This window comes from Hippoglossus hippoglossus, chromosome 6 (genome assembly GCF_009819705.1).
Source record: "Hippoglossus hippoglossus isolate fHipHip1 chromosome 6, fHipHip1.pri, whole genome shotgun sequence".
Lineage (NCBI taxonomy): Eukaryota > Metazoa > Chordata > Actinopteri > Pleuronectiformes > Pleuronectidae > Hippoglossus > Hippoglossus hippoglossus.
This window is the reverse complement of record NC_047156.1, coordinates 23761677-23887809: the sequence shown is the minus strand read 5'-3', so window position 1 is coordinate 23887809 and position 126133 is coordinate 23761677. Positions and strand designations below refer to the sequence as shown.

The 126133-nt window shown below is 40.7% G+C and overlaps 2 protein-coding genes and 1 long non-coding RNA gene across 5 annotated transcripts; 2 read left to right on the top strand and 1 right to left on the bottom strand.

Moving 5' to 3' along the window:
* The first annotated feature begins 33784 nt into the window (after positions 1-33784).
* Positions 33785-116433, top strand: pot1 (protection of telomeres 1 homolog). 2 transcript variants are annotated; one of them, XM_034588798.1, is made up of 20 exons: positions 33785-33903; positions 52496-52629; positions 54117-54189; positions 56617-56717; positions 61596-61703; positions 63386-63460; positions 66638-66764; positions 70012-70142; positions 70254-70547; positions 74607-74762; positions 106075-106259; positions 106675-106787; positions 108361-108387; positions 110381-110537; positions 110878-111086; positions 111281-111416; positions 113181-113263; positions 113916-114010; positions 115513-115618; positions 116234-116433. In XM_034588798.1, the coding sequence occupies exons 2-20, from the start codon at positions 52510-52512 to the stop codon at positions 116374-116376; spliced, it is 2439 nt and encodes an 812-aa protein (XP_034444689.1). In that variant the 5' UTR covers positions 33785-33903; positions 52496-52509; the 3' UTR covers positions 116377-116433. The 2 variants fall into 2 exon arrangements, with proteins under 2 accessions (XP_034444689.1, XP_034444688.1); XM_034588797.1 differs by having other exon boundaries at positions 110369-110537.
* On the bottom strand, positions 45177-67434 carry LOC117763576. Of its 2 annotated transcripts, none has more exons than XR_004614186.1 (3): positions 67424-67434; positions 55762-55767; positions 45177-45285 (listed from the first exon to the last, which is right to left on the bottom strand). It is a non-coding gene; the product is annotated as an uncharacterized LOC117763576 (long non-coding RNA). The 2 variants fall into 2 exon arrangements; XR_004614187.1 differs by lacking the exons at positions 55762-55767; positions 67424-67434 and adding exons at positions 47434-47438; positions 59424-59433.
* Positions 116434-118871: 2438 nt separating the features above from the next.
* On the top strand, positions 118872-125594 carry gpr37a (G protein-coupled receptor 37a). The gene is made up of 2 exons (XM_034588836.1): positions 118872-120282; positions 124146-125594. Exons 1-2 carry the CDS (start codon positions 119329-119331, stop codon positions 124971-124973), a joined length of 1782 nt encoding a protein of 593 aa, XP_034444727.1. The 5' UTR covers positions 118872-119328; the 3' UTR covers positions 124974-125594.
* Positions 125595-126133: the final 539 nt, after the last annotated feature.

Genomic DNA, 126133 nt, shown 5'->3' with positions numbered 1-126133 from the left:
CTGAGGTTTCCCCTTGTTTTAGTTTTTTTTTATCATTTGTGATTGGTTGAGTTGAAACATGAAACACAAGCATTACCTCTTCTTCATTGAAGCACAATGAATCCTGGGATATGTTGAGCCAGGGAGGATCCACTTGTTGGAGTCGTCCTTTGCCTGGGACATAAGGACACATTTGTCAGCTGCATTTGATGGAGCATTCGAAATGGGACAGTCTAGTTGCACCACTGTAACGTATTCAGTCTTTATCAACAGGTGCCACACACATGCAGCTCACGTGGCATGCGAGCCTCACACAGGCCTGCAACAGGTTTATTGCCCACTTTTGTTTTTATTTCTGTTTATCCTAGGTATTGTGAATTTTTGATGCAGTTAAATAAACAATTGTAATGAAGACATTTCCTTTACCTCTTTGTCATATTTGGAACTACAACTGTTTAGAGGTAGAGAGATTGTGATCTATAAAATCAAAGGGTTACCTTTAAAATAAATAAAACTTTAAGGGTAACACAAGGGAAGGTGTAAACCTGGGGCGCTGTATCTAACGCGAGGTTATGCATATAAAGCGCTGCAAATTGCGACAGCGCTTCACGTTCAGGGTGCAAGGAATCGGCTGTTTCTGTGCAGTTGAACGATGCAGTCATAGTTCCAGTCATGAAGTGGATAGACATTGTTTTCTGCGAGTAGGAAATACTTTAGCGGTCAGACCTGAAGCTCAACAGAATTATTCATCATGTGTGGAGGAGGATGAAATATGCTGAGGACCACATGAAGTCTACACTACACTGCTCAAAATTCTGTCTTTGAACGATTTCACAGATGGGCATTTTCATATTTCATGTTTGAACTATTTGCAAACTCTAGAGCTTTTTGTGTTTGGAATATTCGGACTGAACTTCATGGAGTACCAGGGGGTGATCAAAGCCAGCCAGAATATGATTAACATCCTATGGTCAATGTGTCACAAAGTCCTAAATCCTTCCAGTAAGAATAATCAGCAGTAACGCTGTGTACTGTGAGTGTTGGGCTCTGACTGACGGAGAAGTATTTGGAACAGAAACGTGACAGACCACTCTGAATCTGTTCCCACAGAGGGAAAATCATCCGAGCGGCTTTGGCAAAGCACGCTGGTTTGAATTTGTGAAGCCATTGCCAGGAAGTAATCAGCTCCAGAATGGACACTGCCAAAATAATCAACAAAGGAAAATTTAATTTAGCCCACTGAGGCGTCCACTTTAAGAATTTACATTACAGTTCTGAACAGGAGAAAACAAGGCAGACTGCAGTTGTAATTAATTCAGACAACTCACGATTGAATTGTTTATCACAGCAGAAAAACATACTTAGAGTTTGGCATCAAGGCTCCGACCTCATCACTCAGAACAGATTTGATTACATACAGATTATGGGGAGTGATGAACAAATATCTTAACCCCCCCCCCCCGAGGAGCCTGCATGTGAATGCTGGGGTGGGGACGCTGAAACAAAAAAAAAGGCAATAGCAGTGACGCAGAGAAAACGTGGTATTGACAGGCAAAAGGAGATATGGGAAATATTTTCCCTTTAAATAGATCGGCAGATTCAGAATCAGAATCAGAATTCTTTTTATTGCCAAGTATATTTACACATACAGGAAATTGCCTTGGTGTGGTTGGTGCCTTTGGACATAACAACAAATCGGACATAAAACAACAATATATACAGAAAAAACAATAGGCACGTGCGGTGCTAAGGTGCAGTGATTGGTTCCGGATAGTGCCAACAATATATAAGTTATAAGTTATGTGCGGGGGGCAGAGTCAGTGTGATGCAGGGGGCTTGTTTGTGAGCCCCACTGCCATGGGGAAAAAACTGTTCAGGTGGCGCAAGGTTTTGGTCTTGATGGCCCGGAACCTTTTTCCAGATGGGAGTCTCTGGAATAGGTGGTGGCCGGGATGGGAAGGATCAGCAATGATCTTGCCTGCTCTCTTCCTGGTCCTGGAGTGGAACAGGTGTAGGAGAGCCGGCAGGTCACAGCCGATGACCTTCTCAGCTGACCGAATGATCCGCTGCAGTCTGCCCTTGTCCTTGGCAGTGGAGGCAGTGAACCAGACGGTGATTGATGCAGTGAGGATGGACTCAATGATGGCCATGTAGAACTCGACCATCACTTTCTGCGGCATGTTGAATTTCTTCAGTTGCCGCAGGAAGAACATCCTCTGCTGGGCCTTCTTGGTGATGGTGGTGATGTTCTCAGCCCACCTCAGGTCCTGTGCAATTATAGTCCCCAGGAATCTGAAAGACTCCACTGTTTTAACTGGGGAGTCGCACATGGTGAGGGGGGCGGTTTGGGCTGGGCTCCTCCTGAAGTCTGCTATCATCTCTGCAGTTTTCGAAGCGTTCAGCTCCAGGAAGTTCTGGCTGCACCAGGAAGCCAGGCTGTCAACTTCCTCTCTGTAGGCGGCCTCGTCCCCATTGGAGATTAATCCAATTAGGGTTGTGTCGTCTGCAAACTTCAGGAGTTTGACAGAGGGGTGGCTGGAGATGCAGTTGTTGGTGTAGAGGGAGAAGAGTAGAGGGGAGAGCACACAACCTTGTGGGGGGTGGGTGTGTAGGGGGGTGGGTGTGTGTGTATACATTGTTGAGAGTGCGATTTACAGCAAAAACAAGCTCGCTCCATTTCACTCGGCCAACTCATGTTTGAAATGTTTATCAAGTGAGCAGAACATTTTGGTGATGAGGCTCCGACCCAATCCCTCCCCTCAGATATAATTACATAGACATAATGGGGATTGGTGAGCAAATATCTTAAACCCTCTGTAAACTCCTCAATGTTTGAGTGTGCATACCTCCGCCAAGGTTGATTGGCCACTACATCACCATATTGCATATTGAGATCAGCTACACACAGAAATATTCTGTCAAATGTTTAAACTGAGGCAACTAATCCATTTTCTGATGCAGTTAAAGGGAATATGTGTTGATGGACAGTAATGGAATAAAGATCAACCTTTCAGAATTCAAATTTTGATTCCAAAAATCCCGATCATTATCTGGATCCACACCAAATTCCACCTTTCATAGATATTAAAAATGTGTATGCCTGATTTTTCTCACACAGATCTTCGCATTATTTCTTGAAAAATTCACCAAAAAAAGAAATATATATATATAATGGGTCCTTGTCTGACCCACACCGCATCCTTTCACAAAGGTTTGTGGTAATCCCGCCTCTCTGGTTTTTGCATAATCCTGCAAACTAACAGACACACAGACAAACACAGAAGAAAACATAAACTCCATTACGATAAAAATACTCAGAGACAATCACTACAATGAGAAAATAATACAAGGAAAAGATGGTGAAAGAAAATATTCAGTATTCAAAGTGCTTGGTGTGGCTTTGTGTATGTATGTACATTAAAGCCCATTCAAATTATAAGTCAAGAAAAACACACACACACACACACACACACACACACACACACACACACACACACACCTAACAGAGGAGTGTGACAGAGAGAGCTGTGTGCAGTACACTGAGTATCTCCTCTGACTGATAACAATGACTCCAGCAGGTTCAGCTTCTGCCGCTCTGCATCTTATCTCCACTACGCCAGTCACCGGCAGGAAATCCTGCACCATCAGCTTAATTGGCTCTTTGACAGACACACTGTAGGTTTTCCTTATTACCAAGCACTTTCATGCAGCGGCTGTATGTGGCCCCGGGGCCAATTACGCTCTTAGAGTTTACATTGTTTAATGGAATCTACATGTCATACCAGCGACGAGGAGGATACGAGGGACAGCAGATGAATTCAATTAGGCTTCAGTTGTGCTAAAACACCAGCTTATCAGTTGTATACCAAAGAACAGAAAAATGTTAAACAGTACATGTAATGTAGGTGACACTGCCTGGAAGCTGAGGCGTCAGTCACTGTGTGACAACAGAGAGAAACTCTAACACTGTTTCCACATGAATCTGCCCCTCAGTCAACTTCACATTCACTTGAAATACAATCTGTTAGCAGACGTACACTCAGTCTGTGTCCAGCTTCTCTCAAGAGCACTTCACTGCTCTTATTGTTTTTAATTTGCTGAATCAAAGCATCTATAGTTTCAGGGAATTTTATTCAACACACTGCATAGGGTTGGTAATCCCGTAAAAGATAGCAGGAGCAGGCAACACCTTGAAAATACACAACCGCTACATCCCACCCCCTCCCATCAGGCCCCTACTCAAAGCTACGCCCCCCCAAAACACATGAACGTGCACTGACTGACAACTGTTAGATGCTGACTTTCCCATGACTCGCTTGCTAAATTCTGACTATCGTCTCAGCTTCAGTGATCTTTGTCTCTCTGGCTGGAGTCTCCGGTCATTTGCAGTGAGACCACAGGCAGAATGGAGCAGACAGGATGGTCAATGAAAGACAGGTACACCAGCCAATCATTTCATTTGTGTTTATTACAGTCCTGCAATAGGGCCACAGACACTGGCTTTTCTTTATTTAATGATGGTTAATGGGATGTGAAGAGGATTTCAACAAATAAGACAGAAAGTGTTTCAGAAACAACTTAACTACCTTTCATAAAACATGCAGATAGACAACACAAATTAAGAAAACGTCTTCAATTGGACATCACACGCACAGCAAAAAGAAAACCCATTGCAAATACCCAGAAAAAGTATCAAGTGTGGGGTCAATTGAGCCACAATTTATTTCACTGGGCAGATGTAGATTGTTTCAGGCAGGCTACTGTAACTATGTCTGTGTGAAGTAATACCTGTGCTCCTTTCTCTGAAGGTTTAATAACAGTTACTTCTGTTATTAGTGGAGGTCAAAGCTCTGTGGGAAACCCTGATGAGAATATGGAAACACATCATTTGAGAAAAAACAAAGACATTGTAATATCCTTATAAATTCGCCTCACACTGGGTCCACAGCAGTGAAGCAGCAACTGAAAACACAGATCCTCTGTGAAGACATCCAGAATGCTGATAAGAGCAGGAATCATCAGAGAATCAAATCTGCTGCTCAGAATCCATCATCTTCAATGATCAATGTTCATTGTAACAGAAGTGCGACTGCTGCAAGCTTCAGCAGCTTTTGTTTTTCATTTCGCAACATTCCCGTCGCGTCGTCAGCTGATTTCACAACTCGTCTGCTCTGATGGATTCTGACGCATGAAGAAGTTTATTTTTACCCTGTGAGGCATCAATTCACAGCGTGTGTGTGTGTGTTTGTGCATGCATGTGTGTGGGGTGGGGGGTGTTTACAGCACCTCTCTCACTCTGTTAGGTTTTAATTGGCTGCAGTTCAGTCCCAGGTGGTCTCCGCGCTGCACTGACACATTCAGTGGTCCTGGTTCAGAGGTCGGTTGACTCACAGTTCACCGCTCACCCTGAAACCCCCACTCTGACGCCACATGTTTTCACTGTGCTTTGGGTGTAGCATATGCCCTATGCACACTGTTTAGACAGTATTGTGTGTCATGTCGAAGTAAGGGCTGTCTGAGGCACACCTGCTGGACAGGTCAGTCAATCAATCAATCAAATTTTATTTGTATAGCCCATATTCACAAATCACAATTTGTCTCATAGGGCTTTAACAGGGTGTGACATCCTCTGCCCTTAACCCTCAACAAGAGTAAGGAAAAACTACTAAAAAACCCTTTAACAGGGTAAAAAGAACGTAGAAACCTCAGAGAGAGCCACGTGTGAGGGATCCCTCTCCCAGGACGGACAGAAGTGCAATAGATGTCAAGTGTAAAGGAGAACATCATCAAGATAAATAAACATTTTGAAGCATAACTGAAGGTCAATGAATTGATGGATTATTGTCAGTACCAATCAATCAATCAATCAATCAATCAATCAATCAATCAATCAATCAATCAATCAATCAATCAATCAATCAATCAGTCAATCAATCAATCAATCAGGTGTGTTGGGGTTATTAGACTTTCCTGTGATTTTGACCACCTTCAAATCCTAGTTAAAAACTAGGCATCACTAGGCAACCAGCATCACCTTGCCTCACAGCCCATCCAGTTTTCACCATATTTTTTTTACATATTGTAACGACAGCCTAATACAGTGATTCCACTGGAGTTAGAGAAACCAGTTGTTTTCTGTGGCACTGACTAATCAGATTGAACTAATAATAACAATAATAATAATTCAAATAGGGGGCAGCCTACTCAGCTCCCACCCTCTGACCTGCTGCAGTTTCAAAATAAATCCATAATATTTTTTACTCTTCTCAGTGTCCACACGTTGATTCGTGGACATCCCCCAAATATCACTACTGACCACCACATGATGATTTATATTTATTTCAAATGGATACAATCTTATTCCATAGTAGAGATGTGTGCAGCGCATTGATTCACTCAGCCCCTCCTGACTGCGCTATATCTCTCGCTTGCACCAACACACACACACACACACACCTTGACAACAAACACATCTGTTTAGTCAGACCGTCAGAAATGCTGGACATAAATGTGTTTTTTCATACAGAGCAGAAAAATTAGGACACTTGTGAACACACTGACTTAGAGCTGTCCATCGGATGTATTTAGTTATTGCTGTTCCTCTGTGAATAGTAGGCATTTATTGATTTCTTATTAGAGTATACAGGCTATTGCTTCAATTTGGCTTGAAGCCATTAAAATAACCCATAACAAACAACTGTTGAGTGGAAATCCAGGCTTTAACTGGTGCCAGTGCAGAAGCTCTTTGAATAATGCAGCTACCACAGAGCTCATTTTCTACAAGGCTGTTTTTGTAATGTGAGGAGGAACGTTCCCAAAAAGTGTCTAAGCTCCTTTAAAAAACAAACAAACCAAACGTTTTTCTCCCCTCAGAACACTCGCTAACATCATAGGAGTTTAACAACTGCTCTCATTTTCAACCATCATGCTCAAAAGACTCCTATTGTTGTCTTGAGCTAAGAGCAATGTAAAATGTGTTGGATTCTATATTACATATTAAATATTACTTAATGTAGTGGAATTATTTAAAAAGGCATGAAAGTCTAACTACACAGACTAATTCACTGAGGTTAACAGTAGATTGGATCATCATTGTCCATCAGAATCAACATTAGCAGCAAATAATTCAAATTGTTGTTATCAGTCAGTGTGTCTAAGTATCCAGTGATTTTTAAAATAGACCTGAGCTGAGAACATTTCAGATATGGAGCTGGAGAAGTGAATTAAAGTGCTGAGCTTTGCATTTCATACTCTTGATTCATGACCTAAGCCGACTGTGGGGGAAAAAACTGAACTTTTTGCTGAACCCAAAATGCCATCTGTGATGAAAGTGCAGGAGAATGTACAGCAGAGAGAGACTCGCAGCTCTGCTCTTTAAACTGCCCGGAAACTACCAGTCATCTTCAAGTTATAAAAATAAAACTGCACTCGTGCATGAAATCACAGCTTGTCTCTTAATGCCTCACCATCGTCACTCCAAACTAAACTGTTATCACACTCCACGTTTTATTTTATTTTTTAAAAACACATTGACATTTTCTCAGCATAATGCCTCCGCACATGTCCACTCCGCTCACTGCTTTCTGGCTGTTTCATTCTTGCAGATTGAACATATTCATATTCAGATAAGGCTGGTCACAGATCAGTCGCTGTAATTCTTCTGCGTTATTAACATGTAAATCAGGTGGATGATTAGCATGTGAAATCTGCTGTTTGCATCTCACTGCGTTGACTATTTATAAACTGCACAATGAAAAAAACTATTTTGACAAATTGACTTTTGCTAAAAAGCCAACTCATACATAAACATTAGGCTGAAGACAGTGGGGAAGTGCAGCAGCTGATTTCTCTATTGTTCGACAACAGAAACACATCAGACTGTTCCATGAAGTGTCTCCTGGATTTATGGACTGGCTTTTAGTCAAATGTTTCTGTAAACCATGGCTCTTTATAGCTGTAATATTTGAGATATAAAAAAAACCTTGCAAAAAGACCTTTTACTGTCATTTAAAACTGAAGTAACAGTTTTTAGTCACTAGGGGCCCGCGGAACAAGCTGAATACACAACCTTGACATATTATCCGTTTATAAAGTAGTTGTGACAATCTTATATTACCTGCAGTCCTATCACATTTGTAATTTAATATATGAATATAATCTAATGACTGAGGTCATAATGAGGAACACTACTCCAACTGTGATCAAGTGTTAACATGTGACATTAACCTGGTTTATATCCACATATTCAGGTTTCTCATTGTGGCTGATGCATTCCTCATCCCCTGTACATCGTCTTAGCTGTGTTAGTGGTACAGTTTTATACAATGTCAGTCAGCTGCTCCACTGTTTCACATCAGACTGAATTATCTCAGCAACTCTTGGATGAATTGACGTGAAATTCCCGACTGGAGAGTTTGATCCTCTGATTTTTTTGTTGCAACCATAAAACTCACCTTTACATGTTCCCCTCAGGATGAGCTGTAATCGCTTTGGTTATCCCCTCACATCTACTGCCATTAGCAAGTCAAACATTAAATGTGGTTATTGCTTCATCAAGTAGCCTACCTGCTGCAGTCATGACATTTCTATCAGCCCCTGCTCTACTTTGTTTTCGGTGCTAATTATCAAATATTAATTTGAACATACCTGCTACAAATGAGCTTATTAGCATTTTCATTGTAAATGTGTTACAAGCAATGAACTCCACCTCACAGAGTCTGTCTACAGACCTAAAGTCTACAGAGCTGTAGTCTTCAAAGTAGCTATTTTCATGCACTGTGATGTAATGATACTGTTTATGGTGCGATGCAGGTGATTCGCAGTACAACTAGCACTTCAGTAGTGGGTAACTAAAAATATACACAGGTGCTGAGTACACATGACACACACAAACACAAGCTTGTTCATACACACGTGCCCATAGAGACACAATCAGCCAAGCAAATATGAATACCGACACACGCGTACACTCTTTCTCTCCAGCAGCCTCCTCTTCATCATCTCCCTCCTGGGCAGAGGCTATAATTAGCGGTGGCCCCCTGGGGCCCCTGCAGGCGCAGATGACCCATCTTCAACACTTTGAAATTAATGATCCACATACTTTCCTGTTACACACACACACCACAGTATATACTGTTAGCTTTGGCTGTGAAGGGGAATGCTTGATTTTTCTTCATTACAGCGTCACTCTGAGGCAGCGCGTTTATTTACAAATACACTACGAGGATTGTGGGGGGATAGAAACCAGCTTAAGAACCAAGGACAGTGTCATTGCTAATAGCTGTGGGTTTAGTTTTGTTTGCTGCCTTGCCATCCTGCCATCTGTCTGCATATGTCAGTATCAGGAGCCTCCTCCTGAAAATGCTGCACAGTCTGAGCTAAGAGGATGAAGTGCACAGTGGGTTTCAGTAGACGAGGTTCAACTCACGAACCAGGAAAATAAAAAATATATAAAAACAACCTCACAACCTCACCTCACCTTCACTAAACAGACCTTTAACACAGGGAATCAAATCTTAAATGTGTAAATGTTGACTCCTGTCATTATGTTGATGTTGAAGAGGTTGATGCTGGATAGAAATCCACATTTTTAATCTAGGGCTACTTAAATACTTGGATGTTTTGGTGTTAACCCTTGTGTTGTTCCTGGGTCGGATTGACCCAGAGTGTGTGTGTGTCTGTGTGTGTGTGTGTCTGTGTGTGTGTGTGTGCGTGAGTGCGTGCGTGTGATCATAAGCAAGCCCTGGCCGGTCAGGGTTAGGGTTAGGGTGACCCAAGGATTGTCATTATCCAATTCTCCTGGGGTAATTGAGACCAATGGTTTGTCATTCTCGATTCTCCTGGGGGGTCATTTAGACCCCCAGAGAGGGTGCTGTGGTGCTCTGTGGGGTCATTTAGACCCACACCTGATTCCAATTACAATCTAGGGGGGTATATTAGACCCACATAGAATTCTCCGTGTGCCACTCTCCCGGACCATGGCACAATGTCGCGTCAGGAGCGTTTCACCAGAGAACAGGTTCTCCAACAGCTATTCTCCCAGCAACCATCCTCTGAACCCGAAGAGGACGCGAAAGAGCAAGACCGAGAAGCGGACGGACAAGGAGATGGAGAAGCAGACCGAGAAGCAGACAGAAAAGCAAACCGAGAAGAAGACAGAGAGGACAGCGACGGCGACGAAAACGACGACGGTGATTACGAAGACGACGACGGCGATGAAGACTACGACCCAGTGGGTGATGCTTCTGCAGATTCGTCATCCTTGGAAGAAGAAGAAGAAGGAGGACAAGACCATGGCGACACCACCACCACCGGACTCGTGGAAAGAGAGACCTTCCCGTCAAGAAACGGGGAAACATGGTCCTCGAGGGCGTACGGCTGAGAGGAGGGCCACTGCTCCTCCTCCTCCTCCTCCTCCTCCTCCTCCTCCTCCTCCTCTGCTGCAGCTCAAAGCGGGGTCCCCCAGGGCCCCACGATCCACGCGACGTCCCGCACCGGTGACCTAGCCTCGACGTCCCGCCTGTTCATCACGCCGACGGTAGAGAACATCATCCTGGAGATGATGAATCGGGAGGGTCGTCGAAAATACGGCGACGAATGGAAAGGGATGGACGAGACCGACCTGCGCGCCTACGTAGGGCTGCTGATCTTAGCGGGCGTGTACAGGTCCCGGGGCGAGGCCGCCGGCAGCCTGTGGGACGCCGAGAGCGGCCGGGCGATATTTCGTGCCACGATGCCCCTAAAACTCTTCCACACGTACTCCAGACTGCTGCGCTTCGACGACCGCGAGACGAGACGCACGAGATGAGCCACGGACAAATTGGCGGCCGTGCGAGAGGTCTGGGATGCGTGGGTGTCGCGGCTACCACACCTCTACAACCCGGGGCCCGAAGTGACCGTGGACGAGCAACTGGTTCCGTTCAGAGGTTAGTCTTTTTTTTTGTTTTTTTTAAAAATATTATTATGTTATGTTATGTTATGTTATGTTATGTTATGTAGATAGCGGCTGCTAGTTCTCGTCCTCATCTCATCTCCTCTCATCTCTTCTCCTCTCAGTTTTTCTCCCTAGGCCGGTGTCCGTTCCGTCAGTACATGCCCAGCAAGCCGGCGAAATACGGGATCAAGTCGTAGGTGGCCTGCAATGCGAAATCAAGCTACGCTTGGAAGATGCAAGTGTACACCGGAAAGCCGAGCGTTACGTGCGACAATTACTTCACCTCCTACGAACTCGCGCGGCAGCTCCTGGAGAGGAAGCTCACCGTGGTCGGCACGGTTCGGAAGAACAAGCCCGAGCTCCCGACCGGGCTGCTCGCGGTCAAGGGAAGAGAGGTGTTCTCATCCAAGTTCGCATTCACGCCCTCTGCCACTCTGGTGTCCTACATCCCAAAGAAAAACAGGAATGTGGTGCTCCTGAGCACACGGCACCCCGAGGCCGACATCAGCGACCGCGAGGACGGGAAACCGGTCATCGTCCTGGACTACAACCGCAACAAAGGTGGCGTGGACAACCTAGACAAGGTGATCGGAACGTACAGCTGCAGGAGGATGACCGTGCGCTGGCCCCTGGTCGTCTTTCACAACATTCTCGACGTCTCTTCCTACAACGCCTTCGTGATATGGAGAGAGATCAACCCAGACTGGATGCCGGGCAAGCGGAACAAGCGGAGGGTGTTCCTAGAGCAGCTGGGAAAGGCTCTCGTGACTCCGTTCATCGCACGAAGGGAGCACATCCATTGTGATGGCACATCCATTGTGAAGGCTGTAAAAGCCGCCGCCGCCGCACAGAGAGCTCTTGACTACGAAGCTCGACCCGAGTGTCCGGCCTCCTCCATAGCCCTAGCAGCAGCTACTCGGGGCGAGTAAGAGGTGTCAGATATGCCCCAGGAAAAAGGACTGTAAAACTCACACCGTGTGCCGCGGGTGTAACAAATACATCTGCAAGGGCTGCTCACTTGTCTATTGCCCTACGTGTGCGTCCTAATATGGGGTGGGCTATGTGAGGGGGCCAACAGCCGGGGGAACCAGGGACAACACAAGGGTTATAACCACTCACTCAATCACTCAAAATCACTTTGGCTACATTCACAGTAAACATTTTATTTAGACTTTTAGGGGCTTTTCAGATAGAAAGTGATTTGCACTTTGTGGCCACTGGGTTCAGAATAAAAATAAGTGGAGTTTTCTTTTTAATTTGTTTACACATGTCCCCCATTCCGACAACATGCTTCTTGATTTTTAAAACACACTTGCCTATTTGACTCAAAATGTTTCCATGTTACAGCTTTCCTCCCAAGGTCTTGAAAAACACGTAAATTTGTGTCAAATAATTCAGGGAACTCAGATGCATACATTATACATACATACAACATGCTTTTTCTCCATTGTGCATTCCATGCCTCGCAGACTTGTGTTCATCACAGCTTGGGCTGTACTCAAAAAACCATCCTTGCACAGTGCATGAATGGATTTCTGAGCTCAACGGTGTTGTTTTTGTGTTCTATCTGAAAGAGTGTTTATCATGGCATCTACATCGGTTCAGATGTCTTCAGTCCATCTGATTAGCAGAATGCATTAGTGGATAGTTATTGCTGGTTTGTACTAAGATGATGATTTTGTGTTTGGTAGCATTCTAAGATGGAGAGCATTTGCTTGTAGCATTTATGTCAAAGCACTACTCTCCTTAAGTACATGTTAATACACATTTTCTTGATCTTAATGAACCAACGTCTAATGTCTTCATAACAGTGAAAGGTGCACTTTAAATATGTTAGAGCCGGCAAACGTTATGCCCTTTTTCCATCTGTGCTCTGGTATTTTCTCCTTCCTTCTCTATCCTGTAATCCCCCACTTTGTAACAGCACAGCCTCACTTGAGGATATTTGACAGAAGGTATGTTGTCATCTACCTGTTTCTACTCCATTTTCAATATTTGCATAATGGAGTGGAAATTCTGTAAGTTAGAAATTAAAACACCAAGTCACCGAAGCATCGACTGAGGAAGCTCCCAGCAGATTGTCCTACGCACTTGTTCCGCATCATCCAAACAACCACTCACCTGTTGGCAGCTCTTCCAGGCAGATCCTCGCCAGAGCTTTCAGTCACATGATATGGTAATGCTACGGCCAAACTGAAATCATTGTCATTGGTTGGTTTGTCTCATATGTCACTTCTCCTGTGCTACAGCACCTACTTGCCCTGTATAGTACACAGCCATGTCTGCATTACGTGACAATGGCAGGGTACTCTCATTCAGAAGGCCAGGGTTTAAGACAAAAGGTGTTATTCACAGTCCAAATGATCAGACACAAGACGTCAGTCCACAAACACGCTATAGACAGGCAAAAGGTCCCAAAACAAATGCAAAGTTCAAACACATGGAAGCTACACAAGGAAAATGCTGGGATAGATGAACACAAGGTTAATACAACTATCTTTAGGGAATAAGGAAGGGTGGACTATTTCAAGGGGTTTCTGAACAGAAAAGTACAGGGACAGCAAACTAAACAAGTGAAAGGTGTGTAATGGTTAAAATGACTGGGAGCCAACAAAAAAGTGTAAAAACAAAACAGGAACAGGATGCTACACAATGTGATTCCAGCTAAGATGTTAAGAGAAATCTTAAAAGTAACAAAAATAAATAAAACATGTTGAAGCAAAAACAGGCTGTTAAGTCTTTCTATTGTCATACCAACTTTTGTATGTGTGTATTTGTGATTCAGTGAAAGAAAATGACTTTACAAACTCTCCACCCGGGGGGAAACAGTCTTCAGGCTCAGGGATGGCTCGACCTGACTTCGTGACAGCCATGATGAGGAAGTTGATGTGTGCCACTTGTTTTAGCGCTCTGCAGTGATCTAGTGAGTTTTGATTGTTTCAACAGAAACACACAAAAAGATTCTGTTCTGCCGTCTTTCCAGCCTGTTTTCTGTCCTCAGGAGACTGGCAATGGAGGGAACACAAATAAGACAGAAGTGATAGAAAAGAATCAGTGAAGTGCATCTTGGTTTACAGGTGAACTGTCGAACAGGGGATCTGTGTTCTTGGTGTAATGCATTCAGAATGAGGCAGAAGCTGAGAAAAACACATGATGTGGATAGACAACCCAAAATGATGAAATCTATTGTTATATCAGGAAATATGGCCTTTGTGGCTGTGAAATCTGTTTTTTCTGTAAAGCAAATTAGAGTTAAAGCATGTCCACTGTACAAACTGTGGATACAAAAGTCAAAAGTGTATTTGTTTGGCTATATTGAAAGTCTGAGAGTATAAAATCAGCAGCCGCAGCTCAGGACCATTAAAGACAAATTTGCATGTCTATAATGTTTGAGTGTGGTAATGGGGGTGTTTTTGGTCATTTCAAACCTTTTGTTGCACAAAGAAAAATTGGCACTGATTGATCCTGAGCGGTTGTCAGACATGAATTTAGGACAATGTCTGCACAATTGGGTCCAGACTTTCTCCAGAGCTTTACATATGAACAACGCAGCAGGAGATTCTGATGTCAGATGTGTTCACAACAACCAGGAAATCTCTTGAGCGTTCAGTTAGTGGGTGGTGCAGCAGGCAGCATGTAATGTTTGAATTGTACTTCAGAAATCAAGTATTTGTTTATGGCGCATCGACAACGGCGTCTGCCGTCATCTTCTAAAGCTTCCTTGACATCGTCTGTTTTTTCTACGTGTATAGCATCCTGAGCTATTTGTTTTCTTTTTGTTTTTTTCAGTTTTGCGTCCTTTGTGTGTTAGAAATGTCATCAACACATCCACTTTCTCAAAGAGAATCCTAAGGAGAACCTCCTGCTGCTCCAGAGAATCTCCTCTTGCTAAGTGTTACATTTAAAACAAACAACAACAACAACAACAAATAAAACAGATTTCACATTTTTTGTTTTTATTTCTAGTTTCCAGAAAACCATTGTTCATGTTTTGTATCCGTTTTATATCGGCCCTGAAGAATGGCCTCTGAGGGGGTCAGTTCACAGTGTAACAAAGCATGTGCTTGCAATGCACTTCCCCTTGTGTTTTTATCCTCCTTAACATGTGAATCTGTAATTTTATCTGTAAATTTAGAAATCAAATTTGCAATGGAACTAAACAGACCCAAGAAAGACACATGTTTGTCTAGAAATCCAGCGGAGGATCTGAGTAGTCCCAGGGAGACGACACTGACTCATTGCTGTTATGTTACCCCACAGAAAATCCAGCCATTCAGTGGATTGTTTTGTACATGGGCCTACCAGGATTTGAGTTTCTAAATATACTCTGTCTCATGGCCTTTTTCTAAAAAGTAAGGAGACAAATTGGCTTAATATGCAAATGCAGAGCTGCTAGCAAGAGGAGGACAGATGTGTTTTAGCAAGGAAACGTTTGGAGGATGACACACAACCAGAAACAGGCAAACATTTACAGATTGCTCTGGAAGAACTTACGATAAGTAAATGTGCAATGTGAAGGCTACGTGCAGTTAAAGAAGCATGTCAGTGTTACCAGGTGTTAAAAAGAGCAACAATACAAAATGATTGAGCAGAGAATGAAGTCACACTGCTAATCAAAACGTCTCTGTTTGCATGTGCCTGTGAGTTGCTCTCTGTGAAACAATTCTCACATTTATAAAGCAAGATACCGCCAACACACATAACGGCGCTGGCTTCTCCGGCCTTTCCATAACAGTTATAATTCAGCAAATGTCGTTACTTCAGCTAGTTGTCCTCCTTTCCTCTTTTCCATAGAAAGGTCGGGGGAAATACATGAATCTGTTGTCTAGTTTTTGTGCTTATGAACCCAACCACTTTAGAATTAACAGGTCACCAGGACGCATTTATGTACATTTACTATATCAGCAAAATTCAGATCATGAAAAAATGCTCATTCAGAAACTGAACTTTTCAATCTCACAATAACACATACAGTTGTGGTTTTGTCCTGTCTCTTGCTGATGCAGATTGCGCTGCGCTGCAATGTTGCCGTCCTGAATCTGTCAGCGCAGATGAGTCGTGGAGACGCGCGGGAGCCTTTAGCTCAGCTGTTACTCACCAGTTGTCTCCCACTGTCATCCGACATGTTGTTTTCAAACGTCACTTCACGCTGAGATGGAGCGGCTGAACCCCATCATCTTGTCTGGGTACATAAAAATCACACGCACCTCTTTGTAAATACAATTGTGTCACATGCAGCAAGAAGTCGGAAGAAATCCTCCTCTTCAAGCTCTCATCCCTCATCTAATCTACTTTATTAGCCCTGACAACCATCACAGGCTGTAACAGAACCAGATATCACAACACTACACTTTCACTGGAGGGAGCTACACATCACACAATTGATGATGTACGCTTTGAAATGTTCAGGTTTACAGCTGGAATTTTTCCGGCTGCCATCAGGCATAAAGCTCATCCAGCTGCACACTCAGAAAGAAATGCATGTCTGTATGTAAGCTCACGCTGATATTGTCATGACGACAAGATCATCCTGTCAGATGCCATGCATGCCAGATGGTAAACTTTTCATTTCAATACTGTTTTATATTTATTGCCCCATATCAGAATATACATGGACTTGAGACCACTTAATATACCTGTTTAAATATATCAGTTTACACACACATACTCTGAATAATCAATCATTGCAGCCATGAACAGTGCAGGATTCCACTCAATTTGGGCTTTTTTTTGACCAGTCAGTCAGCAAAGTGTCATACTCAGTGATTCAATTACCACATCGTTCAGATCGTCATACCACAACATGAGGCCTACAGCATGATGCAGTATGTTGCCACCTGGTAACCAACTACAAAATCTAAGGCAACCAACAGGTAATACAAACCACTGACCAGCCTAACCAGCCAATCAAGACACCAATAAACCAAACATCAAACTAATCAGCTAATCATCCATCAATAAACCAAACATCAAGCCTTACAACTTATCATCCAACTAACCAATAAACCACACAACCAACCTAATAACCCATCCTACCACTTAACCAATAACTTAAACATCCAACCAACCAGGTAATTATCCAACCATCCAGCCACGCAGGTGATCATCATCCAACTAACCGATAAACCAGACATCCAATCATCAAACTAACCAATAAATCAGACATCCAGCTAACTAGGTAATCATCCATCCAGCTACCTAACCAATAAATTAAACATTCAACATGCACCCAACTAAGCAATAAACCAGGCATCCAATCAACCAGCTAAGTATCCAACCATCCAACTAACCAATCCATCCAACCAACCAGGTAATCATCCAATAATCAATAAACCAGATACCCAATCAACCAGCCAGCAAGCAAATCGACCAGCCAATTAAATGAGGCCTTTGGTTCAGAGACCTCTTTGTAGAGTTGCCACCGACATGTGATTGGCTGAGACATGTCCAGAAACACGTGTTTAAGCCTTAATAGCAGCATAATGACATATTTATTTTAAACCCTCTTCACTAATACTAACAGTAAAAGAGGGGAAATCATCTTCTGCCTGCTGAACATTGTTCATTTGTCATAAGAAGATGGTGCTTTCTCTTTATGTCTATATGGTAGAGATTGAACAGCAGCTTCCTTGTACCTTGATGAAAAAGAAGTACGTATCTCATTCGACAAAATGATAACATCGTGTGCTGTTAGTAATGAGACCAGATGTCAACAGTGCAACACTTGTGCCAAAATGAGTCTAATTTGAGTCTGATTTGAAGTGTGGCTGAAAAACAGTGCATGGCAGAGCGTTTCCTCTCTTTCTGTGACTTTCAAGAGACACTTGCATGCCGCCACAACAAAACAGGGACATCAAAATATTTATCAGCTGGAATAATAGGAAAATAAATGTGCAGTGGCGCCACTCAGAGTGACACTTCAATAAGTCTTCTGACGAAAAAAAACCCAGAGCCAGGCAAAAGTAGGAAATTCAATTTGGAGTGTGAAAATAATTATGACCATCATGACACAACGGAAATTGGTCTGTTTTCAGAGAGAAAGGAGAGGACAGGGAAAGTCCTGTAACTCCTCAAGGACACTGGACCTCTGATAGGGTGAACACATGAATCACTTTGGATGGATTTTCAGTAAGTTTATTTCTCCTGGAGAATCTGGACTCTTCTACATCCTTTTAACGGATCATACAATTTTAGACATGTTTTATTTTAGGTGCTAAATATTGAAGATGCAGGCACATTTTTTAACTAGAATTTAAAAAGAAAATGGTGCCAGTAATTTAAATAGCAAATGTAGCACTTGCACAAATATTAATTAATGTGCACAGATGACAGGTACAGCTAATTTATGAAAAGAATCTTAAATGTGCCCTGGTGAGTTTTGAAACAATTACATTTTCCATACAAATAAAAGGGGGACCTGCTCATAAACCACTGCTCCAGAATACCCATAGAGGTCAAGTCTACAGTGTACCTATACACCTGACCTAAAAAAAAAGATTAATTAACCATTTTTTCTCATGTGGCTCAGTTGTGTTCCATGCAGGTGTGAGCTCTGACCTTCCATCTCCTGAATCTGACTTGGTTCTGCTGTTGATTGTGTACTTGTGACACACTGGGGTGCAGAGCAACAGTCTGCAGGGTTTTCTCTCTCGTATTCAAGCTGCAGATTAAAAAATGTTTCCTTTAAAGACAGACCACCTGAACCTCCTGCAGAGAGCGATTACGACCTCTGTAATTACAGTGTAATTGTCTGTGGGTGGCTCAGATTGTGAGCGCTTATTTATGCAGTGCATGAGTTTGTATGTGTTTTCTCTCTGTGTCTGGGGATCTCTTGAAAGGTGGCTCTTCAATCGTGTCCTTTGGTCAATTTCCGAAGAAACTCAGTGCATTGTGACTATACAGTCAGTGTCCAGACATAAATAGACAGCAGGACCGCTTTCAAAGGCTTCATGCAGGCAGATGAAGGAAAGGCTAAAGGGTTAGGATAACATTTAAAAAACACAATAAAATGTAGATTCACCGTAGATTCGCATACATTCTCAAAAATGGACAATATAATGGCTACCCCAAAGTGAAGCCAAGTGATGCAGTATAGCTCATAAATCCCAGGTCCTCCATGTTAGTGGATGGGACATGGACTAAAAAGTCACAGTACACATCATATACAGTTTTTCACACTGATGTATCTTAAAGTTTTGTTTTAATTAGTTATCGGACTATATTAAAATTATTGCTACTCCACTCTGGCAAGAATGGGCAAGATGGCAGTGTTTGTATCTGGAATATTTTGCCTTCATTCATTAAGTGGAGCCAAATTGTCAATCTTTATATCCAGTCTTTGGCATGCAAGGGTAGGTTGAGGTGAGGGGTATTCATGTGGTGGCAATCTGCAACACCACCACTAGATGCCACTAAACACTGTGAACCTTTAATCGAGCAATTCCACATGAAAACATGAAACTCAGGGCCCATTTCAGATCATCTGGATCCGTGTAGCATCATAGCAAATTTACCTTTAGATTTGTTTTGGTACAGTTGCATGGCTACATCTTGACAGTAGCACTCAGCAATGAAAGACACAACACATAGAAACAGGGTTCTGTGTAAAGGGTTGATAATGGATATAAAGGATTTTTTTTTAAACATATAAAAGACATTAATAGTTCATAATGGAGTAGTTAATTACTTAAATAATAAGCTAAATGTTTTACAAGTAGAAATCCTATGTCATTTGTCCTAAGAGCGAAAGCAAATTTCCTTGTACTGTAAATGTTAAAACTCTGAAGAGACAGGCACTGCAGAATAAATCCTGCAGTCGGGCTGAGCTCAACTTCTCGACCTCATTGTTTCTACGTTAAGCTATTCCAGGCTGTACAGCAGGTTTGTCACTTGTTTGTAGAAAGCCAGCATTATATCCATTTTTTTATTTATGGCCAGTGTTTCCGTCTGTGTGTGTTAGCCACAATGCAGCTGAAACTATGAGGTCTGACTGTCAGTGTGGACGGTAGAAACATTATATACCATAGTTGAAGTTAGAGATCTCATATGTCATTATGAGAAGTGGTATAAATGCTTTGGTTCATTTTGAGCTGTGGAAGGATAAATTTGACTTTGGCAGGCCACCACTGTCTATATAATTAATGGGTAACACTGCTGGTGGTGCAGTGGTTTAAATCAGTTGCCTCACAGTAAGAAGATTCTGGGTTTGAAACCTACTTTGGGGTTTTCTTTTGGTTTCCTTGCCCCCATGTCTCTGTGGATCTGCTGTGGCTTCCTCCCACTGCCCAAACATGACTCTGAATTTGCTGTAGGTGTGAACATGAGCATGAGTTTTTGTTGTTATGTCAGCCTTGTGACTGGCAGATGACCTCCCCACCACACAACCCTTAAAAGTGGAGCGAGAGAGAGAATAAAACTCACAGTGGTTGTTGTTACATTCAACTCCAAAACATCACATCTATGTTATAACCACTCTTGCTTTTGTGATTTTCCATTGACCAAGTCAGTGTTGACTAGTATGCCATAACTCAAACAGATATTAGATTCACGTCATTATGTTGAATTTATTGCATTGTCCAAAAGAGACAAAGTTGAACTGAATATCAACAGACAGCATTTTTTGATGATATGTGTTGTTGCAAAGAAGTTAAAAGTTTGGTATGTACTTTGGAATGTTTGACAAATGCATTAGCCCATCGTAGTCTGAATACCCAGAGTCTGTTTTTTAGGACAGGTTTTTTTAAATCAGCTACTGTTACAGGTATTTCACAGCAGAAAGACATTTTCAGTCCCAGGCGGCAGGATTCGCTGCAGAAAGCTGTGAAATCCTGTTTGTCCCTGGAGTGATGAAAGCACTTTAGGAGTTTGTGTCTCAGTTCAGAGCCCGTTGAAACCCCCTGAAGCGTTGCACATTTTCTGCACCTCTGGGGGAAAAACTGCAGTTTTCCATCAATACGTTAAATCTAGGGCTGGAAGAGCACTAGGACATTTTGTTAAAAGTAAAAAGTACCGTTACTCAAAAAAAACAATCTACTCAAGTGTAAGGAAAGATACTGGTGTAAATATGTAGTCAGATAAAAGTACAAAGTAAGTGAGTAAAAAGGTACTCGGACTAAACGTTTCTCTGTTACGTTTTCAAAAGGTGGGGGGGTAAAAATGTGTTATATACTGAAAACCATTGAATTAAACATCTTTGGACGGCCTGGTATACTTTATTTGTTGGTGTCTCAATGCATATACTCCTTTACCAGGTGAGAGCTGCTGCAAAAGCAACCACTAAAAGATAAACTCTTATAGTATACAACAAAAAATTACAAATATGAGGTTGTCAATTTATTAGGTACAGCTAAGCAGTCTAATGCAACAGCGCTGCAACAAATGCTCCTTCATGATGAAAGTTGATGACTAACTGATCATTTTGGAGTTTGCAGAATGTGGTGCAAAATAATAGAAACACCCAAACACATCAGCAGGTGTCCATAAACTTTATGTAGCAATATTACGGATACAGTAAACCAAATAGCCTGCCCCTTCTTAATGAATTAACAGCAGAAAATGCAGACATGTCATAAATAATTTAACTCCACAGCGGCTGCAAACACAGACATAACACTTTGTTGCTAGGTAACAGACGTTGTTGATGCTCGCCGCAGTACAGTGACAGTTTAAAACACTTTGGGTCAACCCCTGTTTTTAAATGTGCTGTATAAATGGCATTGAGTTGACTTGACTTACACAAGTATGTCGGAACACCACTCTGTGAGTCTTTCAGCACAGGGTTTCACTGTAAAATATAACCAGCACTCATTGTGTCTGGTTTCACTCCACTAGTGCTGCTAAATTAGCTAAAGGGATGGAAAACAGCATACAGTTGGTGCACACCTCATTGACAGTAGAGATGAATTTAGTATCCCAGCATTAAGCACCAGCATGCCCCACTATGGAGGGTGTGTTTGATTTAGGACACTAACACGTTCTTCTGCAGCAGCTGATTTGGCTCTATTCCTTTGATGAGTCAGGGTTCGTCATAATAGAATAGAATAGAACAGAATAGAATGGAATATATCTTTATTGTACACCGAGGTGGAGATTTGAAAAACAACAAAAAAACACCAAGCAATAAGTAATTAGCAATTAGTGCCTTTGTTTTCATTCTAACAATTGTGTGCGTACGCGAAGTGTACAGTTTGAGACTTATTTTACTAAATCCCTTTCTGTTTTAATACAAAGCAGCTTTCTGACCCTGTGTATTTTAAAACATATGAACCTGTGGCTGAGGAGGTGCAACATTAGTCCACTCACTTAATACTTTGTGATCTTATTGCCCTGTCACTGGCACTTTGCAATAAGCCCATTGTTTTCTGCTGAAGACAAATGTAAAAAAAAAAAAAAACAGCAAAAAAATGTATGGTTTCATTTTATAAAGGCCGAGTAGTTTGTGTTCACAGCTGGACAGTAGTTGTGGGGAATATTTTCAGCAGTGGATTAATCTACATTTGGAGCAGGAGGGTGTGTGTTAATGGTGATAAAGGAACATGTCAGTGTTGCTCACTGATGGCTCAGAGGAATTAGATATATCAGGCTTTAGATGTACAAACAATACTTTTAAGACCAATTCCTTGTTGGTTTGGTCTGCACGAGATTTGTTGAAAAACAGAACATGCTGTTCGGTGATGTTTTGTAGTTACTGTGCAGGCTACTGAAATCTGTCTTCTTTATCAACAGTCAGACACATTACACTGGAACAAAGAATTAGCATGATACTATTCATGTATCTCTCTCTCTCTGTTTGTCTGTGCTCTTGAGGCCTGATGGGAAATGTAGATCAGTAGCTGAGCGGATGTAAATTTCCTCCAGAGGAGCAGCCGCTGCGGCTCTGCAGTGCATCAGGTTCCAGCAGCATCAATTATTCAGCGTGTTGGAATTACAGATTGGCACGCCACTCGCCCATTTAAAGTTTTTAGGCAACGTGAAATATTAATGCAGACGAGACTGGGTCACTGCGGAGGCAGAGACTACGAGTTTACAACACAGTGCAGAGAGGCAAATGCAGTTGAGCACGTTGAAGGAATCAAATCAAACATGAACATCTATGCAGCTGAAATGTTTCCTGGGGGTTACCTGCAGGTTATAGAGGAGCTTTCTCTGCAGTACAGTGGAGTTCTTTCATATCTCTCTACAGGCGCAGGAAAATGTCTTCCCTCGTTTTTACAACAGCTCATATAAAACTGTGATTTAATGCTGCGAGGAGGTAAAAGAAGCAACAGGCTGCATAAGTGATGATCTCATTCAGTTTTCTTTACAGTGAGCATACCACTACTGCTCCCCGGGTTCCTGTTTCACAAGTTTTTTTCAGTTATGGACAGAATATTTAGGCTTCATAAAGATTAATGTACCCACTGAGGAATCTGGAAACCCTGAGGTGAAAACATGAAAAGAAGTAACGTTTGAAGTCTTGCAGATTTTGGAAGCTTAATCATTTTTAGATATTAAATTCTAGACATGAAAAGAGCTGACATGCTTCCACTCAGGTTCTTCTTCTGTTTGTACACACAACTGTGAGGTGTGAGGAGATGTGTGTCTTGGACATCCTGGAGTACAGAATGGCACAGCCGTCAGGGGCAATTTGGGGTTAAGCATCTTGCCCAAGGACACTTCCGCATGCAAAATGGGGAAGACTGGGATCAAGCCGCTGACCATCTGTTTAGAGGACGACCCGCTCTACCCGCTGAGCCACAGCCGCCTCATAGGCGTCAATAAACCTCTCCACTATTTCTGCTTTAAATTCTGAATCTGAGATCCAAAGGGCCGAGGAGAGTAGGATTCAGCACATTCAGTCATTACGCAAAATGCCAAACTGATTTGCTTTGTGTGCAGCAGCTCTGATGTAATTGCAAAATATTTCATGATGAATAATTGTTAAATTCCAGACACCTCTCCTGGAGTTTTCTTAGTTATTTAAATGTTTTGACTGAAGAACAAGCTCCTGGATCATTCAAATCTAGTTGGTGTGAAACCTCTTCCAGGATTCATTAAGTTAAAGTACTTCATAAATTTAACTTATCGGGCTGCAGAGGAGAATGCAAAGAGTCTTTAATCAAATGTTTACACCAGAACAATTCCATTAATGAACCATTTTTCTCTTGCAGTGCAGCTCCACTGTTGAAGTATGATAATTGAGATCCTGTTTGAGCTGAGCGGTTTTCATCTTTTACGTGAAACCCAATAAGTGTGTTTGGGCAAACAACGTATCTCCTCAAGTCTTATCAGCCGTGGAGGAGCGTCGCTGTTGCACACAACTTTAATTAAACAACTAAACAAACACTGCAGCTTCTGTAATGGTGCTGATGATGGAGCTGCCCAAACAAACTCATCTGTTTCCACAGTGTGGTGAGCACACAGTCCATATTCCTGCATCCCACCCAGAGATACGGTGGGTGAATATGTTTTGCAGACTGTCTGGACCCATCAAATGGCCCTCCCAGGTTATGTACACACTGATGGTTCCACAATCAAAAACCCACAATTGTTGTTTGTCCGTCTTTCGGGATTACACAAAAACTATAGAATCAATTGTATTAAAAGTTAGGGTATGGGGGGTTAGGGAAGTACTCATGAACCTTTGGAAAGGTGGCTCCAGGAATCCTTTTCCCTTTCTTTAATATTTTAAGGTAGGGCATTCTTTGACATTTTGGAGATATTCTCAACAAATAACTCAGAGATCTGATTAGGTAACATTTGGTTCGGAACCAGATAATGATGTGGCGTTTGTGATTTAAAAAGCGATTTCTTTTTTTTTGGGGGGGGGGGGGGTCTTTATTTAGTTTCTGTACAATTACAAATAGAGCTGGGAATCTACACTACGAAGTAGAAAGTGGCTGACTTGACGTAAGTGTTTTTTTACTCCCCCACTGCAGCCACCGACAGTCCAAGTCCATCGTGAACGCAACTATTGGCTGTGATTTGGGTGATGTTTGAAGGCAGCTGTATCCGCCTCCACTCCGGAGTTTATTTAATCCATCTGCAACAACTATGTGCTCTCTCATTTCCTTGTGTTCCTCTGTGTGCAGGTATGTTATGCAGGTCAGACTTAAGTAAATATATGAATATTGAAAGAGCTGTCACCTAATCCATGCTGCGTGCCTGTAAGATTCCAGTGATTGGTTGGATCATTTCCTCATGTGTTCCTCTGTGAGCGGGCCAGGGACCACAGCCTCTCTAGACAGAGTTGGCTGCTACAAAGGCAGGAGGAGTTGCCAGCCATGTCCTCAGAGATGGTTTAGTAGAGACTATAATCAAGTGATGTTGAATATTTAATCTAAGAACTGTGAGGAAGAAACCAAGCTGTGGTTCAGCTGCCTTTGGCCTCCTCCACTGCGATTAGGACAGCGACTGTTTCCTACCACCATTGGAATATTGCCACAAGCACATAGATACTTCCCCTTCATTTTAGTATGCTCCTCCGTAGTTTTAGTATTTGTATAAAATAAACTGAGCTTTTAAACTTATCTCACTTTCATCTCACCCACTGTCAATCACTAATGGGTGCATTATACCCCAACATCAACCGCAACCCAAGTAAGCAGGGGCCTGTACTATGAAGCGAGGATACTGGCTTATCAAGGGTAACTTTGTGAAGTCTGGAGTAACTATGTGGTTGACCGGTGCAAAGGAAGGAGGTTGGGTTTAACCCGAGGTCTGCTGCCATGACAACTTACACTGCAGCTGAACCCTGCTCCAAGCAGTTTTTGTTTGTGGTAACTTGGTGTTGTCCTGCACAAGCAACACCCCACTCACACAATCCAGTTGAAGACAATGCTGCACATTCGGAGCGCCAATCGACATCTGAGTGAGGATTGTGAGAAGCTGGATCCATAGACGGAGTTTAAAGATTATCAGAATCTGTGGATCTCCCTCGATCATGTTCTCTATGACACATATAGATTCACATCTGAGTGAATTCATTTTATTTGACAACTTCTTGGACCAGACATTTTCTCACCGCACACTGTATGTGTTTATCGGTGATGCTAAACATGTGATCAATATCAGATCAATAATACTGCTGTGCAGTTCACAGGTCGTACTTACTTTCTCTAAACTGCTGAATGCATGTGTTGTGTATTAACTGTTTTTATGTGATGGCAGCTCATCTGGAACATAAAAATACTTGATCGATATTTTAATATGTGTAGTGGCAGGTCTGCATACAGAAAATACAAAAAATGTATTGATGCTTTTTAAGCCTCATGAGAACATGGGGGAGATTATCTATCATCATCATCTTCATCATCATCATCAATCATTTCAAAGCAATGCTGTTTTTTACAGTAATTAAGACATTAGAGATGTTTAATTTTGTTAAAAACTGAGTAGTTTCCCCCTGAACTGTACAACAGACATGTGAACTGTACATAAGACAGACATGTGAAACAAAAAATTACAGCTATGAGTCAGACTCATTTGTTCCTGTAGCATTTTATACATCATTATAGTTTGAACTGTATTTTTTCTTCAGGGATAATTTTATACGAGATGTAACCCTGCTGCTTCTACACCTACACCCTTAAACACAATTACAAAGTTAAAATAAAGTTGCATTTATTAGATTATTGTGTGGAGGTGTTTATGTTCATGAACTGTGACATGTGAGACCTGAAGTCTGAACGTATGTGGACAGTGAATAAGGTTCAGTTTATGCATTAGTGAATTTTGTATTTTTTGTTCTATTTATATGACCTTAGACCTCTTAAGTCCATGTTCGGATCGATTAATACAGAGGCAACACTTTTTATGGGCGGAGCAAGTCTGATTACTGAAGAAGGAGCTTCTTTTCCTTTTGTTTAGCACAGTTAAATCAATAGAGTGTGGGTCTTTGTATGAGATCTGTGGTCAAATGTGTGAACCCAATGAAAAAGTGTGAACACATTGATAAGAGAAAACCTTTGCTCTGATGTTGATGAAGATCAAGTGGATTCAGTTTCAGTTTAGCAATTTAGAAAAACTGTGTGAAAAAATTGAAGTAAATACTTACACAACAGCATCATACACAGTCAATCTTATTGCCTCAGTGCTTCAGAAAGACTGTCTAAATTCATTCTAAATAGTGCATGTGTAGAATATAATACAAGTATCCTCACTGTTTTCATATATTAACGTGCACTTACATGTCAATCATACGATATTGAGATTCTACAGTACATATAAAAAGAATTGCGTCTCTTATGAATGTATATTCAATAATTGAATCTGCTGACATCATTCGCTGTTTCACTGTTTTATTTGATATCTTAGTATCAGAATGAATGTGCACTCTTCCTCTGGGAAATACGGTGCACGGGTTTGCGCTGCTGAACACGCCCCCTTTATGTATGCGGACATGAATGCTCACACAAGTCAATTAACACGGACTCAACAGATCTACATCTTAATCAGCTTTGTGGTACAGGCTCCAGGTCACCAAACCAGCCACTGGTCAGAGTCAGAGAGAGATTTTATCTGGCCAGTGTTACTGGTCGGCTTACTGTATAAATGAAGGTTAGGCAATTGATTGAACATTCAGCAACATGAAACCTGTACAACAGACTCAACCTGGTGAGGTTATCAGTGGCTGTTCAGCTCTCCACCGTCTGACTGGCCAACACTCTGGAGACTTGAAAGACATTTAACTAACCATCCCTGTCTACCCAGAAGCCTCTACACAACACTCTGCTGTCGAACACGCTGTCACTGACCCACTCACACTTCACTCTCTCGTGCACCTTAATGATCCGTCTCCTCTGTGTAGCTGCACCTCTGGTCCTGGTCAGAATAATGATTCTCTGAGGACAGTGTGTTGACAGAGCAGAAGCCATGGGAGACGGGCTGAGAGTGGTAATGGTCACCACTTTACCATGAAGTTCATAGCTATAGGTCTGCTGAGCTCAAGGTCTGTCTTTAAACAGCCACTGGTTGTATTGTTAGCTCTGTCACAGTTGCTAGAAGGAAGCCTGACCATGAAGTGGAATTCGATTGAAATTAACAGCTCTCTGTACAGAAAGAGAAAGAAATATAATTTCTTCTTCTCCTCCTCCAACTCCAGTATATCTGTCTATATTGTATTTGGGTCAGTGCAGCAGCAGTCGAAGTACTGTACTTTTTGTTCTGCTTAAAATGCTTTAGTTCCTGTTTGCAGTGGAAACTCCTGGAGCTTGTTAATCATCACTGTGTTCACTCTGAGACCTTCACAAAGTAAGCCTCTGTTTGGACGAACTGCAGCAGCAACAGTATAATCAACCAATCCAATTTTATTTGTAAAGCCCATATTCACAAACCACAACTTGCCAAATGACTTAACCAGGTGCAACATCCTCTGCCCTCGACAAAACATAACAGAAGCAGCTCATCTGCAGTTTATGACAGACAGGAAGACAATGAGACTGAGGTTTGCATGACAACTTCAGAGTATCATGTTGAACCATCAATGATGATAGTGTGGAGGATCACTGCAGAGTCATCACACAGCTTTATCATAATATGCTCCATCCATTAAAGTCATCAAGATAATCGAAGCTGCTTTTAGACATGCACTGAACTCCAGATAATCTCTTGACATTCTCCGGAGGGGCTGTATGTGAGAACACAGATGTCTGGGTTAAAAGTTTCGCCTGCCAGCCCCTTGCTAAAACTCTAATGTCTGAGTTAACTCCTATGAGAAAACTGCAGGAGATTCTCCAGAGGATTCATCGTGAACGAGAGCGCACGTTGATGACAGGCGAGGGATGCAAAACTAAAAAAAAGAAAAGAATGCAAATCTCAGGGGGAAAAAGAGGTGTCGCAGACATAGAGGACACCAACAAAGATGTCAAATTAGAAAGCAAATGAGATTCCAGAGTTTTTATCATCACTAATGACTAAACAGGGCCGAATAGTGAGATTTGCATAGTGTTGGTTTTAACGCTGTTGTCACATCTAAGCCACTCCTATGGCTGCCATAGTTCCTCCCACTTAGGATTCTGCTTGCTTGTGGTTTGGCCAAAACCAAAAAAGCTCAGAGTGTGGCAAGATGGTTTCTCACTCCAGAAATCCAGACGGTTAAATTGGCTGTTATGACAGTGAGGAGCTGCACAGTGCTTCACTATGTTCCTCTCACCACATTCACCAAAACTGAGTGAATTAGGTTTGTGTCATGTTGAATCTCTTTCCGACTTATTGGGCAATAAACAGCTCTGATTTTCTGTGTTAGTTGTCTCAATGAATATATATGTCACACTGGGATTTAGTGCATGTATTTTAAACTTCATCTGTTGCACATGACATGAATAATGTGGGCAGGTTAGCAGTGGTTGTGGTTTCACTTGCTCTCCAGTGAATGTATCACACTCCTCAGATTGGCTGTCCCTGAGCTGGAGTTTCTCTCTGCTTGATTAGATTTGAGATCTTGTCTGACTCTTTGCGTCTGTAATTATCCAGACCTTCATCTGTCAACGTTGTGCTGTTCTCAGGCTCCAAACGTGCTTATTCACATTATCGTTGATCAAGGAAATGATCCACTGCTGAAGTCTCTCTCTCTCACACTCTGAGCCCACAGCAATTAACTCCATAAAAATTGTATTTGCAATTTCACTGTTAGCTCATGTAATCATTCTGCGATCAATTACCTCCACCTCAGCTTTTCAAATCTCATTTCACTGATGGATGTCAGTCGCGTCTGAGAACAAAACTTTTCAACCAGAGTTTTTGAACAAGGCTTTTAAAAGATCCCTTCCTGTTGTTCTTCCAGTGCATGTGGTGGATAACGAAAAGCGGCAGATATGACCACACACATTGTATCTCTAGGTAATCTCATGTTATTCACACTGCAAGGAAATAATTTTTTGCTAAATTGCTCTGATCTTTAGGAAGGACTTTAATTTACAATTGGCCAGATCAGATGTGTGGGTTCAGACACTGCTTTTCAATATTTGCATGGGCTGCTACAATAACCATGTAGAGGTCAGTCACTAGAAGAGCAGAATCTGAATCAGCTTCATTTGCCATGTATGTGTACACATACAAGAATTGCGCTCAGTGTAATTACACAAACAGACATACAGTAAAAACAGACAACAATCTGAGCAATGGAGGATATAAACATTTTACTACTAGCTGCTGCTGTCTCTCTGGATTTGACATAAAGCAGCTGTAGCCCAAAACATCTAGCATCCATACATCAGAATATTATCTGTGGCACATGGTATTCTAATAAAGTAATACAGTGCAAAATAGAGTTTTTTGTACACAGGGTTAGTTTAAAGCTCTGTCTTTTTGGTGAATATCGTTCCACTGCAACTTAAAAAGACAGAAATCTTTATTAAACATCTTCATTATCATCTTCATTATTTATCATGGAACACAAAAATGTGGATTCTATCTTTCAGTAGCACATATTAAAATCAATTCAATGATCTCCCAATAGCCAGTATGAGCAGTAGAAATGATCACGACAACAGAAACAACTGATTTTGTACTTTGAGACACCAAACTGGTTGCATATAAAGATATTTAGTTACAGGCTATATGTTGCTGATACAACACAAAACCAATATTTTTATATGGAGTACAGGACTTATAGCACTGACTGTCACCTCATGTCAGTCAGTGCAACATATCATAAGACTAAATCATATCATATCTGGACCATGTCCACTTTAACATCTTGATCTCACATGCTAAATTATATATTTTGATTGGACTATATGAAGCCTGGAACCAAAGAGAAATGGTTGAATTCAATTTCTAGGTAGAAACATGTTGACATGAACCTGTAGTACTTTGCTTGTTTTACACTGGGCTGCTGTCAGTTTAATGAACAGCTGTGACCACCGCACAGGGCTCAGGTTATGTTTCCTTCTCGATGATGGGTTGACATGTCCACTGATCGCTGTCTGTACCAACACCATATAACATCATGCTCCTCAGGGCCTCGCCCCAAACCCACCGATGTGGTGGAAGCTCATCTGTGGGGTGGACAGGACGAGTAATTCACCTGCTCCTTGTCATTCCTCTCTTCCTCCTTCTCCCCCTCTTCCTTTGCCCCGGAGGATGCTGGATGTCTGATGTTGATGCTTGGATAACCCGCCTCTGACCTCCATGTTATTTTCACTGGATTACTTGAGTGTTGGCCATAGAGCCTTTGTCTGCTGTATTGTTGTTGTTGTTGTTGTTTGTTTATTTGTTCAGTTTTATTAGGTTGCATTAGATGAAGGAAAAGATAGATCAGATATGATTGGATTGGACAAGACTAGATTTAAATTAGACCTGAGCAGAGGTTTCCAAATAGGGGGAGACAGGCCCAAGGAGATACACTGGTTTTGGGGGGAATTTTTTTCCACTTTCCCTGAGTGAGAATCTAATGAAGCCTGTGGACGAAGTGTTTTGATTTATTTGATGTCACCTGAGGTTATATCAAAGAGCAATATTAGACTAACTCCTTTTTTGAGAGCTTATGGGATCAATAACATAATAATGTAAGATACTAAATTTAGGCGGGTGAGTGGGGAGGCCCACAGTCTCTAATAAAATAAATTCTACAGCTTTACCAGAACCAAGCTGAGTTCCCAAGCTGAGTATATAGACAGGGGGGCTTTACCCAAAGTTTTAGCACAAACCTAGCCCTGGAGAAATGATACAGTTTCTGCAGTGCCGAATAATCCTGAGATCACTGTGATCAGAATCCATCAGGGGGAGCTAACACCACCCCTCCTAGGCAGCAACAGGCTACATAGAGCAATATGGAAGTTGTTGTTTTCCATCTGGAGGACAGCTTCATGTATGTAGTTTATTGTTTATTTCTCTTCACAGCAGAGTACGCTTGATTAAAAACATAAAGCAGGAGCAGAAGCTTAGGCCTGCTGCTGTGCGGTGTCTCTGCAGGAGAAACCCATTAGTGCTGAGTAATGAGCCTCCTGCTAATACAGCTGCGGAATTATACTCTCTATCACAGGCTCAGTGAGCGTCTGGCATTTTTCAGTTTAATTAAATAGTCTCTAATCTGGTTGTAAGAGTACCTGAGGTTTCCATCGATAATGTCGCATGGATATGAAACCGGCGCTGGTTCGGAGCGGAGCTACTGTTTGATGAGAGGAAAGTTGTGGTTTCTGCCCCAAGAATAAATGATGCTGATTGATCCAGATTGATCTGCAGAAAGATATCGCGATAATAACTTAACATATTGACACAAAATGATTGCTAATCATTGTACAGTTTAATCAATAATGATGGACAAGTTTATCATGTGTTTCATACAGAAAGATATTCTGTCAGAAATGATGTCATGTAGTGGGGTGAAAACATTTCCCTTGAAATTGTTGTGAAGTAGAAGTACAAAGTAGTTTGAATGTAAAGTATGAGTACTTCAAACTTGTACATAAGTAGAATATTCTTGTTTCTCTACCACTGGAATATGTGGTTTCAATTGTGACCGTGCTTTGGCCATGACTGATTTGACATTAACAGATGAGACTGCACTATAAGATGAAGCATTGAAGGAAATTTAAGTCGGATACTGAATTTCCTGAACTGAAAGGAGTTTGAATATTATAGTCGTAGTGTGAGAGACAAATTTAATTGAAAGAGATGTCAGCATTTGTCGGCTTCAGTGCCAGCTTTCATATATATACGTTTGTTATTAGATATAACTTGAAAGCAGCTGAAATAAACAGTGTATAGTGGAAACCACACAGTTCTTATGAAGTTCAAGGTACAAGACCTGGGACCTAAAAGCGTGAAGTCCTTTTCAGACAGTAACTCAGACTTTCTACAGAGTGAAAAACGCAGCAGGGAGGGTTGGCACAGCATGCAGGAGGCAGGATGTCATGTATTCATTCTGCTGCTTAGATCATGTGTTTTAGTTTACAGCAAATCAACACCGGTGTCAGCTTGTATCACCAAAAGCTCTCTTGACATCTTTGTCTGCCCCTTCTTTGTGTATGACTCCGCTTTTTCGTTCAGATATTTGTAAACTTTTTGTATTACTTTTGCTTGTTAGAAACATCATCATTCTTATATGAGCTCATTCTGACATTATCCAGAGGGGACTGGGTGGTTTTCCGGTGTGTCCGTGGGTATGTGAATGCATCCCCGAGGAGGATATCAGAGGACATTTAGGCTGAAAACACGGTGTCAATGACGCCGTTTCGAGTCGAATATGAATGTCGGAAATCAAACACCCCTCTATCGGCATTGATGTGAGGAGATAATGAGTGAATCTACATTTTTGGGTGAACTATCCCTTTAAAAGTGTCATTGACTAGAATAGAATAGAATCATTGTCATTGCACAGTGTACAACAGAATTTAGCAGCAATCCTTAAGGTACATAGTATAAATAGAAAAAATAAGAAAAAACAACAATAAGAGGAAACAGCATAAACAGGTAAAAAAGGTGAAATAAAAAAATAGTGGTGTGAGGTAGAATTTAAATATGAAAAACAGTCCGGTAAATCTGTATTTGTACATGTAGTGAAATATACTCCATGTAAAAGAAATATTAAACAAAGTTCCGTTCTCTTATGGCTGTGGGGTAAAATCAGTTTTTCAGTCTGTTTGTCAGGTCTGCCAGAGGGCAGCAGGTCAAACAGATGATGTATATTAAAATGCAATCACTGAAAGAATCATCTCAACCAAAGGTTTAGAAAACAAATCAACGTTTCTTTTTTACTAATTAGCTCAAACAAGATTGTTTTATTTATTTTGGGGATTCACTGTTACCTTAAATTACTATATAAACCATTAAATTATTAATTTATCATGTGTTCCCATACAGTCCACGTCTTTTCCCCATAAATGGCGGTGTTTTGCGAATACAGAAGAAGAAGAAAAAGAAGAAGAAAAAGAAGAAGAAGAAGACGAAGAAGAAGAAGAAGACGAAGACGAAGAAGAAGAAGAAGAAGAAGAAGAAGAAGAAACCTCGCGCATGCGCAGTGCAGCAACAGTCAATTCGAAACCAAGCGGGGGAAACCACTTCGTGCAGCTGTAAGTTTCTCACTTTTATTGACTGCATTGTTTACCTCGACACAATGACACATCCCATGGTTCGTGTTTTGGCTCGCGCAGGCTTCCTTGTCCCCCCATAACCATGCTCTCTTCCTCCACTGGCGACCCTGGGAGAAAGTTTAAATATTAGTTTGAAAGGGTTTGGAAGCGGAGTTTGGTTGAACAGCCTGTTATACAGCAACACAGAACATCGTCTGCTCGCTGTGCATCGTTCTCTTGATTCAGTCGCTCACTCCACCCTCGTGTTTGGTCGGTTTAACGTGTTCACCTGTCGTCGGTGTTACTGCGGGACACAGTGGATGAACCGGAGAATAGCTAAGCCCCTCTCCCTGGTACCTCAGTGTTTGCTAAAGTTGGCTAGCAGGCTAACAAGCTAACAGGGAAGCTGCTGCAGACAACTGAAGTAAAGTAAAACGAAGTTATCAGTACATGTACAGAAGGAAATGAAGACCTACAGGTTGCTGTTGTCGCTGCTCATTGATATTTACTGCAGGAGCTGATGCATGTTTTCGAAATCAAGCTGCACAGTGTCAGAGATTCAGTGTTCTATGCCAATTCTGCACTGGCTTGCAACACTTGTATTGGCTATAGTATGTTGCTGCCAGATCCTACTCGCCACCAGCCCTTTTAGTGTAAAATGTACTTTAAATATACCCTGTCTGGTGCTTTGTTGCTGAGATCACGTAAACAGACTGATGACACTGACATAGTTATCCACAGGGGAACTGTGGCTAGTTCTCCACGAGCCTTGGAACAGTGTACCCTTCAGAGACCTTAAAAACTGTGCAGGTGCACTGAGGAGAACTGAGGCTCTTTTTATTTAGATACAGCACTTTGATGAAATATAATGATAAATAAAGACAGTGCATTATTTGATTGCTATATAATATCTCTTCTCCCAGGAAGTCCTAGTCAAGATGAGAAGCAATGAAGGAAAACAATACTTTCAAATACAATTAAATAATCTCTCTCTTACACACACACATTGACAGTAGATACTTCTATAGAGTCTGACATGCTAAAAAACCCTTCAAACACTTTTTGAGAAAGTCCGGACCTGGAGGTCATGTCTGAAAACAGCAATATAGAGCGTGGAAGTGAGCTCTGATCACAAGGCAGGAGACACATGTTAGGTGTGAACAGACAAACTGACATCTGTTCACTTGTGAGCAGATTTTACACACACACGCACACACACACACACACACACACGGCCATAAGAATATATAATTAATGTCACAAATTTATGATAGGAAATATACAGTGCATGTTAAAAGCCATGACATTGTTCTATAAAACCAGATTTATTTATTTTTTAAATGCCAAGAGAGGATAATGACTGATTTCAAGTGAAGCATGTCAAGTATTTGTTTTGAAAGCATCCTTACTTAAATTGTATCACATAGGAGTGTGAGCTGCCTACATTGACTGGTTCCTCATTGTAATGTGAGGGTATAATCTTCCCGTGATATCCTGTCAGTGAAAAGTGGCATGTGTCAGAGCACAAGTGACATGTGTTACCCAGCTGTACCAACAGAGAGCAGTGGCCTGAATGATACTGACACACTCTGATGATGACATTTTATTATGCCAAATGACAGTGGAACAGCAGAGACATACCTCCAGTTAAAGTGACATATGATATGCCATCATCAGCTTTTAAGATTATGCCATCACTTGCCCAGAATTTGCAATACCGCTGGCTGTCAGCCCGGATGGCAGGACATTAAAACTTTGCCAGCTGGTCTGGTCATTCTCCTCTGACCTGTCTCATCAACCACACCTTTCTGTCCACATAACGGCTGCTCTGATGGTATTTTTGTTTCTGGCATCATTTCTGAGTAAACTCTAGAGACTGGTTTGACTGAAAATCCCTGGAGATGAGCAGTTTTAGAAATACTCGTTAAACGCAAATGTCTTTACCCTGCTAATAATGTTCTAATATTGTACTGGCATCACCGATTCTGTCTCGTTCACTGAGTCACTCAGGTCACATTTTTCCTGATTCGGCATTGCCTGGAGCTCCTGAGCTGTATCTGTCTGATGTTATGCTTTGCACTGCTGTCACATGATTGCCTGATTGGATTTATTCCACTTCCTTTATTGTGATTGTTTTAGAAAAAACAGAAACAGAAGCCTGTGTTACAAACTGGAATTGTGCAGTTTTAAATGTTACCCTAATAGCCCTTGATGAAGTTTACCAAGGTGTTCATATCGTTTCCCCCTAGGGTTAGGCTAATGACTTTAATATGCCATAATGTAGTGTAGAACAGCTCGTTGTAGCTTTCGGTTGCTGTATAATTTGCTTACTCTGCAATCTCAAAGCCAATCGACTATCGTCAGACGATGAATAAGCCTCTGGGGGCAACGGCCAATATATTGAGGCTTTCGGTGGAGATGGCAGATATCTGGGCCAAGACACCATCTTCTGTTCATTGCACACTGTTTACAGTCCTACTAGTTTATTTTATCACATATTTCGAATGGTTCTCCACACAAAACACAAACAGTGATACTTTTTGTAGATGTTTTATGTTCACACAACATTTTGTCTAATCTCTTCTAACAGTTATCTACATATGAGATGCAGAAAAATTCAAAAGCTGATATCTGATGCATTTCGGTCAATTTGTTCTGCCTCTTTTGCTCTCCAGATGGACTGTTAACCTGCGGGCAACAAGAGCCTGCTCTAATGTGATTGGTTAAACTAACGAAACAAACCTAAACGATTGTCCCTCGAAAATGCAATGTTTCACATATTGACATATCCAATTCAGCACACATCGCTCAACTCTACTTTCTCCTGCCATTCATTGCAGATTAGGAGAAAGTAGATTGGTTTATTTGTAATCTAGATAGTTGTACACTGATGTCAGGATCTGTCTGATTCAGCTCAGCAGTCTATTAATCAATCACTGACTTTGTACAATGTCTTTAGGAGACCGGGTGCATCAGGGCAGTGAGACAGAGAGAGTTACATTATGTTAAGAATTAGTCTTAGGCCCTGTTCAGACCTGGCATCAATATTCAATCGCAGACACATTGAGGACACATTTATAGTTGCAGTCTGTAGAATTTAGTGACAGAAAGTGGTGAAGTTGCATGTTGCAGCTGAATACCCCTCGACTCATCCTCCCCTTCCAAACATGAAAGAGAACCTTTGGTAACCTTCAGTATTCATAAAAACTCAAAGGGTGTTTAGTTTGTTCAGTCTGGGCTACTACAAGAAACATGGTGGCCTTCATAGAGAGGACCCCCCATGATGTAAATATAAAGTATTTCAATATAAAGGGCCCATTCTAGGGTAAATAAAAAAACTAGTTGTGTAATTTAGATGAAACACACTCGTGAAAACAATCAGAAGGGCTGCTTACATAACAGACATCCTCTGGCCCATTCAAGTTTCATAATTGAAAATGTTTTTACACTAGTTTTACACAGTCTTAATTGCTCACACTCTCAAACACATTGTCAGTGGACAGTCATTGTCAGGGAATGTGTCACAATACTACTACTATTTTTAATCCCTTTAATATTGTCAGTGACCCTAGTTATGCTTCACAGATGGTTGGCCTGAGGGGTCTGAAGTTTTCTGCAGAACTGCTCTAAAGACTAGATGTTTAATGTTTTGTGTTAGTTGTCATCCTGTCTGCATTCGGAGGATAATGGGCTTCTTGATGTGACCTAGACTGCTCTCTGTTCCCTCCCATTTAAAGTTTCAGTGTGTAGAATTTAGTGACACCTAGTGGTGAAGTTGCATGTCTTGGCTGAATATTCACTCTAAAAGTGTAACATTTTGTTTGGAGCAAATTACGTCTTTCATTCTATGGTGCTGTAAAACGCGAGCGTCATTCAGTTCCGTGAGAGTGAACAACCACAAGCAGTCACTCGGAATACATTTTAGTACCAGATTTAAACAGACTTATGTTGTGCAATAGTAGGTAGACTGGATGTTGGCTAATTTTCAATAATCATAAAATATGATTATTAAAATAAATAAAATTATTTAATTAAAATAATAAAATAATTAATTAAAGATGATAGAGTTATCAATTAAGAATAATGAAATAATTAATGAAAAACAATAAAATTATCAATTAAGAATAATAAAAGTTATAATTATAATTCATCAAAGACGGGGCACCACCCTATTATCAGGGACCAACAATCAGTCAATAAAGATCAGTCTCATAATCTGAAAAGTTCAATTAGAAATCTCAATATTTCCTATTAATGATTATATAATGAACAGTGAAGGTTTTAAGTTCGAGCACAGGCAGTCATAATCCAGCTGTATTCACATATATATATATGCACAAAGAATCACAAAAATACCGGTACTTTAAATATAAAAGGGGATTTATTTAAGATAATGACATCACTGTAACTCAATGACTATTATCACAGCAAACCCACTATATCAAAGATAAAACACCACAAGCATCTATTACAATCGTAACACATATGTAATGCCTCCAATGTGTCTACCCGGAGGCGAGTATGTGTGTGTGCGTGTGTGTCTGTGTGTGTGTGGGTGGGTGTGTGTGTGTATATGTACGGGGAAGATGGAGACAAGATGGCGTCTAAAGCCGTGGTGTCGGGTTACGAAATCAAAAATGGCGTACAAGTTACACGTGGTGTCGGGTTACGAAATCCAAAATGGCGTACAAATTACACGTGGTGTCGGGTTACAAAATGGCGGTGCACCATGTGGTTTGACCACAAGGGAATGGTGGACAAAGGTTACTTGATCTATCTCGTGGTTCAAAGCGCCGAATGGCGTCGAGATGCGATCGCACTATCTAGATTCTAGAATGTATATAAGACGTGAAGTGCGGGGATGCAGTTCGGACGTGCGTGCAGGCGGATTTAGGAGAGAAGAGAGAGAGGAAGGAAAAGTTATACACTAATTTATCAGAGGAGATCTCAAACACCGCCAGAGACAGCTTTGCGGGGACTCTACCACTCGGTACCCAAGCGAACGAACTAAGATCCGTTCCGCTGTGTACCGATCTTTTAATAGGTTAGAATCTCCGTAAAGTCGGTCTGACGGTAACACAACGCGGTGACGTAGCCGGAAATGCCGAATACGTCACGACGCGCGGGCACAGTGTGGATAAAAGTAGACACAGCGGTCTCACACAAATGTACGCTCAAATAGTAACACACTAATAATTAAACTAGTCTCTGCCCAGACATAAGCCTCTTACTTGTCGATGTTCCGCGGTTGGTTCGTGCGCGAGCGGCGCGTTCCGGGAAGACGAGTGGATTTGGTTCGTGGCCGTCGGAAACAGTGATCAGCTGCTTCGTGTGATGGCAGCGGGGCAAAGCTGCGGCCGGAAAGTGGAGAGAAATCGGTCTCGTTCTCCGTGGCGAAAAGTCTCAATGCCTTGGCGAATATAAACTTGCTCTTCTGCAGGGATGAATAGCGGCGGAGCAGCTATGATTTGTGGGAGCGGAGGAAAAGTCTGTGGATAACTCGGCCGGCGAGTATTCGACTTTTGCTGCGGTCCTTTCAGAGTAAAGTTCAAGTGAAAAATTAAAAGAGGTTGACTGAACTTAAAGGAGAAAAAAAATATAAAAACTACAAACGTTTGTGGTTGCTCCCTTAAGTGTCTGGATCATCTGGAGGGAACCTGGAGAGGTTCTGGTCCTATCTTCAGTGCACGGGGAATGAGCACTGATTTGGGGGAGCTCTCTGTATTTATTACCTGCGAAGTGTCCGGCCTCCCTCCTGGAGAGGGCCGGGGGTCTTGTTGGCTCTCGGCCAATAGAAGGCCCAAGTTGACCTCAGGCCCCGGTCAAGACAACATGGCTGCTCTGTCAAAACCCTGGAGGTTTGTCTCCTGGCAGAGAGCAAAACTCTAGACAGGCTTTGAAAAGCACACGCGGGCCTCGTTTACGATCCTTTGTCTAAGCTCGATCCCCAACACTTACTTAACACTGTCCATTTGTGATTGGATCTCTTTGGACATGTATTAATACCAGGTCTGAACAGGGCCATTGAGACACATTCTAATACTAGGTGCAAACTATCTGATCTGTCGAGATAGACGTTAATGGTATGAACAGGGCCTTTGTCTTGGTTGGCCGACTGGTCAGCTCCTGGATTCCCCTCTCATGCTCATTCTGTGTTGACCTGTGGACGAATATTCATGAACTCTAAGAAGTTTACTCATCCTGTCTCCACTCGCATGTGAGAGTTAAAAGTCGAGTGCGCCCTCCTGCCTTTGAAGTGGTGGCAGCTGACTGTGGGATGGATTACACAATGCACGACCCAGGCGACCTCCTGCTGAACATCTGTATGAGGGAGTGAGCACACTGGACTTTCATCTGGCTGTGGCATAGTGATATTTCTCAGCTTTGACCCTGCTGCATAACAGATTGCCTGCCCCTTTTTCATCTTGTGTATTTGAACTTTTTTTTTTGCTTGGAGTGGTAAAAGAGAATTTAGTCTGAAAGCAAATTGACACTGTTCATACTGACTTTAAGTATTAGTCAGTTAAACTTAATATTATTTGTTATGTATGCCAGATTTGTTTAGTCTTGAGATGTGATGAAGCTGTGGCTGCTTCCTCAGCAGGTAGCAACCCCCCACCATGAGCTAATGCCTGGATGTTGTAAACCAGTAAGTAAGAAAGTATAGGAAAGATTACATCTCGTAAAGCAGCATGGTTTGCAGGTATTGTGATTTAGAAAATGAGAACGAGGTATATTACCACTTTACTGAAGCATTAAATAATGGATAGATTTATTAAGAAAGTTTTCATTTAGATATTTTACACAGTAGTTTTATGCCTCCGTGCAAGTGAAAGCCAGTGGCCGGAGGCATGTCTACAATTCAATTCACTTTTATTTGTATAGCGCCAAATTATTATATATATTATATCGAGGCACTTTACATAGAAGGTCAAGACCTTTTTAAAAATTAAAAAAAAAAATTTAATAAACTGTTCTCACAAAGAGCAGCACCTTGGCGAGGAAAAAAACTCCCTCTTTGACTGGAAGAAACCTCGAGCAGAGTCAATGTGGGCGGTTTACAGCACCCTGACACCGTCATCAGCTCTTATCCCACGAACTCTCGTGCATGGCACCCCTTTTTCACCGGGAGATATTTGTACCCTAACCCTCTTTTTGTCTTTTTTCATTTTTGCGTCTGTCATGTGTTAGAAGTGTCATCAACCCTCTGTCTCCAGATCTATCTTTTTTGGTTTTTCTTTTGGTTCTGCTTCTGTTGAGCTGCTCCCTTAATAGAGACAAAGATAATGCCAATGTGGAGCTCGGGTGTCGGCTGAACAAGCAGAGTGGAAATTGGTGATTTTGACACAGTCTCAGTTTGTCAGAGAAGAAAAACAAAAACGGACAAAAAAAAGCCCATGTGCCAGCAACTTCACTTGGCCATCACTCTGTTTGACATGTTCGTTTCTCCATCCGCCTTGCTCCATCCTGATTGGCTGAGGTTTGGCAGCATGGATTAATTCATGTCTTGCATACAAAGAATACCTGTAAAAAACGTTTAATGTATAGATTCAAAAGTCTTTATTGTAATTCCTCTGCTGCATACAACATCACAACAGTGATGGCATTCCCTGGGAGTTAGAGAATGTTATACAAATATTAGGAAACTAAAGTGAAATCATAAAGTAAAGTATATTTGAGTGATTGCATGATGTGGGTGTCAACTGGACATTGGCATGCCATAAATAGTTATGTTTGAACCTTGGTCCAGTGTGTGAAAACTCCCTGAGTGTAGCTAAATCATCAGTGTGCTGTCCATCGTGTTGTTGTGATAAACAGCTGACTGTTGTGCTGTTCCTCTATATACAGCTGTGATATTTGTATTAATTGAACTTGTGTCAGCTTCTTCTTATCAGTTGCTGCGGGTGAAATAAGGTTCATGTTTCTCATCCCTCTGGGAGGATTTGTCTGATTCCCGCTGCCGAGGAAACTCCTGCAGTCTGCATGAAAATAAAAACCTTTCAGATCTTTGTTTTCAAGCCGCGGGTCAGGAGATAAGACGCGGATAAAAACATATCTCTCCAGCACAGACAGTGCTTATTATTGTACGTCCTCCAGTACTTCTGAAATGCAGAATATTTAAAGTCCCTTCCGATGATGAATCAGATGAAACAACGTGGAAATCAGTATCATGTGTTCATTCTGGTTCACAATTAATGGAGCTGCAACAAGACACCATCACAGTTAGAAATTGAATTTGCTGTCACCACTTCAGCAATACGATAAAACAGGATCAGCTAAAAAATGCGTATGTGAGTTAGATTTTTGTTTTCAGAAGAGAAACTCAAAAACAATTTAGATTTTTTCATGAAACTTCCCAATTATGTTAATCAGGTAGTGGACTGGAGCCTTTGTTATTTTGGGTTTGCAGGGGGAATATGTCATCTCCACGTGATTTTTTTTTTTTTTCAACTTAAAGGCAGCACAACAAATTCTTAGCATGTTTACAACTTTACCGAAAAACGTTTTAGCTGCTTGATGTTTCACTTTCTTCGCCAGCTGGTCTCTCACTGTGTCTGTGGACAGTTTGTGTATCAGAGCTTATTTTGTTAGAAAAAGCCTTCTGCTGCTGGAAACATTAAGGGATCTATTTTAACGATCTGAGCTCATGGTCTAAAGCACATGGAGCAAGTGTTTTCAGGACATGACCAAATCCACTTTTATTAGTTTAACGGTGGGGGAAAAAGGTTGTTGCACCAAGTCAGTGGATCAGAGGGGTTGTACTTCATCTCTGAATTAGTCTTTTGTGTTTCGGGGTGCAACATGCAGTAAATCAATCTCAGTGCTTTAGAGGTGGGCGTGGATCGGGCATTTAGCTGTAGGAGAGAGGTTTGCAGAGCTGGCTCAGCAGGCGCAGTGCCTGGTGAGTTGATTGGCACAGCTATATGGGGTTGGCTAATCTCACTCTCCATTTAAAAGCAGTTGTGGCTGGACTGAAGGGGAGAGATGCTGCACACAGGAAAAAGGTTGGCGGTCCACGGAGATCCTGCTGCGATGGTTTTAGCAGAGCCGTGCGTAAAGGCAGCCGGGCTGCAGAGATCACAGGAGTACGACTGTATGTGGGTACTGTGTGCAGAAATTAAAAAACTAAAACTGAATCCTCTGTCACATGATTAGTGCCGGGGGAACCCACATGAGTAACCCTCTGTTACAAGTGCAATCTCCCATTCCCTTTTAAAGGCCAGCAGAACTCGCACCTGAGTGGATTGTTATTGTAATGGCAGATTTGTCAGGGGAGAAGGAATATATGTGTTTTGCAACCACCAATGTACTGTAATGGCAATTTGCATAATTGAGCCATCGACTTCAGACAAGGTTTTTGTTGGTCCATCACTTTTAACTGCAAGATATTCATTTTTAAATCAACACACCCATGCGTGATCAGATGGGAGCAGGTGCATTTGCTATTTAAATGCTTTTTTCCAGGCTTTTTTGCCCTGAGACTGAACCATTCAGTAAATGTGCCTTCAAGCAAAGACCATGAGCTGAAAGATAGGCTGCATAGAGCTTAGACCAGCTGCAAAGTTGGTCACATTTCTCTGGGCTTATCATTACAAGCAGCATCTTTCACATTGTGTGTAGCAGTTCCATCTAGATCAGGAGTCTCCAACCTTTCTTCATCTCTGAGCTACTTTGAAAAAATTAAAGGGGCCGAGAGCTACTTGCATCACATCACTTACATTTATTCACAAAGCGCTCTTCAGCTGAATTAAGCCACTTCTTTGTACATGTGTGGAATTGCAATACCGAAAGCATTACATTTATTAAATATCACAAAGCTTATAAAAATGTTTAACTTCACATCAAGGTCCAAGAACTGAGACTATTTTTCACTAATTATGGAAAACGTAGTAAGTTACTTTATTATTTTCTTTAACTTTTCTGTATCCTCATACCAATGAAAAAACTGAATTCTACAGTTTCTGTGTCCTCATACTTCTGTCATATTATCACCAACTTCATCACCACCTTAAAAGCATCTTATGGTACACATGTAAAATAAGTACATTCACTCTTTTTTACAGTTAGTGAGATGACTGGCACTGAATGGACACCACCATAGAGTTTTATGCTGGAGTATACCCACTTAGGTTCACTCTAATAGAGTCGTTTAAATGTTCATTTGTCAGTCTTGTTCGGGAATTTAGATTTCAAGACATTCATGTCAGAAAAAGCTGATTCACAAAGGTATGTAGAGCCAAATAAAGCAGCAATTTTCAGTGCTGCTTGGTAGGGCTGAATGATTTGGGAAAATAATCTAATTGCGATTTTTTTCCCCCCAATATTGCGATTGCGATTTAATATGCGATTTTTTTAATTTATCCTCTTTTTTCCCCCCAACAAAACGTAATGAATGATTTAAATATGACCAACACATCGTCCATTCATTAAGCCGTGCAGCCAGCACCATATTTGACGCGTTGTCCGTCGTGATGCAGACGTGTTTCTCCTCGTGGAGATCCCAGCTGGCAAGCCCCTCTCTCAGGCCGGCTGCAATATTTTCCCGTGTGGTCGTCTGGGAAGTACGCAGCTTGTAGGCAGCAAGCTTTGAGGTTGAAATCTTCATCAATAAAATGGACTGTAAGACTCTGGTAAGGCTCAGATGTGCGGCTTGACCACATATCAGTAGTAGTAGCAAAAAACTCCACCGTTTTAAGCTCCGCGGCGACTTTCTCTTTGCACTTTTTGTACAGCTCCGGTATGGCAGTCTGACTGAAGTATGTACGGGAGGGTATACTGTACCGTTTATCAAGCGTATTTATCAATGCCGTGAACCCAGGCTTGGTCACCGTGCTGAGAGGCACCATATCTTTAGCTATGAACTCGGTTATCGCCCGAGTGATTTCCCCGTGCCGTTTTGAATTGCGGTCATATGGACTGACACTATCAAACATTTCGGTCAGTGATCCCTGTCTTGAGGTATTTGGCTTGTCTGGCGCACTGGTGCTCGGCATTTTGGCCATACAACTGTCGTACATGGTTTTATGGTATTTTTTTAAGTGCTGGAACAAGTTTGTAGTGTTACCCCGTGAAGTAGCAACGGTAGCACGGCATGCTCTGCACAACACCTGACACTGCGCAGCATCATCTTTTTTTAAGCCAAAATAATTCCACACCACCGACGTGCTGTTCCTCTTCGTGACTAAAGTCTCAGTTGTGTCAGTTTCTGACTGTTCCGTTGAGCCAGAGGCCATTGTAACAGGTTAAAGAGCAGCATGAAATGTTGATGCAGCCCAGTGCCCTACTCTCTTTTGCACATTGTAATCGCGCACTTTGCGGTTAGAAAATCGCGTTTTATCATATCGCGATTTTATCGCAAATGCAATTAATCGTTCAGCCCTACTGCTTGGTGAATATTCTTATAGTTTTCTGGGTCTACAAGGCTCCAGAAATGTTGTGAGTGTTGCTGAGACTTAAGCTGAACATGATTTTGGAGATTTATAACCTCCATTTCCATCTCCTCAGGCTTGACACTGAACAGTTCAGTCATCTTCTCTGAAAGCTCTGTGAGGTCTACCTCCATGAAGGGGTTTGCAATGAATACCACACAGGGTTCCAGCTGATCTAAATCATTGAACCTATCCTCAAACTCCTGCCCTAGCCTGGCCAAGAGGTCACAATACTTATGTACATCCAACACATGATCTGCCCCTGCATGGCTTTTCAAAATGTTTACCACTGATGGGAAGTGTTGCAGTCTTTTATTTTTCAGTTGCTGGAGGCAAAATTACAGTTTTGCTTTAAAAGCCTTCACAACCCTGATCATGTCAGAGTTGGTTTTGTCTTTGCCTTGTAACTGTGAGTTCAGGTGATTATGTTTCTCTGTCATATATGTCAGGAAAGCAAGATCAAGCAGCCACTTAGCATCAGACAAGAGGGCAGTGTCCTCCTCTCTTGATCCATGAAAGCCTTGATTTCTTTCAGCAAGGATACAAAAGCGTTGCAGTATCTTACCTCTGCTCAGCCACCTGATCTGTGTGGAGGAGGACATCACAATACTTTAGCTCAGATGGCGTGCAACGTAACAGGTTTGCTGCTTCGCTGCTGTGATTGGTTGGGTTCAGACGTTGACAGGACTATCACCTTTTTATTGACAGCTGATAAGCCTATCTTATTATTTTGTATTGGAGGGGGTGGGACATCTATGTGTTTGATTGAATTGAAGTGGGAAGAGGTGCATTTATTGTCGTCGGGTTTTTTAACACAGTCTGTGAACCTATTGGTGAGCTACCGGTAGCTTGCGGATCGGAGCGACGTGTTGAAGACCCCTGATCTAGATATTAACTAGATCAGGTTTAAACTGCAGACAGTGATTCAGAGGTGTGGAACCAGGCTACATGCTTGAATAGTGCAAGGAGCCGGAAGTAACGGCAACAAGTGGCTTTAAAACCAAATTCACCGTTTACTTTTTGAAGTGTAGTGGTAGATATGAGACAAATTAAACACGAGGGTCCATCTTTCTGTCTTTCTGTTCAGTGTGTTTGTCTGCTCTAGTCCACAGAGAGTCTGTGACTCAGTGTTGAAGTGTACTTTTAAATGGCTTTTAATAAATGGCTTTCTATGAGCGCTGCAGAGCTGCTCTCCCCTGACACACTCCCTCCGCTCGACTCTCGCAAGCTGCTCCTGACCTGATAAAAACCCCCGGAAATCACCTGCTGAGCTGTGTGTGTTTTTTTTATTTTTCTCTGAAAAGTTGAAACTGCTGGAGCGTACATCTGTGGCAGCTGAAGGTTTTATGTTGTAGAAATGAACCTTCAGGTTTTGGCCAACACTGGGCTGCGTGCTGTTCACCTCTGTCCATAATTAATGAGTATACTTTGGAAAATTGGAGACTATAAAACAAAAGTTAAACATGCAAGTATAAAATTTTGATTTTTGTCTCAGAGGACAGATACAGGGAGTTAGAGAGAGCTCATGTGCAGTGACCTGGAGTGTTGTACTTTAGTTTTAATTAGTCTATTGACTTTTTTTTACCTGTGAATTTGCAGACCCATGACACTTATCTGAATGATACATGAAACAAACATAAATGCAATAATTCCATCATCTTAAAATTATGCAATTTTTTTATTTTCAGCATCTGACAGGATCTTTTTATCTTGATCCTAAATCATCAGTGTGTTATCCTAATTAGGATAACACACTGTTTCACTGCATACATCGTCATATGCAATGTATAATTGTAGCACATGCAAACAAATTATTTTGTCAATTATATCGAATTTTCTTTAAAGTTTTACAACATTTGGATGGAAACTTAGTAGTTTCTCGATTTTAAAAATAAATAAATTAAGGACCGGTGGAACTCATCAAAATACCCAGGTACATACAGCGCAAAATCACAAGCCTCTCAGAAATGCAAAAGTAGTGTTTCACTCATTGAAAAGAATTACTGAACATCTTTAAATATTGAAGAAAAAAAAGACGTGTACCTTATGGCATTTGCGAAAATAGCACATCATGAGCAGTGAGCATGATTCATCGCTACACTTTATCTTCTTTTACCATGACAATTAGTGGGATTCATAAGCGCCCACGCTTTAAATAAAGGACTCGCATTGTGGCAAAAGTCACTCGGGGCGAAGACACAGAGGTTCACTGTCATTTTGGAACTGCCCCACACAGCAGTGCACAGATGCTCAAATTATAGTTTATTTCCAAATGAATGGATGTTTTTATGTAATTATTTTAGGTTCTCATTGGCTGGACTGCTAGCCCTGTACTATTATAAGGAAAACCCTGTAGTGACACAGCAGCTACCTGACCGCCAACAAGTTTAATGACAAGAAGAAACAAAGAAGCAAGTTGAAGAAACCAAAACATGTCCAATGTTCAAACCTTTTCTGTCTTTGTTGATTTAGTCATTTGTCCATAGACTGGAAAATGATTGCAGCTTCTAAAAGGAATGAGAGTCCATACACATGATTATTGTCGGGAGGAACCAAAGCTAAAAAAGAAGAGGTGTGCAATTTGTCATAGGCACCCTGCTAAGAGCTTAGTTGTCAACGCTTTTGTAGAATTAACATTGTTCTCCTGATTTATGGTACCAGATCTAGTCTGCAAATCAATTTCACGTGCATCCTGCACGTTTAGAATTAATAAATTAATTGCTAAATAGTTTTTTTTTCCCATTTGGATTTTTCCCAGTCTTGATCACTGGATTTTCAATGTTAGGCTGCTAAACATAAGGCACACAGCCTTGAAGAAAACATTTATTTTGTTTGACATTTTCTCATGTCTTCATGCTTTACTGTGATTTTAAAAAAAAACATATTTATAGCAACTCCTCACTGGAGAAGCAGAGACTTATATTTTTGCTTAATATATGAATAAAAACAATCCAATACCAGAAGTTTTTTTGATTTGATGGTCACTTAATTGAGTAATACTTATCAGCCTTATTTTGTAGCATTTTAAGACACATTTATGAATGATCGTGAAGCCACAACCAGAAGTGACTCACTGTATTGTGCTGGCAGAGATGCTGTGTTTGGCTCAGTCATCCCTCAGGAGGTCACACTGTCTTCTGGGGGGACGAGGGATCGTTAATATTTCTGTCTGTGAGACCACTGAGTGTCGTCCCATCCCAGCAGCCATGTTTGTCTGCAGTCCTAACTGCTGCACTGTGCCCATGCTGCAGCAGCGAGCTGCTGTTTGGAGATCTATCCTCTGTTCCTCTCAGCCTCTCTGTTCCTCATGACTAATGTTGGGATGAACTTGAGTTGCCTTCTGAGTTAATGAGCGTCCCGCAGCAGCAGAGCGATGGGTTTCGGTGACGCTCAGAGGAACAGGGAGGCCTCCAACTTCACGAGGTGTGAGTCGGCAAACATTTGGCAGGGATCAGCCGCTTTCCCACCACTGGGATAGGCGGACAGTTTACGGCCGTCTGGTGGTTTCTGATAAAGTTGCTGCTCTGTGGGGGTTTGGTGGTGGTTTTGTTGTCGTGAGTGTGTTTGTAGGGTTTGTTGGCTTCATTTACTGAAGCTAACAACAAAGCAGTTGCAGCAGGCTACAGGTAAGCTTGCTGCATGTATGGACAAAGTTCTGTCAGGATTTTTTACACAGGTGGGCCGCTGTCATGGCATCATCAAGATGTTGCATGGCAGGAAAGTTTTTATTGGCAAAGTTGGATAAAACTGTAAATCTGCCTTTAGGGAGTCTCATGGAGGATTTAACAGTACTACATGTGATTGTGACAGTATGACAGTGAGAGCCCTAATGCGAATGGCAGTGGCTAATGGAAGTTTACTAATGGTGCATCTTTACCTACCCTGTTTGGTCCGGACCCTCTGACTTTTCTGTTTAGTCTGGACCAAAATAACAGGTGTGTGAATGGTGCCTCTGCAGGGTCTGGACCAATGACAACAATTTAGTCTGACCAAAAGAGGTGGTTTTGGTCAAATGGGGCCATGGTTTTATTTGATTTCAGTGTGAAATTTTGGGGGGGGATAGTTTGGACTGCTTGTACTCTTCATCCTGACAATATAATGTTTGAACGATGAGGGCATTCATTTTGCTGGTAGTAATAACGTAATGATATTACAGTGGCAGCACAATTATCAAAATGAATCTGTTCATTGATTTTCTCCCGTTAAAGCGGAGATCTAAGATTAGAGAGACGATATACAGCTTATTTAGATAAACCAATCATTTGTCATCACATGGTGTCAGGACATGGCATGATTACGGTATCAAAAAGGTTAGCACTGCATGATTGGTGTAAATATAATACATGTAGGATATGCATTGCCCCTCTGATGCTTTTAGATTTATCTGATTCTATCCATGTAAAAATAGGGCTGGGTGATTAAAAAAAAACGATAAAGATAGTTATTGCGATATAACTTTTCCTCTATAGAAATATAAGACATGGTCGATATAACTTTGACAGAACTCATTCCATCCATGTTTTGACAGACAACACGAACAGTCAATAATAATGAGTATAGTGCAGCGCGAACCAATCACGTGGCTGGAATAGAGTTACAGCCACATCAAGTTGGTTGACGCACACACAGCACAGAGTGTAGGAGCAGCAGCACACATGTTAATGTTTGGGCTCCTGCAGAGAGGTGGACGACTCTGCATCGATGCAGTGACAGAACATAATCGATTCTTGTTTTCCACTACGTTCATTGTTTTAGTGGTTTTCCACCGCTGAATAATTATAACCACAGCTGCTTCTGGACAGACGCTCATTAAAGGTCCGCTCGTCCTGTTTCAGAGTCTCTGTCGGAGTCTGTTTCCTCCTCACTCCCCCTCTGACGTGCGCTCACTTTACACTGTTACACTAAACACCATCACGGATCACAAGTTATTAGGACACAGACAGGACTGGCATTTACTTTGAGTTTGTTTGATTCACTCTAGAGTTTGAGACACACGTTTAAAACTACTACACAACCCGAGACGTAACATGAAGCGCACAGTCAGGACATCCAGGTTCAAGTGACCAGAACTATTCAGAGTCATGATCCGACATCATCGATTAATAACTAAATACATGTGATTATCAGTTCGTGTGTGAGGAGAGACAGAGACGAGCAGACACACACTCACACTGACACACAAACTCCTGCAGACAGAAGTTTTTCCCGCAGATTATGACTCAAAGCTGTGTTTTAACTTCATTGTTTCCAGAAGAAGCGACGCCCCGTTTATCCAGGAACATAAATATGAATTCAGCAGGTTTATATATAGATCAGTTCTACGTGTGAGTGATTAGAAAACATCAGAGGAGCAGAGTCACTTGTTCATGCGCCTCAGTGCAGTGGCGCTCATTTGATTTATATCGCGATATATATATCGATATCGCCTGATGTGAAAAAAAGTATCGTGATAAGATTTTTTTCCATATCGCCCAGCCCTTTGTAGAAATGTGTGGCTCTGCTTAGTATAACCTATTCATGATTGATATTAAGTATAACATTTAGAGAAAGAAAGAGATCAGATCAGAAATTAAAGAGAATATTAATCTTGATTGTTGTCAGATTTATCGCAATTTTCCGTCTACATTGATAGGTTACAGAGAACACACTTTAGGATGTTCTCATCAGTTTAACTTAACCCTATTGACCCTAATGATATACTATATATTTTGTGTTGTAACTCTTTTCCTTTTTTATTTTTTGTGACTTTCAGTATTTATTATAATGCATCTATGAATTTCTTCAGGTTGAAATTCCTAAATGTGACAAATTGTGAAAAAGATGAACATCAAGAGTTTTTGCTTGCATTTTGTCGGTTTTGTCTGCTTTTCTTAAGTTGTGATGCGTTTAACTCTTTACTGTAACATGCAGTCGAGAATGGACAAAATTAGATTTGACTAACTGAACAAACACAAACACATTATGAATCTGATATGTCATGATTAATATCACATGTTGATCCTCAGCAGTTTTTGTAGAACATTTGTGTGCAGATGCTAAAAGGAATGTGCTGTTTTTGTCTGTTTTTATTTGTGTGCAACATGAATCAGTTTGACCAGAAAAGACATATTTTGATGTTTAGAGTGTTGAAATCCATCTGGGCTGCAGCTCTATTGTCTGGGGCGATGGCCTGCAGGTTGTAGGTGCAGACCTGTGAGGTTTGTGAAGTTTTCAGCCACAGTGAGTTGACGATGTGACTTGTAGGTCAGACCCAGAAATTATATGGTACCTTCACACAGGCCAGCTCTGAACTCATGAATGAATCACTCAACCTGCTGTAATTCAGGCCTCTGGTTGCTCCCCTTTGGTCTAAATCAGAGAGGTTTGTTTGATTCTTTTTTTTTCTTTTTTTTCTGGCTGGGTTTTCTGCCTGACTGAGCGGCTGACTGTACGGTAGAGTGAACAGCTCGTCTGCCTCGCAGGCTGTTCCTGCTCTGCCGTCCTCGGTCAAAGAGGTACCACAGAGGGACTCGGGCAGTCAAATCTGCCCGAAATCAAACTAACGAGCTCTGACAGGAAGCAACTTTCTACCTGCTGGGAACATGGCCAACGCTTTCCTACGTTTCTCTCTGAAACGCCTCAAAGACTTTAACCCTCCTGCTATGCTCCTACTGAGTACACTGTCTAGTCAGTCCACGAATGAGGTGTTCTTCATGAGCCACGTGGACTGGAAAGGCCAAACCCAAATGAGACCGTCTGGTCTACAACGGCAGTGATCAGCATCACCAGGTTGTCCCGCCCTTTTTGCTGTTGCCTCGCAATAGAGCTGTTTAACACGACAAGAAAGTTTTAATCCATGTATAATGGTAGGTGTTTGGTTGAGTTGAAGGGTAATACTCAAGCATTTAAAGTCTCAATTACCAGCGCCATTTCCTCTACGGTTTGTCAGCAAAGTGCAATAAATCCTGGGATAGGTCGGGCTGGGAAGGATCCATCCGTTGGAGCTTTCAGTTATCGGGGAAGGAAGGTAGCATTTGTCAGCTTTATTTGAAGCACCCTTCGAAATGGGACAGTCTAGTTGGACCGCTGTGACTTAATCAGTGTTCGGATGTGGACTCTGAAGGATGCAGCCTCTGAACTGAGATACAGCTTATGTGTCTGCATTTTTTGATTCACTTCTCCAGGTCACCTTGACGTCATGCCTGTCTATGTGCTGTCGGAGAGGGCGGGGCCCCACGCTCAGGTACCAACAGACCAAACCAGGATTCCCATCCCGCTCATCACCACCAAGACGGACTACTCAAACAAATCAGTCAAGGTTTGTTCACAGCAGTACTATGATCGGAGACTTTTCATTATTAGGGCTCTGCAACAGGGATAGTAGCTTGAGTTTTCATGTTTTTGGGTTGTCTGTTCATCCGATTAAACAGAGGTAGGAAGTAAAAGAAGAATAAATACTTTGTTTCAGTACTTAATTAGATATTTCAGGTGCATGTACTGTATTTTTCTGACAATACCTTTACTGTCTACATTTTAACACAAATATCTGTACTTTCTACTCCCTCCCAACATCAAGATAGATTTAAACCTAAATGGACAATAACACAGAAAAGATAATTCCTTGTTTTATATCTATCAGTGCATATAACACAAAACATATGTAACACAACGGAAAAGACAAATTAAGACAAAACAGACAAGAGAGTGAGACTCAACTGTGGAGAAGAGGCACATCTGCTAATAACAAGGGGAAACAACATGGAGGAAAGTGAACAATCAGACATCGCTGATAGCATTGTAGAGATGAAACTGAGTCGAGAGCTTGGGCAGTTTGAGCGTGAACGTCAAAGCAGCTTCGGGCTGAGGATAACAGAGGACATTTAGGCCAAAAACAAATTTGAATGTTGGGACTTCCGGAGACCACAGAAGCAGTATGGAGGCATTTTCTGTATTTTTTTCTGTAGTTTTTTCTGTTTTAAAGAAGTGGTCACCATTTATTTCAATGGTATTTGGCTGCAAAACTGTTTACCCCTGAAACTCAAAGTGTTTTATGGACTCAACCACTTCACTCACCCCTCCATCGGCATAGTAGTGAGTAGATGATGAGGGAATCTTTTGATCTTTTTGGGTGAACTATCCCTTTCAGGACAATAAAACATTTTCAGCATTACGCCTTTGTCAGATGTTAAAACACTTAATTGCAATATTGAATTAATTAGTAACCTGAGTTTCATGTTGCAAATATTTTAAATAGTTTGAATTTGATCATCTAATATTGAGCAATAGCCGAGTGTGTTTTATTATACCATTAAGTTAATTTGCAATAAATTGTCTTTTTGGATTACTGGTTCAGCTGGCAGGTATCTTTCTCTTTATTGGTTTTGGCTTTTTGCCTAAATACTCATTGTGCATAGAATTTATAAAGACTTATGACTTACATCTTCATTCACAATTTTTTGTGTAGCTCACCATGTAGAGCTCATGAGTTATTCCCTTTTTATTCATCTCTCACCTGCCACCATCTGTTTACATCCAACTAATTCATTTTTTCCATTAAGTAAGGCTGTTTTGTTGTTCTTGATTAGTTTTCTGCCAGTATATATTTATGAAAACTAAAGCAGCAGAATAATCCACCGTCTGTCTTGCAGCTCATTTCCCTGAGGCACTCATCAGCACGACACAATTTTCTGACGTGGCTTTGATCCGGTGACAGGCTCACAGTCAAACCGCGCAGAGCTTCAGTCAGAACTAAATGCTCCTCAGTTTGTCTCTGAGTTTATTGGTTTTGGTTTTGTTTTTCTCCAGGGGAAAGTGATTTGTAAAGGCCAGCTGATGTCGTTAGCAGCTGACGACTTCATCTTGAAAATGATCATCAAAGGTAAAACATTTGGAAACATTTCCACAACAGAACGTCTTGAAGCATGAACAAATTCACTGGATAGCTATTCTGAGATATACATATGGAAATATTTTTCAATATTAATGTGTATTGAGGGAGCAAACATTAAGCGTAAGAGTTAACATTGAAGTTATCCACTTACATGAGTAGTCCATATTGACTGCCAGCAATCTTCTTTCTCCTCTCTCCTCTCTGTATTTGTAATATTGACTTTAACACACAAATGAAGCAATCATAGCCGTGTGTGTCCATGTGTGTGCAGCAGTTGCATGTGTTGTATTTAGGATGTAGACAAAAAACTATAGCGGGCCAAATTAATTTGAATATCAATTTAACACTGCTATTACAAATAATTTGATAAATGAATGTAAAATTTGGTCTATGATCGCTCTGATCATCAATGGCATCATCATGTACACTCATAACCCTAGTAGGTATTAGTATTTACTAGCCTTTTGTTGCATTTTCAGCCTAATTCATCTGCCACAAAAGATAAAACGTATAATAAACAATTTTAAGATGAAGCTGCCTTATTATTATCATTATTATTATCGTTATTTCGAACATTCAGATAATGTGATAATATCATTATTGTGATTTATTTTTCTCAAAGTCAGGGCTGTCATTAGGTTAAGAGTGAAACGTTTGATAGTTAATAAAAACTCTTACTCATGTACGGTGGGTTTATAAAGGATTGTTGGCTGTTGCTGCTGAAAACAATGAGATCAATCATACAGTCACATAGAAAATTTGCAGTAAAACTAGTAGCCTTAAGAGACTATAAGCTCTGCATTACTGCAGAGTTTATAGTGTTTGCTATGTGTGTGTGGATGTGTCAGAACGGTGTGTGTGTTAAGCTTTTAAGCTGGTATGGATTGTAGAAGCAGATGGAGGCTAGTGTGTCTCATTGTTGTCTTGTCTGTGGTTTTCTTATCTCTGAGCTGCCTGATTAAAGAGCCACAGAGAACCAATGCTCTTATTGTGGCAGGGACATTCTTCCTTGTGTTCCTTTAAACTCTGTGACACCTGGCTGTGTCCCTTAGCTGCAGGATGAACAGGTCCTCCTCATCTGTATTATTGGGTTATAGACACTTTCAGATTTAGTACAGGGCTTGACCTCCTGGTGCTTTGTTAGGTTTGTGACTCCCACTCTAAAGTTTCTGCTATTTCTATTTTTTAAGTCTTTAAAGTTTTTGTAGAGAGATGCTTACATTAACTTGCTGGTATGTTATTGAGAATACCCTAAATGCTGTATTTTGTCTGTGGTCAGAACAAAACAGAACCACTAAAATGTTTTTGGCAATTCTGATTTTTTTTTTATTAAATAACTAAAGTATGTAAATATGAATTAACAGAAATGCAAGAATTGAGCCTTGAGGAGCTCCACACAAAACTGCTGGTCCATTACGATGCATTGTTACCAAATTAGATGGAGTTGTTTTTTTCCTGGAGATAGGACTGGTGTCCTGTAAACACTGATGGGGATATTTTGATGTAACCTTTTCCCGAGTCTGGGCCTTTTGTCCACACACAAACAGTATTTTATTTCACTAAATGCTACTGCACACTAGAAGATAATCGGACCAATTTTAGACCCGACAAACACAGGGGTGTTCCTGACTGGAGGTCACTCTGTGCCGTTTATCTGCCCAAATAATCCTAAAGTGTGAGGGGTTCTCAAAATAATCATAATGCTACCAATTTAGTCAGAGCCTACCCGATCCCGAATTGTAAATATCAAACATGTTTGATTTTATTGTTTTATTTCCTTCTGAAGTCACGTTCAATCACACAAGTGTTCCACAGTCCAGGTCAGAAGGTCACGCTAATGCACCTAAATTTGTTTGCATACCGCTTTATAAAATCTGAAGAAGCAGAAGAAGATTTCGCAAGTTTTTGTGAGATCCCAAGTGTGTGGTCTGACGTTCTGGCCAAATCGCCCAGTGTGTGCTTTTTGAACATTATAAGATTCAAAATCTGTCATGTCTGTGGTCTCACATGTTTTTAAAATCGGTCAAGAGTTGAACATTTTCTTGTGTGCGGCAGCCATTAAACAGAGATTTTTACAAAGGTCTTCCAAAGTGAAGATTTGCTAACACTCTGCAGAGTTTCTATTGATTGTCATAGATTTTGTAAAAAGGCGGACAGCAAAATATTCCAAAAAATACCCAGAGTAGTGTTTTTAGACTTACGTAGGCCTCAGTTATGTGTTTTCAATCTAGATTCAGTCCTATTGTAGGACTGTACGGTCATCAGAACTGCCTGTCATGTCTTGTGCCATCTCTGTGAGTTAATGTTAACAAATCCGTAGTTACAAATATGAATCTAGCATACATGATCAGCACCCCGTGATCTTCATCTTATTCTCTATGCTGACTCCTGTCCTTTCTTGCATCTGTTTTTCAGAAGAAGACTCCCAGCAAAATACCTCATTACAGAACCAGTCCATTAACATCCTTCTGTTTGGATCACTGGCCAAAGACTTCGATAAAGCTGGCAGTCAAGGGGTAGGATCTCTCAGTCACTATATATATATATATATGAGGTTCGACTTATAAACTGATATTTTAATGAAGGTAAAGAACTTGTTGTTGTGTAAAGTATCTCTTAATGCAAGTGTTATGTGTGTTAGAAGTGTCATCAGCTCGCTCACTGCAAATCCAGTGGGGAATTCTCCACTTTGTTCTCACATCGGATTCTCCCAACTTTCTGTGGACTTTATAATAGGGGGCCAGGCGTAGGAAGCCTGCAGATAATCCAGAGACTCTAAGCCGGACATTTGCGTTCGCACATCGTCTTCAGGAGAAGCTGCGGAGAATCTCTAGAGTTCAGTGCACGTCTGAAAGCAGCTTAATTTACAGTCAGAAGTTTTTTTCACTCTCTTCTCTGACACCTAAGTGTTAACAAACACTGCTGGTGTTAAAGTTTACACAGTCTTCACCTTCCCAGACAACTCCAACTTAATTTCGATGTCCCGCAATACTTTGCAGAGGGGTAAATAATCAGTAAATAATTTGTTTGCTTGGCACTGTCAATTTAAAAAAAGGTTGCTTCTCTCAGCATCAGACAGACTCAGTCTTTTATCTGAAACAGGCTCAGGCTCGAGACAGGATTAGCTGGCTTTTTTATATTGAATATATTTGATCATACTTTATAAATACGGCCCCCGTTGGCTGAGCAATCTCGGTTTCAATTTGTGTTTAATACTAACTCTAAGTTTACCTGTTATCTTGACAAATTTAGTATAATATGAATTACCACAGCAGTAATTCCAAGAGGGCAACAGTAGTTTACGACATACTCTATAGACGCTTTCTCTTGCATAACGCTGATATAATAATCATAACAATTTAATTTATAGAGCAATTTTCAAGCAAAAAGCACAAAGAACTTTTCAAAGGTGAGCACATAACTGCAACTAATTTCAATCAAATATAATCCCTCTTCTTGGAAAAATTTAATTTGAAAACTGGAAGAATATTGGTTATTGACCTTGACTTTGCAGAAAAAAGAGAAAATGTACAGAAGTTGATCTGTAAATATGAATATAAAAGAAACAGAGTAGTGAAAATGACATGCTTGTACATTACCCTGGATTTTCAATGGGATTCCACCCTCAGTTGTTTTGAGGCTTATCTTTGAGTAAATAACATCCCAAAAAATCCCCAAATCACATTTTCCTCTCTTATTTCGCTTTTGTGGTGCATCTGCTATCGACTGCTGAAACAGGACAGATGATTATTTTCGAAACAGCTCCATTTTATTTTAGAGGAGAGAAAATCGAATATATGTGCCAAATATTTCCCAGAAGTAGACGGTTTAAGGATAAACTTTCTGTTTTTGTTTTTATTTACTCTACATTTCAGAGCGAAACAAAATTTTGAAATTAAATTGAAAGATATGAAACTAAATTCAGTTTTACTTAGTAGGAATTGAGAGAAAGATTACAGTATGATGAAGATAATGATGATTCTGATTACATTTCAAAACATGTCTTTCTTACGAGACAAACGTCTTTTAAGGTTCCTCTGCTTTAATTGGATAATTTTTTTTAATGAAGCAATTCACCTTGAGTGTAAAGGTGAATTTGGATTTTAATTGAATTCTTTTCAAGGTATAATTAACTGCCTTCTCACTGCTTCATGTTCGATTTCGCTTCTTATCATAACTAAACAACCGGCTTGGGACAATTTGTAATATATTATTATATTATATTATATTATATTTTTTACTGAGCTCAGGAAGTAGAGCGGTGGTTCAATCCCTAGCTCCTTTAGTCCACATGTCGAAGTTACTTTGTGCAAGATACTGAACCCAAATCCCCCTGATGGCTGTGGCATCGGTATGAGATTGTGTGTATGGATGTGCATAGGTGAATATATGGCATTTAGTGTAAATAGCTTTAAGTGGTCAATAAGACTATAAAAACCCAATATAAATACAGTTCATTTTCCATTTACCAGATTTTTTCATAATATATGAATGTAGAGAAAGTGCTCTTGTTGAAGAGAGGAGGTCAGAGACAAACGTCCCTTGAAGCTGGAGAAGGAGGAAGAATTACATAACGTTAAATGAATTTACATTTTGTGTACTGTAAAAAATATGCACTGTGCTGTGTTAAGCTCCTGAAGAATTGGAAGTGATTTGAAAAAATAAAGGAGCCCAGTTGATGCCGACAGTTTATGCAGACAATCTAAATAACTCTATTTGGAGGTAGAGTTGGACAATAATGAAAGAAACAACATTAAACTCCAAGCTGTAATCCACTGAAAATAAAGTTCTAATCCTGGAGATTTTCATGAAATCAAATTTTTTGAATAGTCATGGTTCCTGTGCTGGATTCAAATTGGTTTTATTTGCAGGAGGTCGTCATAGGAAACTACACATTCAGTGATTCTCATGGATGAGTAAAGCTGATTTTGTCAGTTTAAAGAATGTTTGTGCGTATGTGGGTGCATGTCACACAACGATGAGAATGTAATTGCATTATTGTTGTATATTGACAGTAAAGGTCTAGAACTTGAAGTCACAGATGTAACACGATTGTGTTATGCCCCAGGTTTGTTTAGAAGCGAGCAGATTAAAGTGGAACTATGAGAAATGTGTTTGTTCAATTTTACAATATTTATTTTATGTTTTTTATTTTATTTGCAGATATAGACAATTGAACTTAAAGAAATGCCAAACCAATGAACCCTAACTAACCAACCAACCAACCATAAAAACTTAAACCACAATACTTAAATAAGTTAATAAAAAATTATTAAAGTTGAGTCCTTAACCTCCCCATCAGTGCACACCCAAAAAGAGCTTGTGGGCTGTGTGTTCAAATTACTAGTAAATACAAATGATGGAAGTAACGTACAATAACAGAGTCAGAGCAAAATAGATGACTTTCTTATACTAATCTGGCCCCTGACAAAAAAATCACAAATACTATGGAAGTAAGCAGGATGCAAAAGTTGCTAAGAGGTCCTGAAATTCTTCCGCCTCTTTTATACAGCCAAGCACTAGAGGGAGGAGGACCCACAACCTGAAGAGCAAAAACACCATATATTTTAGTTTCAGGGGAAATGTAACAACCCTGTTAATTTAATTCTAATGCAAATGGAACATCTTACTGTTACTGCTTTGTTCAACCAGAGCAGCTTTACAAAAGCAATGAAATATATGGCATCACCAGTAGATTCTGTTCTTTTTTTCTGAGAGAAACAAGCTAATCAAAGACTTGTGGGACCTGAACTAGTAAACCACACTCGCTGTTGGCATGGTAACCACAGGTATCACCAACTCAACCAGGACTGAACTTTTAAGGTTTACAGCTTTATAGTTTGATGTGAAATATTATTTAATATTTAACATAAGGAGTCTATCAAATGACAATGTGAAAACCATGTTTCTATTTAAATAGTTTCTCTTAGTTTCAGCTCATTGTTCAGCTGTCTGGTCCGTATATTTACTGTTGTTTTTTACTCTCACTGCTCTCCTGGTGTCAATTTTACTGCCAGTTTGCAGATATTCTGCAAACAGCAGACACACACAGTCAAGTTGTTAAACATCATGGAGCAGTTACTTGCTTAAGAGTCATACAGTTTCCTCAGAAAGTGGTGGAGATCATAAACAGAGCTAAACAAGAGTGATTATTGGACTAATACTCATCAGGTGGACACAAACACCACTCTATGTTACTGACACTGTTGCTTTGTAAATGCTGGATGTGTAATTAAGCATTTTTGCTTACAAGTTCACCATAGTCGTTTTCAGACATGACCTCCGGAGGATGTCTGGAGAATTGGATCCGGACTTTGCCTTTCACACTTGAAAAACGCAGGAGGTTCTCCGGTCAGACACGTTCACAACAACACAGAAATCTGGCGAGGGTTGATGCAGCAGGCAGAGACAGGATGTAACGTATAAGTTCCACTGCGGAGATCACGTGTTTGTTTGCAACACATCAACACTGGCATCGGCCATTATCACCAAAAACTCTCTTTTTACAAGGGGCCTGGCTGGAGAAAGTCTGCAGAAAGTCCGGAGACTCTCACTCCGACATTTGTGTGCACACATCCAGCCCTTCTTGAGAATGTCAGGAGTATCTCCGGTGTTCAGTGCATGTCTGAAAGCAGCTTATGTTAACCTTAAAAGGTGATTATGGTCAGTGTCAGTGTCATGGTCACAACTTGTTTCCACTGTCACAGTTTGAAAGAAGATTCTGAGCTTGTGCTGCTCCACACTTTGTTAATTTGCTCCTTCATGCATCAGGTCTGTTGTTTGACACAAAGTGACTCAGAATGGTGGTTGCTCCAGCTCGCTGTCACGGTTTGGATTCGGTCTGCTCTGATACTGTCTCAGCTGAACACAGCAGCACCTAGGATGCTGTTTACAGAGCCGTGACTTTGTCTGTGATCTGTGTGGGGACAGTGAGCACATCAGGGATAATCCTCCTCTCAGCAGCATCTCATGGTGTTTTTGGTGTCCCCACAGTGCTGTCTTGATGGAACCCAAAGCCCCATAAACCTTGGTGAGGGCAGGGAAGTCATCGCTGTCTGAGCCGCCGTGCTTTGCTGTAGATCACAGCGGTCTCGTCAGGCTGTGTCTCCGTAACATGATTATTCAGACTATCTGCTGTCTCTTTGTCAGCCCTGAGCGGAGGCTTTAAAGCCGTCTTGGGGGCAGCTGGCACGCCAAACAAAAAGAAATCTCCACTTTTCACACCAGTAGTGGTTTGTTGTGAAGTCTTATTTAACGTCTCCCCAGATGCAACATCTGCTGCTTCAATCTGTCCTCCCTCTGGGGAGTAGAATGTATATTTATCAGTGTTTGTTCTCTCAGTTTTAATCCCTGGTTTCTCTGCTTGTTGTTGATTATCTTGTGTTTTCCTTCAGGACGTGGTGGTGGCCTCTGGCTTCACTGTGGCCAAATCTTCCACAGGTCATGAGGACAACCTGCACCACTGTAATCTGCTGCTGTCAGGAGATGAAGCCTGTCTTTATGTGAGCACTTTTGTATACATCCAAGTTATGTTTGATGTATGTACAGTACGTATGCATATACAGTTTGAACAGGATCCCTGCTTTAGTAGTCTACTCTAGGACTACTCAAGTACAACTTTGAGGCACTAGTGTTTTACTGAAGTAAATGTCCCTTTTATATTTTTACTCTGCTGAATTTTAGAGGGAAATATTTTACTTTACAACTTCATTTATCTGACAGTTGTAGCTGCTTGTTAGGATTCAAATTAAGATTTGACTCTTTTCAGACCAATAATTTATGATGAGTTCATAAAATGACAAATTAAAACTACTCAACAATAAGGAAAGAAGGTAAACTTAGCATCACTTTGAACAGACATTAATACTGCCTGGATGTTACTTCCTCTGCCAAGGAAGTTATGCTTTCACCCTGTCCATTAAATATACTTTAAGTATTCAAATTAAAAGTACTTGTTGAGTGAAGCCTGTTCCCTAATGAAACGGGCTACTACATAATTTTAAATCAGTGTTGGCGGTGCCTCCTTCAAGTCTATTTGAGGTGTGTCTTCAGCAGTACTGCTGCTGCAGAAGGTGGGGTCTAACGTTACCTGCCCATTCTGATTAGATCAGTCAACCAATTCCCCTCTCTTCGTTGATTACTTCTAAAAATTAAAAAAATAATGTAAGACAATGCATTATAAAAATGTAGTGGAGTAGAAAGTACAGATATTTGCTGATATATGTCTTGGTGTAAAAGTGAAAAGTACCTGAAAATAAATCTACCTAAAGTACCGATATCATTAAAATGTACTGAAGTACAGTAACAAAGTAAATGTACTTTGTTACATTCCACCACTGGAGACACGTCTGATGAATTTTACAGCCTCCTCATGTTTTACCTGCAGGCTCAGCCATCACTACATCTACAATATGTTTTCTCAAATCGAGAAAGACGAACTTATCTGTTGATTTCTGGACATTTTACATGTCACAAGTTTTTTCGAAAAACATTATTTACAATGTATATACAGTTTGTCTGATTGGTTCAGAACAACTACCATGCTGACTATTAGATATAAGAAAAGTATTGGCGTGGAATAAATTCACATCAAATCATCCTGGATACCAATGATAAGAAACCAAGCCTGAATGGTTTGTTTTAGACTCATCGAGTTCATCTAGCTCACCCCAACTGGTCGAGGCAGATGGCCGCCCAAATTGAGACTGGTTCTGTTAGAGGTTTCTTCCATTTAATGAGGGAGTCTTTTATCTCCACAGTTGCCAAAGTGCTGCTCATTGTGGGAACTGTTGGGTTTCTCTGTAAAAAAGTTTTAAGGTCTGGACCTTCAATTTAAAGGGCCTAGGGTTAATGTATATTATGATTTGGCACCATACAAATAAAATTGAATTGAATGGTTAAGAGGCTAAGGATAGCCAGTGCCTCATGTGACAAATTATCTGTGTTGACAGATTAGATTTAACTCCGTCGTTCTATATTGTTTTTGATTATATTCATCAGAAAGTCATATGTTACTAATATAATTCCACTCTCCTTCCTCCTTTGTTTCTTTTTAATTTTTCTGCTTTTCCTCCAGCAGCAGTAGAATCTGCTACAGAATCAGTAGAGTCTGTCTGCTGCGGTGACTGTTGACTGAAAACACATCATTGAGACTTTTGTTCACATCTCTGTCTCCATCCCTCAGGTGTCCCGCCTGTCGCCTCCTCCTGACCCCAGATCCCCTTTGGCCAAAAAGAGAAGCGCCACACTCTCCTCTGAGGTCAGATTTAGAGGCTTGGTTAACTGCAGAGGCTGCTGGGAGTAGGGCTGTTGAGGTCTTGTATCTGTCAGGACGCTTTTTGTCAGCGGCTGACTGTCCCAGAGTCACCTCGGCTGGATCAGGGTCTCACAAGACCCCCTGGTCTCTGCAGTGGTGATGATGAGGCGAGGAGTCACGACAGTGTTTGACACTTGGGTCTCCAAACCTCTATAAATACATAGTTAATAATATTCATAGTTTTTGTAATGTAGAAATCTAAATCAGCCGCATGTGCAGGACATGTAGAAGCTAAGTGGAAAAAAAAGGTGTTATGAGAATAGTTTACAATACTATAGTACTACAAAAGAAAGTTCCATGCAATGATACGAATAGATCAAATTAAGATACTTTAGCATTTGCTTAGTGTCCACATGTGCTGTTCAGTTACTCTTATAAGTGCAGAAGCTTATATTTTATCCTCAGGGTTTTTGTCCTTTGACCAGTGTAGTACTTTTACGTACAAATCTTTTCCCTGTATTTTATGGGAATATTACGAACAGCAAAATTGCCTCAACAAGGGCAGGACACTACACTTGGTACGCTATTGGTTTGGGAATCTGACAGACATATTGCACAAAACATTTGCATACAGAAAAACAAACTAGAAATATTAAAAACAAAAAGAGCAGAGTAGAAATCTGAGCGCAGACGTGCACAAAGAAGCAGCTTGAGCATGAAAAGGAGAGTTTAGTGCAAGCACATAGTTTGAATAAAGGCAGAGCAAATCTTAGCACAAGCAATGCATTGAGTGTAAGCGCAGTATTTTGAGTGAAAGCATTACAAAATCTGAATGTGAAATCAATAAGTCCTGCTCTTAAACTAAAAGACCACACACTTGCATTAAGAGAGGGAAAATATCCCATACATTTCTGGCTTTTTATTTCCTCATAAAATATTTTTTGACATCACATAACAACTTTGTCATATCAATTACAAATTGAAACATCAACGGTTTGTAATTCACTTGACTGTTTTGTGCTGATTCTTGACATTTGGCCTAAGACTCGTCACAATCATGTCTCATGGTTTTATTGAAATCAGGGTTGTCCTATTCATTAAATCAGATCACAGAAAAATTTGATTAATTTGATAAAAACAGAAGCCGAATCAAACAGGACTAAACCAAAGTGCAGAATTCCAACATTCAGTCCCCTAGAGCTAAAACTGATATTATGATACAGAATAAGAGCTGATTTCCTGTTTCAAACAAATGATGCTAGCAACAGGGTTTAAGCTGTGTTTTTAGATGAGATACATCAAACTGAATTATTAGTGGACATTTTCCGCAAATAAATACCAGAATCACACAATTTTTGTTATGAACTCCCTGTAGGCACCAGTTTATTACATCAGAGGTGTTCGTCCCATGAGTTTTTTGGTACAAATGATCCTACTGTATCCTGCTGACTCAAACCACAGGTAACATGCATGCTGCTGAGGTTTCAGGCCTTCTCCCTCCTGTCAGTTTTGACAGTCTGGTCATTTTGAGACCCATGAGAGAAACGAGCAATGCCCGCTAAAACCTTTTTAATGGACAAACAGGGATTTTTTTCGAGAGCTGCCCATACCTCAGCAGGTTTTGAAATAATGTTGAGTGGGAACATGCTAAAGTTATAAAGCTACTAGCTTCCATTTTTTGGATTGAAATAAAAGCTTATGGACAATCCTGAATACTAAATGTTGCAAAAGGTTAGATTTGAATGGGTGAAATATAGTGAAAATTAACCATTCAGATTGTTATGGACGTTTTCTGGAAGCTGGTGAAAGGAGAACTCAGGCAGCAGTTGATGTCTTATGCAGAAGATTTTAATGTAGACTTGATGCATCAAGGAGACCAGAAGGTGAAACAAACGCTAACAGAGTAACATGAGCAAGTGTCACCTCCAAGTCTGAAGATGTCTCCCACAGCATCCCCATGATATCTCCCTCTACTTGCATCACCCATTCTAACAGCACATCCATGAAAGGCTAGTATTGCTGTCACTCTATGTTACATGTAGGTGTTCACATCCTATTGGATAGTTAAGCCTAAAGTATGCATTCCTTAATCACATTGGGTCCTTATGTCTTGCTACTGATGTAATGCAGGAAAGAGTTGGAGTTGGTGCCTCTCTGTCTGGGGCATCTGAATAGGATATGAAAGTCCATGAGCGTAGACACTACAATGTACTGTTGGTTGGTCCTTTATCTATAACCTGACCTTAGGTACTGTGAAGAGAGAAGGGAGTATCTGTGGAATGAGGCATGCTCAATTCTCCTAATAGTGTACAGATGTAATGTCCAAGGATGGTCAAAAACTCCTTTACACAGATCATAACTGTGTAGACATTTTCCACAAATAAAAAATGTCTACACATGTCAAGCAAAACTGTAAAAAAAAACATGACCGATGATTAAAGCCTGTCTGACTGTCAGCTTGCAGCGAACATGGAAGTCAGCTCGGAATTCTGGGTAAAGAAACTGCAGAGATGATCTGTTAAAAATTCAGTTGTATAATAAAATATGCATACAAATTGCTTTACAACCCTAGGAAGTAGAATATTAAGTTAATAACAGATTAATAATATGGAGCACCAGTGAGGTGTAGCTATGATTTAACATTTTCAAACAGAATAAATTAACGGACACAACAGACAGAAGAACACACACTGTTTGAGAATATATAGGAGATTTGAGTTTTTCATAAGCTTGGGATGAAAGTTTTAAGACTCGTGTGAGTTTGATCTGTACTCTAGAAAAAATTCTCTTAAATAAATGTTTGGATAGACTTTTTCTCCGGTTTTCTGCTGTTTGAGCAAATGTTCATTTTTCAGATCATCGTTATTCTCTTCAAAAATCACATCTGATTGACGAAATGGTGAAAGAGGTTCAGAAGGCTCAATAGAAAAATCTGTTGCTTTGTTCAGTGGTTTCAAGAAATGACGCTTGTTTGGACGCCAAGGTTAAATAGAAAACTCTCATAAAAATGTTTATTGTCACTCAGCAAGTAGGTAAAACTTTAGATCTGTCCTCCATCATAGTCTGCTCCCATCCCCAGACTGCTTTTTCGCTTCTTATACAAATGCATACATCATGTAGCATAGCATGCTGACATCGACTGCTAGTCTTTTTTGTAAATTCTTTTTTTGTTATCCTTAGGTTTCCAGGAATACCAAGACCCCCAAATATACATATGTGGGACTGGGCGACCTGAAGGCTGGATCAGTCGTCAACGTGTACGGAGTGGTGGTCTTCTTCAAACAGCCATTCAAGAGCAGGGGAACAGGTCAGTGTGAGCCTCAGCCCAAAGGATAGTCAAAATATGTGACCAAAGAATAAAGAGTCCAGAAAAACAAAACAAAACATCGGCATGCTAACATGCTCACAAAAGCTATGCTAAAATGCTGATATTTAGTAGGCAAGTCAGACATACATTGAATAAAATGTCAACAGTATAAAAACTATTTTAAACCAAGAAACTCTGTGTAAATGAAATATTACAACAACTAAAATACAAAATATGTCATATTTCAATAACAATATTCTCAATATTGTCTTGTTCTCATATTGCTTAAAATAGCAACAAGTTTGTTAGTATGTGAAAAGCAGTTCAAACCAAACAGAGTAAAACATTTCAACCGTTTCAGCACCACGGACAGAGACATTAAGACCTTCTGCAGCAGTGTTACAGATTTTTTTGCGGGGCAAGCTTTTAAAAATGTACGAATGATTGATACTATTATTAATCTTATTATTCTTATTATTGGAAAATGCATCCTGGAACATAAAACATAAACCACTTCACCTCCTTTGAGTCACATGTGATTGGCAGAAAAGAATAGAGAACCTTTCATGAAGTGATCAGTGCTGAGTCAGAACACACACACACACACACACACACACACACACACACACACACACACACACACACACACACACACACACAGTGTGCATCAGAGGTTTGTTTTGATGAATCAACATTTTTTTGTTTAATATATATATTTTTTGAATAATAATATATAATACGATTTTTCTGATATTCAAAACTAAACAATTACATATATCAATTACCTGTCATTGCACTGTCCTGTCTTTACACTGCATATCCTAGTTTAATTACATTCATATGTTTCTATATTTCTATTTATTTTTTATATTCCTTACACTTAAGTATTGCATGTTACTTATTACTTGCTGACGTATTTTTGACTCTTGCTGCTGTAATACTGCACATTTCCCCATTGTGGGACTAATAAATTATCTTATCTTCTTCTCTATAATAAACAGTCTATTCATTATAAATGGAGTGAGTACCAGCATAACCGCTAGAGCACAGTTTGTGTTACAGTGTGTTGCATTATTGTAGCCTCAGTGTTTCTTAGTGCGATTCCTTCTGAGTCAATCAACCTTAATTGTGTTTGTTTAGTCCAGTATAACTTGCAGGAGTCTCTTGATGCTGCTCTGACATGTTTTGAGGCCACAGAGGAAATAAATCCAAGATGAGTGTCTTCCAGTCTCCCAAAGTCTTACAGCAGAAATGAACAAGGGAGAAAATCTGTCAAAATTACAGCTGTCACATATGATGGGTTCAAATAATACAGTCTGAAAACTGTCAACGAAAATGGTTCTGGGAGAGGAACGGGAGTGAGAGAGGAATGATCTCCCTACAGGGACTCAGCTGAGTAGTGGCCACTGGGACAGCGAGCCATCTGTGACATTCCTATGAGAGAATCAGAAAATTGCAGTTCAAATCATTTCACCACAGTCTTGTTTTACCAGTATTATTTTGTTTAGTTGTACAGTGTGATCACTTACAAGTATGTGAAGGGTATATAGCTCACATCCTCAGAAAGCATATGTTTTACCTCTCACCTTGATGATGACTGAGTGTGCTGTGAAAAACAACAACCTTTGCTGTGATTTCTTACAAATAACTACTGCTCCTATATGTATTCCCCCAAGAAACCCAAGTCAGATGCTGGTGTTTGGGTGTTATAATGGACTTTTTGTTGGAACAGGCCACTTGTCAGTACCTGTCAGCATTAAAGAAGAAACTGCACTGACCTAAACTAAAGGGACCACCAGAACATTGTTTAGTCATTATCTTTATTTACCTGTGAACACACTGACTCTGACATCAGCATGAAGTGCAGAGGAAGCAGTTTGACCTGAGGAACAGGAGGTGGTGAGCTGTTAACACTCAAAAGAGCAAAAGGATAAGACATTAAACAGACTGCTCAGTCTGAGCTGACCTGCAGCCATGCAGGACAGGATGATGAAGTGTGTACTGTGTGTGTGTGTGTGGGTGTACGTGTTGGGGAGGTAATAAAGAGAAAGCAGTGTCTCATGCGGAAACTGTCCAAACTTCATCATCCTGGTCTTTCTGGACCCTCGGGCGTCTTAAAGTAAACAGAGATCTTAGAAAAATCCATCTGATCAGACATAAGGGGAAACCCAAACACTCACAAGCACAGTGAAGGCAATCAGTGAAATAATGTATGCTCTTGCCTCTAAACCTAATCTTAACCATCAAAAAAGCCCTTATATTTACTGATTTGGCTAATGAGCAAAAATGTTTTGCTGCGAGAAGGAATTTTCACATACACATCACAGCACGCACAAACATACTTGTTTATTTTGGTGTTATTTGTTAGGACTAGGGACTAATCAATGCTAGATCTTTGACGGTGGTATAGTTAAACAAAAAGTATGAATTATACTGTGGGCATGGAGGAGGCTCAGAGAGCACATCCACCTGGACCAGAGGAATAATCAGAGTAGCTGAGGGCTGTTGGCTGATTGATCCTCTGGTTCACAAGGCAGCAGCAGAGCTGCCAGAGGGATAAGCATGAGAGACACATGGAGACAGAGACTGAGCGGAGCTGCAAAGCCGAGGTGCCAGCTGAAATAAGCTGGCAAGTTTAAGTAGAGTTCGGGTTATGTTTTCTCACATGTGGTAAGAATAAAAAGATACTGAAAAGCAACATGTTTGTTTCTGGATGTGTGGGAGACCCCATTGGCATCGTCAATTGCCACATATGCATAAAAACTCTTAAAATCTTAAAAATGTCGATGTACACTTATCAGGATCAATGAAATTGTGTCATTAAGAAATCATGGCTGAGATCATTTTTCCGTGCATATCTTTGACATTTCTCTCATGACATTGTGCTGTTACTCTACTGTGGTATTATTATTATTAGTAGTAGTAGTATAAGTAGTGGTACTACCAGTCTTTAACACATTATATTTACTGCCTGAAAATCAAGATCTTCTAAAACCATTCAAGTTGGGTTATGTCAGAAAGTAAGATTAGAAAGGGGGGAAAGATTTTCAAGTTTAAATATGTTCTGATGTTTTGCAAACATATAACCAGCTTGTGACCTATAGTCTATATGTATATCCAATTGACAACCACAGATCTGCTCCTCAACGTATTCCCAAAGTTTTTATTTTTACTTCATTACTATCAACAAAATATATTATGACTTGTGCTTCTATTTATTTTGTTGATTTCGATTTTCTCCCCACAGACTACTGCTCCAGCCTGAAGATCACCGATCAGTCCAACGAGAAGATTGGCTGCACACTCTTCTGTGAGAAGCTGGACGACCATCCCAAAATCTTTCAAATCGGAGACATTGTCCGCATGCACAGAGTCAAGGTGCAGCCTGCTTCTTCAGTCACCATATCCTGTTACCTTGAAATTTAACAAACTTGAATGTATACACTCCAGCTGAAGTGGTCACTTATAAATGATCCCACGTCTCTGCAGGCTCAGTGCTTCAACAACTCCATCACGCTCGTCAACACATTCGGCTTCTCTGTCTTGACGTTTGACGGGGGAGTGGGTGCAGCTGTGGAGCCACGGACGTCCAGCCGCTCCTTCCACTTTGACCAGGAGGTCCGTAGCACTGTGGAGGGGCTGCGATCTTGGGCAGCCAGCCAGACTCTCCTGCCCACGGTGCCCACAATCCCACTGTCTGCCGTTGAGCCCAAGGCTTACTTCGACTTGACCTGCCAGCTGCTGGCCAAAGCCCCCATCGACACCACCTGCACCCTGCTGAGGGTAACGTATACATATACAAACAGATTTGTTTTTATAATGTTATGTGGGGTTACAGTTTATCATTGTGCTTGAAGAAAGTCTACTAGGCAAAATGATAACTGAGTCTAAGTTCAAATCCCTTTAACAAACACAACAGGTCACCCCCTGCACTCTCACTGTTAATAATAATAGATTAATCCTGGACAGCTGCTGAGGTTGTGTTTTTTATTCTTATGAAAGTTACGAATGACAAATGAGATGAGGTCCCATCGATCTACCAGTCGAGCAGAAGATTCCAGCCCGTCTGCTTGCTGAATGGTTTCTCACCAATGTTTGCTATGATGATGATATTTAATGTCAGAGTTTTCTGAATCTGTGTATTTCTATGTCTGTACAGAGTCGGTCACTATAGTTCATAATATTTTTTTCAAATTATTGGAAATGCTCCATAGCCTGTTTCTGTGTTATTTTTTTCCCCTTACCTTAATCTGAACCTAATGCACACCTTAACAACAACCACAGGGGTGCGACAGATTACATTATTCTAACACAATGACAACACTATCTGAAGGGAGAACAGACTTTGGCAGAACTGCTGTGGTAAAGCAGAGTCATGCTGCAGAACTAGCAGGCGGAGGTGGACAAAGCACAGTTGAACACAGTCAGGTTTGGAGTCACTGTGGCTGTGGGGTTCTTATACTTATACCTCTTTTACACCAAGGTTAGTGGATATACGCAGATTTATAAACCCAGGTAAACCCTATAAAAAGCCATTTGTGACATAGAGAAAAAAAATTCAGGAGAGTGCCCAGAGGTTGTCAGGAGTGCATACAGGCACCTGGAAGCCATACAAACTAATGAGTCACATTATGAGTTGCCGTGATGAAATTCAGCCTGTGATTTAAATTTTTTACTGATTTTTGGTGTGGTTTTGAATCCAGTCCTCAATGGGTTGATGGATTTTGGTTTCTATTGACCTTAGTTATGTAATGTTGCTCTCAAAAAATGATACAATGTACATCAGTAAAGATTTTCCACTTGTATAATTTGTTCATCAAGATCTGATCTGTGATGTAAATGCTCCCTTCATTTTTTGAGCAGTGTACGTTGAAAAACATGGAAGTACATTGAGGTACTAAATGAGATCTATTTGTGCTATGCCAGGAAGTTCAATTGGCGTCATAACATCACGCAGAAAAAGTGCAGCGTCGGCGTGTAGACTGCCAAAATACAGTAGAAAAAGAAGGAATTATATATTGCAGTGCCCATTCTAAACCTGCCTGTTTGGAATGTGCTGTTTGTTTGTCCTATGTTGATGCTCCGGAGCTACTTCAGAATTATTCCTTGTCAGTAGTGAGTCCTCCTCAAACAGTTCTACAATATACTGTCACTTTTTTATTGTTTGTGTGCTGGACGTTGTGTGCAGAGCTCTTTATAAACAGTCTATGGTGCAGAGTGAACTTTGCGTTTATTGTACCTGCTTTATCTGCAGTGAAGATTTTATAGTTAATGTTTTTCATGAAATGATTATTACTGTTCTTGTTTGCGGTTTGTATATAAGCTTGAATGATTTACTGCAGTGGTTAATTTTTTCATACAGGTCTGTTAAGCAATCAAGACAATTTTCAGACCCAAGTTCACAACTTTTCAAAATTACATTACATTACATTTCATTTAGCTGACGCTTTTATCCAAAGCAACTTACAATAAGTGCATTCAACCATGAGGGTACAAACCCAGAACAACAAGAATAGAGAAAGTACAATTTCTTCAAAAGAGCAAAACTACAAAGTGCTATAAGTAAGTGCCATTTTAAGTGCTACTAAATTGTTAGTTTTAAAAATGTTATTCAAGGTATAGTCGGAAGAGATGTGTTTTTAGTTTGCGGCGGAAGATGTGTAAACTTTCTGCTGTCCGGATGTCAATGGGGAGCTCATTCCACCATTTAAAATAAAAGCTCTACTGCTGTAGAGCTCTCACATACAGATCGTTACAGAGCACTGGGCGCTTATGTATTCACTTTTATAATATTGAACCTATTGCATGTCCAAATCGCACCAAACTTGTCCCTGCACTTCCCATGATGACTAAGAATGGACATGCCAAGATTAAAGTCGATTATATGAATGGTTCGGGAGATATGCGTTCCACATGCAGACAGAAAGACAAAGTCAAAAGCTGATAAATGGACTTGTTCCCAGTTTAATGGGAAATGCAAACCCTTAACCCTCCTTGAAAAAGCGTGAGGTTACATCCACATGATGTGACAGCAGTGCCGCTGTTAACATCATCAGTGATGGTGGTGATGCTGAGACATTTCTAACATACACACACAAAAAGAAAAGGGAATCCCAGAAGCTTCCCAGGAGGCTGTTTACTGTCAGAATGCATCCATTTGTTCCTCCTGTCTTCTTTTATTAGCCACTCTCACCTGTTTTTGTTCTTATTGTGGATGTTAATGAAACTTGTCTTTTTAGGTAGCTGCCACGTTTCTCCTTGTTCCTCCGACTACGCTCCCTGTTAAAGCAAATTTCCACTTACTTTGATTTGAAACTAAAGAAGTCGATATTATTTTTTTCCTTCGTAATAATGGAGCTGTTTGCCTTCAGTCTTCATCAGTCTTGTAGTAAATCTACTTCAGTCTGACAGCCTCAATGGGATTTGGACTTGTGTATTTTATCTCGGTACCTTGTGTATCAGTGTATCTTACCTTCTACCTCAGTGATGAAAACAGAAATGAGGCTGTAAGTGACGGCTGGGTTCCTGCCAGTGAGGCTGATAGAGTAGATAAATTTGAACAGGGTTTGGCAGCGAATCTGCTGCTCTGCTGCCAGGCTGTTCTCACTGATTCCTAAAGCTGGGCTGAGCTGTAACAGGCTGCTGCACAACCACTCGTACAACCAGGAGAGGGTGTTGTCCAAATCATAACAAGCTTTTAGATGAAGAAGAGATTGTTATACCCCCAACTCAAGCACCCCACCCCACCTGCCCTGCTCTCGACTGCTTTACATCAGCCCAATTTCACTTGTGACAACAAATGTGACTACAATGCTCAGATATAACCGCACTAATAATGTCAAACAGTTCAAGTAGATAAATTAATCCTTTTAATTATTATTTTTATTCAAAAACAGAAAAAGAAAATTGTTTCATCTTCTCCAAAGGGAGTATTTGCTACTTTTAACTGTTTTTATTTTATTGTGATAGACATTTGAGGATGTCACTAATCTGAACTTTTCATCCTTATTTAACATTGTACATAATTAATAATAAATAAATTAAAAATAATAAAGCACATTAAGCAATGAAAATAACCCTAAATTACAGCACTAAAACATTTTTCGTCAGTCTTTATTCTGTTGAGTGAATGAACTGACAAGTTTTTAGAAATACAAATCATATTTTAGATTTTCTTCTACTGAGATCTTTCCAGTCAGATAATGTTGTTTTTGTATTATATGCATTAATAAAACACAAGATGATCACTATTCTCCTTTTCTCATGTTGCGTCAGACTGATCTGTATCTGTCTCTCTCTGCATCCACACAATGGAGGTGTTGCTGGTCACTGTGTGTATTTTAGAAGTAGGAATACTAGTGCATTAACTAAACCTACTTGTTGAATGAGATGTTTGATTGACCTGTGGTAATGCTGGTTGCATCTTTCTTTTGGGGGACTTCTAAAGTGACCTGCACTACTTGAGCTGCAGCAAGTAAAGATCACAGAACCCTGAAGCCACGCCCCGCTGCTGCACTGAGGGCTGTTCACCTGTTTGTTCAAAGTTCGGTGAAGCTCCACTCGGTACAGAGAATCCTCAACTGGAGAATGAGTTGTCCTTGTCTTTATCATAAAGGCGCCTGTTGTTATGAACACTCTCTTGTCGTCATTGACAATGTCTCTTACGTCCCATTGCTCCAGCTTCCTGTTTATTTGTTTACTTTGGCAGCATGTGGATCCAACACAACCTGTGTGGTCCTGCACACTAGTTTGCTTTTGACCATCACGTACAAGTGTTTGATAAGCTCTGTCTCCTGTTCTGATCAGCACATTCTCACGAGTCATCTGTTTTGTGTTTGTCAGGTGTGGGACGGGACCAAGTGTCCTCGCACTCTGCTGAAGGTGATACTGGAGGCAAATGTCACAGAGGGGCCGACCGTCTTCTCCAAGAAGAAAGAGGACCTCATCGCCAACATTTTCGTCTACGACAACCACGTGGAGGTCGCCAGTCAGCTGAAGGTCAGAGATCTCTTAGAAAAACAAAATTTTCCAAAAAGATGTTTTATCACCATGGTAATGCTCAAGGTACAAATTACTACCTGTGCACTTGACTCATTTTGCATCAAACGTCACATCTCCTAATTCTCAGTCATACTTCAGTCACATATGAGCGGAGAAACAACAGATACATAGTGCTGGAATAAGCAGAACCTTCTTCTTCCAGACTTAGCGTTGCACACAGTGTGAGAAAACAGATCAGTTACCCAGCAAACATTTCAACGTAAAAAAAAAGTTTGAATATACGTCTAAACCATAGACTGTATGAAGACGTAAAGAGAGTTTGTTGTGAGGATAGCCGACACCGGTGTCGATGGGGTGTCAACAAAACCATGTGATCTCTGCAGCGGAGTTATTACGTGATGTACAGCCTCTGTATATTTTGATGCAGAATAATAAGCAGAAAAACTAAGTAAACATACCTTAGTTAAGTAGATACATAGTCTGTCAGTGTCTTTAAAAATAATATAATTAAATCTAATAAAAGGATAGTGCTGCAGAGAAGGTATGTTTTCCAGCTAAAATACAAAGGAATAAAATATAAATAGATATTTAGTTTTTTTTTTACATATAAATGTTTGGTTTTCATCATTTTGATTGTGGACCAAACATCAGCCACAGCGCTGGTTGTCTGTTTATTCAAAGTTTATTAAAAAAGAAATCACAACAGTCAAAAAAACTGCTCTTCAATCGGCCTTTGAATAAACGTGTGTAGCTGATAAGAAGAACAGTTCTTGAGATATACAAGTCACATACTGACAGAGCTTTCTGGAATCACTAGACAGAGGAAAGGTCACTGTTATTGATGGATCGTTCTTTTTCATTTTCTAACACATACAGGTAGATGGAGGGGAGGGAAGAGGGTAAGGAGGGTAGGGGGTTAAGGTGTAAGGGAGTGGGGGGAGCTGGGATGAGGGGCTGATTGACAGGGCAGAGGGAGACGAAGGATGGGAGAGGAGATTAGGAGGAGTTGAAGTTGAAGAGAAAACAGGGGAGCCTCCTGCCCGTCGTCCCCTCGCTCTCCTTCTCTATCTTCTTCCTTTCTTTCTTTTTCATCTTCTCCTCCTTCCTTTCTTTCTTCTCCATCTTCTTCTCCTTCTTCCTTTCTTTCATCTCCATCTTCTCCTCCTTCTCTCTCTTTTTCCTTTCTTTCTTCTCCAGCTCCTCCAGACAGGCGCTTTCAGCCTCCAGCTCCTTCAGACAGGCGCTTACTACTTCCAGGTCCTCTAGACGGTCGTTTTCAGCCTCCAGCTCCTTCAGCTCCTTCAGCCAGGCGTTTTCAGCCTCTAGCTCCTTCCGACGGACATTTTCAGCCTCCAGCTCCTCCAGATGGGCCTTTATTCTGTCAAGCTCCTTCATCCAGGCGTTATCAGCCTGTAGCTCCCCCAGACAGGCCCTTTCAGTCTCCAGCTCCTTCAGTCGGGCCTTTACTCCCTCAAGCTCCTTCAGCCAGGCGTTTTCAGCCTCCAGCTCCGCCAGATGGGCGTTTTCAGCAGGAGAGGCTGTTTATATAAACACATGGATTTAATCATGTTTTATATGTAACATGGATTTAATCATGTTTTATATGTAACATAGATTTAATCATGTTTTATATGAAACAGATACTGTAGATGGAACCATGTTCTTTATTTGATGTGTAAAGGCAGGTGTACAAACAGAACATGTTCCTCTATAGGAGTGAGTAAAGCCCCCTGAGAACGTGGATTATATGATCATCATCACAAACAGAAGCTTCACCTAACCATCTGCCCAGCATCTTCAAACCACGTGATGATGTGGCAATAACAAGGACACGCCCACATTAACCCAGGCAACTAGGTCCTGCTCCTCACTCACAGCCCTTAAAGGTCCAGTGTGTTGTTTAAAAAACAAAATTACTAATACTTAATACTATTAAAAGGGTCCAGTGTGTAAGATGTTATAATTTCATCGGGAGCTGGTCCTCTCCCACTAAGGCTGCTATGTTGCACCACCATGTCTCTATAGTAGCAAAAACCTTTTTGAGTTTTTCTGATGCCTAAAAACAATTTTAGGATCTCCTTAGCTGCTGATCTCCGCAGTTTCTCCAGAAGTGGTGTATTTGTGAACATGTCACAGTGAGAGCCTCCAGAGTGGGCGGACATTCTCCCCCTGGCCCCCTGGTGTACAGGGTTGATGATTGTGGACCAAACATCAGCCACAGTGCTGGTTGTCTGTTTATTCAAAGTTTATTCAAATAAAAATCATAACAATCACAAACACTGGTCTTCAATCGGCCTTTGAATAAACATGTGTGTAGCTGATAAGAAGAACAGTTATTGAGATGTACAAGTCACATACTGACAGAGCTTTCTGGAATCACTAGACAGAGGAAAGGTCACTGTTATTGATAGATCGTTCTTTTTCATTTTCTAACACATACAGGTAGATGGAGGGTGAGGAGGGGAGGGAAGAGGGTAAGGAGGGTAGGGGGTTAAGGTGTAAGGGAGTGGGGGGAGTTGGGATGAGGGGCTGATTGACAGGGCAGAGGGAGAGAAAGGATGGGAGAGGAGATTAGGAGGGTTTGAAGTTGAAGAGAAAACAGGGGAACCTCCTCCTCGTCGTTCCCTCCTTCTCCTTCTCTCTCTTCTTCCTTTCTTTCTTTTTCATCTTCTCCTCCTTCTTCCTTTCTTTCTTTTTCATCTTCTCCTCCTTCTTCCTTTCTTTCTTCTCTATCTTCTCCTTCTTCTCGCTCTTCTTCCTTTCTTTCTTCTCCTCCTTCTCGCTCTTCTTCCTTTCTTTCTTCTCCTCTTTCTCCTTCTTGACCCTCTCCTTGTAGCTGTCAGTCTTCAAGGCCTGTTCCTGAAAACACAGAGACAACATAAGTTTCACTCTTTTCTTTTTCAAAGTCTGAATCGGAAACAAATCAACAATCCAATATTATTCAATCAGAATGAGTTGGTGTAACGTACCTGAAGCACAATGTTCTGCTGGATCAGGAGTTTTATGGCGTCCTCCAGCTTGATTTCCTTTTCTAGGGACTCCTCTATTTCCTCAGACCTGCCCTCATTTTTGAGGATGTAGTGCTGCAGCTTGTCCTGCTGGAGCTTCAGGTCTGCATTCGGGGAGACGACCTCTTCCTCTTTTACTTTAAAGAGGGAGACGACCTCTTCCTCTTTTACTTTAAAGCTCATGTTCATGTTTCTGAGCTCCTTCTCCAGCTCCTTCTTTTTGGCTTTTTCAGACTCCACGAGCTGAATCAAGTCGGTCAGGTCGTCTTTGGACTTCAACAGAAGTGAGGCAGAAGACTCCAACTTCTCGACCATCTTCTTCTTCTCTTCTCCCCAGGAAATATTTTCCATGGTGATCTGCTTTTTGAGAGCAGCGTTTTCAGCCCTCAGCTTCTCCAGCCGTTGGTTTTCAGCCTCCAGGTCTTTCACCCGGGCATTTTCAGCCTTCAGCAAGGCATTTTCAGCCTCTAGCTCCTCCAGACGGGCGCTTTCAGCCTTCAGCTCCTTCAGACGGGCGTTTTCAGCCGCCAGCTCCTGGTTCTCCCTCTGCGAGTCCTGGAGGGCTCGGCGGAGCCTTTTCTTCATGCTGCACTTGTGTTGCTCATCTCCTGAGCTTTTGATCCTCTCCATGTCGATTAACAGGTGCTGCAGTGTAGCAAGAAGGTTTCTGTAGAGTACTTTCTTCTGTAGCTGTGTACAAAAGTTTTTGTAGAGTATTCTCTTGTCTTGTGATGGTCGAAAGTCACTGGAGAGAAGTTTCTCGTGTGTCTGACGTTGGCTCACGGTCGTCGTGTCTGGTTCCACTGACAAATGTTTCTCTTAAATAGGTGAGCTAATTTGCTATGATCTGTTTCATTCTACAACACTAGTATGACTTTGAAGTTGATCAAAGGAGGATTCCTTTGATCAACTTCAAAGTCATACTTTAATCACAGATGAAGACCATAGGGTCTAACACCTAGTCGTCGTCAAGGGAAAATTGGCGTCAGGTCACAATGTCAGCATCTGTCCACGTGCATTGGATTTCAGACAATAATTCTGATAACTGATTGTTCACTAAGAAGTAAATGTAATCAGACAGACACAGATTTCATGGGTTAAATACTCAGACGAAACCCATTTGCTCATATCTTGGTATTAAAGGGATGTTAATTTCTTGCCTATGAATTTGAAATGGAAATGCTGAAAGATATTTAAATAAGAATAGTGTATATGGAATTTCAACGTGTATCAGACATGTAGTGACTGTGTCATGAACTCGAAAATACAGTTTTAAAGTAAAAAACTAAAGTAGATAAGTAAGAAGTGGGGAAAGAAAGCTCTGAGCTTTTCTGAGTCAATAAAGGATAAAAACAGGTCGTGTCTGCTGAGCTTTCTCAGATTACAGAGTGAGACGGAGGGATTGTTCCTGATTTAAAAGTTGCTGACAGCACACAGAATCATCCCTGATAGGAATCAGTCCGGAACACAACACAGTCAGGTTTTCTGTTGGATGTTTGTTTGAACCTGCCGCAGTGATGGATGGTGGCTCTCAGTCAGTTACACAATCGCTCAGAGGATTGTCTCTATGCTGAGTTTAATATAGACGTGTACTCAGAGTTCTGTTGTAACGTCTGCAGAGATACAAAAAAAAAGACTCTTTATTGAGAGAAAGGCTCAGACTTTAGAGTTTCTCCAAATTCACATACTTTGAATTTGTTTGTGTCTTGTTATATATTCCCACTTTGAACCACCTGCTGTTAGAAATTAGGTGAATTCAGGTGATATCAACAGAAAAGCATCTATATAAGACTTTAAAATACGTACAATACGTACACGACATTCAGGTAACTCAAGCCATCAAGAGTTTGTTTTTTTTCTATCTTTCTTCATGGGTGCATTCTTATAGTTTGAGAGCAGGACTTAACGTTTGAATTTTGAAATGCTTTCACCTAAAACCCTGCACTGGCACTCAAATAGCCCCTGCTTGTGCTTAGATTTGCTCTCCTTGTGCTCAAACTGTGTGCTGGCACTCAGATATTTTATTGCTTGCACTTCCAAAGCTCCAGCTTCAGGTCCTCTCCTCACTCTGCTTCTCTGCGCATGTGTCTGCTCTCCAATTTCTCCACTGCTCTTGGATTTTTCTTCTGTCCTCTGACCTCTTTTGTGCAACAAGTCTGTCAAAATTTGCACAAGTGTGAGGTGAAGAAGTAAAGCTGGAGCACTGAACATCTGAGTGCAGAAGCACAGTTTGAGCACAAGCTGAGCAAATCGAAGCACAAATTGGGTATCATTGAGTGTGAGCTCAGGGTTTTGAGAAAGAGCCTTACACAAGTCCTGCTGTCAAACTGAAAGACCATGCCAGTGTTTCCCCTACATGCATTTAGCAGCGGCGGTGCTGAATTACGACCGGCGCTGCTGACCTTTTTTTTTTTTCATAACAACAAGCACAGAGTAGACCTGTTGCAATTATTACTATATCGACCTATCATATAATATATAAATAATAACTCTGGTTTGGTACATACATTTTGGGGACCTCGATAAATTGCGCATTGTCACTGACATTTAGCGAGTTGTGCCGCTCCTCTCTGTGTCTGAGAGCGTGGCAGAGTTTACACACACACACACACACACACACACACACACACACACACACACACACACACACACACACACACACACACACACACACACACACACACACACACACACACACACACACACACACACACACGCATGCATGCATGCCCTGGGCCGGCCCTGCTCACACTCACTCACACTGAACGACACAAACAGTGAGGCAGCCACAGGTGAAGGGAAAACCCCATTACCGAAGATCAACATGGGCATCATGACGGGGGCGGCACGGGGCGCTCGCAGAAAAAAGGAATATTAATATTTGCGTGATCAGTTTTCTATCGTACAATAGTGTGTTCTATTTGTGTATTTGTATGATACACAAGGAGGATTTTTGCAATTTAGTTTTATTTGTGTGTTCTTTGCTAGCAATATGCTGTAATGTATAGGTAATAATTTTATTCTCATTTTTTTTAATGGGTTAGCAAATTTTTTCGCTTGCAAGCGTGCTTTACCTCCGCTGCTACAACTCGATCCTCGGGGAAACACTGCATGCTCTTGAATAAAGGGAGGGAAAACCCCCTACATCATATTCTAATTTATCTGCATCTGTATGCAATCCCGCTTGCGACAGCCAGGGGCAGGAGGCATTATGTTTTGGGGTTTTCAGTCCTTCTGTCCTTCCCATTTTTGTGAACATAATATCCCAGAATTCCATGAGAGAATTTCTTTAATTTTGGTACAAACATCTACAAACAACTCAAAGATTAACTGATTTGATTTTGGTGGTCAAAGGTCAAGGTCACGATGATCTTGCAAAAGTCTACCTTTATTAAAATTCTTCAAATATTGACCAGTTGTCACTTGGATTTAAAGATGAACTGGTTAGATTTCAGTGGTCAAAGGCCTTTCCAAGAAACTAGGAGTTTTGACTGGAGAAACTACGGTCCTGTCCCAAAAGAAGTCCCTGCTCGGAGGCTAGTACTTTCCACTAGCCTGCGAACAATCAAATGTAGAGGAGCGGGGCCGGATGTCACTGACTGTTAACACAAACCTCAGGCTGCTTCAGCTTGTGTACAGCTACAGCTCAGACAGTAATTAGCACTGGCTGACTCCACTCTCAGTAGAGTAGGGGACAGACAGACCCTCTCCACACTAAACATCACTTTCGCCACAGTGTGTGAAAAGGTTTTTTTCAAACTCAGTGCTCATTGTTTCCGTGCATGCTGCACTTCCCCTGTCAGTCAAACTGTGAGTATGCGGGACCTTTGTTATTTATTATGAGTATTAGTGTTCTGGTGTGATGCATAATTGCTGTCGTCATAATAGTTTTGCTAAATAATTATCAAATGCCAGGTCTGAGACATTATGTTGTTGACTTATTCTGTGATCATGCACTTCCACCTCATGGCGGTTTGACTTTACAGTTTATATCAGGCCACAACCTGTATCATATCTATTTCAATCACTTAAACAGGTACGTGACAAGCAAATGACTTGTTCCACTCAAGGCACACAAATACCAAACATTAATAAGTAATGTTTTTGGATAAACATTGTCATTATAGCAGGGACTATATATATGTAACGTCTCTGACAGAGCTAGGTAGACTGTTTGGTAGGAATTGTGGGATTTTTAGTTTGATGAAAGGACTCTGCGCAGATGAGGACCTGGTTACTCTCACGACAGATTGCAATTACCAAGTAGAACGGCTAAATGTATTCAACTACCGACACACACAAGCAAGTACACACACAAACACACACACACACACACACACACACACACACACAAGTGTCTGTATTTCAAATACATGCCCACACACACATCAAACTTTATCTGGGCTGTGCTACAGGGTTAAATTCGACAGTTATGTTTGTAACGTGTATCTGCAGAATTGTTCAGCCCTGTCTGTCTTTTTATACGTTTGTTCATCATTTTGGTCTTAATTAATAACATCCTACTCACCGAGTTATTATCTGAGCTCAGGGAACACTGTGACATCCCTAAGACCATGTTCAAACCTGTACTTTCACGACTTTGTTTGCTCTGGTTGAATCACTGGATGAGTTTTGGCCTGTCTGGCGAATGAATCAATATGGCTCTATAAACATGGGGAGAGACAACTGATTCACAGAGAAGGAAACACATCCACTAACAAGAACACGAACCTGGACCACCTATCAAAACAAATCTGATCCCAGCACATACTCTCAGAGGGAGTTTGACTTTATTCTCTGCACAGGACATGTATAATAACTTTAAATAACCACCGTGTGTGTGTTGGTCAGGAATCTCTGCACTGGGATTCAGATTCATCCAGCTTCTGTGAGATTGGATCTAACACCAATTTCGAATGATTTTTCTCAATTTGCTGTGAAATGCGTTTGTGTGTCCGTGCATGTGTGTATAAGAGACTGTAGCAAGGAAGCACAGGCATCTTTAATCAGGTATCTAGGTATCTGAGACATAAATTACACTACGTCGGTCACAAAGTCACATTGAATTACAAGAGCATACACACACACACACACACACACACACACACACACACTACATTCTAAACATATTTATGCCACTACACTTTTTTCACAGTTATTTTGCAGCTTTTGTAATATTTACACTCAATTCTCAATAATAAAATTATTTAAGTTGGAAGTTTGTCCAATAGGGTTGAATATTTTTCAGGTTTTTTCCAATACTTGTGTTAGATCAGTACTATTACAATGTTACTGGATAATATGCTTGTCATGGAGTCACGCAACCAGTCAAATACAGAGCATCCCTCTGTTTTCAAATATCTGGTGTGTCACCAGGTGCTTCATTACGTTTGTCGTGTTCCTTTGCATTCAAACATTTGGACGTGCAGAAAATGTTCGAATCAGTGTCGGAATCCCTACGTGAAATACAGCCACACTTTTCTACCATTTAGCTTTAGGCATTTTGTTGTCGTGTCTGCTGAAATTTGAGGTAGCTATTAGCTAACTGCAGGCAAACGTTATGTGCTGTCAGAGTAATGTAGAGAGTGTGTTGCCACCAGAGTTATGTTAACAAGCCACGTGTAATGAAGTTAATGTTGCTGGTAAGCAGGACAACTATTTCAGTACAGAACTTAGGCACTGAAATCTGCATCATGATTCACCATTATACAACGTGAACACACAGTTGGCTGAAATGCAGTCTTTGATTTATTGCCATTTGGCAGAGGGGAAATCAAACCAAAACCCAAACAAAGAACAGGTTACACTTGACCAACATCCATTCCATGCAAACCCACTGTTATTGTCAATTGTCAAAGTATGAAATACTAAGTGTGTTTTCTTTTTTGAAATATTTCTATCCAATGTCAGCTCCTTTTCTACAGAGAAGAGAGAAAAACAGAGCGCATTGATTGAATGATTCTCTCACTTGCATCAGTTCATCAAATAAATCGTCTTTACAAATTTCTCCGCCGGCACAAAAGCTCTCTTACTGCAAATGATAGAGTATTATGTCTAAGCATTCTTCCGTTCACAGCCATAAATGCCTTTTCGTCTTTCTTTATGTCGCTCTTGGTGTCCTTCTATTTTTTATATGTTGGTAATCAGTACAGAGTGGCCTGTGGAGCTGTGTCGACGGAGGCAGGAAAGCAGGAGCTTATTTGTCCTTTTCAGTTCTTCCTACAAGGACGTCCCCCCTGTAATAATCACAAATAGCAGTGCTGTAACTGGAGGAATGACTAAATTACATCTATAGAGACCATGTTCCCTGACCTCCTGCTGCAGAGTTAATCCCACACAGCCTCAGCAGCTCTCTTTCTTTCACACACGACTGAATATGTTTAATAATAAACTAGTGTGTATTGACCTCTGAGCAGTTTCAGTGCCCATCTATTTTACCAGTGCTGACTGAAGGGCCATGACACTCCTGACTTGAACAGAGAGATAACATAACATAATCAAATAATAATATTACATCACTGACAGTTTATAACAGCCTCAGATCTTCGAGGCCTCAAGGTTTAGGGTGTTTGCAAGCAGGAGGTTTTGGTATATTTGGTTTCAGCCCAGCTCTCAGACTTCAGCAGAAGATCTCAGTCGATGTTTTCAGGTGTGTCTATTTGTCAGTGTATTTCTCAATGCAGAACTACAAGAGATGCTCTGAGCAACATAACATTGTGATCTTGTGGCTACAACAGCAGTGTATAATGCAGTCAAGGGCAGTGGGATATGTTTTTTAGAGATCCACCTTTGGATTCTTTTCTTTGTCTTTAGGTTTTTCTGGAAGTAAGTACCTTTTATAGCTTTTTATGTCTATTCAATATCTGCAAATTTAGGGGAAAACCCCTCACTGTGTCTTCACATTTTTATTCCCCCGACCAACTGTCATACATTTTTACATTGGAAGCAGAGAATGACAGAAAATGTTGGTCAACATGTAAAATAGTCAATGGATCAATCCCTTTCTGTTATTTACAAACAAAAATATGATGCTCATGTAGGATTGTTGAGTGCATTAACCACAATAACACAGCAGGCGTCTGAGTTAGCTGAATACAAGTCATATCATTGTTTTGAATCAAATTTGAGATAGGGTGATGGAAAAGGCCCCCACCCTATTGGTGGAAATCTCAGAACTTTGCAAAAAATTTAAACTACAGTGCTAGAAATAAAAGTGTTTTTTTCCGATAGGACAACCCTTTTTGGTTCTTAGTTGAACCTTTTTATAGGTTTGATTGGGAAACCATTCAAAGGGTTTTACCAAGAACCCATCGTAAAATGTTACACCATGGAACCATACGTGAAAGGGTCCACCCAGAATCTAACTTTGTTAGTTTAACAATGGGAAAAAAGAAGCTCCCTACACAGGGCTCCAGTCTAACTTTTTATATTGGTTTTCCCGGGGCACCCTTCTTTTTCATTTAGGTGCACCAGCACATAATTTAGGTGCACCCAAAATGTTTTACTGAACTTTTTCGGCACTGCAAAAATACACCTATTATAAGTTTTCTTTACAGTTCCCATATGCAATGGTAATTTCTTAGCTAGGGCTGTGTTCGATTTGATTTGTTTGAATATTGATTCAGTTCAGGATATCTCATTGTACAATACCAACTTTGCCTGCATATGTAATAAGTTCTCAGAGAAGTAAAGCTGTAAACTGAACAAGGAAACCTCAAACTTCTGCATTCTTAAAAGATGCAATACGCAAAAATTAATAAATTATATTGTCATTAGTGTGAAACCATTTTAAAACTGGTATAGTGATAATATTATAACATAATCATGCAAGTACACCCTGTCAAAGAGCAATGAACTTAATTCTAAAGAATATTCAGTCTGACATTTCAATAGAATTAAAATTATTAAATATCCTAAATTAATGAAAAATAAAATTGACTCTCTGGCTCTCTTAACAAAAATTGCTCTTGAATAAATATTTAACATTTGGCACAGGATACATATTACCAGCTCAGTAAACAGGATCGGATGATTATGATTTAGATACGCTTTTAGCTTTCTATTGTATTAGGTTAATATTCCAGTGTTTCACCTAGGATTTTGTGTGTCTGCATTTGTGTGTTTTTGCGCTCAGCAGTTCACCCAAAATGTTGGACTTTTTTTCAATGTTTATAAAAACGTGTCTCATGAACTCTGGAGCAAATCAAACAAACGCAAAGTAAACTTCAGTACTGTTCAGGTCCTAAAAACTTCAGATTAGTCTTCTTTATTGTTAAAGTGTAAAGTGAGCGCAGGTCAGCAGGAGTCTGGTCAGGCCACAATCGGATAGAGACTCTGACACGGAACAAAACAACCTCTTCCTCTGCTCTGATCCTGAAGCAGCTGTGCTAATCTTTTTGTATTAGCGGTCCATCGTAAAAAAGGAACTGTATTCGCACTTTTGGTGACCACTGTTGGACATATCCCGCCTCGTTCACCGCTTCTCCTCTCTCATCTCTGCTTCACTGTGTCTGTGTGTGTGAGTGTAAACTCTGCAGCGGAGATGAGATGAGTAAGCGACACGACTTGATGAAATACAGACAGACCAGTTAAATGTTCGGTGCACCGGTGTAACCAAGGAACATTTTTAGTCAGACATCACAGATTTATTTTTTTTGCATTTGCTTTTAATTAATCGGGGAGTGGGGGGGTTTGTGTAATATGTAATCAACCAATTAGAGTGCCAGTAAGAGAAAACACTTTTCTGTAGAACAAACTGATTCACTTCATGCTTGAACAGCAAAAAAACGACATCAATGCACCAACATTGCGCCTGACCACGCATCATTTTATGACCAACACTCCCAAGGGAACCGAGATGGGCCCAATTGCTGTTCAAACCGTGGGGGTGCTGCATGAGAAAACGACAACCGTCTGTTTGAAACTAGCAAAGACAGTTGAATGGCAAAGACCTTTGATGACACAATGACTTTGTGCCAGTTATTAGATGGGGTCTTTAGTCCAAAAGTAACAATATTGGTTATTCTGCCAAAATCAGTTCCAACAAACGGCAGGTTTTGTTTATTGCAAGCATTGGCTGCTATGGGCAAGACTCATGCGCTATAGGACTGCACACACTGGTGCCGTGACACACATTATATTATCTGATGCTCTTCCTTTTTCATGTTAACCCACACATTGCTGAGTCTCTCTCCTAGGATATCACCAGAATTTCGATCAGGAATCCCGATCGAAATCGGGAATTTTTAGTGTGTGTGTGTGTACTAGATTCATTGTTGTTACCATGCAGCATTTGTACATATAGTTTGACCATAAACTCCATTCAACTCAATAATGTAACTGAATCAGCCTTTCAAACTCTCTTTTTGTTTCTTCATGGCTAAATTTACAAAATTCAGCTATGTTCCAAATTAAAAATAAATGGATAGTAAACGGTGTAAATATACAGCATTTAAATAAAGAGGATTTTCCTCCACCAGTCCAGCAGCACTTACTTCAGCTCATCCCCATAAAGATGCTCCCATAAGAGTTATCACATTTCAGACATAATTGAACAAATTGGAAAGAATGACAAATTAGAAATGAGAACAATTTATCATTTTATGACTAATTCTCCATAAGTCTGTGTCTTAACTATAACTTAATTTATAGCTTGAAATCTCGGGCAATGCTTTTTGAACTGATGGGGAACTGTACATCTCAGCACATCCTGGCTCAACATTCCTTGACTGAAGCTGATGTATGTCATAACAAATGCCCTAGTTCGTCTTTGTGTGTGTGTGTGTGTGTGTGTGTGTGTGTGTGTGTGTGTGTGTGTGTGTGTGTGTGTGTGTGTGTGTGTGTGTGTGTGTGTGTGTGTGTGTGTGTGTGTGTGTGTGTGTGTGTGTGTGTGTGTGTGTGTGTGTGTGTTCCTGTACTTTTATCTTTGTGAGGACCATTTTGAGCATAGGCCCTACAGAGTGGGGCCTTTTTCGGAAACTGAGGACATTTTGACCTGTCCTCACTTTTCAATGGGCTGTTTGAGGGTTAAGAATTTTGGTGTTGGAATTAGGCTTAGGTTAGGCATTTAGTTTGAATAGTTAGGGTAAGGGTCTAGGGAATGTATTATGTAATGAGTGTCCTCACTAAGACAGAAGTACAAACGTTTGTGTGTGTGTTTTGTTTGTGTGTGTTTTGTTTGTTTGTACACAGCCCATCTCATAAATCCACAAAACCAAAGAGAAATATTCTGGAGGGATTTCAGTTTTTTTTTATATTAATAGCTCAGTTTAATGTTTTGAGAACAGACAACAGGAGCTTCTTCTTTCTGTGGAGAATTTGTCAGTGAAGTTTGCATTTTTAATGCTGATAGAAAATGACTGGTATTGTTTAGTATTTGCTTCATTAACCTCACATTTGCCTGATTGAAGTTAGTTTCTTCTCATTAATTGTCTAATTACCACTGTATGAAGTGATTATCTGTCAGTTGTTGTTACTTGTTTAAGTGCCCTGTCCTCGTGACACATCTGCCCCCAGCACTCCAGGCATCAAAGAGCTCTAAATAATGACACAGAGCTGCTTCATTACTCAAACCACCTTCAACTACTTCTAAATGCTTTAAATACACCTCATCAAGACATTATTTCACTTAAAACAATAATCAAGGTAATGAGAATTAAGTCTAATACTGAACGAGATTATCTGGAGGTCAGTGGTTCAAATACAGCTCAGTAAAATGTTATGAGCAAAGCAAAACATATCTTGACCTTGACTTAAGCCTCCAAGCTGGAGGAGAGATGTGTATTGTACTGTGTTACACAAGTGAGGCTGACTTTGATAGTGTTGTTTGGAAATTGCTCTGGGAAAAGAGTTTCAAATCAAATATGTACCTCTGTTTGATGAAATCTGATAAAAGAAATGTTCTGAAACATGACAAACCAGGCAGAGATCGAGCAGCAGTGTTATATATAATCAAAAGTTGGCCGTTCATTGAACATGCTCATATTTCTGGAAGGATTGGATCAGTTTGCAGCTGCTCTCTCGTGGGACTGAACTTGTTCATTTTTAGGACTGTGAACTTATTAAAATATTCTAAATTATGGAGTTATGGATCGTGATTGTGGTGGTTTGTCAATTATATTGATAGATTGCAATTATATTGCTTAAAAATAAAATATGCCTACTCATGTACATCTCTATTATTGGCAATACCTCTATCATTACAATTGTCATATCTGGTCCCTTCCTCTCTAACCAACATTTCTTTTGTATAAATACTTTAAACAATGATGCACCTCTCCATTCATGTTAGACACTGTCTTTTCTCATGAATGTTGTATATATACCACATGTCGAGACGTGACATATTGCTCTCCTGTCCGCCCTGGGAGAGGGATCCCCTTCATGTTGCTCTCTCTGAGGTTTCCATGTTTTCTTCCCTGTTAAAAGGATTTGTTGGTAGTTTTTTGTCCTTACTCTTGCTGAGGGTTAAGGACAGAGGATGTTGCACATTGTTAGGCCCTATAAGACAAATTCTATATATTATATAAACTGAATGTGGGCTATACAAATAAAGTATGATTGATTGATTACTAGTTCATTTTGATCTTTATGAACTGAACTTTGAGCTGGCTCTTTTTAAGTGTGAACTTGCACAAGACTGACGAGCAGCAGCACAAGTCTATGACTGATTTACCACCTTCCTGGTCTACATGATCTGAGTCTTCAGAACAGACTGAGGCATCATAATATTATTATGACCCAACATCCTCACCGAAATTTGTTGAAACTGAAACCAGACTATACCCTACAAATTAAAGGTTCAGTGTGCAGAATTTAGTGACATCTAGTGGTGAAGTTGCATGTTGCAGCTGAATACTTCTCACCTTCCCCTTCCAAACATGAAAGAAAGCCTGTGGTAGCCTTCAGTTGTTATAAAAACTCAAAAGGTGTTTAGTTTGTCCAGTCTGGGCTACTGTAAAAAAACATGGTGGCCTCCGTAGAGAGGACCCGCTCCCGATGTAAATATAAAGTATTTAAATATAAAGGGCCAATTCTCAGGTATAGAAAACAACAATTTGTATAATTTAGATGAAACACACTAGTGAAAACATCACTAGGATTATTTTATATTCATTTCTGCCAATAGATCCCTTTCACCTTAATCTTACACACTGAACCTTTTGAAGTGCAAATTAGTAATCAATTTGATTAAAAATAGAATTCTAAGTAGTTTTATGTGTTGTAATTATGTTTCTTCATAGATTCACCAGTGTTAATTGAACTTGACAATAAGCCAATACATTTTTTCTTTCAATTACATTGATGTTTTCCAATGAAATTAATTACAGTGAACACTGGTTCATAATATTTACACATAACACACTGACTGCTACAGAGTGCTGGTCGCAATCACCCGGACCTCAGCACTGCACTTCCCATGACCACCAAGAATACACATGCATGTGTGAAGTCAACAACACAACGGTTTGTGAGATATGCGTTCCACATATAGACAGATGGACCATCAATTTAAGATCTGGTTTTGGGATGGGATCTGGTTTTTGAGTATTCTGTTAAGGATCACGTCTTGTAGTACCCTATTTAATATCACTGTTTGAATCAGGTCTTTTGAGTGTACCAGTGAGGAGTAGGTTTTTGTAGATAAGCTTGTATCTGGATCAGGATGTTGGCCATATATTGTAACATCTTGTTCCTGATCGATTTTCATATGGTTTGATCTAAAAGACGTCTCACGTCAGCGTATAAGTGCAACTTGACTTGACTGATTCCAATTACACCAAAGAGATAGTCATACTGTGTGTTCTACAGACTCCATATGTTTTTTAACCCTCAGGGACAAACGTGTCAGCTGGAGCGCATGGAAATCCTCACTTGGATTGATGAGCTTTGTGAAAGGTCTGTTGTGGGAAACACATCAAAGAGGATTGTCCTGTAATGTGATCAGTTAACCACTCTACATTAAGTATGTTTCCTCATTCTCCTCCAAATATGTTACCAGTGGGTTTGACCTGTGATCACGTATATACAGCTGTTAAACCCAATGAGCTTTGTGTGAACTAAAAAAGGGAAAACAGGAAATATACCAGCATGAGACAATTGAGATGCAAAATATTTGCCAGGTGTGTGAAAACTGTCAGTTGAGGTGTCAAGATTATAATAAAGTCAGGTTAAATTTAGATTTAATTGCTGCTCCTCAATACAGAGCAGAAAGGCTTGTGTTGTGTGTACTTGTATTTGTCAAAATCTGGGATTTAGTCAGTAACATTAAGCCTCACACTGCAGGACTATACGGCCAGATAATCTGTTCAGATTAGCCTCAAATCGGGAACGCGATCTTCAGTAGGGCCTAATCGGATCTGATATCAGGCTGATAATTCTCTAGTGTGTAGCAGGCATTAGTGTCGCTCTTTCCCTCCATGTTCTTTTACACTCTTACCCAGTTTTATGCTCAGCTGGCAAAATTTGGCACAGTTTAACATGAATCAGTACTCTGTAGACCCAAAGTACTAAAGTTAGTAGACATGACTTCAGTGCCCAACCCTACTTGCTATGAATTTCACTCCCATGAAGTACAATGCAGAGTCACCCTAGCTTCACGTTGAAAAGGTTTTCTAAATCTATTATTTTAACATCAAATGACTTTTTACATTTTATTACAATTGGATTGGCAATTATTTGAAATTGTATAATAATAAATTGTTATTATCCAAAGAGCTCACATGCTAATTATTTATTCAAAGCATTAAAATGTGAAAATGCTAAATGTTGCATGCTAGATTCCAGCATGTTAATGAATGATCACCATGGCTACTGAGGGCATGGTAAGATATTTATATTAGCCTCTATTCTAACATTAGCCTGAAGCTCAAAGCAAAATGGAGCCTGACTGATACTACAGTAGCTCTCTGTTATATTCAGCTTATCGTGGGTCTTTTTGTGCATTTAGAATCATCATATTAGTTTAAGTCAGCACACTTACCAAGTTTTTTTTTCTCACAGTGGTTCTGATCCTTTTTCAGAGTACTATGATCACATTTGGCCGACAGGAGGGTCCACACGGTCACATAAACGCTAACCTGAACTGTAAATGCTAAAGAAGAATCCATTCAAAACACTTACTGCTCAAGATGATACATCATTGGTGAAGTGTCACTTTGATTGGATTTAGTTTGACAAGCATCTGTCAATTCACCTCACAGTCACACAGTGACATGCACTGCAAGCCTCTCCACTGAAGAACTGTTTGAATAGGAATACTTCCCCCAATTACCAGGCCCCTGCGATGATGCATCAGTGATATTGTGTGAAATTGGATGAGGCGTTTCTGTGAGAAGAAGACCATCAGCAGAGAAAGAAGCCCATTATGATGAAAAGAGAAGCTGAGAACATGAGGAGGAGGACTGCAGTCAGTGTGTCTTGCTTCCTCCGTCATTGATTCCTTCAGTAAACACTTAACACACAGGATAAAACAGTTGTTTGAATAGTACATAAGAGAGAAGGAAAACTTCTGCAGACTTAATCAAAGCAACGAAATGTCACATTCAGCTGTCACTCCTCCTAGAAACCGATGAAAAGCATGTAGATAATACTGTACTGTGCGCTGTGAGGCCCCATGCACGTGAACAGTTTGTTCATCTCATAGTTGTTATTTTGCATCAATGGATTCAATGAAGTTACAGAAATACGCAGATCAACTGCAGCATCAAAACTCACCACTGCTTTTAATATTGTAGCAAATCCAGAATTTTCCATTTTCCTGGGTCCAATGGTCAAACAACTTTCTAACTGAGCCTTGTCATGTTGGCTTTTTATAACATTTTAACTATAACCATCCACCAGACACCCCACACAATTATTCAGGAAAGTAATTGAAACTACAAAAGATGATTTGAATCACATTACTGATGGTTCAGAATAAACTAAAAATTGAGGGACGTCTTTTCGTTTTATATTCTGTGCGGCCCTTACTGCTAGCCAGCAAATGCATGTGTAACCACCATACAGTCTATGAGAGGGGTCACTTAGGGGCAGACCGAGGTGCAGATCTGTGCACAGACATCATCAGGAGAGAAAGAATAAAAATACATCATCATATCCGGACCTTGACGATTTCTAGTTTAAGAAGTTCCACTTTTCTAAACTTTGCGGCAGGGAACTCGTGAATTTTTTTTTAAAAAAAACTATGCGTGGCGTGCTTTAAAAAGAGACTGAACAATTAAATACAATTCAACTTTATTTGTATAGCGCCAAATCCTAACATACATTATCTCAAGGCACTTTACATAGTAAGGCAGAGACCTTGAAAATTATACAGCAACCCAAGAGTTCCCACAACGACTAAACACTTTAACTGGAATAAACCTCTTGCAGAAACAATTTGGGCGACCATCTGCCTCGACCGGTTGGTAAAATAGAGAAGAGAGGAGAGGTGGGTGGAAAAGAGGGGACGGATTTGCGTTCACACTGCTAAAGGAATGTGGTCTAGGCCATATGTGTCCACATTCTTTTAGCAGTGTGAACTCATATCCCAGGCCACATAGAACCCCCTACTCAGCTGACGTCCTCTGACCCGCTGCAGTTTCACGAGTTTCTCTTCTTGTTGATTTGTTTGTGACCACCGCCACACTTTCAATACTGATCACCACATAACGATCAATACTTTCCTGAAATTGGTTAAATCTTTCTTCGCAGCTGCACAAGATTCATTCAGACTCTCTTGACTCGTCTCTCTACCTCTCTTTCGCTCGCTCGTGCCGACACACACACACACACACACACACACACACACACACACACACACACACACACACACACACACACACACACACACACACACACACACACACGTAGTCAGGGTAAAAAAAACATAACTTGGTCTTCGTGAACAGAAATGTATGAGTAGGTGAGATCTGATCACATGACGCATTTAGGCCAACATTTTAATGCCAGGTGGCTTGTGCGAGCGTTTTGCCTCTCTTCTGAATAGAGAGACCGAGGTAGACTTGCCTCTTGCTCAGTCCATGTTGTGCTGTTTATATCTTGAGAGGTGCATGACCAGCGGAAACGATGCCTCGTGCCGAAGTGACGTCATCTCTGACGCACACTGCAGCACACAAGGACACACATGGCAAGCATAAACTATAAGCTTTACTCTGCATGTCCTCATCTTTGCTACTGCCAGTAAATATGTTTTTAATTAATTCAATTCTTAGTGGAATTGAAGTGATAATCGATTAATCTCTGACATCATTATCTCCCACTATCCACTTAACATTTTTTTTCTCTGCATAGGCCCTGAAGGTTCAGAATACTCTGTGGGCATTTCACACTGTATCATTTTACTGAGCTTTTAATGTCACAGGCCTCAGAGCTTCACTCGATTAGTTTTAAGATCACAATTAGACCTTTTCCTGACAGAGGAATTCAGAAGTAGTGGGTGACCCCGGCAGTCTTTCTACCCCAAAGACCTGAATTCTGATTTGAGTATCTTTGGCCTGTAAACTTAACTCAGATGAAATCCTGGTTTCTGGGGTCTTTCTTCCCCTCGCCTGTTTCAGGCTTCAGAGTGTCTTGCCATTATTCGCCCCCACACTGTGTCTCCCTAACTTTCCCTGTCTCTGCCCATTGATTTATCCATCTCTCATTTTCAGTTTCTCTTGACTCTACCATTTCTCATTTATCCATTTATCTTCCCCTCCATCCCTCCTGCAGTTATTCTCTTTCTGTCTCAGAAGACTGTTTGCACTCAAATGTTTACCTGGTTACCTCTGCACTCATCTAACTTTCTCTTCCTTCTGAACCTGCACGTGTTTAGTCTGAATCCCAGCCGGGCCTAGCAATATGGACAAAAGGGTATTGTCATAACATTTTCTTTATTTTAAATATTTAGATCTAATACCATGAAGGAAATACATTCAGCATCTTTATTTAACCTCAGGGGTACACACAATAACACATATTCGTATTGCATGGTTTTAAAATAAATTATATAAAATAATAGAAAGAATACATCGTTAGGATTAATCACTTTTTCAACAGTAAATTTACACTTTAAAATAAAGCCAAAACTAAAATCCACATTCCACAGCTTCTGCTCCATGAAAAACATATCTTTAATTAAATTAAATCTCCATTAGATATTTTTTCTGTATATTGGTGGTGCTTTATTAAACATGAAGATGTTTTCTTCTTACAGTGCATTAGCTAGCATGCAATGCAAGCTGGTTTCATTCCGCTAATGATTAGAAAAATAATTTGGAAAAAAGCAACATATCCAAAACAAGTGTTTTCATATTTGGAATAACTTCTACCTTCAAGCAGGCTGCTCTGAATTTTCAACTGTGATTAATCCAAACACTTTTGCTTCCACTGTCAGAGTGAAGCCGTTCAATCTAGAGAGTTACAGGCAAAGGTTGGTTTTGAAAAATGTGACCTTGTGCAATGTAGAGAACCTCGGCCAAGGATTTGAATATGACTTAAGTGTTATTCAATAAAAGTAAAGTTGTAAAATTTGTATCGCCCATTATCGAGTATAATGTAATGCATAAATTACCAATGGCAGTAAGTAACATAATACTACTTGATATAATGCCTATTTGTCCTTGGGAAACACACCTAACCTAATATGCCCCTGTTGGCTGGGCTGGCAGTGTGTGAATGATGTATGATAGAAAAGCGCTGAATATAAAAGCACGGTATGAATGGGTCTAGGTCACACCTATTGTAAAGGGGTTGTTAAAACGAGAAAAGCACCATATAAACACAGTCCATTCTATGCTTGAATCCTGTGAGGGCTTAGTCTACATGTCCATAGAGGAAGTTTGGGTATACCTCCACTGAGGACAGGGTCCCCGTGCCCTGTGATGCCTGACAGCAATGTCTATCCATGTCAGGTGTAGTGTGTGAACCATTTAACAGCAGAGTTTCTTCACATACGACTAGAAATTTAAGAAAGAAGCCGTGTGAAGCAGTCAGACACAGTGATGTATCATTTATATTCCTTTAGCTACTGCACTGTAGCTTTAGAGAAAACACAACCGTTACACAGGAGGAAAAGATCTGCCTCTTGCAGGCAGCGCACAGATGCTAAAGTTAGCACATGAGTAATGCTGGCCAGCTTTTATGGACACTAATGTTACCTTGGCACTTCTGGTAGGTAGCCTGTGTGTATCCCTCCTGCCCTCTGTGGCAAATCAGAACTTTCTTGTGCGGTCGTGAGGTGAATGATAAGTGAGCACTTATCAACATAATAGTTATGTGATCAAAAAACTGTTTTATGTTCAAGTCAATGAAGCTTTATCGGCAGACATGACCATAACATTGTACAACTAACAGACTAATAATAATATAACAATAAAAAGAACATACACGTTTGTGTCTTTGTGTATATTATGTGTGTTTGTGTGTAAAGTAAATGTATATTTGAAACATTTCTTCTGATGTCCTCATATTGTAAGCATGTTACAATGTTACCATAATGGTGATTTGTCCTTTAACTTGATTAGAAAAAGCTAAAGAATAAATATTCAAATTCAAAAAGCCAATGGAGTAAATCTTACGGAGGGAATAAGTCCATTGTCCAGACAGGCATCACTTTTTTACCATGAACCATGAACCTCTCCCGGTATCTGGCTGCCTATGCCCCCCTAACCATAATATCACCTGGTGCTCAGAACCTTCATAACAGAAGCATAAACTACCAAAACTAACTAAAAATAGCTTAAACAGTATTACTATTGTTTTTATTATTATACTGAAACTATGAGGTCCGACTGTCTGCATGGACAGTTATAACTTCATGGATGATAGCGTAAGCGAGTATGCGGCAAATAGTGCTGCAAATAACAGTGCACACAGCTATACGATGCAGAAGTGGAGCAAAAGATCAAGTTAGCAATCTCGCGTATGGGAAGTGATTTCCTTTTCTTTTCTTCATTATGAAACTGTGGCAGGACAAATTAGAATATGGGAAACGCTCCTTTGACATGGCGAGATAGGGCATTAGAGGTATGTGCTCGAACAGCATCCTTCTAGTTCAGAGCTGATTATTTTTCTTTTTCTTAAATGGATACATCCAGAAACATTGTGAAGGAAGTTTGAACCATTATTATTATATTCACGATGTCCCCGTGATCTCCTCAGTCTGTGCTTAGCTCTGACAGCTTCCGCTCATTATCTCATTTTTAACACTCACGGTCGACCAAGTGCACATTTTCATGTCATTGAATGTTTTTTGGGGGAGGGTCCAGCTCTAATGTGGCATGCTCTTTACTCCCACACGGTTTCCTGTTTAGTAAAAAAGCTATGAGGAAAATGAGACTTTATACCGGGCCGCAGGCCTGAAACGCACTCCCCCACCCGATAACCGCCGACCGCAACAGAAACGCTGCTTCTCCTGGCGCTTGAAAAGGCAGCAAAGCCTCACTCACACAAGCGAGAGATCAGATCCACATTCACACTGACGCTTCATTACACAGCTCTCGTCTGTCTTCGTCCTATGTACAGATAATTTATTTAGATGATACAGCTTTCGACAGATTTATGGGTGGGAGTGGGAGTGGGGTGTCTAATCTGAGGAGCAGAGTTTACACATTTTTTTGGTTTTATTTTCCAGCATTTTCCTGGGTCAGATGCGTCTTACTTTGAATAACCTTTTGAACAAGAAAATGAATGTTATGCTCGTGTACAATCAAATGGTCAAAGTTTGTTCACCAGTTTCAACCTCGCTGAAGGGCTTGGGTTTCTCTGGCAGCCTTTTATTCATGAAGAGGGAAAAGGAGCAACACAGATCCTCTCTGAACAGTCTCGCATAAACCAGGGGCTAAGCCATATTGAGTAGTGGTCGGCCGAGGTGAGTTTTTCTATGGCCGATATTAGTTTGAGCCAAATGGCCGATATATAAAGCTGGTTTCATGTTGTTTAAACTTAAAAAAATATTTTTTGCAAATTGCTATCTATTGTACATGATAATCCAGTAATTTGCTTTAGATGAAATTGTCATTAATCAGTGAAATAGAACAATACTTGCATAGATTAAATAAGTGGCTGATGTTTAAGGGAGAGTGGGCTAAACTCTGTCAGAAGCATGCAAGATCATTCAACTGTATTATTCTATACATTATAACATAACATATATTTAGTGGTAGCCAGTAACGGTTTTAATCATCATGAGTGATTAAACTGTGTTAACATTTAGAAAGGACGATGGAAATGCAGGCTAAAATTAATAGCAGGAAGTATTAGTGTTATATACACTCACCGGCCACTTTATTAGGTACACCTTGCTAGCACCGGGTTGGACACCCTTTTGCCTTCAGAACTGCCTTAATTCTTCGTAGCATATATTCAACAAGGCGTGGCGTTTAAACGATGCTCAATCGGTACTAAGGGGCCCAAAGTGTGCCGAGAAAATATCCCCCACACCATTACACCACCACCACCAGCCTGAACCGTTGATACAAGGCAGGATGGATCCATGCTTTCATGTTGTTTACGCCAAATTCTGACCCTACCATCTGAATGTCGCAGCTGAAATTGAGACTCATCAGACCAGGAAACGTTTTTCTAATCTTCTATTGTCCAATTTTGGTGAGCCTGTGTGAATTGTAGCCTCAGTTTCCTGTTCTTAGCTGACAGGAGTGGCACCCGGTGTGGTCTTCTGCTGCTGTAGCCCATCTGCTTCAAGGTTCGACGTGTTGTGCGTTCAGAGATGGTATTCTGCAAACCTTGGTTGTAACGAGTGGTTATTTGAGTTACTGTTGCCTTTCTATCATCTCGAACCACTCTGCCCATTCTCCTCTGACCTCTGACATCAAAAGGGCATTTTTGGTATTTTCTCTTTTTCGGACCATTCCCTAGAGATGGTTGTGCGTGAAAATCCCAGTAGATCAGCAGTTTTTGAAATACTCAGACCAGCCCGTCTGGCACCAACAACCATGCCACGTTCAAAGTCACTTAAATCCCCTTTCTTCCCCATTCTGATGGGGAAGAAAGCAAGTCGTCTTCACCACGTCTAGATGCCTAAATGTATTGAGTTGCTGCCATGTGATTGGCTGATTAGCTATTTGTGTTAACAAGCAATTGAACAGATGTGGCTAATAAAGTGGCCGGTGAGTGTATATGATATACATATCATGTCATGTTTCACTGAATGCCAATGACAGTTGAAGTATCATACATTTAAGAAGAAAACAACTCATTTAATGGCCCCAGCTTAAAAAAACGTGTTAAACTTTTGTTTGTTTTGGGTAAAATTGATATAAAATTTACTGCTAAAACACCAAATTAAGATAATGTAAAGGACCTTCTCAGAATAAAATTTTGCTTTAGAAATACACAGTATTTTAGACTCTTTGAAAAGAGTTCAAAGTATTTTAATATCTGAGAGTGTAGTTGAGGTTTTTAATCTGAAATTTTGTGTATTTCCGCCAGTCACATCCCTTCTTCCCCATCAAGTAGATTTTTCCTGTACAAAGTGCCCGCCTGTTGAATAAGTCTGTATCTGTCTGCCTTTTAAAGCCCATTTCCTGCTGCTCCATAAAGACTCCACTGTGAAATGAATGTTTCTTCTTCTCAGCGAGAGCACAAGTTTTTTGGTGACTTTATTGAGCCTCAGCTCAACGAGAAGCCGTGGAAGCCCAAAGGCAATCTTCAGAATTTTAAGGAATCTCTTTTCACTGAGCAGCCAAGCAGCACTAATACCATGAGACAGCAGCGTCTTGGCTGTCGGGCGGAGGGTGGACGGTGGAGTGTTTAGTTTTCATACAGATCAAGTACTTACAGAAGCCGCCACAGGCTGCTCCACTTTGCTCCCTCCATCTCTTTTAAAAAATATATTTTTTATTTTCAGGGGAAGCTGCAGGGAGCCATTTTCTGTCATACAGGCTGATTGCTCTCTGAGTTGTGTCCTACGGCCCCTGGACGCACCCTGTGCACATGCTGATAGTAATAATGGCCCATTATACAAAGTGTAGTTTCAGCTGAATGATCTGATTGGTCGAAGAGTCACAAAGCTGTAACAATATCACTGATTCCCCTACTGCTGGTTGCTATGTCAACGTGGTAATGATGGAGACGTGGTGATTTTCTCTTTTCTCCTGAGCTAGGTAATACAGAGTGTAAATTCATTTTACATTAGTAAGACAGGAAGTCAAGAAATTGACAGTTGATATACAAATACCAAGCCCTACTGTAGATGGATTTTTGTATATGGACTGTAGATGGATTTAGTGGCTCCAATCACATGCAGTTACATATTAAAAACTGTCAATATGTCACCTATGTCTACTTGTTGATACCAAATAAATGTTATTTGTGATACCTTAAGTCAAGTCAGTTTATAGGTTTACATTTAAAACCAATAAACATTAACCAAATGTTTTTTACTGAAGTGCTTTACAGATTAAATCATGGGATAATTGAATTGACAATACATTCAAATAAATCATATAAACAGAGAAAAATAAGAAGATCTAAACAAATTCCTAACCAAATAGCACTGCACAGAGAACAAATAGAATACTAACAATTAAAGTTGTCAGACATGTTAACATGTTGGCTGTTGAAAGGATACAAATTATTTTGACTGGTTTTAATGTTATCGGATGAGAGGGATTATCTAATAGTCAATAGCAAACTATTCCGCCGAGGCCCAACAGTCCCATCAAATCAAGCTGCACTAAATTTCACAGCCTCATAGATGTAAGTTCCATAAATGTTCCATGATTTTCTTCACCAAGATCAATGATTTGGTCCCTTGGGAAATGGTCAAATGTTTGAAAGGTACCCTATCTCATAATAAAGAAAGTGGAAAAAAGGTTCCTGGATCGGCCCCTTATCTGGATTCCCATCAAATGGTCTAATGGTGTCATCCCTGACCCAAACCGCCTCCTTCCGCCAAGTTTCCAGGTAATCTTTAAATTCTTTGTGTGTAATCTTGCAAACAAACAGACACGAACATCAACCAACCAACATAAACAAACAGACACAAACATAATCTCCTCTGTCGTGACTTGGGCCAACAAGTGAAAACCCTTATTGATTTTACCTTGGTGCATGTAATGTAGAGCAGTGATTGTTCAGCAGATGATGGGTCTGGAGGTGGAACAGGGGTAGAGCAGTTTAGAGACGTGAGCGTCCGCCAGTCCATGCAGTTCTGTAAAAACATATATATATATATATATATATATATATATATATATATATATATATATATATATATATATATATATATATATATATATATATTAAAACCAATTCTGTACTTCAGTGATAACCTGTGAAGAGAGGCCAGTACAGCAGAGATGTTGTCTCGCTTCTTTGTACCAGTGTGGATGAACCAGCTGTCATCGAGATAGGGCTGGCTGACTGAAAAACACATTTTCACACCACCTCCTGATGCACCTAGGACACACTGACTTCTGAGCTTTGGCAAAGTTGCCACCAGCAGTGAAAAGTATACATAATTTGGTATAGACAGCCATGGTCACGTTCCTCTTAATCCAAAACAGTATTAACCTGCTCTCGTTAATGCCTTGGGGGAATCCTTTCACATTTTGCACAAACATTAACTTGGACTCATCCTGCAGAAGTGTTCTTCAATTAGCCCAACATTAAACATCGGTTCCGTTGATGTGAGCAGTGAGAAACCCATTTCGTTTTGGAAAAGACCTCCATGTGTGGACATCTGGTAGTCCATTATCATCTCTATGTGGAGAGATATCTGAGAGTGTGTTATCGTCTTGAAGCAGAGTAGACATTTCTAGCACAATTTCATTAACTTTGTAGGTGAATTGATGAAGGAAACTGTCTGAACACCAGGGAATCTGTTTCTGTCTGTACATGGAGACCTGGGAGTCCAGTTTGTCTCTTATGTCATGTCCACTCACTACTAAAACAGTAGCAGGCTGTGTTTAATGATCTTCCCAACTCATCTTATACAAATCACTGAAAACAAAGATGCTCCAATTTGTTCTTTACAAAATCATCCTCAGAAAGCGACTCTGTTCAGATGAGTCACGTTCTGATTTAAACTTAGAGCTGCTTCATACGGCTGAATGTCTCTTCGCTATAATCACGCTTGGCCAGAGCCAACGCCACATGGCACCGCCTTTATTTGCCCCTGCCGTCTGTCCTCTGTTTTCTCACCATCTTTAAGCATTAGTCACTCTCTCAGTTTTCCCTACACCTGTGTACCCAAACTCAAACCATGAATACAGCTAAACTCTTGTGTAGCTCCGTGAAACACAGCCAGACTCGAGGTACTCAGAGTGGATTTCTCCTGTCTCATTCTGCTAAACCTCCAGTTCTCCGGAGACTAAATATATCCAGGCAGGGACTGGGATTCTAAAAACAAAAAATATTGTCTGTTTGGCCTCATAGTGTGCTTCCTGCCGCAGTTAAAATTGCAGATTTAATGATTCATATTCAATTAGAATGTTTCCCCATGTACTTAGGAAGGGCTGCTGAAGATGAAGGGAGCTCAAATGAAAGCATATATACACTTAAATAAATTAAAGCCCCTGCAAGGAGAATTTAACTGGTTATGAAACAGTCTTATTTTTATATTGCTGCCTTTTTTTAAATAAACTATTCTCAATGTCGGTCACCGGGACAGATTATCTGCGAAGTCAGAGCAACGATTTATGTCAGGTTGGGAAAGTCTCTGTTTAGGCGGAGTGAGAGGAAACAAGCCAGGCTACGCACTAGGCTGAAGACTAACCTTAACAGACCACCGCTCCCAAGTCTGTTCCTCGCCAACTCCACGTCTCTTACAAAAAAGATGGCTTGATTACTAATCAGTGTTTAAAAGGGATGATTTAAAGAATGATATTGATGAGTCTCAGTTGGAGAGCAACATGGATCTGTTAACAGAGAAGTTTCTTGGTCTAACGAACAGTCAAACCAAAATACTTAAAGTACAATAGAAGTATTTCAGTATTATGCTAAATGGGTGGGAACAGAACGCGGTCTAGTCACGTCAAATTGCCCATTATCCTCATGAGAGTGGAGACTGAAGGTTCACCTTATCACAGCACCACAGACAGGATGGCAACTTCGGACGTAAAGCATTTTTGTAGAGGCTTTAAGACCTCTCATTTCAACCATCTGTGAAACATAACTTGGGTCTTGCATAATATAAGTAATACACAATTCTCTTACAAATGCCTAAAGGGAATTTCTGCAACTTTGCATTGTTTGCAGAAGCATACAACCATAATTCGGTAATCCTAGTTTAAATGAGAATGAAGGAGTTATTAATCAGATATTCCCTTCAAGGGTCAAAATATTTAAATCTTGCGTGACAAAAATCCTCCTCTCTTTTGACTGGATTGAGTAGACACGGTGGGATGTTTTGAAATGATAGGTGATGTGTGTGTGTGCGGCTGAGGGATGGAGTGGCTGACTGAGGCTGCTTCATTTCCTGACATTCTTGAGTTTTATATTTCTTTATTTTCCCTCCTTTTTGGAAAATGTTTTGCCGATGTGTTTATTTAGTCGCTTGAGTTTAGACATGTTCAACTGTGGATGTGCGCTGCCCACATGTCAGTTCTTGTGTTTATACTCACTTACATATGTACATATGAGAACACAAATCATCAAATCTCAGGCTCGTGACATTCTCCATTCTTGTGCCAGCCCCCTTGTGAAAACACTGTGTAATGTCCAAGTGAGCCCATGTGAGGAAACAGCAGGGGATTCTCCGGAGGATTCACTGCGATTGAGTGGGTGTGTTGATGATGTTTCGAACACGTAAAGAATGCTAAACTGAAAAAACAAAAAGAATTGTATGTTACATACATACACACATTCCAAATATCTCGGGATGAAAATGAGTCTGCACCCCATTGTCTGGAATTTTTCTGGCATTCATGTCTGAAAATGGCTAGAGCAACGGTAACATTTCATTTGAGTTCAGGAGCTTTGTCTAAATAACCTGGCGATCTGTCCATTGTTTTATATTTTGTTCTCAGATCACGGCACAGAGGAGAAGCAAAACTAGGGTAATTTCTTCATTTTTTCAGTTCTTGAACTGATTTAAATTTCAGAACCTCTCTTCTCTGTCAGTTCCAAAGTAACATCCAGTTATGTGGAAATCTTTCCAGTTTAAAGGATAATTCCAGATAATAAAATGCTTCCATGGAAGTGTTTGCGGCTCTCCAGTCCTCCCAGTTCATTTCGCCGCTTTTCATGTGGACCGTAAGAGGAGCACAGGCTTCAGCAGCTGAGCTAGTTAATCCACCCTGACACTGACTCAAAGTTCACCACGGTTAACTGAGAAAATTGATTTACAAGAAGCCGCAGCTTATAGAGGATTCTCTTTCTGTGACATTCCTCTGCTCTCCATCCATAATGCAATTAAAGGTCATATATATATGTGTATATCTATGGCTCGTATTGACTAAACCCTGCCATGTAAAAACAGTATAAAGGCCTCAGCGAACAGAGTGAGTCCCTCTGACAGTTCAGTGAAGCGTTCACTGATGATGAGAGTGAGAACAGATTTCTCTGGGCTGCAGGCTCGTCGTGACGGAGAACTGACAGGCTGGAAAAAAATAATGAAAATGACAAAACCTCAAAACCAAGTCCTTGGAGCAGCCTCTGAATCATTGTCACTGCGCTGACTGTAGGTTTGGTGCAACATCGCCATCTGCTGATTCATTAAAACCTGATGATGTTCATATGGACCAAGCAGAAAAATAGGAACACCTGCAACAGTGTGATGGAGTTTTGGGATAAATCTGTCTGCAGCATGTTCAGTTGCTCCCTCTGTGTCAGAGAGGAGCTGATTTCAGGAGCTGCTGGTTTTGTTTTTCACATACATGGGGGTCCAAAATATTAGAGATTTATTTAAACTATAACTACAAGTGTAATGTGAAAGGCGTTCCTTGTTATGTCTTCATGCTCCCTTTATGACACAAAATGTATGATTCTGTCACAATTTTCATCCCATGGCATATAATGCTGCAGGATATACTGATTGGTATTTCCATCCATCTGTAATCCTTTTGTTTCCGGACTCCGTCTTGAAAACCAATTATGTCATGAAACTTCATAATGATTTTATGTAGACATATTGTGTTTTTTTCAGTTTTTCTTTCCTCTAGTGTGTTGTGTAGGTTTTGCACCTGTAAAAGTTCTGCAAAGTCAAATAGCCCAAAGTAATAAATTATGAAACATTCTCATTATCAACTGGATAATTACATTGTACATTTACAAAGAGGATCAATAAATGCAAATGCAGTTAATTGAAAAATCAATAAAGCCTTGTTGGCTTTCATTGTTGAGGTTGTCAAACTGTGGTTTAAAGGATCTGTTCACAATACAAATGCATTTTACATTTTTAATGAATGTATACATGTTTATTTTATTTAGATTCACTTTTGTCATTTGAGGCCATCACTGCACTGCTGCATCATTATTACTTACCTCACATTAGCTGTGCAAATATAAACCACAATGCATAACAAGCTCTTAACACCTGCAGACCGATCCAGCTCACTTCACAAGAAACAGACTTCAGTTGCTTCAGTCGGAGGAAAGTTCGTCTCATTTCCTTTCACTTTGCATCTTCTCCTCACAGCTCCTCCTTTCATCTTACGTGGGATGAATAAGACAAAAGGATATGACCCGAGTGAGAGAAGAGGGAGACATTCGAGACAAATGAGAAACACAAAATTTTGGGGTTGTTTCGACAGTTTGCGCTCTCTCCTCAAAATGTAAACAAAAAAATCTATTTCTCAAACGTCCTCCAACTTCATGAAAGTTTGATAGAAAATGAATGGTGTACTCTTGTACACAGTTTATCACAATAAAAGGTTTTTTCCTCCATTACCTTTGCAACAGTCTGAAAACACCGAGGGCCAGACAACACATTCATCTGTTGTGTCTCACTGTGGTGGTGGCGACGGGTGGGGGGGGTGGGGGGTGTTGAGCAGGTGCTCCATTAAACGCAGGGTTAGAGGTTCGACCTGCGGTTAATGTGGGACACGTCAGGATCAGTGAGCGAGACACTGAGCCACAAATTGTTGCTGATGGCTACTGGCAGCTTACATGGCAGCTGTGCTGATTGAATGAGAGACAATTTGGGAAGCGCTTTGTAAACCTGGGTTGAACCACTCTTTGAAATAATACTCCATTATGTCATAATGCACATTCAATTTTATTTAACTTGATCTTTTAGGCACTAAAATTATATTTTTTCAGCGCGAAACTTGAACTGTCAGATTGATTTACCTTTAATTTCTTAACTTTTTTGTAGATTTATTTTGTGTCTTTAACTTTATTGTTTGTCCCATCAGCCCGGAGACTTTCTGAGGATCTACAACCTGCGAGCAATTTCAGGGTCCAGTAAGGTACCTGGCCTCACCAGCAGCCAATCAGAGGAGGTGGATCACCTGGCATTTCATCTGCACGGTGGGACGGCGTACGGAAGGGGGATTCGGGTCCTTCCAGAAAACAGCACCGACGTGCAGGAGCTGAAGAGGTACAACAGGGACATTCAGTATATTACTGAGGCTAAAAATCAAGTCATTGTAGAAAATGACTTCATCCAGCTGTTGGTGTAGACCAGGCGTGTGCAAGTTGACACATTTTGTCAGAATGCACTCAGCGATTATTGGAGAAAGGATTTGTTTCAATATAATATAAAAAAGTGTATTTTACCTGGCACAAATTTCAAACCTGACTCTAAAAGAATGCTTTTGTTTTTGAAGATTATAGATTTGGATTTGAAAAATCAACAGTTTAAAACTTTTGGTTTGAATTATAGTGAAATAATACATTATTAATGGCGATATTTTGATGGAAACGTACCAAAGTATTTGATTCAGTTTACTGGAATGTGAGTGGTGCTCCCATAACATGACATTATTTTGTTCTCCTTCCTAATGTATGTGTAGAGCCCTTGAGGCCTTCCCAAGCGACAACGACGAGGGTGCACTGAGCGACTCGGAGTTGTTGGAGATCTGGAGCACTCCGCCAGAGTCTCTAGGTTTGACAGAGCACTGTATAGGTACAGACAGTTTTCCTCCTCTTCTCTCTAGCCGTTTTTAGACATGACCTGCGAATAAAGTCCTGAGAGTTCGGTCCGGACTTTATCCGCAGTTTGATTTTCACACATGCACAATGCAGTGGGAAGTTCTCTGCAAAGAAGCGTTCAGAACAGCAACAAATCCCCCGCATTATTCAGGTGAAAGGTTGAGCAGCCAGGTGCAGCAGGTAGAGGCAGGAAGTAACATTGATTCTTCTGCTGAGGTCACTTGGTTATTCTCTTGACATCTTGGTCTTCTACGACTGTGGCTCCGCTTTTTCACCGGGAGATATTTGTTTTCTTTCTTTTTTTTCCAGCGGGGGATCCCCTGTTGAGTTCTCACATCATTATTATACTATGGGGTCAGGTGCAGAAAGTCTGCAGATAATCTGGAGGCTCTGATTCGGACATTTGCCTTCACATATGCACCACCTTCGGAGAAAGTTCAGAGAATCTGCTCCACTGCTGAGCTCTATTACAATAGCACTGTGCAATTAGCCCAAAGCACCGGTGTAGTTGTACAACCTCACAGAGCTGCCAGTATGGCTGCTGAAAAGTCTAGTTTTCTACAATGACTCTCTTTCATAGTGTCTTCTTACAGATGACTGGAAGAAAAACCTAAATATTTTTGACTGCGTGACGAAAATAATAACGTGAAATAATGATGAGAGTAGTGGCTGCTCAAAAGTCTTTGATGAAATGAAAAGCATCTTTGCCAGAAGCCAGAAAACAGCCTGATGTGCAGGAGCTGAAGAGGTAAAGCAGGAGACAAGAGACAACCAGTCTCTCTGCTGAAGAAAGGATGGATGGAGAGATGGGTGGAATAAAAGATGGGTGTACTGAATCAGCAGGGAGCTGCATCCATTAAATGCGTGACCTGAAGGTTTCCACGTACAAATAGCTGTAGCTTTAAAAACTACTCTTTTTTAAAAAGCTCTGTGTCCAGACCTGCAGGCCACATGTCTGTTGTTGTTGTTGTTGTGTAACTCTGAGAAGACAAAATATTTGTGACACAGTTTCTTCGGGGGCAGTGTACAAATGTTCTTCTTTTTTAAAACCTACTTAAAATCTAAGATACCAGAGTCGTTATGTGAAGAAAAGGATTAAAAAAAGATTTGAATGAATGAAATCAAGCTGTGTCATTATTATTGTTGTTGTTATCTTGAGATTTCAAGAATTCTTTCTCACATCTCAGATTCAAAGAGATCTAATTTCAGAATCATTTATTTACTTACATATTCTCAGATTTTGGGTTTTGCCAATGGCTTTGATATATGTTTGCCTTCATCTGCTTTGATTATTACATCCTCGATGTAAAATAATATTTTAACAAGGAAGAAGACGTTTCTACTTTTTACTTTCAGAGTTAAACAGCAGAGCCAGTTGTCCTTGTATTAAGCCTTCCTATATGAAGATCAAGTGATACAAAAATATTTTCCCCTCAACATGAGCAACTCAATGGTAGACAGTGTGTTTATTATTTATTATTGCTTATTGATTTGTATATTTGTGTGTCTGGTTCAGTCCTTTATGGTTTGTCTATTTGTGTTTTCAGAAGGTGAACGAGCCGAGTGCAGCACAGGTAAGAAACAACAATGCAGACGCTCAATGTCTTACTCAACAAATAGACAAAGTGTGAGAAGCTTTTGAGGATTAGTGGTTTGTTCATATTTAATCTGATTAAGTGTCACTTATTGTCTTTTTCTTTCAGTTTAGAATATATTTAAAGTGCCGACCTCCTCTGCAGACACATTAATAGCCTGTGTAGATCAATGCACTGATAGTAAACTGCACTTGTAACATTTTATCTGTGTGCATACAGTTGTTTCTCAGAGTTTATAGATTTGAGGGACTTTAATGATGCGTAACAAATTCAATATTCTAGACATCCAATAGCAGAGCATAAATAGGGAGGAAAGAAGCCAAATCTTGTATGCAGCACTCCCTAAAAGTATAATCTTAAACACCAGACAACACAGGGAAGCAAAAGACATGGTGGAACAATTAAAAATGACACAAGAAATAAACAATACTCAACACATAGTGAAGTAGAATCAATATTTGATTCCACATGGGTCATTACCTGAGAGCATTGTGTTAAACAAGCAGCACGTTGTTGAAGTCCATTTGCCCAAGGACAGCTATGTGCAACTCCTGGAGATCAGGAATACTTGTACAGTGCAGAGGAGCATTACGGTAAACACTGTTAATATATTTTTTTTACAGTCCAATCTTGAAAAGACTGAAAAATTAACACTGTTAGCACTATGACCAAATTATTTTATCAGCATTTGTATAGGAGCGATTCTGTTCCAAGCTTTTTGATTAATTTAAACGATTTATCACTATATCTGTGATCACGCACTGCTCACTGAATCTCCACACATTAACTAAATTGACTAATTATTTAGTTTTTACCCAAGCTAGTTTAACACATGTGTTCGTCGACACTGTTTGTTTGTGTTGAGTGCGTGTGTGGGTGTGTGTCAGCACGAGAGACAGGCTGAATTATGAATGATTCCCCAGGTATGACGAAAGATTTGACTGATTTAAGAAAAATATTGATTATTATGTGGTGATCAGTGTTGATATTGTGGCGTTATTTCAACAAATCAAATCAAAAATCCAAACTGTAGCGGGTCAGCTGAGTCGGTTTTCTGTATCTCTGTGTGATGTGTGTTCACAAGAGAGAGACAGAGAGAGAGAGAAAAGTGAGCAGCAGTCGACTTTACATACAGCTACGCAATATTTCTGATAATTTAGGCTATAGTAATCAATGGCTTATATATAACATAGATAGTTCACCCAAAAATGAAAATTCACTCATTATTTACTCACCACTATGCCGATGGAGGGTTGGGTAAAATGTCAGCATAACACTTTTGGAGTTTCAGGGGTAAACTGTGTTGCAGCCAAATCCAATAAAATGGAAGTAAATGGTGACTACTTATTAAACAGAAGAAAAAAACTTAAAATGCCTAAATGTCAGCTGTGATCCACACGTGATCGCGGTTTCAGGAGGATAACAGAGGACATTTAGGCTGAAAACTTGGTGTTAATGACCTCGTTTCGAGTCTAATTTGAATGTCGGGGCTTACAAACACTTGGATGACACCATAGTAGCAGTATGGAGGCATTTTATTTTTTTCTGTTTCTTTACGTCTTGAGACCCAAGTTCACAACCTTATAAGTATAAATTTAAACATTTTAACAAACATGTCACCTTTAAGAATTATTTAACTTATATTTAACATTAACTTCACTCAGTCAAACTGAAACCATAATTTTAGACAACATTGTGGTTACTTCTAAAAGTAGTTTGAAAGATGTTTCGCCTTTTACTGCTAATTGTGTAATTTTACATCAGTGCATCATCCAAACCATTTCCCTTTGTTGTATGGTAAATTATAATTTTAGCCTCGAACATGTTTGTTTTAGAAGTGTAACATGGGCTGTCGTTACAGGCTGTGTTTCCCAGGTGTACCATTCCACATGGCATCAAAAACTTCATAAAACTTTCACTCTGTTTGTGTCTATATGTCTATTAACTGGATGGTTTTTGGTGTCCTGGTCAGAGAGAAGCTGCAGTCACGACTTGCAGCCAGTGACGCTGTCCGAGCTGAAGCGGTCTGATCCGGGTCAAATTCACCACGTCACAGTCCAGCTGAGATCCTACGAGCCGCACAGACTCCACCAGGCTCTGAAACTCTACTGCAGCAAGTGCACATCTATGTACGCAAGAGCACGCACACACACACACACACACACACACACACACACACACACACACACAGAGTCACTGAGTATCACAGTATCAGTTAATTGTTTCCTGTGCATATGCAGCCATTTAAAAAGCTATTTTTCCCTGATCCACTGGTGCAGCTCTGCTCAGTTAGATGAAACAGTCACATTAATTTTAATATATAGTACAAACATGTAGACATTTGTAGCAGCCAGTAATTATGTTCCAGAAGTTTTGAGGTTTATCGAATATTTGTATATATACAAACCTTTTAACCATTCTAAGTGTGTAAATATCAGATTTCCCTCTGATTCTACACTCTGCTCTCAGGCTGGACGTCCCAGATGATGAACTGGTAGCTGGTGTCTTTTCGAAGGCTTCCAGGAACCCTGAATCCTGGAGTCCCCCACCGTGCTTGCTCTCTGGGAAGGTTGACGTCCCCGCAGACTCTGCAGGATCTCAGAAGCGAGCTCTGAGTGTTCACCTGTCCACCCAGCTCATGTCTGAGGGCAAAACCAAAGAGCTCATCTTCCTCAGGGGTATCATTGAATCGTTAACTACTTTTATTTGCCTTGATTTGGTGTTTTTTAATTAACAGTTCTGCATATAAAACATTTGATGTTTAATCAGATGAAAGAAGATGGTCTATTTTTTGTGCTGCCATCAAACTCACAAAAAGACACAAGACAGTCAGGTTTTTATCCCATAGTGATACAGACGTGGTGTTTTGCAGGTTCGACTCTGGAGGAAACATGTCGACTGGCAGCCGGGTACAAGAACATCATCCCCGTGAGGCCGTCAGGCGGTCACCTGGCTCTGCTTGACATGTCTGCACCTTTCCTGTTCAGGGGCAGAAAGAGATACTACGGGTAAGAGACGAGCTTCAATGACATTTGTTTTATTTGGTTTCCACTGCTAAACAAATCATTAATGAGGAGCTATGTCAGCCATCTTTGTTTTTTTCTTGTTGAAGATGACTGATTTTTATATATATTAACTAAGTTAAAAACTCCATTCAAGATAAATCTGTGGTATATAGATTGTTGGATAGGGATCCCTTTAAATATTTTCAATTAATTTATAATCTCCATCAAATGCATTAAAACGAAAGCAACAAGCCAGTTTTGAAAATGTAAGAGGTAGAAAGTGCTGATATGATTGAGTTTAAAATTTTGGGAATAGAAAGAAAAGGTCATCAGAAAAATAAATACCCAAGTAAAGTATTTGTACGTTGTTACTTCCCCCCTCTGCTCAGCATATGAACCTCTGTTATCTTGGCTTACCTGCAGAACCCTGTGCATGACTCACTGTTGAAGGGATTGCTGTCTGTGATCACACTGACTGCAGTTACCTTCATGTTTACTACTGACTCAAGATCTGTATAATCAGATAATATGATCTGTGAGTAATTGTGTGGCAGAAACACAAGTAGTTTTGACCAAGGTAAATAAAGGACTCTGGGGGTTGAACAACACACATTGAGATTTAAGTTCATGATGCACGTGCATTTGTGTCCAAGTGTCTAAATCCATTTTGTTAGCTTCACTGTGGGAAAAAACGGTCACTGACACAGTTGCGTGGTTCCGAGCGGTTGTACTTCGTCTCCTTTTCCCTTTAGCATCTTGTTGGATTGTTGTTATAATGGTGGGAAGTGCGTCACTCAATGCACAAGCAGCTCGTCTTACTAACAAGCAGAGAGAACACTCATTATACACCTGCCAGCATAGGTGTAAATTACTGTGTTAATAATGAACCTTAAAATACCGAGCTACTGACTTCACTTTCCACTTACTCAAAACAGCAAATTTTCCACCATGTGGAAGAAAAAACATGGATGCTGTAAACAATATGTATTGCATTTATGTATTAAGAGTGTTTTAACAACATCTTGATAAACAATGTATGACTGTTGTATAGAGAAGTCTGCATTGGCTAAAAGGTTTCGCGTTTGGGCTTGTGAGAGATGGACGTGCAGTTTGCAAATGACAAAAGTGTAACATTTAAAAGGTCCACATTACAGGCTACTATTTAATTCTGATTGTAAAATAATGTTTTCTGGTTCATAAGCAATGACTACTCGGCAACTCGTGTAAGAAATATTTTCACTGACTTTCCCATTTGTTGTTCCAACTTGAGATGGTATTCTCGTGAATTTCCCATTCCCGATTATCCCGACCGAAACTAATAAAGACACTTGCGATTCGCGTCGGGCTTTAGAAAGTGGACTTGAAAGCTTGAAAGTTAATTCTTCTCTTCAGAGACCGACAAGAACTGTCTCACCACCAGTAACTCACCGTTGTTGTTGAGCAGCTTTCAGGTCAAAGATTCCTCCCAGTCCTCGTGAAATTTTCTGAGCACATGGTGACTTCTCTTCCATGTTCAGAAGTAGACATTGATAGTGGATTCTTGACCTTTGAGAAAGCAGTTTGTGGAAACAGCTTCATCACAAAGAGAAGATCTCTTACGTATGATGCAACAAACTGAGCTGCAGGGTCTTTGTTCAATCTGTTGGGATGTTGTTGAGATAAAGTTTGTTCTAAAGCCAAAGTAGAGTTTCTGTTGTGAACCAGAGACGATGCAGAGGCCTGAAAGGTTTCCAGCTCATTCTTCATTAGGTCCTGTCTGTGTTTCAGGTGTGAGCGGTGCTCAAGGGCAACAGTGAGGGAGCCGTTTGCTGAAGGAGTCGAGGCGATCGATGAGAAGATCATCGCAGAAGGTGAGACAGAGTTTGGTCAGAATCTCTGGACACACAGGAAGCAGCCCTCACTCCCAGTCATGCCGATGTTGTGTTTTCAGTTTGTTCTCTCTTCCCTAAAGGAACAAAGAAATCGAATTATTGTAACTTTAACGAAAGAAAACGTCATGTTCAGATGATACTTTTCACAAATAAAACTGAAAGTGAAACAGCAACACTTTTGTTAAATGAAGCCAAATCTGAAATCCATTCTCTGGTTGCAGTTATTTTTATTTGAAGGATTTTCAGCTCTTCTGTTTTATATCATCGTAAACTGAATATCTTTAGGTTTTGGTCTGGACAGACAAAACAAGTCATTTAAATATGCCCCCTTAGACTGATGGTAAAGTGTGTTTAATAATAATGAGTAAAAATGCTTGTTAAGTGCAGCCCTAAGATATTATCATTCTGCAACTGAGACAGTCACAGCTCATATCTGCAGGAACCACAAGATTAATGTGTGTGACCCTTTTTTCACCCTCACTCTGAGTTTTATATTTGTGTCGTTTGACTTTTTTCCCTGATTCAGCAGGTTATAAAAGTTCTCAAAGGCTCCTGGCTGATCTCAGGTCTGTTGGAGCTGCAGCTCTCTCTCTGAAATAAATCACACCGTGTTAATGTCTCTGCTCTGCAGCTCTTGGTGTCCAGCTGCTCCAGTACGTCCTGCTGATGAAGCTCAAGCTGCAGGACGCCACTGACACGCTGGAGGTCTTCCTGTGGAGAGACGCCGTGAGTTTCAGATCACATTAAACATCCTGCATGCTCCGAATCACATCACAAGGAGAAGGGAGAAGATTTTCCTAGCTCCTCTGTCTGCACTTTAACTAAAATGTGTCACATAAGCGTTTTAGTACAGTTTGTGTTCATGTTACTTCTGTAATATGTCGTCTGCTTTGTTCTAAAGTTCTAAAGTTCTCTAAAATTAAGGGAAAGTTCACAGAACAGCAGATGAAACAAAAGAAGAAGAAAAGTTATGTAATGATGAGTAACGGCTGTGTTGGCACCAGCCATCCGTTCTTACTGAAGACACAGGCTATATTCAAATACCGTCAGGAATTCAGAGAAAAGAAACTAGTTTTCATCATTAAACTCTCAGAAAAGAAAAGAATCTGAAACTTTTGGATCAGAGAGTCCCTATGCAAGATCTGGATTTTGGAGAATTTGTCTCATTCACCAATGGTACTTTGAGTTACCTTCCAGGTACGAACAGAATTTACGTTTGGTCCAGACCTGTCATAGAAGAGGCGAGAAATTAGTCTGCTGCTTTTCAAATCAAGTTTTACACTAATGGATCATATATTTCATTACTTTGAAGCAATATATAAATAATTATATAAATTACTTCTCATAATTATGTAATTATTGTTAGGACATGTTAAAATATTTTAACATACAGTATATTGTATAATTATTGGATCAAAAGCATTGGATCAAGGGCTTTCCATATTCTGATCCAGCACCAGTAGAAAACATACCAGCGTCACATCACCTCTAATTACATGTATCGTTTCATCCATGTCAGTGACAGAGACCCGTTCCAGTCATCAATCAGCTCACTGTGGCGAGACATTTTTTAATCCATTTCCATAAAGAATTTTATGCCTTGTGAGTACGATATCACCGGAACACCTTGAAGGAATTATTTCTCATTTGGCAAAAACATGTCAAAGGTCAAGGTCACTATGGCCTCACAAAGTATGTTAATGTTTCTCTTGAACATGATATCTTAAGATCGGCTTAAGGGAATGTCTTCAAATTTGGAACAAATGTTCACTTGGACTCAAAGATGAAGTGATTACATTTCAGTGGTCAGAGGTCAAAGCGACCTTATATGAATCTGGGGGGGGACACTGTAACTGCACTGGTTGGCGGAGGCGTACAACCGTAGTGCAGTAATTCTAGTTTACTCTTTGATGTCATGTTTATGAATGAACACTGCATGGGCTCAGAAGTGTTGCCTTATATGGTATGAATTGTACTAATTTAATATCCTTGTGCACTCTCCCTCAAATACATTGAGGTGGCATCCATCATGTTTATGCACGTCTTTTACACATATTTCTAAGATAGTAGCATATCTTGAATCTGATGAGTCATATTCCTACGAACTCACCATACGAACAAATAAAGAGCAGGTGATTTTCAAGGTAAAACGTTAACAAACTTAATGTGTGCTAATGGTCTGACTGGTTCACTTTTGTTCTATTCTCATGTCTTGTTTGTATTATTAGGAGTTGTTCTTCAGCGTGAAAGCGGAGGAAGCAGCAGCCAATCAGGAGGCTCAGAAAAGCATCCATCAAACCATGGATGCCCTTTGTCCACCAGGGGGCAGTGAAGGTACCTCTGACAAACTCTGACAGAGTTTAAAGGTGTAAAACTTAAGTGCAACAGCAGCTTCACACACAGTTGTAACATCCAGTTACTTGTTACACATAATTGCTGTGGGTTAAGAAAATAAATATTCTGAAAACAACAATAAACATAGAAATAAGAAGAAACCAGAATGAACAGCAGCAGTTTTTATTCTCTGCTACGACTTCAGCTGAAGTGAATAATAATGATAATATATTGCACAAGTTACAGAGTGCTTAAATAATTTAAAATATTTCCTCAAGTAAAACTCGGAGAAAATAACATAAAAACACAGGAATAAAACAATGAGAAGACAAAACATGTGACAGAAAAGTATGACCACCCATTACTAGAATCAAACCTAGAGTTTGGTAAAATCAGGGAATGCGGCACGATAAAAGTAAGTTTTAAGTTTTGATTTAAAAGAAGCTACCGACTCAGCCTGCCATATTTCCCTTGGGTACCGTGTTCCAAAACCTCGGATCTGAATCTCTAACGGTTATAACGCAGCGTCTGGCTGGAAAGTGTTTTTGTGTTTGTGTTTTTTGCAGATGTTAGTGTTGGGTGGTGTGGGTGACTCTTGTGTTTGTGTGTCATCAGGTGGGCGTCCGTGGCTCAATTTGTGTCTGACAGCGTACCAAGCAACGGATGACGAGGGACAGAACCAAACCTGCTACCAGATCTGCAACACCGCCGTCATCGGACCGTCCTCCTCCACATGGTCTGAACCTGACCCGGCCTGAGCCCCTGCAGGTCGGAGGTCACCGTCAAACCAGTGTCCTGCAAGAACAGTTTTTTTTTATATTTTTGTATTATTTATATATTGTAGAGGGATAATAAATGTAAATAAAATGTTGCTACAAACTTTTAGAGACCTGCTGACTGACATGTGAGGGTACTTTTACTAAAAGTAATTTTTCAAAATAAAAGACTAAAAAGTGACTCAGTGTTGAAATGTATATGGACGCAAACAATACATGAAGTGAATTCTGTTTGGCACACATTCAGGTTGCAATTCTCAATATCAGTACAGGCTGTTATAGGAGCTATATTGCCAGCGTTAGAATCAACAGCTGTTAATTTACCGCTCTTCCTTACTCTGCAAGTTCTGTCTCCAGTGGTGGAACACAACAAACAATGTAAACTCACTACTTTGCTGCTAGACCTGGTCTGGGTTTATGGGTTTATCGATATCTGATCCATTTAGCTCCGCTAAGAAGACGTATTAAAACATCTGAAGCTCTTGACAAACAACCTTCACCACCACTACTCGCTCCTGGCAACAAACCACTTTCATAACCTGCGTCATCTGTGCTGAGATGGGGAGAAACCAGGCTCAGTTTATCTAGATTCCTGAATTCAGGATTTATTGTATTTCTGAGCTGAAATCAGGATGTGTGGATGGAACCAAATCTTTGATTTTTGTCATATTTGCTCCTCAATCATTAGTGGGTATTCAGACTGGAACAATTTTGTGTTAAACAAATGCAGGGGTTCACAGGTGGGGGGTTGCTTTAGGTACCATTGAAGTAAACAGATGTTTTGCTACAGCGGCAGTGCGGTGTTAGCACTGTCGCCACCAGCAAGAAGGTTCCCACGGGTCTTTCTGTTTTCATGTTCTCCTCGTTTCTGTAGGAGTTTATCTGGGATACTCTAGCTTCTGTCCAAAAACGTGCAGATTGGGGTTGGGTTAAGTGGAGACTCTAAATTGTCCATATAGGTGTGAGTGTGAATGGCTGTTTGTCTATGTATGTTGGTCATGCAATACCCTGGCCACCTGTCCAGGGTGTACCCCCCCCCCTTCTTAGCCAATGTCCTGCAGTCCTCTAAGTAAAAGTGGTATACATAATGGATGGACAGATGAAGTCTGTATAATATGACTTCGGTATAGAGGGACATATTCGCCTTTGGTGGATCAGACCATTTCTGCTGTGAGTTTTAAGGTAAGTTTTCACTTTCTATACAAACTGTCACTGTTCATCTTCAGAGAACTGTTCAGAGGTGATCAGTGGTGCTGCTCTGCCATCTGCTGGTCAACTGACAGCATGATGCACTTTTATGAAAGACCTGTGTTGATGCTTAGCGGGTCCAAAATACAACAAGTGGTCAACAAAAGGGATTAACCAAAAATATTAATCTAGTTATCCTTTATTTGTTCACTTGGTGAAATTTGTATTGACTCGTGTCTTACTATAGTCCGTCTGAGCAGGAAGCTTGTCCTGGTAACTGTCCAGGCAGAGGGTTAGGGTTATAGACTGGGTATAACGACCAAGATTTATAGATTTTATCTGACCAAAGATAACATGTGTCTCATTCTATTGTCATCTTTGTCCCTTTTCCCCACAGGACTGCCCTGAACCAGGGAGAGTAAACAGCAGAATCTATACCAAACCAGGTGCTGAATGCCAGAGCTCCAAGAATGTGTAAGACAAAGACAAACATGGAGCCAAGGAATTTAAAAATGTCCACTTCTACTGATTAAGATGAGACAAAACAATCCTGTATTGATCCCGATGGGAGAGAGAGGAGTTATTTTCGTTATAATGTTGCAGATGCGATTAAAGCAGCAGGGGTGTAGGTGTAATACCCACTTTTTGCACTAGATGGCAGACCACACATTTAATTATCTGCTCTGACAGAACGATGCAGTGGATTTTCCTCCAGCTCAATGGAAACGGACAGAATTTCTTCACTGGAGCTCACATGTCCTCAGTCTCACACTGTAGAGGTGTAGCAGGAAAACGAAATGTCCAATCATTTCAAATTAATGTTCAAATGGATTCTATACAAATACCAGGGACCTTGTGTAGGAATATTTTATTGTTTTGAATATTCATGCAACATTATTCAGTGAAAGAGTTTGTGTTTTATAAAAAAGAAAAAAAAACACTTAACAATTAGTCAGTTTAATATTGTGTGCATATAATGTATAGCATGATAATAATAAATCAATACAACATAAATTGGAAAAGGAAATTCAGCTCCTAATTATTTACAGCTTATATTACATGGGTGGAAAAAAGTCCACACTGCAAATAGCTGTAAAGTTCATTTCCGGCAAATTACAGCACTATGTGGAGAACTTGAGGCCGCTGTTGATGATTAAAATATCTTGAAATGTTATACATAATTGTATATATACTATATAGGGATAATCCCACGCATGCTGTGGTTTGTATAGTTTAATATAGGATCAGAATAAGCTTGACAGATGACTGGACCCTTGCTCTCCCCACCCCCTCCGCCTCCTCCTCCCCTCGGATCCTCTCCTGCCTCCCAGGCAGAGCTACGCGTCTCCTCCGGGTGTGTCTCTCCAGGCGCTCCAGTGTAGCTCGTCTTGGAGAAACTGTCCTCAACGCAGGGGGGACTGGGATTCATCTGTCCACCCCCAGCTCCATCTCATGCTGCGGAGCACACGAGTCGGTTAACTGTTTCCAGTCCACTCTGAGGACACGGCTCTGCTCCGGACTTTGGTCTCTTTGGTGATGCCTCCAGACTGGTACTGCTCCGGGACGCACCTGAACCCGACATCAGGTTCCACAGTCTTACGCGACCAGAGACTCGGTGAAAGCTGTTCTCGTGACAAACGAAGGTAAACTGAACTTTTTTCGTGTCAGGTTTTGTCAGGAGACCAGAGATGGACGGATCGGTTGGGTTCCCACGGTTTCATCTCACGGGTTAGACGGAACCACACGATGCAGCTTCCACCCCTGAGGTTACTGTGTTTGTGGCTGTGTAGCGAGGCCGTGTCGAGTCAGCTCCACGGGCACAAAACAAAGGCGACTTTCAGTCCTCATTATGAATCCACCACCGCTGACAAGAATGCGCAGAGCCGGGGATTGCGCACTGTCAGCGCGGTGCACAGTGGGGGGACGCGCGGTGCTAGTGCGCAGGTTTCGTGGCTGGAGACTGTAAACAGGTCGTTCTCTGAGCGTCGGGGGACAGAGGTACACCGGCGCTCTGTGCGTAAAAGTGACCCGCAAAATGGAGTCCGACTTGTACCCAGAGAGGAAGCTTTACGCGCGGATGGAAACAAAATCGGTGGACCGCGGAGAGGTGTATGCGAGTCAGGAGAACTTGAGAAACAAACCCGGCATGGACTCATCTGCATCCCTGCGAGTACCGGACACAACCTGCGGCAGAGGCGAAGCGCAGACCCCGGCAGTGAGAAGCCAAGCGAGCCGCTGCAGCACGAAGCCGCGGGCGCATGGGAGGCTCTGCCCGTGGCCATGGCGCAGGAGCAGGAGGCCGAGGCGCCCTTCGGACTCAACACCAGCGACTACGAGGAGGAGGAGTACTCTCTACCGGACCTTCCCGACCCCACGCCATTCGTACCGGTGAACACGCGGACCAGGCGCAAGCAGGTGAGGAATCCGTTCTTCCCGGTCACCGCGGAGACCTACGGCGCGTACGTGGTCATGATCCTCGCCGTGGTGATCTTCAGCGTGGGCATCATCGGGAACGTGTCGGTCATGTGCATCGTGTGCCACAACTACTACATGAGGAGCATCTCCAACTCGCTGCTGGCCAACCTCGCGCTGTGGGACTTCGTCATCATCTTCTTCTGCCTGCCGCTCGTGGTGTTTCACGAGCTCACCAAGAACTGGCTGCTGGGAGAGTTCTCGTGCAGGATCATCCCGTACCTGGAGGTGAGAGGAGGGGATCTGAGGGTGATGGGTGCGCGTACATGAGGTGTGTTTCTGAGATCAGGTCTGATGAGTGAACTGATCAGACCTGATCATCAATCTTTTCCATCTACCTCAAACAGGTTGATATGATTCTGCACTTCGTTACAGTAACATCAAATCATGTGTGATGTAGGCCAGAGGTTCCCAAAGGGTTCAGTCCTTGACCTCCAGAATAACCAAAAACTTATGACCCGCATCATCCCAGAGGACATTGATTTGAGCAAGTTAGTGAAAAAAATCCATCTCCGTGCACATGCTGTTTCCTGTGGTGCTGTAAACACTACACCTGCTCTAGCTGATGCTGTCACATGGAGACACAGAAAGTTGTATTTTTTGAGCTTTTGTAACGATAATGGTTTAACTTATGCCATTTTGAATTATCTTTATTGTATTATTGAATTGTATTTGATTTCTGGAAATCATCTTGTGACCCTCCTTCTGCGGCCTGAGTTTGGGAACCACTGATGTAGGCTAATTATAAAATAAGGATTTGTCACAAGGCTACATAATTATAGATGCTTCATAGCCTCATCAATCAATCAATCAATCAATCAATCAGTCAATCAATCAGTCAATCGATCAAATGTTATTTGTATAACCTATATTCACAGAACAGTTTCTCACAGAGCTTAACAAGGAGCATCATCCTCTGCCCTTACCCCTCAACAAGAGTAATGGAAAAACTACCAAATCAACCCTAATAGCTCGTGGAAAACATAGACTCCTCAGAGAGAGTCATATGTGACGGATCCCTCTCCCAGGACAGACAGAAGTGCAATAGACGCCACATGTAACAGCGCTCATCAACAAAATAATGTTTCTTATAATATATTATTTCAAATGTGATGGAAGTCTTACTTAGAAGAGTTTAATGTTGACTTGATGCATCGAGGAGACCAGAAGGTGAAACAATACCAACACTAACAGAGAAACATGAGCAACTGTCACCATAAAGTCTGAAGATGTCTCCCACAGCTTCCCAGCTTATCTCCGTCCCTCTCCATCTCGCACCACCCATTGTAACAACATGTCCATAGAGGGCTAATGATGCTGTCACTATCTATCTTACCTGTATGTACTAGCATCTTATTGGTTACTTAAACCTAAAGCACACATATCTAAATCATGTTGTGTCCCTGTGTCTTGCCTCTCTACCTCTGCTCTGATTAGGAGAAGAGTTGGAGCCTCTGTTTAGGACCTCAGATTTAGATATGACTGTCCCTGAGCCTAGACATTACAATTTACCCCTAGTTTACCCTCTATTGATAACCTGGCCTTGGGTATTGCCAGGAGAGAAGGGAGTATGTGTGGAATGTGACCGGCTCTGTTCTCCTAATGGTAAACAAATGGCAGATATGCTGTGTTTGGATGTTAGATGATAAAAAATTCCTTCACATACAACATTGATGAAAAGTTTTGTCTGACAGAGACGAAGGGAACAGTACAGGCAATTGTTATGATAGAGGTATGGTCAGTATAGTATATGTGAGTAGGCATATCGTAAAACTGAGTAATCTAGTTGTAACCATAATTCATGATGAGCTGCCACCACGATCACGATCCAGGCTCTGCAGCCGCAAAGCACAAGAACTCTGAGGAACAAGTTATGTCAGTGACATGTATTGATGAGACATTAATGTGAGGAAGAGGTAGATGAGGAAAGAGAAGCTCAATGTCTCATGTGTCCTCCAACAATCTACACCTATAGCAGCTGAACTAAGAGCTGGTCCAAGGCAGATCTGAACCAGCTCTATCTAAAAATAACTATAACCGTGATGATCGGACGAGTTTAAATTTTTAATCGTAACTATAAAATGTAATAAAAAGTCAAAGTCTTGAACTTGAAAGGAATCAGATGGAGATGAAGTGTCTTGTGTCTGCAGGAGTTTAGTTCATAGTTTATTGCACATGTATTAAACCTAAATGAGTGTGTGATTCATCATTCCAACAAAGTACTGTTCCAACTGTGACGTCACTGGGTGCATGTTACACAGTGAAATATCCACTGATGCAGAGGTCAGGTCACATCAGAGCGGCTCCAGACTGCACTCAGGGTTTACACTCGGGGTTTACACTCAGGGTTTACACTCGGGGTTTACACTCGGGGTTTACACTCAGGGTTTACACTCGGGGTTTAATGTCTCCTCGTGTGAAGGTTGTTTAATCTGATCAGTGTCACATCAGGCTGCTGAAAACAAGACAACACCTGCTGACCAGACTGAGATTAGCACCATGGACCCCCCCCCCCCCTTCCCCTCTGATTACTGGATTGTCTTCATCCAAGTAAACAGAGCAAAGAGGTCTAAGAGCAGATCATTAGGGTTTTTTTTCTTCCACAGATGCTTTATAGTTTTGACCTGGGACAATTTTTTTCTTGTTTACTGTGTTTCCCATTATCTATGTTTCTGGTTTCTCAATAACAAAGTCCCTGCCTGTGCACCAATTCAGGTCCATAAAGAAGCCTTTTTTTTTTCAGAGTGTGAGACAAACCTTATCTCCCATGTTAGTTTTGGACTTCACTAGAAGTGCAGTTTAAAGAGATCTGCTTTAAATACCTGAAACACGGAGAGTAGAGGCTTTTATAATCACATGTTTGACAATGGCTGCAATATCCACGTGTATTTTGCCATGTAGTGCATGTGCCCACTGACAACGCTGACTTCAATCAGCTGGTCACTAACATGTGAACGTCCGCTGCAGCTCGACGTGTTTGCTGCTGGTTGTGATGAGTGAAAAGCGTCTGAAAACAAAAGGACGTGTTTACTGAGTTTAAGCTTCTTAGCTGCAACAGCTCTTTGTTTGAGACGATGACCTACATGACTGTAATTCTAAACGTATTCTTTTCTAAAAACCTTTATTGATGGATTTATTGTAATATAGGATTGACTGTTCTTTAATGTAATAATAATTGTTGCAACAAATGTGCTGCAAAAAAGAAGGCACTGCAAATACTCATAACACAAGCAAATACTCACTAAACTATCAAATACTCACAACACTATCAAATACTCGCAACACAAGCAAATACTCACTAAACTATCAAATACTCACAACACAAGCAAATACTCACAATACTACCAAATACTCACAACACTAGCAAATACTCACACTACTACCAAATACTCACAACACAAGCAAACACTCAATACACTATCAAATACTCACTACACTATCAAATACTCACAACACTACCAAATACTTACAACACAAGCATAGTGAGTATTTGGTTGTGTTGTGAGTATTTTCAGCATGTTTTCAGTGCATGTTTTGTCAAACTGTTGTTTTCTCCATTTGCACATGTTGTGTCTATTTGCATGTGTTTTTTTAAAATAATAGTCTCAGGGCCACTTGTGTGTGCGTGTGTGTGAAAATCAGAAATGCACCGATGTACCTAAGTGTAAATGGTTGACTTTTAAGATGAAGATGTGTTTATGGGGAGGTTATAGGTAAGTTAAGCAAGTAGTAGTTATAGTTGAGGTTATACAGTAAGTCTGCAGGAACTGCCCCAGAGCCAGTTTTGTCAGGTGTATTGACAGTGATAAAAGTGCAGGCGTGTAGTTGAGATCATAACTTTAAAGATGGGTGTGGTACGACCCATGAGCACTGAGCACTCAGCACTCATGTAATAATGTTTAACTACAGAGTCCTCATGGTTTGGTACATTAACAGGTTGACAGGAGGGTGTTATCCAACTCAAGAGAGTCTCCAGTTGTTTCTGTTAATACAGAGAATTGTTGCACTTTTCTCTCCTGGGTCATTTCCCTCCGAACATGTGTGAGAACGTTTTTCAAAGTGTAACCAGATTTTTTTTCCTCTGTTCCCAGGTGGCATCTCTCGGGGTCACGACCTTCACGCTGTGCGCCCTGTGCATCGATCGGTTCCGAGCCGCCACCAATGTGCAGATGTACTATGAGATGATTGAGAACTGGGCGTCCACCACGGCCAAGCTCGCCGTCATATGGGTGGGCGCTCTGCTGCTGGCGTTACCCGAGCTGCTAATTCGTCAGCTGGTCACTGAGGACGGCGATCCTCCTGACGTGACACCGTGCGAGCGCTGCGTGGTCCGAATCTCCACCGAGCTCCCAGACACACTATACGTCCTGGGTCTCACCTATGATGGTGCACGACTCTGGTGGTACTTTGGCTGCTACTTCTGTCTGCCAACGCTGTTCACCATCTGCAGCTCGCTCCTCACTGCTCGCAAGATCCGCCACGCCGAGCGGGCCTGCATCCGCGGCAGCAAGAAACAGATCCAGCTTGAAAGCCAGATGAACTGTGCTGTGGTGGCGTTGGCCATCCTCTACGGCTTCTGCATCATCCCGGAGAACATCTGCAACATCATCAGCGTTTACATGGCAGCTAGCGTTCCCAGGAGAGCCCTAGACATCCTGCATCTGGTCAGCCAGCTGCTGCTCTTCTGTAAGTCAGCTGTGACGCCGGTGCTACTGTTCTTCCTCTGCCAGCCGTTTACCAAAGCCTTCCTGGACTGTTGCTGCTGCTGCTGTGTTGAGTGCGGCTCGCCCGGAGCCACCGCCACTAGCGACACCGAAAACGAGTGCAACACCACTGAGCTGGAGCTCTCACCGTTCAGCACAATCCGCAGGGAGGCGTCCACTTCCACTAGCTATGCAGCTGTGGGGACACACTGCTGAGGACAAAGGTCAAAGATCAGCAGTGTTAAGTGGAGCCGGTTCTGGATCATTCCTGTGATCTGATTAAGGCTTTGATTGGTGGATCAGGCTGCAGATTCCTGGGAAGGACCTACAATTTTAAACACATTTTCACATTTCATTGACAGACAGCAAACATTGCTGTCTGTCCACTCACTGTTTACAGAATTTATATGAGAGAAACACAGTATTAATTCATAGCATTTATTTGTTTAGTTTTTTTAATTAACTCCCAAGTATTTTTACTCAATCTGCACTCATTATTTTTTGTTTGTAGTCACTGTTTTGTTGGACACTGATCATTTATTCTGTCCCGTATCTTTATTTCCTGTGTTGGACATGTCTCAACAGTTTCCATGGAAAAATGGAAATTATTTTAGTCAGTTTAGTTAGTTGTGTTGAATTCATAAGGAGCTGTTGCTCCATGTAAACACAAGTAAATATTAATTTATTTTTCACTCCTGTTATGCATACCCCAAAACTTTCTGTTCTACAATAGGAATTACTTTAAGTCGATTCATTGGGTATGTACAAATCAAACACTATGAACTGCAGCGTTCTTTTCAGGAAACTTTAGGGAAATAAAATAGTTGATACAATAAAGTGTTATCTTTGATTGTTGTCTTGGAAAGACAGCTGCTCTCAGCATCTGTAGTTGCTTATAATCTGTTCTGTCACTGTGTGAGTTATTTCAGTGGGATGAACAGTAACAGAAATGTCTGTAGATGCTGTGTTGTGTTAGCTGATGTTCCCGTGAATCAGGCCTTTGTGAGTATTTTGTTCTTCACAGAAAACTTCACTTCACTTAGTCTGTAATGTGACAGGTTTGTTTGCCACTTGAAAAGTGTCACTTGGATTAAAAGATATTTCAAAATAGTTTTTTAACCCTTGTGTGCATTTAAAGAGTTTAATTATGTGAGTAGGCAGAAACAAAACAGTACAGTCACTTTTTTCAACAACTCAAATTTGAAAAAGAATTGGAACTAACATGAAAGTTGTTACACACAGACAAGACATGTAACTCATTCTCATGTTTGTGGAGGAAAATCAGTTTGCTTCAGTTGTCACTTCAAGTTATGGATTCGCTTACAGAAGCAAAGTAAACACGTTCAACATTTAAACACAAACTTCCACTGCTAGCA

Excerpts from the sequence above, each read along its gene's own strand:
- pot1 (XM_034588797.1), top strand. The coding sequence starts at position 52,510 with ATGCCTGTCTATGTGCTGTCGGAGAGGGCGGGGCCCCACGCTCAGGTA. Across the intron at positions 54,190-56,616 it reads CTTGAAAATGATCATCAAAG|AAGAAGACTCCCAGCAAAAT; the intron begins GTAAAACATTTG and ends TCTGTTTTTCAG. Across the intron at positions 113,264-113,915 it reads TGAGAAGATCATCGCAGAAG|CTCTTGGTGTCCAGCTGCTC; the intron begins GTGAGACAGAGT and ends TCTGCTCTGCAG.
- gpr37a (XM_034588836.1), top strand. The coding sequence starts at position 119,329 with ATGCAGCTTCCACCCCTGAGGTTACTGTGTTTGTGGCTGTGTAGCGAG. Across the intron at positions 120,283-124,145 it reads GGATCATCCCGTACCTGGAG|GTGGCATCTCTCGGGGTCAC; the intron begins GTGAGAGGAGGG and ends CTCTGTTCCCAG.